This window comes from Chamaea fasciata, unplaced genomic scaffold (genome assembly GCF_029207755.1).
Source record: "Chamaea fasciata isolate MVZ Bird 193981 ecotype frontalis unplaced genomic scaffold, bChaFas1.0.hap1 SCAF_13, whole genome shotgun sequence".
Taxonomy (NCBI): Eukaryota; Metazoa; Chordata; class Aves; order Passeriformes; family Sylviidae; genus Chamaea; species Chamaea fasciata.
This window is the reverse complement of record NW_027094098.1, coordinates 3,211,106-3,333,001: the sequence shown is the minus strand read 5'-3', so window position 1 is coordinate 3,333,001 and position 121,896 is coordinate 3,211,106. Positions and strand designations below refer to the sequence as shown.

The 121,896-nt window shown below is 48.4% G+C and overlaps 1 protein-coding gene across 1 annotated transcript; it reads left to right on the top strand.

Moving 5' to 3' along the window:
- The first annotated feature begins 201 nt into the window (after positions 1-201).
- Positions 202-94,284, top strand: FBLN2 (fibulin 2). The gene is made up of 18 exons (XM_066195477.1): positions 202-413; positions 30,076-30,294; positions 30,733-32,029; positions 61,765-61,876; positions 63,438-63,567; positions 67,795-67,981; positions 69,487-69,693; positions 71,846-71,962; positions 73,776-73,877; positions 79,685-79,819; positions 80,903-81,040; positions 81,869-82,012; positions 85,559-85,687; positions 86,202-86,327; positions 86,930-87,046; positions 87,436-87,564; positions 89,736-89,859; positions 92,061-94,284. The coding sequence occupies exons 3-18, from the start codon at positions 30,757-30,759 to the stop codon at positions 92,416-92,418; spliced, it is 3,528 nt and encodes a 1,175-aa protein (XP_066051574.1). The 5' UTR covers positions 202-413; positions 30,076-30,294; positions 30,733-30,756; the 3' UTR covers positions 92,419-94,284.
- The last annotated feature ends 27,612 nt before the right edge of the window (positions 94,285-121,896 follow it).

Sequence of the window (121,896 nt, the reverse complement as noted above, 5' to 3'; positions counted from 1 at the left end):
TTTTCATTCTCTGGCACTTTTAAGGGAGAAGCAGGGATATAGGAATATCCCTAAACAGTTTACATGTGTGTTCTGAATCTCAGAGTAAACACCCAGCCAAATTTCAGGAGGGAGACTGGAGGCAGCTGTGAGAGGGGCGTTGCTGCTGTCTGATTTATGGGCTCAGCTATTCCCTTCAGTAGTAACAGGAGCCACGTCCGAGGCAATTGTGGGCTGGCCTTTGAGCATGAACTACCCAGGGCTGCACAGTTTTCCAGCCCTGTTGTATTCCTGCATGGCAGCATCCATAAATTCAGCAAGGAAGTGCGTGCTGTACGTGGATTCCTCTTGCATGGAGCCAGCCCCAACGCTGTAGCTTCAGCTGGGGTGGAAAAACAGCAAATGAAACATCACAGTTGGGTTTTCTGGAGCAGGTAACGTTGGGAGTCATTTTTAACTTTGAGCCGGTGATGATTTTGTGTGAACTGGGTATATTTGTGCAGGATGAGATGTCCAAATAGTCCCTGTGGGGCTTGTGAGCTGGTTTTGTTCAGCACTTGGCTGTCTGCATGTCAGTGCTGCCCAACAACAGGGATGTTTGCCTGGTGAGATGATAACTTTCACATGTTGTTAGAGATCCATCACGGCACGAGTCAGAACTAACCAGCTCACATGGCCTTCAGCTTTCCAAGATTTAATCATCAGGTTTCCAGGCTGCTTCAAGTTTTTATTAGCTCCACACCTTCTCCAATTTGCAAAGCCTCTAATGTGAGGCCTTCCTTCTGGCTGGAGGAGGGAGCTGCTCTGCCAGCACTTGGTGACTGTCACCCCTTTTCCCACACCAGTCAAAATTCTTCGCTTTGGATCGTTTGCATTCTCAAACATATGAGGCAATAGCAATGACAATAACTGAATATTCAGTAACAGCACTCTAGTTTCTCTCCCAGTTGGTTTATTTGAACAGAGGACTGGTTTTCTGTGGCAGAGTGCTGCCAGCCTGAGGCTGGGGTAGCAGGCAGCAGCAAAGAGCAGCTTGTGCACGGGGCAACATCGTGACATCTGGGGAAATCAGCCATCCTGGTAGTTTATTTGTGTAGTAGGTATTTATTACCATTGCAGGATGTTGCTTGGCCTCAGACCCTGCATTCTTGGCCTCAGTGCAAACATTTTTATTTGAGCCATTCACCAGAGGAAAACGCTGATCTGTGACGAGTAATTTTCAGGGTTTCTGCACTCTTTTGTCAGATGGGACCTTGCTGTACCTTGCAGCTTGCCAACGACCCACGCTCACTGGCAGCAGGGCTCTGCCTGTGTGGGCTGAGCTGGAACCCTCCCCTCAGCAGTGCCAGCCCCTCCTTTGTCCTGGCTGTCACCTGGCTGGGCTCACTGCAGGCTCCTCTCAAAAACGCAGGTGCTGCTTGGGACAGACTCATGTGCGTGAGGACAGAGCGGTGTCCGGGATTGGGGGGGATGAGACAAAGCCACAGCCTCGTTCAAAGGTGGTGGGAAGTGGATTTGAGGTCCTGCTGCAGAGCAGGGAGCTGTGGCAGGCTGGAGCAGCATTTCCCTCTGTGTTTGTGAGCATTGGAGATGAGACAGAGGCAGTCCTCTTTATAATTTGAGTGGTTTTGAAGGGCTGATGTTTCTGGCAATTTTCTGGTAGCTCAGTGAGTGGGCAAAGGCAGCAGGGAACTCCAGACAGCAAAGCAGAGCTTGGGAGATGAGACTTCCCGTGCAGTGGAAGGCAGAAACAGCAGATGGAAATCACAGCTCACCTCAGGGAGAAAACACAATCCACTCATTTTGGGTGGATAATGGGGTGTGTTACAGGGGAGGTGAACTTGCAGCTGGGAACTAGGTGGGAATATCCAGGCTCAGAAGGATGCTTTTACTTCCTAATTTCTAGCTTCCTCCTGCTTGCTGTCTCCTTCCTCTCTGTTTCCCTTCTGGCTTTCCCACTGGAGTCTCTGCTGTGTCCTGGCCCTGCCACAGGCTGGGTGCAGTGCTGCCAGATCCCTGCACCCATAGAGCTTCCTGCTGATGGAGCAGAGCTGGGTGTGGGGGCAAAAACTCCACATTAAAACAGCCCACACAGAAAGAGCCCGTGGGCTCTGGGTCCTGCTTGGCAGGACCTTAAAGGTTTGTAAAGTTCTGCTGAAATGGGTTGTCAATACTTTATCCTTTCTAAATTAGGAGCATGTTTCAGAGTCACAATGGCAGTCATGACTCTGAGGGTGGCTCCACGGGATGCAGCCTGCTGGTGGCCACTCTTATCTTGGATATTTGGTTTGTTTACAACCTGCATGTGATGTGCTGCAGCAAATCTAAAGTGGATTTTGACAGCCTGCATTAGTCAGCTCATCCACCACGGAAAGAACCAGAGCTTCTCCTGTTCTTTGAAAACTTTCAAGGTCAATGCCGAACAGTTTCAAAAGAGAAAACAAGAAGAAGAAATGTGTCATTTCAGTCACATCTTCAGCTTCCTCACTCTCAGAATGTTCAGGTACAGAGGATCCAGTGAGAGGAACTGGGATGGGCAGGAGGAAATGGGAGATCCCAGCAGGGGTGACTGGGGACAAACACCACTTTTCCCACTCACTGCCTGGAGGTCAGATTTGAGCCTCTATTTGGAAACCAGTCCCAGCTAAAGTGTATCTGACAGGCTTGGTTTGGGTTTTTGGGAGCTTTATGAGTGACACAAGTGCAGGTAAGCAGCCCTGGCAGCTGTGGGGCAGCAGGAGGGCTCACCCTGGCTGTCCTTGCAGCCTTTGCCATCCGAAGGCTCCTCACTGAGGTGACATTTGCTGGCTGATCACAGTGCTGATTTCCATCAATTACTAGTGCTGGAAAAGTTTGAGAACCAGGAGCAGTTTCCAAGATAAAGATCATTTTCCTGCTGTTTCTCTTGAAGAGCCTTTTGATGTTAGATTTGGGTACATTTCTCAGGCACTGGCAGTAAATATATCAGAATCTGAAAGAATACTTTATCAAATGCTGCTTCTAAGTGTCCTTGCCTTGCCAGTACATTAAATTAATGGCAAGTCACTGTCAGGAATGCTTGCTCCTGGCTTGAAGGATTAGGCTCTGCTCTGTTTCACAGAGCACTGAATGGGTGTAGCAGAGAGTGAATGTGACCAAACACCTGCAGAAAAAACTGGCTGATGATTAGGAAAGGAAGGTGCTGTTTCCCCCCTAGACTGCTGGAGTGGATTTTCACACTGCAGGAATCTTCTCCTGCAAGCTGCTTTTTTACCTTCTCCCTGTCACAAGTTCAGCTCTGCAGATCCCAGCAAACCTTTACAAGTCCCGGTGATCAGAAATGCCCAGAATGGGATGAGCTCTTCTGCATGGGCTCAGAGTATGCAGAGACTGTAACTGATTTGTTTGGACTGAGCTAGTCGATTTCTCTTGTATGGAATGTGCTAGAACAGTGTCTCTCTGAAATCTTCTGAAAGCTTTTCCCGTGTGAGCTGTGCATTTCTTATGTTTCTCAACCATCCACTGCAATGCAAGGCACGCTGTGGAGTGGTCTGACTTTGGCCAAGGGGACATTGTTTTCTGTTGCTTTGTGACATCTTCCCAAATTCTGAAGAACTGTGGTTGGATGGGGACACACAAACAAATATTTCAGTCTGAGCCTGCTCTGCTCCATGGCTGTTCTAGCAGAGTGGCACCACTTTAAAGTGGGAAAGCCAGAGCCATGTGGAAGGGAGGGACATGGCAGAGACATGGCAAAAATGTTCCTACAATTTACAGGGGCAGAGGACACTGGGGGTGTCCTTCCACTGGTCAGCCATTAGGAAACTGTTGCTTAGGAATCACTAGAGACTTTTTTTTTTTTCTTTTTCTTTTTTCTTTTTTTTTTTTTTTCCTGCCTTAGCTGTGGAATTTTAAAATGGCACATCTTCTCTCTTCTGGTTTGGTTCCTCTTCTGTGGGGCTTTTCTTTGGAAAACAAGTTGTTTCTAGGTGAGCCAAGGATGACCCACCCCATGCACAGAGGTTTCTCTGTGCTCTGGTTCCCTGCCTGTCCCCTTTGGTGCAGAGCTCAGGGTTCAGGGGAGTTGGAGATGCAAAAAAAAAAGGGCCTGGGTTCAAGTCCAAACTTTTCTCCTGAAATCAGGCTTGCAAAAGCTGGTCCCTGAGTGGGCCTGTGCTTATCCCACCCATGAGGATGCTGCTGTGTCTGTGTGTGGATTCACACAACCTGCCTCATCCTTTCAGTCCCCAGATAATGCTGTCGGTTTTCTTTCATTCAGAAATGATGGATATTTCCATTTAGCCTCACTTCATTAAATCCTGGATGTATTGGTTCTTCGGTGTCACTTGAAGTCAAAGCAAAATATTTTAAGTGATCTTATGTTGTTAAAAATACGGCTCAAAAACAGAGTAACTTTTTAACTTGGATAAATTGAGTAAAAGCACTGCCTCAGGATAGCCCACCAGCACAGGGCTCCAATTTTAGGGTTAGGACTTCCTGAGTTTATCCAGGTGTGTGGTGCTCTGGTGAGGTGCAGCTTGCACCCCCTCTTCAATCTGAGGAAAGATTTAGATGCCTGAAAGCTCCTGAAGTATCTCCCACATGCATCAACTGGTCTGATGAGAGAATTTAAAGCTGCCTACAGACTTTACCTTGCTTAGAGCATCATGGTTTTAACAGGCGAAGCTGCTGCAGTGATTCTGGGAGTCTCCTGTAATTCCTGGTTTAGTTTTATCACAGTCCTGACTGCTCTGGTCTCTCCTGGTCTTCCTCAAGCACAGCTCAGGGTGTTGAGCTGGGTGATGTGGGCTCGCTCTGAGCTCAGTCCCAGTCCCAGTGCAGAGCCCAGATAAAGCATTTCCCCAGCTCTGCTGCTGCCCTCTGCTCCTGCTGCAGGGGGGGCAGCAAGGGGCAATCAGGGGCTGTCACCACACCATTCCCAGGGGCTGTAACCCTGCCTCCAGAGCAGCACTGCTCACGCTGCATCTCCGCAGAGGGACTGCAAAATCAGAGTGCTCTGCTCGTTCTGGGGCTCTCTTTTTTTCCTACAGATGAAATTCAAGACTGTGCAGGAACATTTTGGGAGGGCTGATTGTTTGCTTACAAAGTAAATACCATTTTTCTCCCTGGCTGAAGTTACACAATGATTTTGTGAAGTTGGTCCATCCCTCAGGGTGTCCAGCAGCAGTAGGCAGGACCCTTCCCACATAGGCTGCAGCATCCCACAACAGCCCAGCCCCACTTTCCCAAGCACTGCCTGTGTTGGAGACAGGATTCCACATTTCAGAAATGGAAACTCTTACCCTGCTCCTTTTCCCTAATTGTATGCACATTTTGTCTGTGCAGACTTCAGCCTTGCCTGGGAATGGGAGTTGAGAGCCAGGCCCAGCTCCAAAGTTTCCTCAAAATGTTGCATTTTTAGTGCCATAGATTGGGCCAGGCTGACTTTGCCATGAGGAGGAGGAGGAAGGTGACCAAGTACTGTGGGGAGCTCCCACCTCTGATTGCAGCAGTGGATCCTGCTGCATCCCTTGGCTGTTGGGAGATGCAAAGCTGGCGGGCAGGCCATGGATGCTCTGGTGCCTCCAGCAGCTGTTTGCAGCTGTGCACAGGGCCCAGGCTGGTGCTGCAGGGTGGCCTTGGCGGGACACTGCCACACTCCTGCTGTTCTTCCCCGCAGCCTTGGGCAGAGCTGTCCGGCCAGCAGCTCTGCTGGGCACCAAACAGGGTCTCTGCTTCTCACAGCCAAACCCCTGAGAAGGCAGAGGAGCCCTGCAGTGTAAAACCATCCCAGCTGTGTGTCAGTGCTGCCTGCCCCGGGGACAGAGCTCAGGGCTGGTCCTGGAGGGACAGAAATGCCGGGGGGAGCCGAGCAGGGTGCCCAGAGAGAGGAGCCCGAGCTCTCAGTGCAGGACAAGCTGCTCCCTGTGGCTGAGCCCCTGAGCTCGCAGCGCAGCCCCACTGCCTGGCAGGGAGCAGCGCGGCGTTATTCCCGGGACCCTCGGAGGAGGGATGCTTTCCCGATGACATAGTGTGTGCTGCAGGGACTTGTCTGCTTTATCCCAGGATGGGTTTCCATAAACAGTCGCTGGTGTCCCACGACAAGGGGACGCTCTCGATGAACAGAGCGGGGTCCGAGCACCAAACACTTCCCTGAGGGCTCTCGGCCAGGTGAGTTTGGGGCTGTTTAAATCTCAGTAAGCACCGGTGGGACAAAAGCAAATTGAAAAGCCTGCCCTTCTGGTACAACCCCTTTGGTCGGCAGAGCGGGGTTAACCTGGGCAGAGCCAGGTGAGGGCCCTGGGCCCCGGGGCAGGCGCGGCGCTCACCTCTCACCCCCGGCTTTCTCTTTGTCCTTTGTAGCCGCAGTCCCCAGGAGCCCGTCCGGGGGCTGCTCCCATCCCATCCCATCCCAATCCCATCCATCCCAGCCCATTGTCCCGAGTGTCCGGCCGCGCCGCCCGGGGCTCTCGTCCCTCGGGGCCGGTGTGAGCTCGGACAATCCCCGGCGCCGCTCGCTCGGCCCCGCCGCAGCTTTCCGGCCCCTCCCTCCGGCCCGGGGTCCCGGGCCCCTTCCCCGCCGAGCCGAGCCGAGCGGAGCCGAGCGGAGCCAGCGGCGCCCGCAGCGCAGCGCGGTAAGTGCGGGGCAGCCCCGGCCGCTCCCGGAGCCCGCTGCAGCCCCTCCAGCCAAAGCCCTTCCCGGGACAAATACGCGGAGATTTCCTTGCACTGTTCTTCTTTTTCTTTTTTCCTTTTTTTTTTTTTTTTTTTTCCCCTCTCTGTTAGTTCCTCTCTGAAAGTGGTAAATTGTCATAGGAGGGGAAAAAAAAAAAGTCGCAGTGGATGTTTTTCGGGGCTGTTTGCTTTATTGAAAACAACTCGCAGGGTGGAGGCAAGAGCGGCCCGCGGGGCGGGGGGAGCGTTTGCAAAGCAAAATGTCATTTTGGCGCTGCGGGGAGAGCGGCCGAGAGCGCTCCTGAAACGCCGAGCGGTGCAGGCTTGTGAGAGAGCGAGAGAAAACCAGCGGGCAGCTCCAAAGGAAGAGGAGAAAGTACATAGCAGAGCTGAGAAAGGCGCTCTCTGCCTGCTTGTGCTGGTATGCTCGGATTTCTGCAGCGAGCGGCGTTTAAATGGCCCGGGGCTGTGGCGGGAGGGTCGGGGCACAGGGGAGGGATGTGCCGGGGAGATTTGGGGACCGCCTCGGAGGAGCAGGGCAGAAATCCTGCCGAACGCAGGATCACCGAGGGCTGAGCCAAAGGCAGCCTCTCCTGTGGCCCCGTGCCTCCCCTCACCTTCTCTCCCGCCCGTGTCGCTCTGAGCCGGGCCGAGCTGAGCCGCCCAGGGATGAGGTCAGAGCAGCAGGGTTTTTGGGCACAGGTCTGTAACACCTGCGGGAAGGGCCTTGGAGCTGCTGTGTGCCCCACTGGTATCGAATTTTCTCTCTCAACCTTTGGTTTTCTTTGGAAAGGAAAGCTGCCGCGATTGCCAAGTTCTATCAGCGTCGAGTTTGGTTTCTTTGCGCCCACAGGCGATGAGTGGATGGGGCGGTGTTTGGGGTTTGTGTTTGGGGTTTTCTGTCAGACCATCGGCACCTGAGGGCTCTCCATTCCTGCTCCTCCTCACGCCTCCTCTTTGCTTTGGGCATCCCGGTCCTTTCAGATGCAGACAGAAGCTATGGGCACATCCCATAAATGTGGCTTTACTCCCAACTTACGTCATTTAACAACAAAAACTGCAGCTCGTGGTATACAGTTAATGGGTGTAAAATTGTCTGAGATTTTAGACACAACCCCCCCCCCCCTTATTAATGGAATGGATGAAATTAGTTTTATTATGGAAGATTTTCCCCTAATGACAGAATGGAGCCTACAGAGGCCAAACCCCAGTCTTTTAACTGGTTCTTTTCCCAAGTGGCGTCAGCTGGACCTTCAAAATCACTTTGAAGACATTTATACCAGCGTTAATAGGGCTGATGTTGGCCTAAAAATATAATCCAAAAATCACACTCTTAATTGGCATTGCTTTGTTGGCAGAGCTTTCCCAGAGCTGCCTTACTCCTCAAGAGCCATGTTATTTTAATTGCATCAATGTATTCTGTCACGAAGGCAACGCTCCCAGCAGGGTTTATTGAGTTTGGTGTGGAGCTTGGAGCTTTAACTTCTGCACTAAAGACAAGAAACTGATGGCAAAGCCATGGAGCTCTTCAGCCCTGGGAGCTCCTCAGGGACCCCACCTCTGTCTGAGCACAGTGCATCAGGCTACTCTGAAAGTGATGCTGGAATAAGTAATAAGGGAACAGTAGCCTTGCAGTGTCTGTAAATACTAGAAAAAATGGTTTTCTTTTAGTTTAAATCAGTCCTTGTGACTGAAGAGATCTCTCTTTTCTTTCCATCCATTCACTTTAATCCCCTTCCAGCTGCGTTCGATGATCACATGATATTACACACTTCTAAATTTCTGTGATCTGCTCGGAGCTGGAAGAAATGGTGTTCTGCAGTTTTGTGGACTGAGTGTAGGTGGCCTTTGAGAGGTGATGATGGGCAGGGAGTCCCCCACAGTGCTTGGTGGCATTAAAGATGACATTCCAAACAGAGCTCAGGCATGAGCTCGAGGGAGGGCAGCAACAGCCCCCATCTCTGGGGGCTGAGCATCAGCTGGACCCTGCTGGGAGAGGCTTGTGAGCTCACAGGGGCCTCACCAGAGCGCTCCTGGGTGTAGCTTCACTCCTGCATGTGTGAGATGCAGCCCACCAGGCGCCCCAGGGGGGTTTTTTGGGGCTCAAATGGTTGGTGGCAACAGAGCAGGAATTAGCATCTTCTGCAGCTGATCCTCTGGCTGGGATGGAGCCCTGGTGTTGCACTACCTGGGAAATGTTCTGCTGGACAGTTCCTCAGCTCCAGGAGGAGACGCTTCTGGGCCTTCCGTGCTGCCAGGACCCCTCCAGCCCTGCTGAAGGACATCCCTTCCTCTGGATGTGCAGGAGCAGAGAGGTTACAGCCCTGCTCCAGGCTGTTTTCACTCTGTGGTTTTTTGCCTTTTTAGTGTGCACTGGAAGCCCTGAGGGCTCCTGTTGCTCTCCCTGCTGTTGTGTCTGGTGGCTCAGGTCTCATAGGCTGCGTGGGGACTGCTGGGGATGGAAAGGACCTTGGCTGTCCCTCCCCCCCATCCCTGTGCCCCCAGGTTTTGCATCCCATATAAACCAAACCAAGCCTCCTGCCAACCACCTCCCTGCTGCCTTCTTTCCCTCATCCAGGGAGATGAGAAATCTTTACAGGGCTGGTCTTCTCCTTCAGACTGTTCTTTGGGAACGTTTCCATTCCTGGGGGTTTCTTCCCATCGTTTGTGAGTACAAGGTGGGGATTCAGCTGCTTCTGCCAGAACCAGAAGTGTCTCTCACATTCTGCAGAGATTCTGGTGCTTGCTGAAAGGCTTGCAGTGGGCAATGCTTTCCCCCGGCTGCCTCCTGGCTGTTGAGCAGAAGAAACCAGAGTGCTGCTGCCTGGGGCCTGCCTGCCTCTTCCATGAGCCTGTGACCTTGGGGCCGCTGTGCTCTCAGGTGCCCTGGGAGCTCCCCTTCCTCCTCTGTCCCAGGCTGAGCGTGCTGGGGTGTTTTTCTTAGCTATATGCAGATCCCTAGTGACAGAAAGAACCGTGACTTAATTACTGTGCCTCTTATCTCCTCCTCGATGTGCCACCAGCCCATATGTTTAGAATAAGGCTCTGATCTCCTGATAATGGGTTCATGCATTCACTTTTGTTTAGCTTTTCCCCCCATTCTCTGGCACTGGAGATTTGGATTTCCTTCCAGCTCATTGGCATACCATTAACCTTTCTTTCTGCTGGAAGTGACAAGTTGCCTTTAATAACAGGGGCCTGTATTTAATATCCCAAGAAGTCCCTTCCAATTCCATGTTCATTCAGATCAGGAGTTAAACAAAAGAGACTTGGAAAGGCACTTTCCCAAAAGTGGATTGTTTTCTCCTGCTTATGTTGTTGTGGTCTTTCTGCTGGGAATCAAAGAGTGGAAACAAATGTAGGTAATGAAGAAATGCAGCTCACTTGTGGCCTGGCCACTCCTGCTGCTGCTGAACTTGACCAGAGCAAGCCCAGACCCTTTGAGCTACGTTTTCATTCTCGTGTGTTACAAACCTAACGTGCTGTTCATGAAAATGGAGCTGTGTTCATTCCATCCCTCGTTTGCATTAAGGTACATCCCTGCCTGTCCTGTTTGCTGACGAGCCCTGTGGGCTGGCTCCAGGGGCAGGGGCAGCCGGAGCCCTGTCCCTGATCACTGATCTCCCCATGCAGATGTGGCCGGCAAGGGCAGAGGTGTCACTGCCATTTCCTGCTGGGTGCACTGGAGCCTTTGTGGCTCTGCTCAGACTCGTTTTTTGTGAATGAGGGCAGGCATGGAGTGCCCAGCCCAGCCCAGCCCGATGCCCCTGGCGAGGCACAGCTGCACAGACAGACGGACAGACAGCTGCCATGGGCTGGGCTGGGCCACCCCCACAGGAACAACGAGTACCTCACCCCCTCCTTTCTGTGTCACCAAGGCTGAGGAAGTGCCCCTCCACACCTCGCAGACTTTCTGTTTTGGTATTTTTATTTATTTTGATAGGATTATTATTATTCTATTTATTTTATTCTATTATTCTAGTCTATTTATTTTATTCTATTATTCAGTTCTAATTATGCTATTCTGGTAGGAATTTATTTTCTTTAATTTTTGTGTGTGTGTGTGTGATCCTTGGCAGGGAGCTTTTAGTTTAGTTCTAGGTTTTGCTCCCAACTCTATTCACTGAGGACACCTTGGAGACAAGGAGTTCATTTTTTCCTGTATCCAGAAAACCTTTTAGTGACTGCTAACCCCTTCCACCTGTACACATAAGTCAAGAAATGATCTTAATACAGTTTTGTCTAGACTGGTGATGGAGAGAGAGAGAAAAAGCAGTTCCTGGGGCAGGCATGCATGACATTTTGGAAATAGAAAATACAACCAGCAAAGATTATATCCCCATCAGAGCTGGCAGAAAGGGTCTTATGGGTGTTCTTAATCCACCTCCCTGCAAATCCAGCCAGGTTAGCTCAAACCACCTTTGTTTTTGACTCGAATTAGCTGAGTCTGCACTAGCACAGTGAATGTTCCCTCTGTCCCTCCTGCCAGACATGTGGTGGGGGACTCCCAGCCAGCTGCTGGTCCTCAGCCAGCTCCTGCTCCAGCCAGGGCCAGGAGACACTGTCTGTGTGTCCCCAGGCTTCCCCCAGTGACAGCTGGGCCCTTGGGCCAGCCGCAGCTTGAGATGTGCCTCTTACACTCTGTTTGTGCTGCCCTAAATCCGCTCAGGTCGGTTCCTGTCCCCCACCCAGCTCAGAGCTGGGAAATCCCACAGATCCCTGGTGGTGCTCAGGGTGGGGCCAGCTGAAACCCTCCAGGACATCTGTGAACAGCAGAATGGAATGACGGATCTGCTCTTCTACCTGAGCATCTGTGAACCTTCTAGGGTGACACTGGATGTGCATGGACAGAGGTTTAGGGGATGCCTGTGGGATCTGAATCCCCATTGAAGTTACAAGGCAATTTGTTGTCTGAGTTTCTGTGGCAATCGCATTTGAAGTGTTTTGTAGAAAAACTTGTAGGACTGCTGCTTTTCTGTGCTGTGCTCTGGGTTTGGAGGTGAGGTTACTTATAAAAAAAATTAAGGTGAAAGCTGGGAAATCTCTTTTGCTGGTGTCATGAATCAGATCAGAACGAGAGAAAACATTTAAAACTCTGAAGTGAAACCTTTTCACAGGAGAGCGTTACTTTAAATATATGTCTGGAATGGGGAAAACCCCCCATTCTGCAAATGATTTTTTAAAAAAAATAATTAAACTGCACTGTTTAGAAATGATGAATTATTGTAACGTGAGCGCTGCAGGGTTTCATCTATTCACAGTAGTATTTCAAAAGATTTAAAGTTGTTCAAGGTTTGCTTTTAGTGTGTCATTAAACGTCGTGTATTTATTCCAGCTGTCCTCCACGAATGTATCACTTGTGAAGGGCTTTGCATGGGAACAGGCTGCCAGATTTTAGTTTTGATAGCAAAGCCCAATTTTATTTCTAATCTAGTTTTGCTTTGCTAAGTGCATTACTGGCTCTAAGTGGAACTGGCAGAGGAGATGGTAGCAGCTCTGCTGGGCAGAGTTGTTGGGCCGGTGGGCACCTCCTGAAACGCCCTGAGCCCGGGGTCAAGGGTGGGCAGCCTGTGCAGGTCCCTGACCCCACTGGCTACTGCCAGCCCTCCCCTTCTCAGTTCCCACCAGCGCTTCCTAATTTGCTTTAGACAAAACCGACTGGATTATCTGGAGCCGCTAATCAGACTACTGAAGATAATCCTGCTTGCTTTTGGGTTTGTCACTTTCCTGACGTGCATCAGCGAGGACTGAGAGGCTGCTCCTCCGTCCACCTGGAGGAGCTGAGCTGCTGAGCCTGCCCAGTGCCTCTGCCAGCTCTGTGTAGCTTTTTATTGATTGAGTTTTCATAAACAGGGCACTCAGATCTGGCAGCATGCCACGTTCTGTTCTAATCTCATCTGCCTGTGCATGGAGCTGTCACACAAATCAACGCAACATCCAACAGACATGGTTCTGATGGCCCTGAAGGGTGAGATCTTGGGTGTGGTTAACGTATCAAACTGGGATGGCCACTTGGAGAGGACGTAATGGGATAGAGAGCAGATTGGTGTGGGGGATTTACCCCTCAGTTCTGAGCTGGTTAAAGTGGAGTAAATGGCTCTGCTCAGGGGGAGCTGCAGGAAGCTCCGAAACATTCATTCGCCTTCAGAGCAAAACCAAAAATGCAGTCTGCTCTCTGACACGCTGTTTGGTTCCTGGCATAGCTGCCTGCATATCCAGGAGGATATGTCCTGTGGAAAGTGTGTGTAATAATTCCTGGGCTTTTGTAAAATGCAGATGTTAACAGCAAGAGTGCACGATAAGCAATCTCTCCCCGCTTTTATTAGGATGTTTGCATTCTTCTCAAGGTGTTGACATAGCACACTATGCCCTGGGGTGCTGCAAGTGTCTGAATATTTAGGATGTGTAAAAGAACAAGAACATTTAATAATGTCTCTCCAGTCTGGGCAAACAGGTTAACTTGAGTGCATCACTTCTATCTCTGCATTTAAATAGACTGAAGTGAAGGAAACTCGCTGGGGTTTACTTAAATTTACTGAAACTTCTCTTTCTGTAACGATGTAAAAAATAAATCAGCCCGTTATGGTGTTTGCCATGAAGATGAAGTGTAAGCCTAGAGCAGGCAGCTGATGTATTTAATTCTTGGTTGCATTTCTGTGGCGTGGGGTTGCTTGTCTCTGAGGTGTAAATAGCAGTGGCTGTGTGTCTGTGCAGGGCTGGGCACTGTGGCACTCCAGCAGGCAGATCCATGGAGTTCCATGTTGCTGCCACAGCTGGGGGATGTCTTTGCACTGGGAAAAACCCCATTAACTGGGAACTGGAACTCGGTAATTGTGTTGGATCTAGATGATCTTCAGGTCCCTTCCAACCCAAACCATTCTGTGCAAACAGGCAGTGAAGTGTGTCAGGCAAGCATGTGTGTGTGTTTCAAATAAACTCTGCTGGGTTCAAAATGAAATGTTTCCATTTGGTTTTAAGCCTGCTTTTCTAAAACTCGTTTAAAGAGCCTAAATAACATCTGCCATCAGTAATGTTTGGGCTTTAACAAAGGACAGGACTCGTGTTGGTGACTGAGGTGGCTGCAGAGCTGGGTGTTCCCAGGAGCAGAGCCCAGGACTTCTCTAATAACACCAGTAACAAATTCCAGTTTTCCCTCAATGCTGTTTTTTCCTGATGGGTGAATCGAGCAGGTCTTGTTTCCTCATTAAAAAGAAAAGCTGAGTTAAAGAAGAAAAGTGCTTTCTCCAAAACATCTTGTTTTCATCTTTATGTAATTAACAGGTTTTAAGTTGCAGAGTGACTGTCATCCATCTGACCTGCCTCCCGTCCCCTCCCCTCCTTATTGACACTGATATTAGAAGTATGGGAAAACTTAGACTGTTGGCTAAATGGGTGGAAAATCAAATGTTTAATGTTTTGCTTGAACATTTTGTGGTTTCTCCTGAAATTCTTCGTCTGAAACAAAGGATGTTCTTTGTTCTTTATTGGGAGGCTTGCTTTTTGCTTGAAAAAAAAAATGCAATGTCATTGTGGATTGCAGAAGTTTCTACAGAAATGGCATAAGTTCTCTACAAAAACATTTTTTAAGACCTGGGGAAAAAAAAGGAGACAGTTACAAACTGAAAAAAAAAAAAAAAAAAAAGACTCGTTTGATGTTCTTTTGGCAGATCCTTACAAATACATTCAGAGTCAAAATGTTGGTGATTTGGAAAAATCTTGAAACAGAGTAATTTCACATGACCCCCTCTTGGAAGCTTCTAGGTTTTGCATTCTTTGCTCCAACACAATTCCCACTGAAGAAATACTTCAAAAAACAAAGATTATGGATTCTTTTAAAAATGTCACTCCTTGCTTTTCGGGTAACTGCTCTGAGTCGTGTTTATGTATCTTAATCTCACCCTGATTTACGTGATCAAAACAAAGCATTCGTGGATTTGTTTGGAGTCTGGAAAGGATGTGAACTCAACCGCGAGACAGGAGGAGCTGGCAGGCCCTGGGTGCGCAGCTCCTCCAGCTGGATATCGGGTGCTGTGGGGTCCCCTGGGCACCCATCCCCTGTCGCCTGGCCCTGTGGCCCCACGAGGGCTCCCTGTCCCGGCACCCCAGTGGGAGTGAGCAGTGCGGGTGGGGTGGTGGTGTGGGGATCTGAAGTGGGATAAAGAGGTGGCTTTGTGCTGATGCGGTGGTCACACACCTCCTGCCCTTCCAGCCAGGCTGCCTTTCCCTGCCGTGCCTGTGCTGTTAAATAGCTGGTAGTTGTCACTCCATGAGTATTCCTTTGTTATTTGCGAATTACTGAGACACTTAATTGGCTGTTCATTAGCTGCCTTAGAGAAAAAGAAGATTTGATTAATCATCATTTCAGCGAATTATAGCCTGTTTCTGCAGGCTAATGGAATCAGGCAGTGAAGAGCTGGCTTCCTGCAGTGAGCTGTGCCCTGCCCTGGCTGTGCAGCCCTGCCTGGCCTCACCTGGGGGGCTTGGGGGGCGCAGAAATCAGAGGGCACCCACACCACTGCCAGGGTGGTGAGGTGAGGGCCATGGAGTGCTGCTGGGGGGCACAAGGGCAGGATTGTGGATTCCCTGGCCCAGGGTGCCCAGAGCAGCTGTGGCTGCCCCTGAATCCCTGGAAGTGTCCAAGGCCAGGCTGGACAGGGCTTGGAGCAGCCTGGGACAGTGGGAGGTGTCCCTGCCCGTGGCAGGGGGTGGCATGAGATGAGCTTTAAGGTCTCTTCCAACTCAAACCATCCCATGATTCTGTGATACAAACACAACCATCAGCAGAGACAACTGTTGGCCTCCACTCCTACCCTTTGAGGTCACTTCACTTCCTTTCTGTTGCTTTTTTTTCTGTAAGCAATTGTCGTTATAGCCAATCGCGATCAAATTTCTGAGCTGAGATGTTGAACTCATCCTTGAAGAATATATCTTTTTCTCTGAAATAGTTCATTATGTGATTCCATGTTTTACCTTATTGACATCCTAATTTCAAACTTAACTGAGTTTAGTAAATCACGCAACAGGGAAGACAGAGCTCTCACCTTTGCTTTAGAATAAAGGCCAAGAGTTTGAAGACAGGAAAGCTCAAAGATGCAGAATGCAGTTGTTCGAAATCCCCCACAGGGTATTTGTAGATATTAAATACCCCAGGGCAAGGATTTAAAAAGCAGGTTCCTTACATGAAATTGCTTTGCTGCCTCCTGGCCAAGAGTTAAAGTTCCCCCAAAGGTTTTCTGCCATCTTTTTGTCTTACATCTTTTCTCTCCAAGGTCCCTGACTGTTTCTTCCCTTTCTTTAATCTCTCCTAGAGGCCCTCTCTTGGCTGTTGAAGAGCAGCTCTACCTGCTCCCCCATCTGCCCAGGGCTGGCAGAGGGAGTAGCAGGGACCTCCCTGCCCCTGGCCAAGTGGGGCTCCCTCAGCCTCCCAAGCTTGGGTTAGCAGTGGTTGGGTCGCTGGCAGTGTGGACACTGGGATTACACGGAATTTGCTTGCACAAAAGTTGGGGAATAGCACAATCAGTCTGCTCCTCATCCTTTCCAAGAGCAGAGGCTCAGGAGATGCCTGTGCCAGGCTCGTGCTGGTTGGCACCACGGGGATTGACCTGAGTGTGGGGCTGGAGCAGCAGGAGTGACAGGATTTGAGGATTATTCTCCCTCTCCTCTGCACCTTCTCTGATGCCTTCATGCTTGGCAGCTTCACAGTGGGTGTAACTCTGCCCTGTGCAGAATTTGGGAGGCAGAGGCATTTCCTCCTTCTCTCAGTGCAGCCTTCTGGTCAAGCACGATGATAATTGCAAATTCAAACCAGAAGCAGATCAATAACAACAGAAGAATATTAACAGTAGAGTTAATTGGCAAAGTTCAGAGGCTTGGTTTTTGGGCTCTGGGAGGGGGAAATGAGCCATTTCAGGGCCCCGTTGGGGTGCAGGAGGCAGCCCCAGCCCTGCCCTGGCTGTACCTGGGTCAGGCAGCCCTAGGCTCAGCTTTGAAATGTGAAGCAGCTTCCTTAAGCATTGCAGGGGGTAAAAAGTGAATTAACCATATCATAGGCACATGGTACTTCCCTGCTCAGATTACACTACAAAATCTGGGCAGTTCCTAAGATAGAGCTGGAAAAGGGGATTTGGGAGTGTGAGCAGCACTTGGAGCAGAGCACAGCTGACATGGCTGGGAACAAAAGGTGACAGGAGAGTTCGCCACATCTGCATTGCTGCTCATTCACAGGTCAGCAGAAACCTTTCCTAACTGGGCATTTCTTGCAGATTCGCTGGGAGAAGTGTAAAATAACTTTTGAGTGCTGGCTTTGCTTTGTGCCTTGTGTTCTGCTCCTTGCAGAGCTTGTATCTGGCTGGGTTTCACGTCGATTTTTGTACTTTGTTTTCCAGATTTACTTTTAAACTGTTCTTTAGGCTCTAAAGCTGTTGTTAAATATCTCCAGTTTGATGCAGTTTAAGGACTTAAGTAGAAAGGGGCGGGTTTGCTTTGTTAGTTAAGGCTGCTAAAGCTGGGTCTTTGCTGCTCGTGGACAAAGCTTTTTGCTTTTTTGCAAAATGCTCCATAAGCGACACATGTGTTCGTGCTGTTAGTCAGATCTTCACGGGCTTGTTGTTGTTGTTGTTTGTTTGTTTTCTCCTCGAAGTGAGCTTCTTACAAAAACAATCACTTTTAATGCCACTTCTGGCCTTTTGACTGGGAATTCAGAGTTTTACCTCACAGGCTGGAGCGAAAAGTTAGGTTTGTTTTTGTTAATGTTAAGTCAAGGAGTAGCAATGATTCACTGTGACAGGCTGAATGTGAGCCATATGAACCGAGCTGCACGGGCATAAAGGAGGACTGTGCTGCAAAATATCTTCACGTAATTTAGATTTTGACACGCTTACCACTTCTCAAGTTGCATTTCCCCCTCTCCTCACACTCCTGCCCTTCCCCCACCGTGCAGGATCTGATGTGATGGAAAAATATCGGCATTGTCTTTGGGATTAGGAATGGCTGGGCTAAAAGTGCTTTGCTTCTGAGGATTTTATTATAGCAGTGTGAGAGCTGCCCAGAGAGATGGCAATGATTATACACGGTTGCAGGGTCTTCAGCGAGGATTTTCTGGGCTGAAATGATCGAGTTTTGAGATGATCACTGCTGCCCCTGGGGGCGTGCAAGTGTCCCGTGCTGGTTTGTGTCACCGGGACGCTCCGGGCTGGGCTCCTGCTCCAAGGAGTGTGAGTTGCCTGGATTTGCTGGAGCCCAGCTCCCACAGCTGCGGGGGAGAGGGGCTGCCTGGCCCCCCAAAATCCCCCAAAAATCCCAGGAACTGGGCACTGTGTCCCACTCTGGGGCCAGCATTCTACAGAGCCATTTTTTTCCAGTTCTATTGATTTCTTTTGTGTGTGTTTTGGGCTTTTCGCTGCAATTCTCTCCCCCCCGCCCCCCCTCTTTATTCTGTGGTTTTCTTGTATGAATGGCAGATGAAGGCTGTTTTAGTGTTGACTCAGATGATACAGACTCATAGCAGGACTTTATGTCCAGCCTTTTTATTGATTAAATGTCTTGGCATTGGGGTGTAGGAAGGAAGAGCAAATGGCAGTTCATTTCTGGCTGGGGTTTCTTTCCAGAAAGTGAAAGGCAGAGTGTGGAGCTGTGTGTGAGTGCAGGAAGTGTAATATCTATAAAATAAGTCACATTTTAATGGCTCTTAAACTTGAAGACTGGATTCTGTTCTCTTAGGGAGTGTATCCTGCAGATACAACAGACACACACCAGGGGAGAGGAGAACAGAATTTGGTGTTGCAGTGAATTTGTTACCACCCAGTGGCCCACTCTGGGTGTCTCTGTCCCTGAGGTTACTACACAGGATCCTGCTGGAAGAGGGGATTAAGCCAGACATTAAAGTCCCATTGTGACCCACCTTTGCTGCTTAATGTCCAATGTGAAGCTTTAAAAGCAAACCAAAAATAATACATTGGCTATCTATTTTGAAGGCAAACCCCCAGCAAAATGCCTGTCATGGGGTTCCAAACGATGCCTTGCTTCACTTTAACAGTGAGCTATCCATTATATGATCTTAATTCATGGAATGTTAAACAGTTTCTGGCATTACTGTGCCCCTGCAGCAAGAACAGATGGTACTTTTGAATGAGTTCTGCTCTGGGATAAAATGTTCCAGGCCTTCAACAGATCATATCCATCTGTAAGAAAGGAATAGCGATTGTGTAAAGTAAACAAGATAAAGTCAAACAACCCAATATCTCCTACTGAAGGAAAAACAGTGCCTGTGGGCTGAGGTGGTAGTATGGATTGGAAGGCAATTCCAATTCCATAGATTGGAAGGTTATGTGGAAAGGTGCTGCTTAATGCTATTTTAAAGGTGAGCACTGATGTTGGTGCAACATCCCAAAAGGGAAATCTCGTTTATCAGGCCTGGGAGGCAGTGGGCAGGGTGTGACGTGGTCAGTGTGTACTGACAGGAGCCTGTGTGTGACAAGAGCACATTATTTTTGTATCTAGTTTGATTTATAGAGCTTTGGCTCTCTGAGAAGAGCGTGGAAACCATGAAAATCCAGCTCCTGGCAGTCCTTACTGTGCCCATGTACAATGTGGCCACCCCTGCATTACTGAACATCTCCATCAGGATGCACACCCTGAACCCTTCACAGATGTTTGTCCTGTAGGTGAAACAGAGGATTGGCAGAACTGTGAGATGTTGCTCCACTCCCTTTCTCCATTCCTCTGGATGAATTGCTGGAATCCATCATTTTTTTCAGGGTTCTGCTGGGATTCTCCCAGCTGACCTCCAAGGGAATGATTGCTTCCTCCTCCCTGGCCTCTGCACTCTTGTGCTCCACATTTGGTGAAGAAATATCCCCTTCAGTTTGTTTGTGTTCCTTACAATTCTGTCAATTTTGTTGCTGTTGCCCATAGAGTTCTCCTTTGCAAAGTGAAAAAAATCACAGGCTCTGCAGCTTCATCTGCCCAAAATTAAGGTAATTAATCACATGAAGTCTCTCTATGGTGCACAGTTGTGGACTCCCCATCCCTGGAAGTGTCCAAGGCCAGGCTGGACAGGGCTTGGAGTAACCTGGGGTAGTGGAAGGTGGAACTGGATTATCTTGAAGGTCCTTTCCAGCCCAAACCAGCCTGGAATTCTATGGTAAATGTCATAGCAGAGGGACAATCCATCCATCCCAAGCAGTTTATCAGGGGTATTAATTCCCCTCTGAAGTCTTACCCACCCCTCCACTGACTGCAGAGAACCTCATCAGCGAGGTGACTTCCAGAAAACTGATATTAAACTGCACCAGCGACCTTCTGAGGATCTAAAACCCATGGACCTCTTTGCTCTGTCCTTGTTTTTTTGTCCTTTGGGTCCCCAGGATCGTGGTGGGGCTTTCAGCAGGGAGCCTGCGGAGTCGGTGTGTGTTAATTGCTGAAATCCAGGGAAAACCTCTCCCGTGGAGCCTCCAGCCCAGGCAGCTGGGTGTGCACGTCTGGCTGGGCTGCCAGAGCAGTTCAGTCAGGCGGGGTGAGGCAGGGTCGTGCCACAGGAAGGCTCTCAGGAAGGCTCCCTGCAGGTGCCTCTCAGCCCAGCCTCGAGAGCACTGACAGCCCCGTCTGCAGAGCCGGAACACCTCCCACTGCACCTCCCCTGCTGCCCCTGGTGGGGACTTGTATCCTTCCTTGATTGCTTTAAATACCGAATATTCTGAGCTCTTGGGAGACTTTATTTCATCTCTCGTGTTAGTAACTTTTCCATCTTCATTTTCCTTCTCGGTCATGTGCTGGGCTGTGCGCAACTAATGTGGAAAGAGGGACTACAGCCTCATTCTTTTCTATTGTACTAATTATTAATTTCCCCTTGTACTAATTATTTACTTCCCCTTGTATTAATTATCTTTACGGTTGTAGGGTTTCCTCAGCTGGAAAATAAAATAGTTTCCTTCCCTTCCAGACCATTGACCAAAACATAAATGTGTATTTTAATGTGCCAAGACTAAACAAATTGTTGGTACTAGTCAATACCACTTTAGGTGGAGTATTGTTTGCTGTGTTGAAAATCAGATTGAATTTACAGTTTGGTCAGTGTGTTCAACAAAACCAAGATGATGTTAAAGGAAAAAAAAAGTTTTCTTGTTTAAATTACGTGCGTGTCTATAAGGTAACATATACAGTTATTCAATCAGCACTTTTTGTTAATGCAGTATCATCTGGTTTGCTGGGATTTCTGTTTTGAATGTTCCACCTGTAGTAGCAAGTGATCATAGGTTTACTTGTATTGCATGATGATCAGTAACTGAAAATATTCAAGGGTCTGTGTTGCACACAGCAGATCATATGAGCTCCCAGTGGTATTAGAAAATGTAATGTGTAATTTACAAAATAAGCAAGAGCTGCTTTTCTAATCTCATTCTGGTTTGTAGATTGAATGTGGTACAGAACCACAAATTGTTGTGAACACATGAAGTGCACTGGTGCATCTGAGGGCAGAGCTGTCCCAGTGCATTTGGACACTCAGCAGCTGAGTGTGCCAGCCTGGGGTTGTGTGCAGAAACAGGACAAACCCGTGCTCCTATCTCCAGGAAACTATTCTGCAAATTCAGGTTACCCCCTGGACAAGTGGGATCTGTTCCCTGTCAAAGGAAGGGAGTCAAGACACAGGATTCCACCTCTGCTGCAGGCAGAGGAGAAGGAGAAACCCGGGCTGGGAGATGGAGGCAGTGCGCGTGTGACTTCTGTTCTCTCCACCTGGAGTTACTGTTGTTTCTGAAATAGCAGAGAAGGCTTCTTTCCTTTTCAGTTTGGTCCCCACCAAACCAAATGAATTCCATTTTCTTCTATGGAAGGTTTGTGCAGGAACACTTTGGGTTGATGGATTTCATCTGTGGCTGCTGACTGATTAGCAGCATGATAGATGCAGCTTCATTTACAGGGATTTACTTTCATTCACGAGGAAAAAATTGAAAGTTTCTTTCCAGCACTTTTTTTTTTTTTTTTGCATTAAAACTTTTCAAAATACTCAACGAATGGTAGGCTTTGATTTCCATTTGTTTAAAGCCTGTGGTAATTAACATTTCTATGAGAACATTTGAACCAAGTGTTCTAGTTTTTCCTCCATTAAAATAATATATTTTTTTTGCTTTAGCTGAAGGATTTAATTGCTACATATAATAACCCTGATATGGGCTTTCTTTTGTCACCATATGAGAGGAGACTGTTCCCAGGGAATGATCACTGCTGCTTTTTCTGGATTTTATTAATTTATAATTGGCAATATGCCTTGGGGTATGTCCAGTCCATACTCCAGATATGCTCTTGTCTGCAGTCTATGGGAAGGCATGTGCAGGAATGCTGAAACAAGGCCGTGTTCCTTTTCTTCACACCAAAGAATCCGTGGTTGACCCAATAATTTTGGGCATTTTTCCATGCCCAACAGCTAGACTTTCACCATTAATCATGATAGTGATGAAGTCAGGACACAATTACGGGAAAAAATGATTTGCTACCAACTTGCCGTATTGACATTTTGTTTGGACACTGATTTGGAATTAACTGGCAGACTGGAGCGAGCCCCTCTGAGCTCCTCTGGAGAGTCTCCAGTCTGATGGCTCAGTTCTGGGGCTGAAGCTCAGGTGGTGGAGGCAGCCCTGCTCCTCTGGCTGTGCCCTCACAGAACTGCCTGGCACTTCCCTTCAGCCTGCCCTGGGTGAAAACCTTTGGTAATTATTTCCAAATTGCCTCATGGCAGTGCACAGGGCAGGAAAGGCCACTTGCTCAGCTGTCAGTTAAATAGCAGGCTTTCTTTGGCCTAATTTGGGTTTTAGATGGGGGTGGGGGAATTTTCAGTTTGAACTGTTTGGAAGGAGCTGCCTGCAGTGGGTAGGGAGTGCCCAGGTGTTCCAACCAACACATTTCCCAACAAAAGGTCTGTGTTCCTGTCACTGCTTAGGGCAGTGGGGTTCAAAGGGTGTAAGAGAAAACTGGATTATGAAAAAGAAACAAACCCAAAACTTAAATCCGCTCCTCACAGAGAGGTCTGAGTAGTACCAGAGTTCTTTCGTGGAGGAAAGGAGGAATGGGGAGAGGGGATCGCAGAGGGGTTGGGAATGACACCTCAGGTTTTGGTGCCACTGTCCCTGAGGCTGCAGCAGGCTCTTCCTTTGGTGAGAGGCACTGCAGCCCTGCAAATGGGAGTTCTCTAAAACTGGGAAGGGGCAGGGGGCTGGAGCATCCTGGAGGGAGATTAGAGAAAGGAGGCAGAGAGAGAGAAATCTAGTCCAGGTTCTTGAAAGGATATATTTGAAGGGCATGGTTATGAGATTGTGCAGGGGTTGTGTTTGAGTTGTTTTTTGATGGGAAATAGCAAATATCTAAATAATGGGGAACATCTTGCAAACTAGGCATTTGTTCCTTCCCAAGAGGGAAGAGATGAGTGCAGCTCTTTAAATAAACGAGAATAAATTCTTTCTTTCACTTACCAAAGCAGCCTTGAGTATTGACAGTGTTCACCTGAGCCCAGAGCTGGTGCTGGCTCCTGGGAGCCGTGCTGCCCTATCTCCAGGCTGTCTCCATGTGTGTGAGGCTGCTCGAGGTGCTGTGGAGCTCAGGGACCTTCCTGCTGCCAAAAGAGCTCTCCCTGTGCAAATTAGTTCATAACTTATGAGCTTTGACAAGTTTTTGTTGGCTGTGCCTTGGGAAACATTTTTGAGTGGCTGTTGCTGAGTTTGCTTTAATCTTTTCCCAGATTTCTTTGGCCGGTGTGGAAATAGCTGGATTATTTAATTGTGTTTTTGAGGAGTATATATATAGTCACCTGAAACTTGGTGATGTAAAAAGAAGAGAAAAAAACTTGTATCAATAGCAAACACGTTTATTTTTCACTCCGGTGTAAGAGTTTGGCTCCTTCTGCAGCAGAGCTGTGACCCTGGCCCAGATGCCAGGATTTGCTGAGCCCCCTGTGCATTGTCCAGAGAGGAGCGAGGAGCCTGGTGGTCAGTTTGTGGGGGATCCCATGGTCAGCTTGTCAGGGATCCATCCCGCAGTCAGTTTGTCAGGGATTCTGTGGTCAGTTTTTCAGGGACCCCATGGTTGGTTTTTCAGGGTCTCCATGGCAGTGCCCTGGCCCTGTCCCCGTTGCTCTGGTCCCTGCACAGCCCTGTCTGTGCTGAGCTCTCTGTGTCCCATGCCAGCCCTTCCTCTCTGGCTCCTCAGCAGCTGCCCTTCTCCCACTGAGTCACTTTGGATGTGCTGCCCCGGCTACTCCCAATGACACAGAATTCCACTCCTCTGGAATCCAAGTACCTGCCCTGTTGTTTTGGGCTGGGCTGGGCTGAAGGGGAGCACTGACAAATAGCCCCAGGACATGATTCTCCCTTCCCTGACTCTGTCTTTCCCTTGGAAAAAATTGGCTGCCTTCACTTTCCAGGACTTCAAAAAGCCTTTAAAGGCTGCACATTCTGGAAGAATTAGTCCCAGAGCTGCCTGGTCACTTCTGTTAATGCTGTTAATGCTTGGCTACTCCAGCTGCAGTCACCTCGGGTGATGCTTTTCCGTTGCTGCAGTGTCAGGTTCCTGTTTGGGTTTGAGTGTGGGGAATGGCCTGGAAAGCTTCTGGAGCATCTCTGCCCAAAGGAGCATCTTCCCTTCTGCTGGGAAGGGAGTTCTTATCGGGGTTCTTCTGAGAGGCTCTGCGAGTTTTGATCCCATCCTGCTTTCTTCTTGTTTGCCTCCTCTTGAGTTCGCTGTTGAATTAAGTAAAATTCCTCCAGACTCCCAAATGTCCATTTTCAAAAGCTTTTCCATGAAAAGGGGGTTAATGATAACTGATTCCTTATTGAGAACAAAGCTGAGGAAAACTGCCTGCAAAAGCTATGGCTCCTGAACACAGGCTTGTTTAGCCAAGAACCAGAGCGTTGACAACTCCAGAGTGCTTTACTTCCAATAACAAAAAGCAGCTCGTTGGATTGAGATTTGCCCTGAGGTTTATCCTCTGCTCCTTCTGCCCAACACAGGGGTTCCGCTCAGCTCAGATTCCTTTAATTTGCCGGCAGAGGTGACGGGCCCTGGCCCTGAGCGTTGCATAAGAGCAGTGATGGGAACACTTCTCCCTTTTCATTCATCCTCCCGGTGAATAGCCCTGCAGTTCCCTCTGCGAGGAGAGCAGCAATCCCTTCCCTTCCAGCAACAATCCCTTCCAGCACCTGGTGAGATCACCAGTTTCCGGATGGGAGAGGGTGTGAAAGGAAGATCTAATCCATGGGCTGGCACAGCCCAGTCAGGAGTTACTGGGTTTAGGGTTTTTTCTGCTTTTCATACTAGATTCAAACGCTCTCACAAGTTTCCATTTTCTCTTGCGTTGAAAAGGGATTGTTTTAAAATTGTTATTTCCTTCCGTCCCCTCCCTCCTTCCTCCCTCAGTGTAAGCCGTGACCGCAGGCAGTGAGGAGCTGCTGGCAGCTGCAGCTCTGGCTGGGGAGAGGTGTGAAAACGCTCAGACTGGGGAAATGCATTCCCCTTGCTCCTCGGGATGGGTGTGCACATGTGCTCTGCCTGCTGCCCTGCTTTCTGCACAGCTTTCACTGCTGTGAGAAGGGATTCAGCATCAGCAGAGGATTCACCAGCACAGAGCAGGGCTGTGTTTGCTCCCTGCTCATGGCCAGCTCAGCCCTGCAGAGCCAATCTCAGCTGGCAGGCCCTGGGAAGCCAGGAGGATTGTTCATGGGAGCTCTGGGGGCTGATGGACTTGCTTTGTGCACAGGTGGTGAGTGCCAGCCCTGCACTGGCTTTCCCACAGGGTTTCTCTTTGTGTGTCTGAGCCCTGGGTGTGGGTTCATGGGCAGGCTCAGGGGCTGCCCCCAGTTACACCCAGCAGGGCTTGTGCTCCAGTACCCAGCACAGGAGGGATTGCCACCTTCTGCTGCTACATCAGCCTGGCATCTGGCCCTGCTCGCTCCCAAAAGCAGAAGATACAGATCAAACCTCCTACTGTTTCTGTTACTGTCATCCTCAAAAATGGCAATTCGGTGAGGGACTGCGAGGTGGGGGCAGAGAAAAGAAGTGTTCTGTCTGAACCTCTTCACAGGGAGCTGCAACTTGTGCAATCACAGATACACCTTAAAGATGGAAGTCAGTGGGTTCTCCTACAGTGCACTGGATTTATTCTCTTTACTGCTTTTTGCTTATGAATGGCTGCCTCCTTTTGTTCAGTGGGCATTGGACAGAATGCTGTTGCTCCTGTGGTCTCTCTTCCACATGTGCCCACCTCCTGCCTGTCTCTGGGGCATCCTTCACACAGAGAGGTTGTTTTTGTGTGAAATCTTTGAGGGAGAGTGCCTCCTGTCACCCCTGCTTACCTAGAAGGAGCTTTCTGGTTCAGCACTGAAATGAAACCATCTGGAAAAGGAATCTCCCAATAAAATGCTCCTCTTAATTTAAAGAAGTTGCACACTTAAAATGTCTAGATCTTCTGTGGGAACACACTGGTTTAATCAACATTTTCAAGTAATACGACTGAACAATTTTAATCAAGTCAACATTCTTCCTTTTGGTTTTATGTTATGGTTTGATTGAAGTAAATCACTTGGAGTACATTGTTTTGCAAAAATGTCAAAATTTATAACTTTTTGGCCCCAAACCGAATTGAAATAAGCATCTTGAAATCTTGTTTTATTCCCTTGCCAGGAGACAGGAATATGATGTTTTTCAGCCAGGACTAGTTATAATTTTGACGGCTGCTGCTGTTAGCCTTGGATGTCCCATCACACAGATACCGGGTTCATCCGCTTTCCTCTTGCAGGAAAAGTGTGTGCCTGCAGTTCATGCTCATTTGGACTCTTTTTTAAAGCTGGTTTTCCATGAGGTGTCTTTACTCTGCCTTTCCTAGGGATACTTTTTAAAGAAGGAATCGAGGCATAAGGATCTGCAGCATCGTGACCATGCCTTGTTTCCTGCTGGTTTACCTCACATGTTCGCCTGGGTAGAGTTTGAGGGACCCACTCTCACTCCAGAGCATTGCCCCTCTCTGCATGGGCATTCCTGCTTGCTCAGGAGGTGTTACAAGCACAGGAATGGCAACAGCTTCTTTAATAATGGCCCTGTAAAACCCAGTAAAGCCAGCAGGGCCAGCCCTTGAACCAAGGCAGAGCAGGATATGCAGGTAAGGAAATTCCACCCACCATGGACATGAATAGAATTCTCCTGGGACATGAAGCAGTGCATGAGGGTTGGCATGGCTGGCACATGGTTCCCTTGCTGTAGAGCTCTGTAAAGCTTTCAACAGAGCCTTTGAAAGAGTTTTATTTTAGGTGTTCAGGGCTTAATTTGTCACTCAGTAGAACAGCAGAAGTCAGTGACGTTGGTCAGAGTGGGTGAAGGACATTGGTGAGAGTACAAAGAACCAATTGTCATTTCAGTGAAGCCCTTGTGTGGTGCCCCAGCTGAGTAAAAGGACATTAAGGAAAGCATTAAAATAGTTAATGGAAATAAATTATTGCAATAGCATCTGCTGGCATTAAACTCCCCTGTCCTACAGAGATAACTTGGTTTTGAGTTTTTTTACCCTCTTGGTTCAGACACCTTTATTTACAGCTCCAGCTTTTGATGCTGTTTCCCAGTAATGAGCTGCTGTCTCCAGAGCACAGTTGCAGTGCTGGGGAAGGGCAGGGATCCAGAGTGGAGCACATCATCTGCAGGGCTGGCAGCAGCACAGCTCTCTGTGTGCAGGGATGGGGCTCAGCAGCTGTGCCTGTGCTTCCCTCAAAGAGGGTTTTCTCTGTGCCCAAAGTAGGGGGCTGCTGCCTTGATTTGTGAGTTTATGGGTTGGGGGGAGTGATGGGTGTGGGAAACAGATGGAGAAAGCACAGGGAAAAGCAGGGGTTTAAGGGAATAAAAGATACTTTTTGTTGGAGTCATTGCACCAGAAACAAGGAGCCTCTGAGGAAGGGAAGGGGGCCTGAGGAAAGGGAAGGCTGTGGTGTCATTCACAGAGGAAGGGTTTATAAGGATTTCAGCCTTATCTGTTAAGCTTGAAACCCCGAGTGCTGAGGGATGTGGGAAGAGAAAGGCACAGGGAGACTGAGCAGGGCAGGGAGCAGGGACAGGGCTTGTCAGGAGTTCTCTGGGCTCTCCATGGACGAGAGGCAGCAAGGATGGGAACAGAGGAGGGACTGGCGGTGACCCAGACAAGCAAACCAACCCTGGGATAGAACAGGGTGTGGGTGAGGGAGGCAGGAGATGGCAGCACAGGGCAGCAGCTCCTGTCGCCAAAGGATGTCCTGGGGTAAACCCTCAGCTGTCCTTGAACACTCTGCTGTGGGTGATGACTGCTTTCTGCCTCTTGCTTCAGCATGGGGATCACTTTGGGGAGTTTGAGCGTGTGCCTGAGGAGTTTTGGGGCACCCTTCCCCTGAGCTGGGCCCCAGGACAGGCTGGCTGGGCTCAGGGGAGTTCAGCTCATCCCTTACCTGTCCCACAGGTGGTGCCTGGCCCTGCCCTGGTGCACCCAAAGGCTGCCTCTGTGCCTCTGACACCCAGATGGGCCATGCTGGGTGCTGGGGCTCTCTGGGAATCCTGATGTGGAGAAGGGAATGTGAGCAGGGCAGAGCTGAGCTGGGCTGCCTCCCCATGGGGTTTGCCCAGGAGACCCACAGGCATCAAAGCCAGGAGGTTCTGTGGGAGGGGATGTGACAAAACCCTGCTGTGAGCCCCTTTCACAGGAGTTACCTGTAGTTGTCCTCCCATTCATTATTTCCCAGCTAAAGGAAAGTAACAGTTACAAATTTGGATTACCTGGAAAAGCTGCTGAAAGCAGGCTAAGTTATTAATTCCCAGACTGCCTTCTGAAGAATTAATTTCAGCACCACATATTGAAAATTCTCCTTCGTGAGAAATAGCCTGGTTTTGAGAGCAGTGAGAGTCTGAAAAAGTGAGATTCTCCCAAGCCATTATTGTATTTTCTGACAATTTTATTTTTCCTTCAATCACTCTCCTTTAGCACACTCAGCTAATCTACTCAAATTAGCGGTAGGAAAGCTACGTTTGTAAGAATCTTGTCTCTTTATGAGGTACTGAAGTAATTGGGATTCCAGGGCAGAACTGTGGAAATTCTTAGCACAGTTTGTCCGTATCTTATCAGCACAGGCACGCTTTTCCCACAGCCTGGCCTCTTGCCAGAGGGACTGAGCAGACTTGTTGGAAGCCCCCTTTGAATGGGAGAAGTAATCTTTCTGAATGGTTTTTCTGGCACAACTCCCGTTGCGTGTGTGGTTCATTGTTCTGGGTGATGTGGCTGTGTTTTACCCCCTAGATAAATGTTTCGGGGTTGTTGTTCTTTTTGATGATGGGAGGGGTCCCGGGGAGATAATCAGATTGCTGGTTCTATAAAATTCTATAGGCAAGCTGTTTTCCTGTTGTAAGTGGTTTTCTGTGTTAATTGTGTAGCTTTGTGAGCGTAACTTTGATATGAAGGACCAACAGCTGATTAACCTTTGAAATTTTTAAAGCTCAAAGGGCTTAGTAATTAAAAAGCAAACCGTTCTCTCTTCTTCAAGGCACTCCAACAAAGTGTTATTATGGCAGTTCATGTGTGTGTAGATGTATATTGTGCGTTCATAGTATAGTAATTCACTAGAAAGTACATTACTACTGGAGTTGTCAGAACTAAAAGAAGTGGTTGCCAGTGGTGGTACACCCTCAGTAGTTGTAAATGTCCTCCAGTGGGGCTGGAGTGGATCCCTGCGTGCACCACAGTCCTGCTGAGGAGCTGTGCCAACTGCTGTGAGCAGAGGATCCGGCCCTTAATATGTATTACAGGATAGTTAATGCGATGTGTAACCGCAGAGTAACCGCAACACACAAAGAAGTTCTATTTTAGCCCTGCTGGAGCAAAGAAATAACTGTTGTTGCTGAAGACTGAAGTGCAAGAGATTGCTCAGTGGGGGAAGGAGGCAGGGAAAAAAATCCAGATTTTGAGTTAACGTGTGTACAGACAAATTCTCACGTCCCAGGGCTAAGTTTTGTCTATAAAAATTCCTTAAGATTTGAGTCTTTGTAATTAAAACATAAAGAATAATTATCTTAAGCTCATATCTGCAGAGGAAGAACTGTGTATTTACTTATTCTCTGCCAAAAAATCTCTTTAGCTGGAAAGATTAACAAAAAAGCATTGAAGTATAAAGAAGGGCCTTCTTTTTATTGAAATATGTATGTTTTGTCAACAGATTCAAAACAGAACAGCCACAACCATTTTTTTCCCTTCCTTTCTTTTTCAAAAGAGGGGTGGGGGGGAAGAAGCATCCTGCTCCAAACTTAGTGCCTCTAACACTTGGAAGGCATTATGATTAATTTTTGTCCTTAGGTTTCCAGATGTTGGATTCCGTCCCGACTCTTAAAGACCTCTGACGTTTAACAGGGTATGTGCCGAGCGTAGCCTTGTAACAGAGTTTTCTTTCATAACTCCAGGATCGATGAGAAAAGGTAACTCAGGAAACTTCTGCGGATCAGGAGACGAGCCCCCAGCCTTCCAGGAGAGCAGCCAGGGCTGAACGTGCAGGGTTGGAGCGGAGTGGAGTTCCTTGGGAGTGTCCCAGGAGAGCCTGCGGGGCTGACCGTGCGGGGCTGGAGCGGAGCCGCCTTCCTTGGGTGTGTCAGCGCAGGCAGGACCGGGACGGGGCTGCCGGGGTAACTCTTCTCAATCTTAAACGAAGCATCACTCTCGTGACAGGATTTTTGCATAGCTAAAGGATGGCAGCGGGTCACGGTCTGCCTCCACAGCAGCCGCAAATTTCTCCGTTACAAAGCATCTTAAAACTTTTTCAGCCATTAACATATTGCTAAAGCTTACAGACAATTGCTCTAACCAGTCAATTATAGCACACGTGCACCTGCTTCGAACAATGTTCATTTGTGTGTTTTTCCGTTAACAGTACACGATACCCTCATTGAGCTCAAGACCTTCTGCTATCTTGTCAAGCATATGTTTTCTTCAGTGTTCAGATTTATTCAAGCCAAACGTATAAACTCAGCCTTTGTTTCCCATGTCCTTGTTTGCTATATTTCAGCTTTTTCTGTTTGAGGCCTGCTTTTTCAGCTCCTAAAAATCCTTTTTTTTGCTTTTAGTGTTTCCCACGCTTGGGGAAGACGATGGCCAGGGCGCGGAGCTGGCGGCACGGCCCCTGGCACACCCTGCTGCTGCTGCTGTGCGTGGGCGGCTGCCAGGCTCAGAGGGACTGCACGGGTGCCGAGTGCCAACCCCTGGAGAACTGCATCGAGGACGTGCTGGAGGCGGGCGAGTGCTGCGCCACGTGCCTGCAGCACGGCTGCACCTGCGAGGGCTACCAGTACTACGACTGCGTCAACGTGGGCTTCGTCAACGGCAAGGTGCCCGAGGGCCAGTCCTACTTCGTGGACTTCGGCAGCACCGAGTGCTCGTGCCCCAAGGGAGGGGGCAAGATCAGCTGCCAGTTCATGCTGTGCCCGGAGCTGCCCCCCAACTGCATCGACGCCGTGGTGCCGGCAGACGGGTGTCCGCAGTGCGGCCGCATCGGCTGCCTGCACGAGGGGCAGAAATACGTGGCCGGGCACACCTTCCACATGCCCCCCTGCAAGGTGTGCCACTGCCCCAACGCTGGAGGGGAGCTGATGTGCTACCAGCTGCCCGACTGTGACTCCTTCCCCCTGAACACGGCCAGCCCGGGGGACGCCGAGGACGGCGAGCCCGACAGGCACTATGATGATCCCTACAGCTACGACCAGGAGGCCTCCGAGGGGGACAATGCCCAGGTGGAGTCCCCAAAGAAGTACAGCAGCTACTCGGCCCAGCTGGAGCACGAGAGCCTGAGCCAGGAGCAGGGTGAGGACTACGATTACCTGGCGGCCAGCGTGGCTCCCTCGGCCCAGCCCCACGCCCAGGGCACTGCCCCGGGGCCCACGGAGCGCGGCGAGCGCCGCAGGCTGCCCCGCACCACCGCGCCCTCCCTGCAGCAGGGGACACGCCAGCAGCCAGCAGCCACCACCAGGGCTCCTCCACAGCACACCACGGCCACCACCGAGACCCCACAGCAGCCGGAGGAGACGGAGAGGAGGCCGAAAGGGAACAAGGAGAGGCACGAGCAAGACAGGCCACCCCACTCTAAAATGAAGAAGCATGCCAGGAAGGAAGAGCCAGAGGACAGCGTGTATCAGGGCTCGAAAGAGTTGAACTTCACAGAGCCGAGCCCAGCGAGGTCATCCCAGGAAAGCCTGGAGGGGAATGAGTTCCCCAAGGTGAAGTTCAGCGCCACGACCTCTCCTCCCGTGGCTCTGGAGGAGGAGCGCAGCCAGTCCTCCCCAAAGCAGTCGCAGACGCTGTACCGCTACCACCCCGAGGAGGACGGGGACCCCAACTCCATCCACGCCAACCCCAGGCTGCCAGAAGGTAAGAACTGCTCCAGCGTGGGTGTCTGGAGAACCCTTACTCCTGATAGCATTGGTGCTTGTCCTCTTCTGTGCTGTTCTTGCTGCTGCACGTGGCCTTGAAATCAATCAAACCACCACCAACCTTCTTCCATCCCTGCAGGAGGTGGCTTGTGTTTGGTTTCGCAGGACAGGTACCATTTCACTGCTGCCCACCTTGCTTTGATTTTCCCCATCCAATGATGATGGGGTTTTCTGGTATTTTAACTTTATTTCAGATGATGATTTTTTAAGCTCTGGCATTTTTCTTCAATTACTTGCTTTTAAGTTCTGTTGTGATGTTAAAGAAACATCTTCTAGGTAGAAGGATTTAATTAGTTATCTCCAGTCACCAACTCAGTGTAATCACACTTGTAGCTTTTGTCTTCTTCTGGGAAGGAAGTGAAACACTTGTGCTTTCGCTTTCTAAATAAAAATATTTAGAGCACTTGTAATATTTATCTCATGGTTGAAAGCCTGTCTCAGCTCATTAGTTCGAGAACCTTGAGAGATATACTCAAATACCCCTGGGCACTAGCAGGGAGAAAAAGGGCTCTCTCTTGCTTTATGGGTTTTTTTTGAGGCTGGAAATTTATGATGTTTATGATCAGCTGTGGCAAGGATACGTATTTCCTCCCTGCCTCTGGATTCCTCTTGACATCTGCAGGGAATGTTGATTATACGCTTTATGCAGTGCTCATTACTGTAATGAATGCAAACTTCATCGCTGTAAATTAGCACATACACAGCTCATATTTCCAATTCATTTTTCATCAAATCAAGAGCAGTACCTCCTCTTTCAAGATGTGGCACAAAATGTTCTCACGAGACTGAGCTGGCGGCTGCTTGCAGGGGCTCCTGATGAGTCCCTAGGCACTGGTATTCCTCCTGGGCTGTGCAGGGAGCCCTTAAATCCTGAGCTGTCCAGTCCATCTCCCAGAGAAGTTGAAGGCAAATGGGAGGAGGAGAGCAGATCTAGAGCTCAGACTCTGAGTCCCAACACAAGCAGCACCTGGTGGCTGTTCAGACAGAAACTGTGCCAGACCCATGGATGGAGGTGGCAGCTTTTTCCTTTTCCTGTGACTTCCCTCATATTTGCTCCAGCCTACCTCAAAATCTGAGCCGTGCACCACGGCTGTGTATGATCCGTGGGCCTGAGTTAGGACTGACGCGCAATAACCTGTTTCCTGGGGTAACTTTAAATAAGATTTTTCTTAAAAAATTAAATTACCTTTTCTTTTTCTTTCAAAAAAAGAGAAATGGGTAGAGGACTCTGAAATTTTCCATGAGAGGGTTTAAGAAAGCCTGTTGGGGTGAAAGTGTTCAGCAGCACAGCTAAGTACTGGATTTTGGAGTCTGCTTGGGTGATTTGCAGTCTGTGATCACCAGGAACTGCTTGGCTGAGACAGGTCTGATTGGGGGCTGGATGAGCTTGAGGTGCCTGGAGCAAGAAGTGATGGATGGCACGTCAGGCACGAATTGTTCAGCTGACACAAGCAGGCTTGGGCATCACTGGGTGCCATTTTCCCCTTAGCTGAGATACCTGTGATTTCCTTTAAATATTGCAGAGGTAGGAATGGAAAACAAATGTGCTGTGGGAGCACAGAACTCTCTGGCTGGCTTGTAGGTGCTGCAGCTCTGGGGCTGCTGTTCCCCGCCCCACGGAGCTGCTGCATGTTTTTGGGAACCAGCTATGGTGCCACCACTCCGTGCCCATCAGCCACAGCCACTGCCGGGTGGGACCTGGCTGATCTGCCCCACCATTCCCAGCAGGAATAGTGGTGGAAGATTTCTCCCAGACTGGGGGGGTCTCTCTTGCCATGGCCAGTGCCTGGGGACAGCAGTGTTTCCACTCCTTCTGCTGTTTTAATTGACGTGGTTGTGATTCATGGGAGTAGCTCCATATGCTTCCAGTAATAAACCCCATACATCTTGTGCCTTCAGTGACTCCTGAGCCACTGGTGGAGGGGGAGTGAAGATATCAGTCAGACTTGAAAGAAAAATTAATCTCTCCTACAGATACAGAATGAAAACATAAGTTCTGTGCGTGTATTTCCAACTATAACACGACAAAATCTACCAGAATTGCCAAATAACTTCATTTCTCCCTTCAGGAATCGTCCGCATGATGTAAACTACATCAGTCCCCTGATTTTCAGAGCCTGTGGGGCTGTTGTGCTGTTCCCTGATGAGGCTGCAGCCACTCTGGCAGTGTGCAGGGTTTTGTTCACCCAGCTCTCGGCAGAGAGCTCTGGGGTACATTTCTGTGACTCCATGGCCATTCTAGATTTATTTTTATGTTTTGTTTAGTGTTTCTTTTTTTCCCCAGTGTTTAGGAAAGTTTAGAGAACTATGGGAGCTTCCAGAGAGGCTTTCAGCCCAAGTTAGGTGGCTGTAGCATTTGTTCCTCCTGTTTAGCTGTATGCTGGCCCCAGAACTCTGCTGTGGTTGGATCCTTGCTTAAAAACTTGGCTTTATTACTTGTATTTTACATATCTCACTTTGGTTTTATATCTAGATGAGTTTTCATCTCCCCAGTCTTTGCTGGTTCATATGTAATCTAATGGTGGAAACAACATGGGACACTTTGGTGCTCAGGAAAGGTTAGTTTCTTGGCTTGGTTTTCTTTCTTCTTCCTAGCTTTGTTGTTCAGCTGTAGTATTGCCCTGTGTCCACATCAGCCAGCTGAGGTGATCCCTGGAGTATCTCCTCTCACAGACTCTGCTCATGGCCATTTGGGGGGGATTTTCCCCCCCTCTCCTTTGTGGGCTGCTCTGAGCCTTGCTGGACCAGCCCTTTGCAGGTTTTGTGGTGCTGTGTGTGGCCAGGCCCTCACTGGTGGCTCCTTGGGGCAGCAGCAGCACTCCCAGAGCTGCTCCCTGTGGTTCTCCCATGGCAGGAGGGGAGCCAGGCTCAGCTCTGTGGGAGCCCAGGGATGTGCTCCTGCCTCCCCAGGGCTGCTGCCTCCTGCCCAGGGTGTCCAGCAGCCCGTGCCAGCCCCAGCATCCCTGCAGGGACCTGCTCCAGGGCACTGCTCTGGCCAGAGGGGTGGGATGGGGACAGAGGAGAGTTCCCTGCAGCAGCACACGGACCCACCACAGGCCCTGTGCAAATGCTGGTTACTCCCTTCCTGAAGGAGCTGGGAGTGTATAGCAGAGGTAATTACTCAGCTGAGAAAGTGCAAATTAAGTGCTTTCACCATGGGAAGGGATGAGATTAATGGAGACTGTTCTCTTTATACAGTCTCTCTCCAAACATTGATCTTACCCTGTCACTTACTGCAAGAGCAGCAAACAAGGGCATTCTACTTTCTGTATTGCCTATTTCCTCCTCCTAAAAATGCCCTGATCAGGGCAGGGCTGACTAAAACATATTTCAAGAACTTAGTGTCAAATTCTGTTATGATTTCCCCACTTTCTTCCATTTCCCTGTGCTCTGGCAGTAGTGTGCTGCTCCTTGGATAAGTGCAGCTCAGGTAGCAAGCAGCCTCTCTGTGGATGTTTTATTATTTGCATTCTGGTTTTGGCAGGCTCAGCAGCAGTTTGGGTCTAGCTGGACCTGTCATGTTTCAGAGTGGAGATGTTTTTTCCACTTAAACTCCTCCACGACTGGTGATTTTTATTTTTTTTTTTTTGTCTTGGTGGCTTGTAGAAATAAAGATAATTCTTCTCGAGCTGAAGGGAATTGCACCAATTTGTGAGCTGAGATCAGTGGATGTGAGAGGGGCATTTATGGCCAGTGAATCCGGACCAGGCAGGAGCTACTGGGAGACTCCTGTGAAACTTCTGAGGACATAGCTGAGATTTCCACCAACCCTTCTGCTGCGTGTTGGCTGATTCTAAAGCTCCTGGAGAGAGATTTCTGAAACGAGGACAAACAGATCCATGTGCAGGTCAAGGAGCTGGGCTTGATCATCCTTTTGGTCTCTTCCAACCTGGATGTGGTGTGACTCTGTGGAAGCAGACCTGCAGTGAGGGTTTGGAGCACACATTCCCTTTGTCCCTCTTACTGCCGCCATCAAAAGCACTGGAGGTGGGAGAGTGCTTGCATGGTCCTTCAGAAACAAACTCTGTTTGCAGTTACTTGTGTTTTTTGCTATCAGGTGAAGTGTTGTCTCATTTTTACTTGAATTACGTCAGGCTTAATCCTGTCTTCTCTACTTTATCCCAGTCCTTTCTGTAACAGGAAGGAATCAGCTCTGAGCCCTCAAAGTAGGATGTCTGAGGAATAAAAATAAACCTCAGGAGACTGGTGTGCGAGGAGAAAACGCCTCTGGGCCAGCAAGTGTGAATCAGCATGAATTACAGCCCCAGGTGACAGTGTTCAGAGCTTGCTTTGGTAGTTGGAGTTCTGAGCTATCACGAATGGGAACAAGGCAGTCAGAAAGAGGAAGACTAAAATACTATAAAATTAAATAGTGTCTCTCTGTTCTGCCAAAAATGGCCTTTGTACTTTATTAGGCAGCCAGATGCTAGTTTAGGAGGAAAAAATGAAATTATTCAACCATTTCTATTAATGAAAACATCCCATGTATGATATGTGGGGGGCTGATTCCCTCATGGCTGCTATTGCACTGCCTCCCCCTGTCCCCTCAGGCATGGATTTGTGAACAGGGGGTGCAAGGAAAGCCAAACCTGCCCAAATGACACGGAGGAGTGCACTCAGAGTGATTGTTGACAGGCTCTGCCATAAACAGTAGCCAGAGGATCCAATCTGCAGGCACAGACAGCCAGATGTGACCTGGCTCTCTGCATCCCCAGCTCCTGCTTCCAGTGGCTGCAGCATCAGGGCTGGATCCCGTGCTTGGAGCAGTCCCTGTGAGGAATGGGAGCAGGGGTGGGGGCTGCTGGAGCCCCCCAGGCCAGGCAGGCAGGATTCCCAGTGTGCAGACCTGTCCTAGCCGTGCTTTTGGGGTCAATGCTGCTGCTCTGGGCCTTGTGTCTGGGCTTTGTCTCTGGACGTGTTGCTGCAAGGCTGCAGCTTGCCTGGCTGTGTTTTGGGAGCTGCTCTGGGTCAGATCCTGCTGTAGCTTTTCCAGCTGGCTGGGCTTCAGGGCGCCTCTCAGAGCTGCAGGCTCTGCACTGGGAATGTTGGCTCTGCAGGAATTCCCCCGTGGAGCCCAAAGCCTCCTTCACCACCGTCCTTCTCCCATTCCTCATGTGCATCTTCCTTCTGAAACTGAGCTGTTAGCCACAGGGTGTGAGCTCCTGGCTACCAGTACTGTTGTGTCAGGAATTTATGGGGTTGTTTGGCTCCTTATCTTAAAGGCTATTTTAAGCTGTGTATCGAACTAGTGGTCTTCAGTTAGAGAATACAGTTTAGATGATCCTTTTAAAGCTGCAAAGATCTGTGCAGTGGCACAGGCACAAGCCTGGTGTGCAGAAGGGCAAGATTGGGTGCAAGATGCTCTGCTGAAAGCTGTGCAGCCTGCCACAGTCAGGTGTCTGCTGACTTTTAAGAGCCTGTATAATCTAAGAAATGCTCAGATCTTGAGTTCTTCTCTTTTCAAACCCCAGTACCTGGCAATCTCTTGAACAGGAATGTGTGAGAAGGTGGCTCTCCATCTTCCTGTGTTACTCATAAAATCAAGGTGACAGCTGCTGCCCTCAGTGTGAATCACTGGGGACCATGACAGGCAGGCACAGTCTGCAAGGTGGCACAGACGTGTGTTCCTGCAGCTCCTGCCAGTCTTGCCTCCGTTAAATACCCTCTGAAGAGCACAGTTCTTCAAATTGTTGCCATAATACAGCTGGAGTTGGGCACCCAACCTAGGGTGGCTTCAAAATCCCTTTGAAACCCCATCTCCTGTACCAGTTCTGTACAGGTAAAAACCAATATTTATGCAAAGTCAGTTCCATCCGTGGTTTGCAACGAGAACACTGAATCTCAGTTCTGAAGTTCGAACATGCTGCTGACAAAGTATGAAAATAAGATGGGAGTTTTCTTGTAGAAATTAATTACCCACTTGAACGGATGAGGCTGTTGGGCTCACCAGGTTTCTCGAGGGGACTCCATTTGCTGGTTATTTATAGTAAGTATCCCAGAGTATATTTTCTTGGTATGCATCACTGATACTCCTTCAGAAAACAGAATTTAAATGAGACTTCTTTGCAGTAATGTGTCTGTTATTCTAATCGATCACCAAGGAATTAAAACCCACTCTCAATATAGCTCCTTGTTAGAGAAAGGAAAGTATAAGTAGTAATTCCTGATCCAGATTTTGTGAGACAATAACCTTTTGAACAGTTTCAAATATGTAGGCCAAATAAACGTGGCTTTCTAGCACGTGCTTACTCATGAAAGGATTTGTAATTTCATTACCCCGGGCCTCACAGCGAGCAATTTCTCTTACCTCTCAGGGATTCTTAGGTAACACGCCAGCAAGTAATTGGAATTTTATAAAGATCCCCTTATGTGTGAGCAGGTTTTATGTTTTCTTGACTCTTCCCAGTCTGTCTGTGCTGTGCCTGGCATGACCAATTCCTTTCCAAAGCCACCAGAAAGTCCCAAATCACCACCCCAAAGCCCCGGGGGTATTTACACTCAGCCGAAGGCTGGGAGAGGGGCAGGAGAAAGAAGTATTTGTGCTGTATTTAGGGCCAGCAAGCCTCCTCTGCACATTTTCCCCTTCCCTGCCTTTCCCAGGGAGCTGCACAGCCCCCCCAGGAGCTTCCAGGCACACAAACCTTGCTGTAGTGGAGAGGAGAATTCCCTGGAAAGCAAACACTGAGCAGCAAAGCTCACCCTGTGCCCCGGCTGGCTGAGCCTTTGCTGGTGGGGACTCGTGCCCAAACTTGTCTGGTCTGTCATTCCAAAAGTGAACTTCATGGCTGTGAAATGAGAATACATGAAAACGTATCTCTGTGATGAAAATGGAGCTTTTATTATGGAGCTTTATTAAACCACCATTGTATTAGTGGTGGTTTCTCACGGTTCTTCAAGGTTAAAGAGTTCTGTTTAAGGGTCTCTTAAGGCTAAAGAGTTTTTCTGCAGAACAAGAAGCTCTGGGCGAGTTTAATGGTGTTTGAGGAGACTTTTTTCCTTTTTTTTTTACTTCCAATAATGATTGTGAGAAGTGACTAGGAGGAAGAGTTTTGGCTAAGAGTGTGAAGGCAGCGCAGCACTGCGTGCCTGGTGGCACGGAGGGCTGTGCACCCATCCCGCATCCCTGCCAAAAGCTGTCAGGGGTTGGCTACCAAGCTCCCAGCTGATGGCTTTAAAGCTTCCTTACACCCCACTGTAATTCTGCAGCTATGTCTATAAAACTTCTTGTTTATGGCCCATGAGCAGCTGAAGATTAATACAGTTCTCCCTCTTATCCAAGAATCCTTCCTCTGCAATGTTCATTAATTTTCCTGGTGCTGGAATTGCCTTGCATGGAATTACTGGTGGTTTTCATTTCCAGATTCAAACCTACAGTGTTCTGGCCAAGTGATTTTGCGAGAGATTCACTCTGAGGAACTGTTTTCATTGAAGATAGCATACCCTTAAGTAATGTCTCATATAAGAATGATAAAATTTGTACTTCTCCTGATTCTGGATCGAAGTTGATAAGTGTTGTCTGAACTCGTGGCATTGAAATCAAAAGAAAAGCGTAATGACCATCAGTGATGGCTGGCTTTACAAAGTTCCATAAATGTTGAATTTCAGTCAGTTTGGATTGCCTATGGTGATTTTGCTGGTGGAAGATAAATACAGAGACTTTCCAAAATCTTGTGCTGCGGTGTCAGAAGCTTTGGACGATGGTTTAAAGTGATGAATGTGCTTTGCATATGTTCTTGAAATGCAGGCTTTTCCCTTGCTCAGCTTGTGGCCCTGGGAAAGTTTTCCTGGTGGTATCTGTGCTCTGTCTCCTTCATCCCTGGCCCCCAGGGACAAGAGGAGCAGGTTTGTGCTGTGGTGTGGCCAAGAACAAGGCGTGGGACAGGCAGGGACTCTGGAACCATGTGAAGCTAACCAACTGAGATGAAAAAAGAATTGTACTGCTGGTTTTCTTATTCTTGAGGACTATAGCCAGCCGGTTAGAATGGGCAGGAGCTTTTGGAGTCAGCCACTTGCATTTGCTTTTCAGTGTGAATAATCTGGTATGCGGAGAAATCGTGGCATGCGGCAGAGGGGGCAGTTCAGGCTGAGCACTGGCACACTGCTGCGGGGAGCAGGAACGAGTTTATCACTGCAGGGCTGGGGCTGAGCCTCTTCAGCCTCCCAAGTCGCCATCAGCGCTCTGGACCGTGCAGGGAGCCCGAGCATCAGCAGCACTGCTGTTTGTCTGCACCCTCCAGCCGCGGGGTCTGACCTTCACTAGGTAACCCTGGAGTCTCCTCTTGGTATGGTGAGCAGATTTACACGGCTTTGAAATCTGACCCTGCTATTTCAGAGAGAGTGCCGGCTTGTTATTCTGCTCTTAAATGGAGTCAATAATGTTCCTTGAAAAAAAGACACTGAAGGTCAGACCCTGTCTTGTCAATGCCATGTTAACCCCATTCGTTTCAGTGAGGTAGACGCTCATTTTAACTCTCTTACTCCTCTGATATTACTTTAAAATGGTGAAGGGCGACCGTTAAGCATTAGAAATTTTGAAAATTAAATGCTGTCTTTAAGAAAGAGCTCCTCACATCTCACATGGGCATCCAGCAGTTGCTCTGCTCCATAAGGCTTCCTTAGCAGTAACAAAGCACTTCCTTGTCTGTTACATTTTTTGGTCAGATTCAAATTCCTCTCCCAGAGCTTACAGTTAATCTATAGTAAACGAATACCTCATAAACCATAGATTGCTATATAAATACATTATTACGGCCATTTGTCTCTTTTGTTTGTGATTTCCCCAAACTGAATGTCTGTGTAATGGACGTTTATGGCCATGCTGCTGATAGCACTGAGCCCCTGGCACCACACGGTGCTGAGGGTCACAAATGAGCTCCTCTTCCCATGGCAGGCAGGAAAGGACTTGATGTCTGCTCATCCAGCATCACCAAACACATTCCTTTGGGAAGGAAGAGCTGGTGTTGATTGATTAATGTGCTTCCCCCACCCTTGCCAGGGTCATAGAATGGAGATTCTCACTGCTCTGTTTCAAATGTGCCGCAGACAGCTTCAGACTCCCACAGAAAGTTAATCCTGCACTTGAACATAAATATCTGGACTCCGGTCAGTTCTGTGCCATATGGTCAGCTTTAAACCCAGAGGAATTGCCCAGTTGTCTGAGTATTTAGCACGAGAATTGTCCTTGTGTGTTGCATTCACACTGGGTCAGAATGCTGCTTGTCTTGGAGCAAGTCTCGGCTTAATTTGGTGTAGTCCTGGTACTAGTGAAGAAATCTTCACAGCAGTTTCCTATTTGCTACTTTATTGCCAAGAAACATGTGTCTATATAATAGAATCAAAGACCTCAGAGATGATCAAGTCCAAGCTTTTTCTCTCTCTCTCACCCCTGCGAGGCTGAGGAGGACTCCATGTCCTGGGGGGCCAGGGCACCAGGCTGCTGATGTGGTGATTGATCCTGTTCCCCAGGATGAGCCAGGGAGCTTTCCTAACCCCTCTCCTTTGTTTTGACTGGCTGTTTGCTGCCACCTTGCTGAGATTTTCCTTTTGCTGCTTGAATCTGCTCCAGATCCAGAACCTGAAAGCTGCCGGGGCTCGTGGCTAGTGAGAGGGAAGGAGTGTTGGTGCAGTGCAAGGGGAAGGCAGCTGGCACTGGGTTTGAGGATGGTTTTGGTGTAGTTGCCCACGGCACTCTCAGTATGGGGTGTGTGTTGCCTTATCTGTGCATTCTCCCAAGGATGGAAAGCAAAGTAATTATCTGCTCTGCAAACCTGTCCCCTCTCTGCTGCTCCATCAGTTGTAGTGCACAGTGCAGGTTTGTTTGGCCCTGCCTCTTCTGGGGCAGAGAAGGTGAAGTTTAACCTTTATTAAGTCTTTATTAATAAGTTATTTACATGTATCTTGGTCTAATTAAGAGCAGGTGGCTCCATGTGGGCTCCCCTGGCCCAGCTCAGGGGCCTGGCTGTGTGTGCAGCTGGGGGGCAGTCAGAGAAAGCCGTGCCCTCCTGTAGGGATGTGCAGACTGGGCTCTAGAACAGGAGTTAGAGTTGGTGCTCAGTGCAGACATCACCCACAGCTGCAGGATGGATGGGGAAATACAGCCAGTACTGCTGGGCTCACGTCTGTGATTCTGTCGGGTATCGAATGCCTCAAAAAAGGTGCAAAGGAGCTTCCAGCTGTGTGCTGAGGCTGGAAAATGCCTTTATCTTGTTTGTCCTCTTTTCTTATCCCCTGGCAGTAGGACTTGGTTGTTAACTTTCAAACTGCTGAGCAACTTTTAACTACTTGTGTGGACTAAAAATCCACCTTTGTCAGATGCTAAAATAGCTCCTGACATGTTCCCTGAATCAGTCTGCCGGGCAGGGGAGAGTTCAGTTCTGCAGCAGTGATGGCTGTGGCCACAGTTTCTGTAATAATTGAAAATAAAATGTTTGTAAGCAGGAGTTTAGAGGTGGCAGAACTGCTGCACAGGTGTGTGTGCTGGCTGCCCCAATGCAAACACTTGGCACATAGGCAGATGGGAATTCTTGGTGCTGCACAGCCCCGGGGTTTGGTCACTGGACGTCACCAGGAGAGGTGTCCCCAGGGAGACAAGGACCCTTTGCTTGGGGACAAAGCTGAGCTGAACCCCAGGGCTCAGAAAATCCTCAAAGTGATGCAAAGTAGGGCCTGGTTTGCAAAGCAAACAGAGCACAGCAAATGCAATTGTGAGTGTAGCTCGATAACAGGGATGTGCAAACAGAGTGCACCTGGCTGCCTGTTCAGCTGCAACACTCCCTGCATTTTCCTTCCATAACTGCCAGTTATGCAAATGGATTAATTTGACAAATTTCTCCTTTTGTAGCAAGTCGTGTTCAGAACAAGGAAGAGCGTTAATCTGGTGTGAGGGTAAAGTTGCTTGTCAGGTGTTGTGCTTGTAAAGAAGGTGAATAAACTCTTCCCAGCATGGAAATGTATGCCTTGGACGTCACCTACAAAATTAAAAGGAGTGCCAAATTCTACAATATGTTTCAAATAATCTGATATTTGAGGTTATTTGTAAGGTTCCGCTCCCTGGAGTCCTGTGGCTGCCCAAAGCCATCACCTTTCATTTAAAACATGTTTTTTAAGAAAAGTAAGAGATTCACAGTGTTCGTAAGAGAGAAAAACTAAATCTCAGATGTTTGAAACCAAACCAAACCCATTCACCCTGTAAGGAGAGAGCAAATTAAAAGCTTTTTATTAGGCTTTTCCAGCAGGGACTGGGGCGGGCTGGGGTTTGTGGGGTTTATTTGTTTGTTTGTTTGTTTGGGTTTTTTGTTTTGTTTTGTTTTGTTTTGTTGGGTTTTTGGTGGGGTTTTTTTGTTTGTTTTGGTTTTTTTTGGTGGTTGTTGTTTTGTGTGTTGGTTTGGTTTGGGTTTTTATGTCTATTTAACCTTCAACCTGGAGGTGGCTAAATAGGAATGGTTTAAAATAGCCCCACAGTTGCCGTAGATACTTGTCTAAATCAAAATGAGAGGTCTGGCCCAAGCTTGGAGTGTGTCCTTCACAGCCAGCCTTGGAGTGGGCTGCAAGAGCCCTGTTGGAGTCCTAAAAACTTAAAATCTGTGATTTTAGTGTATAGTAATAGAAATAAGTCAAGATGGAGGATTTTAGGTGTTTGTCCTTCTTCACCTTCTTCTTCCTTCTTTATAGGTTTAGGTGGTTTTCTGAAATGAGGTGAAAAAAGTCCACATTGAGGGCCTTGGGTGGTCATTATTGGGTCAAAAACATAAATAATATAGGTTTCACCTTGTTATTGGGTACTTATCACTTAAATAACCTTGGAAAGGGTTAGAAGCACTCTATTTTACACTTGTTCTCCTAGCTTGCTAGTTAAGCTCATGGCTCGTGAGCCTGTAAATACTGTAAATAGGTAAGAGATAATAAACATTCCAAGTCCAAACTCAACATCTTGATTTCCTGTGTTACTCATCCTGACCTTAGCAAAGGAAAAAAGAAGCCTGAACTGCCACAGAGCCCCACAGAACTGCGGTGCTGCAGGGATTCAGCCCAGGATGGGGATCTCTGGGTGTGCTTGATGTCACCAGGCAGCTCCTGCAAGGCTTTGCTTGGGCCTGGAGACTGGCAAGGGAAAAATCCTTCATGCTTAAAACACTCCTTTCCTCTTTTTGCCCCGGGAGGTCTGTAGAGTTGGAAAAACTGCCATGGAATGCTGCTTTCCTGGCACTGGGCTTGGTTTTTATTTTTGAAATGTTACTGTGCAACAAAGCAGCAGCAAATTTTAAGTAGTTCAGCTGGATGAAAGCGCCCTATTAAGGTAAATTTAGTTTATTTGTCCCAGGAATGTGTAACAAATGCGTGTCTAATTACAGATAAGGCAACTAAGCCTTTCATCTCCTTTCAGTGAAAAAAACCCTCTGCAAATAATGTGGAAAATATTTTGGTGAAATGACTGAAGGTCTTTTCAAGGATTTGGTTATCACAGGTGAGAGCCCCACTTGAGGGAATTGGGAATGTTTCTCCCTGTCCTCCCGTTGGATGGATGTTTTGGGACAATTGCAGCTGGCTCTGGAAATGCCTCACTTTGAGATAACAGTCTGTGCCTCTGCCTTTGGGCTCATCTGTGGGTTTGGGGTGGGGAGGGCAGCTCTGTACTCTGCCTTTTGGGCTCATCTGTGGGTTTGGGGTGGGGAGGGCAGCTCTCTACTCTGCCTTTTGGGCTCATCTGTGGGTTTGGGGTGGGGAGGGCAGCTCTCTACTCTGCCTTTTGGGCTCATCTGTGGGTTTGGGGTGGGGAGGGCAGCTCTGCACTCTGCCTTTTGGGGTCATCTGTGGGTTTGGGGTGGGGAGGGCAGCTCTCTACTCTGCCTTTTGGGCTCATCTGTGGGTTTGGGGTGGGGAGGGCAGCTCTGCACTCTGCCTTTTGGGCTCATCTGTGGGTTTGGGGTGGGGAGGGCAGCTCTGCACTCTGCCTTTTGGGGTCATCTGTGGGTTTGGGATAGGGAGGGCAGCTCTGTACTCTGCCTTTTGGGCTCATCTGTGGGTTTGGGGTGGGGAGGGCAGGTCTGCAGTGCTCGGTGAGGATGATGGAGATGCAGGAATCTGACTGAAAAGTGCACGCTCAGCAATGTGCCATGTTTCCCCTCCAATTTCTCGCTCTGTAGGTGGTAGAGAATTACTGCTTAATTACTTGCAGGCTGTGGACAACAACCAGCCCCCTTAAGCTGTTTACAGTTCTGTGTTAGGCTGGAGCGGGATATTCTTTGAGGTTCAGTCCTTCTCAAAATCTGTGGGAGACTTTAAAGTGCTTGTTTATCTTTTACACCGTGTACTGGGATAAATGTTTGTTCCCAAAGAGCTTTTGTCTATTAAAAACCCCAAACCCTGTTCATCCACGTCTATATGATAAATCCCATTCACGCCATTCAGCTTGCCAGCCTGTGAAAAGGCCCAATCAAGAGGCTTGTGCAACTGGGGGAGTTCAGAACCGGGCAGAAAATCAGATCCAAGGTGGAGCTGGAGTTCTAGACTCGCTTGGATACAAGGAATTATATCCAGCAAATATCCCTTGAATAAAACATTAATTTCCCATTATAATACATAGTGCTGCTCTGATAATGGTTCCTGTTTTGAGTAATCCTCATTTCCTGCGTCTCTCTGGTGACTCATCCCCGCAGAGCTCCCATCCATTCTGCTCTGCAGATGCTCCCAAGCTGCGTATTCCCCATCTGACTCAGCTCCTGTGTACCAGCATCTCCTCCCATTGCTCTGGAGCTGTGGGAATGTTTGCCTGCTGCAAACTCCAGCCTCCCTCCAGCCTAAAAATGATTGCTGCTCCTGGCTGAGGTTTTAAATTTATCTCCAGTTTTTAACAAGTTTTTGGTCAAAAATTCACATTTCAAATTTCTGGGTGGTCTCAAGTCTTGAATGTGGAACTGAGAAGCCCAGATTGCAGAAATTTCTGTGTCTGTCCTTGTGCGTACGTGTGAGAGGAACCAGTCCTTCTTCCTTGCAGGTTTTCAGTGAGGGGTTGCCTGTATGAAGCATTCCCAATGTGATGTGTGCCTCCTACAGCTTTAATTAAAGTTAATTAAATGGGTTAAAAGTGATGAGGTGCAAGGGTCTAAACGGAGACTGTGCCTCAGCTGTCACGGCTGTAACAAGGGCTGACCTGCTGCTGCTGAGGTTTATAGGTAAATATAAAGTTCTAAGAAGGCTGATGGGTGGGTGGTGGACTAAGCAACAAAACCACAGGATTCAAAGAAATTTCTGGTAGAGCCTGGGGGGGCTGCAGTGCTCTGAGGTGCCAGAATGTTCCACCTGTGAATTCAGAGCCCCCAGAGCTGTGAGCAGGGCTGTTGTGACATCTGTGGTGCCAGGGGAGATGTTTGTCACCTCCGGGGTACAACAGAGCCTTTCCTGACTCTCTTTGCCATCTGGGCTAAAGGAGAGGAGGCTGCAGGTGTTGCCAGGTGTAACTCCCATCGCAATTGCCTGGCCATAAATAGATTTTTAAGACTTCCCTCTGCTTCTTGTCTTGCCCTAGGGGAGGTTAGGGCTGGAGGTTCATTCCCCAGCTCCTGGCTGGTGTTGAGCCGTGCAGGGGAGTTTTCTTTTCCTTTCTGAAGTCAACCTCACCCTCCTGTGAGCAAAATGGACCCTGGTGCTCAGTAAAGGGAGCACCGCAGTCAGTATGGAATTGGTTGTGCCTGTCTGGGGCTTTTACTACTCAGGGTAAGCCCATGGAATTGGCACTGCCATGGAGCTGCCCTCCTGTCACCTCTACCACAGGTTGTCCCTGGGACTCATTGCAGCACAGCCTCTTTACTTTTCATTGACTTCTCCACTTATTTCTGGCAGTTATTTGAGCTGCTTAGCTCATATTTGGGTAAAGTTTTCCTTTCCATACTGAAAGCAGTTTCTAGCATTAAAAGTTGCGAAGGGATGAGAGTTTTCACTGAATGAATGATGACAGAGAGGGGAGTTTTGGGACAGTGCCACGCTTCATACAGTTCTTTAGATAGATTGTCGTGAGGTGGTTACCTCAGCTGTCAGTCTGTTAGGATTACATAACATTTTTAAATTATCTCCCTTCCTATAGCCAAAAAATGATTCAGTCTTCTTGCATATTGTATTACCTCGAGCTCTTGGTATTTATTACATATGCAATCAAGAAAATAAGAGTCTGAGGCTTGCAGAGATTTATTTAGTAGCATTTAACAGCTCTCTGTTTGCTAGTAATTTGGTTCATCAGAATGAGGAATTTATTCCTGAATTGTCTTTTAATGAGCAGATAATCAGGTTTCTCTATCACTCTAAAACTGTGGGTTGTCACTTCAGGGCTTTGTTTTTCCAAATGGAAGTTGTTATCTCTTGGGTAGGTATCAGCTTGCTGTGGCAGTTTCTGCTGGTTTTAATGGTGCTTGAGTTTAAATACCCCAGCTAAAAGAAGGATAAGGACCTTCCTCTTTTGAGATATTTCTTTTACTGTGTGCTTGGTGCTTGATGGAATTTACGCAGCCAGAACGAGCCCCTAAATGATTTTCACCTCTATGAATAGTGACTTTTTACTTGGGTAGATGGTGATAGGACAAGGGGAAATGGTTTTAAACTAACAGAGAGCAGGTTTAGATTAGATATGAGAAAGAAATTGTTCCCTGTTAGGAGTTGCCTTTTGACACTGAATTACCTGGTTTTGGGAGGACCAAGGCAAACAGAGGTGTTCTTCTGTGACTGAAACAGAGGATGAGCAACATGGTGTTTCTGTGTGGGAAATGAAAGTGGTTTATCAACTGATGAACTAGCTGGGGTTTAGCTCAGTGCTGCTGAAACACTGCACATGTGCAGCTGAAGTGCTCTGAAAAGAGGGAAGTGAGCAGAACAGCACGAGGTGGATTCAGCACCTGGGCTCTCAGTGCTGGCTGTTCCAGGTTCCACAGCAGATCACAGAGCATCACCTCCATCCTGGAGGAAACTGCCTCAGGTTGCACCAGGGGAGGTTTAGGGTTGATATTAGGAAAAATTTCTTCATGGGAAGAGTTGTCAGGCGTGGGAAGAGGCTGCCCAGGGCAGTGGTGGAGTCAGCGTCACTGAACATGTTCCAGAACACGTCTGGATGTGGCACCTGGGGACTAATCCCTGGGCTTTTCCAGCCTGAATGATTCCCCGATTCCTTTAGCCAGAGCCTGGCAGCTCCCCTGGGGGATGGGATTTCCAAGGTAGGCCAAGGTGCTGTTCTTCCTGCAGGCTCTGAACTGAGCACAGGGATTGAAACTGGAGTTTTAGAGACCTGCAGCTCTGTGGGGCATTTCTCTTCTACACAGGGTGTGGGAGGGAGAAAGGCAGAAGGGCAAGGAGAATCTGTGTGCTCATCCAGTGGGGTCCCCCAACAGCTTTTAGTTTTGGAGAGGTTTTTTTTTGTTGTTTTTTGTTGTGTTTTTTGGGGGGGATTATTTTTGGGGGGTTTTGGGGTGGGTTTTTTTGTTTGTTTGGGGGTTTTTTTTTGGGGGGGTGTTTTTTTGGGTTTTTTTGTTGTTGCTGTTTTGGGGTTTGTTTTGTTTGCTTTTTCTAATTAGAAATTTAAAATTAAAAGTCCCTGCTGCAAAGCCTGTAGATGACACGTGGGCAGAGGGAGCAGTGAGGAGCAGGGAGGCCTGCACAGGGCTGTGTGAATTGCTTGCTCTTTTGCATGCTCCAATGAAAGGTCATTCAGGCAGGCTCTTCAGCCAGGAAGGGAAAGAAAAAGTTAATTCCCCCTTCTTCAAGTCTGGGAAAACCACCAGGATTTCACCAGACGGGGCTGGAAGCTGCCATGAAGTTTATGGAACACAAATGGGGTGATGGAAGGTGTATTCAGCACCCCTGGGTCAGCTCTCACTCAGCTTTAAGGCGGCTCTTCCTACAAACAATTAATGTACACAAAGTGATTTCCCTCTGGGTTGTGATGAACAGCATCAATCCCTACAGGTAAAAAACCCGCTTCTGTCATTTGCAGCTTGTGAAATCCTATGGGAAATAGGAAAAGAAAATGAGTATTGGCTTAAGGAGATAGAAATGGGCAAGTAATTGCAGCTTCCTCTCTGTTTTACAAACACAGGCATATTTGGCTGTGCAAATCCTCAGATGTTTTTAAAGAAACACAGAATAGTATGTAAAGTGTGGAGGGTTTTTGGTCAATATCCATTTTTTAAAGAAGTCAGAAAGAAACGTAGCAGTACCTGTCATTCTTACTTTTTGTTGGCTTCTTGCCAGGGATTTGCTCCCTTTTTTTTAACCCTTTTTGTCCTTCGGTTTACCCTAATTGTATTGATTTACAAATGGATTCCTCGGGAATGTCATTCAAAAGCCATGTCCTGTGAGACAAGGCAGATCTTCATTTTTCACACCATCAGGTTAGGCTGTAGAAAGTGGATCAAACAGGACACAGGGCTGGCTTCTTTCTTGTTTGGTTTTTATTTTTTCCTCCTCTGCTGAAATAAACTCATGGGTGTGTGCAGGTAAATCCTAACTAAGGGTGCTCATACCTGTGGGGAGGTAAATCTTCACGGGGGGTGCTCATACCTGTGGGCAGGTAAATCCTAAATAAGAGTGCTTATAGCTGTGGGGTGGTAAATTCTGAGTGCTCATAGCTGTGTAGGGGTAAATCCTCCCCAGGAGTGCTCATACCTGTGTGCAGGTAAATCCTCCCCAGGAGTGCTCATACCTGTGTGCAGGTAAATCCTCACCAAGAGTGCTCATACCTGTGTGCAGGTAAATCCTCCCCAGGAGTGCTCATACCTGTGTGCAGGTAAATCCTCCCCAGGAGTGCTCATACCTGTGTGCAGGTAAATCCTCCCCAGGAGTGCTCATACCTGTGTGCAGGTAAATCCTCCCCAGCAGTGCTCATACCTGTGTGCAGGTAAATCCTCCCCAGGAGTGCTCATACCTGTGGGGAGATAAATCCTCACCAAGAGTGCTCATACCTGTGTGCAGGTAAATCCTCCCCAGCAGTGCTCATACCTGTGGGGAGATAAATCCTGAGAGTGCTCCTAGCTGTGAGCTGGAGCTGGCTGAGGCAGGCCTGGGGCAGGTGGGGATGCTGATGGACTCTGATAAATCAGACAAACGATGCACACAGCCTGCAGCAGCTGCCCCTCAGCGGGGATGGCTGGAGAAGGGCAGCTCCAGCAGAAGGACAGTTCCAGCAGCAGGGCAGCTCCAGTGTGGCCAGGCTGAGCTGCAGGAGCAGTGTGGGCTGTCTGGAGCCCTGCAGTGTCCCCTGCCCTGGGAGCAGCCCTGGGGAACCATTCCAGGCTGGAGGGTCATCCCAGGACTCGGGCGTGTCCATCCGCACAGCCCCAGGGAATTTTGGCACTGCTGTGCAGGGCTTGGCTGCAGCCTCCCCTCCCTGTGGCTTGGCACGGGCCAGCCCTTTGGCACAGGCCAGCCTTTAGGCACGGGGGCTGGCAGGCGACACTCCGGGAGTGACGTGGAGCAGGAGCTCCCCTGGGAGGTTTGGCCCTGCTGGCTGCAGAGCCTGGCCCTCCCTCCCTGCTGCTGTCAGAGCCCAGGGGACATCAACTCTGCTGCATTCTTGTCTTGTGCCATCATCCCTGCACCCTGCATTCCTCAAATCCTGCCAGCCACAAAGGGAAAATGGATGTGGTGTTTGGGGTGCTGGTTGGACATGATGATCTTGAAGGTCTCTCCCAATCAAAATGATTCTGTGATTTAATAAAACGTGAAAAATCACCCTTTTCTTATTTGGGGGAAGAAGGATTGGAAGGGGCAATTTGTATTGCACCAGCTATGGTAAGTGAAGATTACCACTACTAAGAGATAAACCAGCTAAAAATATATCAAAACTGCGTGTTGGCTTGGGTCCTGCTTTGAAAAAGAAAACAGTATTCTGTAAAGGTGATGTGTGATGGACCCATTTGTTTTTCTGAGGTGAAAAAGGAAGGAAAAAGTCATCTGAGATCTGTCTGATGTGATGACGTGAGCTGTGCTATACATATCTTTCAAGATGGGAATGATACCTCTTGCTAGCAGCCAAAACACTTCTTAAGGCATTGAGGAGATTTTCAAGATATGCATAAGAGAGATTATTGTGAGTTAGACTGCTGGGATTCAAATTATGGCCACGTTGAAGGGAAAGCATCCTCAGCTTGAAGCCATTCTAATTGGTGGCAGGTCAGTCTGTCCTCAGAATTGAAAGTCATATCATTGTTGCTAATAAAGTGGATGCGCTGCAGTGTGGGCGAATGGGGACAGGCATTTGTGGAGGTGTGACTGGAGTTACACCTGCAATCAGCAATTAAAACAATTCTCATTGATGACAGCTCAGTAAAATGTCGGATCCCTTGCATTCCTCCAGCAGGGCTGGTGCTGGGTGCTCCATTCAGTTTGGAACTTGTTTGTGGACACCAAACAGGATTGGCAAAATACTACATCAAGAGTTTAAAAGGTTGGGTCTTTCTTTTTAGCAAATAACACTGCATGTCAAGCAAACATATCAAATTTAATTGACTTTTTAAACATATGAAGTGTTTTGGAGCTGTTTCGTGGAAATAGCATTTAGAAAGTTTTACCTGTCCGTGGTGTTTGTGTTTGAGTTGGATCTACATGGTGCTGGCAGAGAAATGGGCAGTTTGGGCTTTTGGGGTGATTTTGTTTGAAGGCAGTTCTGACTCAGGAACCAATGTAACCTGTGTTTAAATGCCAGTGTATTTTCCTCATTTGCAGTCGGTTTTTATGTACCAAGTCTACTGTACAGAGGCTTGCAAAAAAACCCCCTTTTATCACCAATTCTCAGTGACAGCTGATGTCATTAAACCTGCTTGTGTCATTGTAAATTGACATAAAGCCTTGGAAGGCTGGAAGTGGCTGAGCAGTTTCCCCATTCACAGGTAATTAGGCAACTGGAACATGGGAACATTCCTAGAGATAAGAGGAAGTGGAAAGCAGAATTGTATTTCGGAGGCTTCTTTTCATTCCATTCACTATTGAATATTACTTCCCAAGGAAATAACTCTCCTCCACGAATCAAGTGCATGGAGTTGAGCTAATCATGACTTTTACAGATGATGGTGAGGAAGAGTAATTAGCCTTCAATCAGAACTGGTTACCCTGTGCTTTACCCTGCATGCACTGTAAACCTAAGTCATCCTAACACTGCTGGGAGTTCATGAAGCTCCGAGCTCAGGTTTCCGTGTCCTCTCAGGTCCCTGACAGGTTGTTCACGGGGTTGTAGTGGCAGTCAGTGCTGACAACGGGAATTAGCGGTTATTGAGGAGTCAATGAGGCGCTGCACAGGGGTGAGATCTGTTCCCGTGGCACGGAGTCAGTGTCACGTTACTGATTCCATCCGCTGGCTGGGGGCTGCACACGGGAACCGTGCCCTGGGGTGGTGCAGCACACACAGCACGGGATGCTGCTGCCTGCAGGACGAGGGATCTGCTCTCCCCAGTACCTGTGGAACATGAGCTCAGGGTTCATGGCACTTGGGAGAGCACTCTGAGCGCTGACTGAAAGCAGAACCTCTGCTGATGCGCACAGAGGTTTGGGGCTGAAGAAGGCAGGCTGGGTGAGAAATGCAGCATCAGGAGTGGTGGCCTTGCTGGATGGTTGTTTTGTGTCCTGACTTGGAGGGAAATTGATTGGTTTGGGGTCTGGGGGTTTTTTTGTTGTTGGAGATTTTCTGGAGAGATGCAGGAAAAGAGAGAGCATTTGAGGGGGAGATAAGGAGAAAGGGTCAAGAAAAATAGGGGTAATGTGTGCAGGTAGGAAAGGGAGAAGACTCGGGGGCTCTAGGGAGGAAAAGCAGCAGTGAAACAGGGAAACCCTGAAGGGTGAGAGCTGCAGGACTCCAGCTGGACACAGATGACACTGTAGGGCTGCTGTAGTTACTCCCGTGTGTCCCAGCAGCTGGGTCGCTGCTGCTTTTGGCACTGTGGGGCCACCCCTGTGTGACAGCCCTGCCTCTGCCCCTGCAATCTGCCTCACACGAGAAGATTAAAGAGAGGGGTCCTAACCTGGAACATGTGGATGGCACTTTCCTGTTATTGAAAAGGGAATATTCGTATTTTTCATCAGAGCTTTTGTAACAAATTGCCTAGAAAGCTTGTGATCCCAGGAGGGTTTGTACTGGCTTTTGCCAGATAGCCAATCTTTCATTATAATGTGGTTGCAGCGCATTTTACTTGAATTTATAAACAAACAACTCCTCCCTAAGAGCAGCCCTGCCAATACACTCTGTTGGTGGTCCTGACCCTTGCTGAAGGAAGCACAGCTCGGAGTTCTTGTCCCACAGCTTTGGAGCTGCCCCTGGCCTGGCAACTTCAACCTTCAGCTGTGCTGCTGCTGCTGCAGAAAAACCTTCTCCCATGACCTTGTGCTGAACACCAGAGTGTGGGGACACTCAGAGCTCAGAAAGCTTTATCTTGTCTGTGAGAAGGAGCGGAAAATCCTTCGAATCAAAATGCATCTTAGATACCTGCAGCTTGTGCTGGTTGGGTCAGTGGCCTTCCAGAACATTAATGTGTTGAAAATGTTGAGGTTTTACTTCACATTTTTATAAGGACCCACCTGTCTGACACGAGCAGGGTTTCAGGCTTTGGTTTTGGTTTGCAGGCACTGCAGGGCTGTGTGTTGATACGCTGTTATCACCACTTATCTCACCTTCCCTCCACCCCTCTTCCTTCTCACTGCAGATTTACAGAGTGGCAAAGCTGTCAGGTTGTGATCAGATTGTGACCCGTATTTCCAGCTCTGTAGTGGAGGGGAGCAGTCCCTCCCCTGTCCCCACTGTGTGGCCCCTGTTCCCTGTGCCAGCTGATGTCCTGCAGTGACTGGGACACAGCTGACAGCTCACCAGGAGTGTTTGTTGGCTGGAGCAGCAGCGAGCTCAAGGCTGACCCTCTCCCCTGAGGAGGAAAGATGGATTCCCTACAGGGAGGGCTCAGGCTGTGCCCAGAATGTGCTGTCCCATTCCATGGCACCCCACACCTGTCTCCCAGTCCTTCCTGAAATGACACCTGAATTATTTTTACTTTTAACCCGACAACCAACCGCCCGTGACCCGCAATGTGGATTTTTCTACCCAATTACAAAATCCCACCCAAGACCCATGAGGAAGAAGGTGAAAAAGAAGGACTCTGCCCTAAATCCTCCATCTTGCTTTATATATATATATATATATATATATATATATAACTATATTCTAAAACCTTAAACTCTAAGTTTTGCACCATGTGGTAGCACACACTTCTATTCAAACTGCACGCCCACAATCCCAGGAGTTGGATCCTGAGGTGAGGGTTTGTGGGTTTAGATGTGACCTGGAGCCTGGCCGAGGCAAGGACGGTGCTTCCCACAGGAGCTCGCTGCCTTTCCTGCCTCCAGGGTCCTGTTTGGGATGTGCAGGATGTGCTGCTGGCACTGTCAGAGCCCCTTCTCAGGACAAGAGGACTTTTGGGAACTCAGTAGAAAGGAACTGCATCTGATGAGGAAAATGAGGGGATGCCACTGGCATTTTACTGAGATCTTTGGGTTTGCTTGTCCATGCTCCCTAGTGTTGTATTTTGCTTTTAAAGATCCATTTCACATCCATTTGTGGTTGCAGGTGCAGCAGAGAAAGGTGTGACTGTTGAACCTAAATAAAAACAAAATAGATCCTGGCAGGAAGAAGCCAAAATTGTAATATTGCCGGAGAGAGTAAATAGTATGCAGGGTCCTGCTCCTATGGAGTAGTTTATGAAAGACCTATTTAGCGTTATTGAATTAAATCCTGAGAAAAATGGGAAATATTGTGGCCTCCCGAAGTGTTGTGCTTGTGTGTGTGGGTGTGTGCAGCTTGGTGATGCTCCAAACCCTCTCAGACACCCCGAGCCCAGTGTTCCAACCACTTCTATCCCTCCTCCTGCCTGATGACTCAGCAAGTTATTGTCTTTTTCCAGCAGTGTCCAGACTTGTTTGCCTGTAAGAATCCAGACACTTTGTTCCTTTCTTGTTGCTGCGTCACCACAAAGGGCCTCATATGGATCTTATTTTCAACAGCCTCTGGGCAGCACCAAACCCCAGCTTTAGGTGAAAACAGCCACTTCTGCCATAGTTTACAGTTATTTTCAAGCGTTGCCTTGTTTGTAGGTGACTTCAGCAGCAGTGCAGGTATTACAGGAGTGTCATTTGTCTTGATGAACACAGGTGAGTGAGTGACTTTATGCTGCTTTTAATTAGGGACACGGAATTGAAACAAATCGTTGGAATTCTGTGTGTGATCTGAGTGGTGTCGATTTTTGTCAGGGAGGAAGGATTTTGGGAATGAAACAGTTCCTGTGAATGTGTTTCCCTTGGTGTGCTGCGGGGTTACCCTGAGCTGCGCCCTGGACAGTCAAAGTCTGAAATGGGAATGGGCAAAATGAGTCTCCCAATCCCTGCTGTGTGCAACCGCAGTAACAGCATCGAACAAGGTGCTTCATTTAGAAGTTAAAAACTCCGTTTTCCTCATTTCTACCCCAAACCGTTCCTGTCTTAGGGAACTAGACCCTCTTGTTTCCAAACATCTGTGGTTCTGAGGCGTGCTGCGTGGCAAAGGAGAGATTTCCTGCTGCGCTTCCTGCTAGGGCTGCTAAATTCCCCTGGAACAATCTAAACATCATTATCAGCCCATTCAAATTAGTATTTCCTCCCACTTTTGTAAGGGATAAAAGGAGGTTTGTTTCCTTGCTGTTGACTTAAGTGTCCCACTGAAATTCCTTCACAGTAACTGCTCTGGCACTGGGTGCAGTCTGGCGAGTTTAAACCCCCTTGGGGTTACAGCAGCCAGGCAGAACTGGGGGCCATCAGCTCTTCCAGCCTGTCATTAATCCAGGAAATGCCCTGGGCCACCATCAGTACTGCTGAAATTCTTGCCCAAACCCTGATTACAAAACTTCGTAAAGGAAAGCCTGAGGAAATCTTCAGAACATCATCATAAAATAAAGGAACAATGTAATTTATGATTATAAACCTGACAAGGGCTAGCAAGGAGTCCTCGAGGGCTCCCAAATAAGGAGATGGAGCTCTACAACAGCTCCTCTGTTCAGTTTAAGCATCCCTCATGGCTAATTAGACACTCAGTGAAACTGGGAGGTTTCCTTCCTCTGCTGCTCAGAATCTTTTTGTCAACAGTCCTCAGGCGAACAGAGCCGGAGGGCACAGGCTTGGTCAGGAGCACTCCTGGGACTGTTCAGCCCACTGGCTGCTGCTGTCATGTCATTATCTCTCTGTTCTTACCTTCTCAAGTTGTGTTGTTTCCTCTGTTCTTACTTTCTCCAGAAGCTGGTCATTTAGTTACCATTACAGCCTGGGCTCAGTAGTTGTAGTTGTTTTGTAGTTTTTAGGAACAACAGGTTTTGTAGTTATTAAGAACATTCTGGAAGTGCTTGGCAGATTCAATGATCCTGCCTAATTTTCCCAAGTGCTCTGAGGGGTAGCCCCTGACTACATTCCCTGATAAACACTGTTCCTCTGAATTTTAACTTTAAAATTAAGCAGGGCTGGTGGAAATGCTTTGAAGAAAGAAGCCTACCTAGCCACAAAACAGATCATGCAAAGAGCTTGCTCTCCCCAAGATAAAATTCTTCAGACAGGAATTACAAGGATAATCGGAACCAGGCCTTCCAAAGCCTCAGTTCTTTGGAAAGTTAATAGCCAGAATAAATACACTCTGTGCAATATCTGGGGAAGGAGGGTTGAGGGGGAAGACACAGCCCAGACTGTGCTGAAGGGCAAGAAACATTCTGCCTGCTCTGAGTTATTATTGGAACTGATAGAAGGATGATTGTGCATGAACTGTTCTGCCTCAGACTCCCTGGCAGAGGGATACAGCAAAATGAGATACATTTTGAAACGGCAGGAAGAGGAATTGCTGGGCTTTGGAGCTGGTGAAAAGGGTTAAAGAATTTATTTAGTTGTCCCCCCCCCCCCCCCCCCTTTCAAGCTGGATCTAATAAAGGATGCTGTCATGGAAACGTTGAAGACCAAACAGCGTCTAAATTATCTGGCCTCTGCCACAGGTAATACAAGTTTTGACTTACAAGGATTATCCAGAGCTAAAGCCAGAGGGAGTATAAGGTTGCTATTCATTCACACTTTGAACAAAATGTGCCAAACAAGCCTGGCTGAGGCTGTGTTGATGTATGTCTCCATTGTATGGAGGAAAACCAACGTTCAGCCTGGGTTATCCCGTTTTTCACTGTGCCTCGGGGCAGACACGGCTCTCTGTGTTTTGCCAAGCAAGCCAGCATCAGGAATTCATGAAAAAAGAATAACGTAGGAAACAGAATGTTTTCAGGTTGAAATAGAAAGCAGATGGTTCCCAAGGAGTGAAGGCGATGTAACAGGAACTTGTCCTGGCTGAGTGGTGGGATGGATTCCCAAAGGATGTCTTCAGAGGATGGGGGAGAGCGTAGAGAAACACTTTGCTGTCTGAGGGTTAAAATGAAGGCAGGTTGCTCCAGGTGTGATGGACCTCGCTCACACTGCCGTGGTGATGGCATGGCAGGCAGGAGTTGAAGAGGGTGGTGGGAAAGGGTTTTAGGCACTGAATTGAATCCGTGAGGTGTGTGCTGGATGCTCAGCTCAGCCCCTGTTTCTCCTGCAATCTGCTTTTCCCTCATTTCCAAGGAGAGAAGGCTCAAAGGCTGAGGAGGGCACGTGGGTTAAAGCCCCATCCCCAGCAGTGAGCTAACTGTGGTTTGGTCATGGAAACACTCAGCACTGCCCTCATTCCGGGGAGATTTAGAGTCAGTCCTGAGCACTGAGCGTTGGAGGAGCTGCAGGAACCTGCACGGGGTAAAACCCTCTGCCCATTTATCTGGGAACAGCTCCTGGGAGAGCTTAAGCAGCCTCGATGACCTAAGTGATAGCTCAGTCTGGAGTGAAAGCAGCTGGCTCTGGGGCCGTGTTGTCATTCTCCCCTCCCCTGTCTTTGCCAAGATAAATGTTCTTCTCCTCTTTACCTTCCTCATTAAAACGTCTTCCCAGCCATCCCGGATAAATCAAGTTGAGAACATGTTACAGCGCACACCTAAATGGTGAAATTCAATGAGGGAATTTAATAAAGTCTCTCAGGCTGTTGATAAGATAGGAAATGACAACCTGTTAAGGGGTAACGCTACAGTACTTTGTTATTTGTTTATTTATTTATTTAAGCTTTAAATGGTGAAGGGGTTGGAGCGGAAAAAAACACCCACTGGAAAAAGTTATTTTTCAGTGTTTTAAGAACTCCACCAAGTTGTTCTGTGAGGTTTTTGTCATTATTTTTCGTAATACATGCTTTTATGTTGTCAGGTATTTGATAAGGAAATACAATTTCTTTTTCTCCAGTGTGAGCCAACAGTTCTTGTTAAGTGTATGTGCTGGGTGCAAGTGTAAATACTCTGGGTTTGGGGAAGATAAACGACTTTCCTCAGGTGTAGGAATGGAGTAGGAAGTTCCATCATAGCAGCGAGAGCTCAGCTCAGTTTTGGGAGGATGACCTTTGCCTGTCCCACATGTGAGTGCTGACGCAGCAGTTAACAGCTGGAATTAAAGCCAGCAGGGAAGAGATGTGGGTGCCTCGGGCTGGCAGTGCCCTGCCCCTGACACCCTGATCCTCCGGGTGATTCATGCAGGACTCTGCCTTTCCCTGCCTTCTAGATAATCGTTTTTGGGGTTAATACCAGCTTTGAATTTCACCTCTGCCTGAAGTCAAGCGATTCTATCCCGGCCCCTGCACTGTGTCTGCCTTGCTTGGGTCTCTCTGTAGTTGAAGTTACTGTATGGGACTCCTGGAGTAATTTTAGTAGAAATGGAAATAATTGTCCTCTCTTGGGTGGGTTGGGTGGTGTGATGGCTTAGTCCTTGCTGCTCCCATCGTGTGAGGAATTGTAGACTCTCAGAAGAATTTGTGTGCAACGGGATTTAAAGCCCATCCACTGTCCCAGGCTGCTCCAAGCCCCAGTGTCCAAGCTGGCCTTGGGCACTGCCAGGGATCCAGGGGCAGCCACAGCTGCTCTGGGCACCCTGTGCCAGCGGTTTACCAGGCTCAGTGAGGAAGTGCTGATGTCTTAAGGTTTGTCTATCTTTCTGCTTAGACAAAAGATCCGCTTGGAGCGGGATGATGGATGAAGCTGCTGACGGCTCAGTCAGGAGCGCTGGCTCCAAGAACCGGTATTTGTATAATAGGAGTTATTCAGTCGATGCAAATGCTCTGCAGAGCTACAGACCCGAAGTGAGAATGGGAGGAAGCAACCAAATTGGAGGTGTTAAAGGTGTGAAGTGGTCTGAGTGGAAATTCAGGTGAAGCCGAAAGCAGGGAAACTTCAGTGTCGAAAAAGCTCTGGCAAGAAAGTGAGCTATTCTATCCCTTTTTGACCTTCTTGAGCTCGCTGATGATTTATCACTCTGGAAATATAATTTGTCAACACTGGGAGGGGAAAAGGGGAGGAAAGTTTATGAAAATCCACTTTGTCTCCATCGGTGCTCCAACAAACTTACGGTTCACTGTGACAGTGGGAGGAAATAATTGAGTAGCCTTTAACTGTGTTTTCCTCAATTTGAGCGGCAACTAAACTTTTAAAAATACACCCACCCACAGCAGATTTTTGTAGCTGAAAGCTGACATTCTCAGCGTGTAAAAGCTTTGTGGGTATCCTGTGAGCATGGAAAACCTGGATGTGTCCCTGGGTCAGCGTGAGGCCATCCCACTGCTGCTCAGGGTTGGGTCAGGCACTGAGACCACTTTGAAGCACAGGCAGGGAAGAGTTAAAATTCTCTGAGGGGAAAAAATGTTTTTTCAAAATATTTGAATTAACTTCTAAGTGTCTTTAAAAGACAATGCACAAATTTCTGCGATTAGGCCAAAATGTTCTGTAGTTCCTATCTTCAGACCACTGCGGAGTGTTAATTGCAGGAGGTGAGTTTCTGAATTGCAAACAAGTGAGGAAGATGCTGTTGTTTTGTAGTGCAGCCTGATGTAAATTATCTCTTTTTTTTTCCCTTAGTGAAGAAATCTATAAATAGCAAATTCTCTCTTAGCAGGTGGGTTGTGAAATGACTTCAGGAAGTATCAAAGATTCACACAGTATATAAAAAAAAACCCCTGGATTACAGAGTTCTCAAACAAAATTACTTTGTTTTCCAGGAACAGATGCAAATCTGCTTCTAAATCTGCTAATATCATGGAAGCCCCAAATAAACAAAGCTCTGTTTGAATGTTTTGGCGTTTCAAAGTCTGATCCACACAGAGCTGAAAATATCTATCCAGCACAGAAGCTCTGTGATCCTCAGTCGTGTGTATGTATTTAGTTGTGTATATTTGTTCTTCCTAATGGAGAATTAAAATATCATAAATCCATGCTAATGTCCATGAGTCCTATTATGAGTTATTCCAGGTTTCTTAAAATTCCTGATGAAGATAAAATGCAGTAGTTTGTTTATTTTATGATAACTTCATTCTGGGTTTAATTATTCATTAAACAAGATCACAACAAAAGGCAATATATTTTGCAAATATGACTGTTTAATAGTGTGGCACTTCAGCAGAGCAATCTGATATTGAATCTCCAGTGAGGAATGAGTAACTCGCTTTTATTTGAATTATAAATCATGTAGATTACTGCAATGTAGATAGTTAAATTCTGCTCCGTTCTCATGTTCCAGCAAGAGCAACAAAGGTATTTCAGCACTTGGAAAAATGAATGGAGTCTCCACCGAGGGAGCGAATTAAAACTCTGTTAAAATTTTGCTGGTTTATAGCCATGTGTTGTAATTACCTGGTACTGGATGTATTTCCTGCCAGTTTAACTGCATAGATCAACCCTCCAATGTCACAGAGCAGCTCTTACACCTGATACAGCTCTCAGGACTCGAGGATATTTGAAGATCGTTAATGTTCTGCATGAAATGAAAGCATTGCATAGCTTGAGAGCCACGGTGTGTGAGCAGGGCTGGGCAGGGCTGGGGGATGCAAAAGGCTTTGGTCATTAACCTCCTGCCCCTGCACTGGCCCCAGCTCTGGTTTGGACTGTTTGTAGAGAGCAAAGTGCCCTAAGTCTGTGCAGTAGGAATAGAGGATCCTGCAAAATCCTGCAAATTTTCACTGCAACCTGCAAATTTCCGTCTTCGGTGGAAATCCACAAAGGAAAATGTGGAAACTAGAGCAGCATTCTCCATGTCCACCTCTCTGTCTACATCTTAGTGCCAGTATTCCACAGTCAGAGCGAAACAGCCTCCCAAACCCTTTTCCTTGTGTTTTAAAGCCAGCTGAACCCTCCGAGGCTGGGGCACTCTATGCTAACCCAGCCTGTGTAGTGAGGGCACCGTTGAAGCAGCATAATGACTAAATCAACTTGCATCAAGTGGCCGAGCATGATTTTTCAGGGATTTTGTTCAGAGTTGTCAATCATGGAGTTTTCTTCAAACCATTTATGTCATTTGTAGCATTTAAAACTCTTAATTTCCTCCTGGTGTTCTCCCCTGAAAGGTATCACTAGATCAATTTTGTCAACATGTTTCAGGTATCTGTTGTGTCTTTTTTTTTTCCTTATAACCAAACAAAATGTGGAAGGAAAGGGAAAACCCCCACCCTGAACTATCGTTGTTTTAAAGATCTTCTCAATTAAGAAGCAGAGTTAAACCAGATCCATTCCATACAAAATAATCTAAAAAACCCTGTGCGTGTGTTTCGTCCAGGTTCCACGAAGGAGCTGATTGAGAGCTGCTGTGGAGCTGGCCAGCAGTGGGCTATAGACAACGGGGAGTGCACAGAAATCCCTGTAAGTGGAATGGATGGTGATATTTGCAGGTACGTAAGGTGAAACGGAACGTTTTCGGTTGGCATAAAGAATAGCCCTTGAGAAGAAATCAAATGTACTTCGTGGGATGTCCCGGAGACTGGGAACTGTGTCATTCCTTGTCTGAATTAGTTGTAGACTGGCAATACTCACGGCTAATTAGAAGCCAGGATTTCCCCCTCCGTTTGCCCGAAATCTAATCTAACCCAAAGCTTTTTAAGGATTCTTTTTGTCTCTCCGGTGAGCACAGATTCCTGTTTCCCATTCTCTGCCCATCTGTGGAGTTGCAGTTAAACGGGAAGGGCAGAGCTTGGCTTCCCCTCGGCAAGTGCTGAACGCAGTGATTATTCGTGTCATTCAAGGATGTGTTCATTGCCTGGTTCTGCTGGAGCCTGATCCTGCTGCTGGGGTCAGGGTGCCAGGTTCCCTGTGCACAGCGGCAGGACAGGGGTGGCTGCAGGGGAACCTGGACCCCACGAGTCTGGAGCAGCTCCTGGGGAGGGATGAAGACAGTCTCACTCCACACTCACATTCTCAAAAACCGATCCCGTCATTTAGAGCACTGAAAAGCTTTGGCCTTATCCCTTTTATCAGAACGAGTATCACTGCACCTGTCTGAAGGTCCTGGGAGATTGGGATCCCCCCACTGGGATCAGACACGAACCAACTGTCTGTGAAGTAAAGGCAGATTAAAAAGTCCAGCCCCGGCCTGAGTAGGTGCAAATTCAGTACATTAATGAGTTGCACCTGCACATCTGAGGCTGGTTTTGGATGAAAAAAGCCTGATCCTAAATGTTTCAGTCCCTGTGAACCTGCTGGGATTTACAAGAGTAGGAGATCAGGGGTTCAGTTGTCTTACTTGAAAAATTTCAGTTGTGTCCCTGTTTCAAAGATTTGAGTCTGCCTGTAAATATTATGCCTAAAGAAAACATTTTATGTAAAAAGGTGTTCCAGTCTGTGTCCTCAGAGCCTGGCAAGCAAGGACAAAACCTTGCTGCTGCCCCTGGGAGCTGTGCCAGTGAGCAGAGCTGGTGACCCTGCCCCTCTCCAGCCCCAGGGCACTGTCTGTGCTGGAGCCCTGCAATTCCTGCAGCTCCCAAGGGTCTGCTCCAGCTCAGCTCACTGCCTAAAGAGTGTAAGAGGCAGAATCACCAACTCCCAGTCTGATTTGGGTTGGAGGGAGCTTAAAGCTCATTCCTTAAAGGAAATTTCCTTAAAGCTCATTCCATCCCACCCCCTGCCATGGGCAGGGATGCCTTCCACCATGCCAGGCTGCTCCAAGCCCTGATCAGCCTGGCCTTGGACACTTCCAGGGATCCAGGAGAGTGATACAAAGTACACGCTAATTAAAATTAATTCCCGTTCTGCCAGGAGGGTTTTCTGCACATGTTTAGGTGTTAGAAGTGGGGTGGTTGAGGTGGCACTGGGGTGTTTCCAGAGCATGGCAGAGCACCATGCCCGGGGTGACAGTGTGGTGGCCCTGGCATGATTGTGACTGTGTGACAGTGTAGTGTGACAGTGTGGTGGCCCTGGCAGGATTGTGACAGTGTGACAGTGTGGTGGCCCTTGCAGGATTGCCCAGAAGCAGTGCTGTGTGTCCACGGTGAGGGAGAACAGCTGCCTGGCTGGGATGGTGGCTGCCAAGGAGGGGGACACGTGTGGCCCCGAGGACAACGACCCCTGCACCGGCTCGTCCTACAAGGTGAGCTGCCCCACAAGGTGAGGTGCACTACAAGGTGAGGTGCACTACAAGGTGAGCTGTCCCACAAGGTGAGCAACTCTGCCTGCTCTGTGCAGGTGTGCAAGGTGTCCTCCCTGCCTGCCTCCAGCAGGGTTTGTTCTTGCGTTGCCCTGGGGCATGGAAAAGGTGAAGCTGCAGGAATGTGGCAGTGAAATGGTGCTGTTGGCATTACAGTTTGTAGCCCCTTTTAAAACTTGTTTTGAATTAATTTCCATCTCCATTTCATAGACCTAACTGGCTGCATTGCTTTTGCTTCCTCGCTTTGGAAGTAGCCAAAAAGTCCATTTTAGTTTTTATAGCTATAGTGTAGAAGAATTTAGAAAATGATGGGGCAAAACTGAATTGAGGAGGTAATGTGAAACCCATTGCTGGGCAGTTTTCTTGGCTGCAGTGTTGAATTGTGGCCCCCTTTCCCAGTGCCACACAATGCTGGACTAGAGGAACAAGCGTTTAGATGATGATGGAAGCTTTTGTTCATAAATAAAGGCAAACCATTAATGGACAGCACAAATCACAAATCCTGAGCCACAGCCTCCGCTTAGATAAATGAGATTTGCTTTATGAGAACCAGTGGAGCCAAACCAATTTAAACCAGTTTGAAGATTCAGCAGCTCGCCTGTCCTGTTTTCAGCAGAGCACTGCCTTTCAGAATTCATTTCCCTCCGATCAGAATTTACATAGCTATAGCTCAGCTTAAATGCAGCTTCCGTCGGCTCAGCAGGAGCCTGATTAGTTCTATCTGCTCTTGTACATCGCAGATTCTCGCAGATAATTGTTCACTGGAAAAGCACGGAAGTGGCCATCCACTGCAGGGTTTGAGGTTTAATTAGCTGTGCTGGTTTGTCATCTTCAGAACCATTGTTAATTTGGGTCCGAAGCCTATAATTACAGTAAAAGGAGAATCTGTGCGTTCGGGAGAAGACATTAATATGTCTGAAATGTGACAGAATTGTTATTCTGAGGTTTTCAGCAGGGGTGGTTTGCATGCCAGGCAGAGCCGGGCTGTGGAGTCAGCCTGATTACACTTGCCATTCCTCAGGCACAGGTGGGGAGGGAGAGCTCCATCATTCCTGCCTGAGCTGAAACCAGTGACAAAATACTCCCGTGGAATGGTTCCTCATGCCAGCTCCAATGGGAATTTCCCCTTAAGATAAACCATCTGGGACAGTAAAATTACTGAACAGCTTCACTCACCTATTTAGCTCGTTTAGCCTCTTGAGTCATTGCAGCTACTGCTTGAAAAAAATCAATAAATATTGAGACTGTTGAGACTTCTTATTACTTTAGCATTACAGCATGTACTGCTGTAATACAAAAATAATCCAACTTTGTACTGCTTTCTAATGCTTTGTATTACAAGAAAGGTTTTTGTAATTTCATTGTGGTTAAACATTGTTTCAGAGGGGATCTGGCAGAAGATGCTGACAGTCCATAGTGGTGCTTCCCCTGAGCCGCCTGCTTTTAGCAAATGCTGTGGCATAAATCAAAAAAAGTTTACGTGGAAAGATTCTTTAATTACCCCCAAACCCAGAAAGATATTTACACTGTCTTGCCAAAAGTCAGGGTTTTACCTCCACGTTACAAACATTTGTAGGTCTTCAGGTATTTCACATGTTTTCACCTCTTGCTTCAAGGTGAATGTGGCAGTGCTGGATTTTCAGATCCAGGAGTTCAGCCTGTGCTAAATCAACCTAATCTCAGGGTGCTTTAATTGTTAGTTACTCCAACACAAAAAGCACGGCCTTAGGGAATTTCCCTGGTGGATGGAGACTCCACCTTGGTAAATCCAATTATGCAGGATTCCAGCAAAGCTGGTTTTGAGGGGAATGCAGAAAGCTGTGAACCAAGGAATGGTTCTCAAGGTGGGTTTCTCAGTTGCAAGGTAAAAAATCATCATATTGGCTATTAAATCAGTTGCAGAATTCCTGGGAAATTCAACAAGCAGCTAACAGGAGGTTGAGGCATTCCAATTTTTGCATTTTAGAAGAAAATTCTCAGCGAACAGGTTTTTCCGTTGGAAAATGAGACGGTTTTGTTCACCTGGAAAATATGCGAGCCCAAAGATGTATGACTGATTTAATACCCTCTGTCATGCCTGCACATGGGATAAATTGTGAATCAAACCATGGCTGAAAGAAGCCAGGGTCTTCAAGGCAAATACTGCATATTTTACAGCACTTCAGTAAAACCATGTATTTTCTTGAACTTCTATTTTGCATATTGAAGGTAACAAAACTGAGCTAAAACAAACTAAGAAAAAAAGAGCAGAAAACAGAAATTTCTTTTTCATAAAATTTTGAATTTGAGCGTTCTGGATTTGGGGAGGATGGCAAGAGGAATTTTCCCTTTTCCAGCATGGCCACCATTCATTATTGCTAGGGTTCGGGGTTTTTTAAAATATTTTTTTGAAAAGATAATTTAGCCTATTTAGTGTACAAAATAATTCACCCTCTTCAAACCTGTGCTGTAAGTTTTTCAGAAATGTATTTGGGCACGTGAAGGGAGCTCCTTATGGCTGTGCATATTTGCAGATGTGAGTAATGTCTGCTGTTTATGATGTTTGGGGATTGCTCAGATTGGGAAGCAGGGCTGTAAAATGTGAGCGGCAGCCATCAGTGCTGGCTGAATGTGCCAGGCTGTGCACTGAGCCTGAAATGTTCACAAAAACCCAAAAAGTCCTGAAAAAAGGACCCAGCAGAAGAATTCTGAGCATTGAGAAGGCAGTGGATGGCTTTCCCTGCTGGAGACAGGCTCTGGATTAACGGGAATGCCCAGTTTGGGTTTCTAATGTTGAAAAGTGATCCCATTTCCCTCCTCCTTATAACACTGCCTCTCTTACCTGCCCTGCGCAGGGCAGGGATCTCCCTCCTGGGAGCTGCTCTGTCCTTGGACTTTGTGCTGACAGGGCTCCTGCTGCCAGCCTGAATGCTGCCCTTCATTCCCTGTGTCTGACCCCTTTCCACAGGGGGAATGTTGGAACAGGCTGGGGGCTCCTCTCTGGGTTCAGAGAAGCTCTTCCAGTGGAACTGCAAACTCTCAGTGAGCAGGTATCAAAGGGGAAAGAGACTCTGCTTTTTGCCAGTGCAACAGATGTTATTTATAGCTAAAATACATAAATAAATACATTAGGGGTGAGAGGACACTTAAATTCAAATCCACAAAGGCTTCTCCAGCTCAGGTGTGAGCCCTGTTGTCTCTGCAGCAGAGATCACAGCTCCTCAGCTCCCCTGCTTGGTTAGGTACCCACTGTGCATCCTCAGCGTGGACTTTCTGAGTTCGGTATCATTTATCTGAGGCCCTTTTTGTGGCCTGACTGTGCAGTGGATTTGTCTGGGGCCGATAAAGCAGCACACAGTTTTTGTCTGCCGCCTTCAGCAGAGCAAACTGCGAGAGGAACGTGGCAGTGAAGGTGCCGCTCAGATATTCTGAGGAAGGAAAAAAGAGAGAAATAACTCATCAAATACACCCTGGCCCCCCTCCAGCCAGTCTCAGCAGGATGCTGAGAGCACGGCCAGGTAATTAAAGGTCAGAGCAGGTTTGCAGGGCAGCAGTGCAGAGAGGAGAGTCTTCACTGACACCTGACAGGGCTGGGATGCTGCTGACCCTCGCGTCTGTGCTATTCCAAATTCCTCTCGCCTCGCTTCAAACTGGCCACGTTTGGAGCTCTAATGGAAGGAGGTGCAGGTCTGTGTTATTTTGTTGATAATTTTTGTTCACACCACACACAACAAGGCCTGTGAGCAGGAGCTGGGAGGAGCTGACCTGCAGCCCCAGTCCTTCCTGGCGTGTGGAGCTGCTGGAACCACTGGCACAGCCAAGGCTTTGTGTTTGCTGTGGCTGCACAATGGCAAAAAGAAGCACGAGTAAAGCTTTGGTATTTACAGCTATCCACACTCCAAATGTTTTTCCAGATGCTCCATTGCTTAGGAGAGTGCAGATCAGTTCCAGGTGTGTGTGGGCTCATCCCTGAGGCCGTGTTAAAGCACAGAGTAGAATTGTTAACATGGGAAAAGACCCCTGAGATCATCAAGTGCAAGTGTAAACCCAGCCCCACCGCCCTGCTCACCACTAAACCACGTCCTCAAGTGTCCCATCCACACGTTTTTGACCACTTCCAGGGCCGGGGACTCCAGCCCTGCCCTGGCAGTTTGTTCAGTGCTGGTTGCTGACGTTGCCCTTGTCTTGCAGCAATGCTGTGACTGCTGCAGCCTGGGCCTGCGCCTGAGGAGCGAGGGGAAGAGCTGCGAGTCCAACATCAACCTGGGCTACCCCTGCAGCCATGTGATGCTGTCCTGCTGTGAAGGGGGGGATCCCCTGGTCCAGCCCGAGATCAGGAGGCACCCCCAGCCCCTGCCAACGGCGACCCCCGAGAAGGGTGAGTGTCCTTGGGGACTGGGACCCTGCAGACAGGGGCTCTGCCCCACACACGCCTTCAGGAGGGAGCAGAGACCCCACACATGCCTTCAGGAGGGAGCAGAGACTCCACACACACCTTCAAAAGGGTGCAGAGACCCCACACACACCTTCAGGAGGGAGCAGAGACCGCACACCCACCTTCAGGAGGGAGCAGGGACCCCACACCCACCTTCAGGAGGGAGCAGGGACCCCACACACACCTTCAGGAGGGAGCAGAGACTCCACACACACCTTCAGGAGGGAGCAGAGATCCCACACACACCTTCAGGAGGGAGCAGAGATCCCACACCCACCTTCAGGAGGGAGCAGGGACCCCACACACACCTTCAGGAGGGAGCAGAGACCCCACACACACCTTCAGGAGGGAGCAGAGACTCCACACACACCTTCAGGAGGGAGCAGAGACTCCACACACACCTTCAGGAGGGAGCAGAGACTCCACACACACCTTCAGGAGGGAGCAGAGACCCCACACACACCTTCAGGAGGGAGCAGAGACTCCACACACACCTTCAGGAGGGAGCAGAGACCCCACACACACCTTCAGGAGGGAGCAGAGACTCCACACACACCTTCAGGAGGGAGCAGGGACCCCACACACACCTTCAGGAGGGAGCAGAGATCCCACACCCACCTTCAGGAGGGAGCAGGGACCCTACACACACCTTCAGGAGGGAGCAGGGACCCCACACACACCTTCAGGAGGGAGCAGGGACCCTACCCACACCTTCAGGCAGCTGCTGATGGGAACAGGGCATCAGGAACACAGCTGGTCTCCTCTCGTATCAAGCCCAGGTTTCCTTGTTCCTAAAGCAGGTTGGAAAAAGCAAGGAAGCTGTGGATGTTTCTCATCCTTGAATATTCCTGAGGCCTCACTGAGCAAGGAGCTTTGGCTGTGTGTGTTCAAGAAAAGCTGACTGAGAAACTCACTGAAGGATTAATTAGAATGTCACAGAAAGCCTTGTCAGGCTGGGTCAGGAATGGGAGCACGTGGTCCAGCCGTGGCTGGTGTTTAAAAGCACTAGGGAGGACAGTGCCTGACAGCGACACTGCTAATGCCAATACAGGAGAAACCAACAAACTGTGGTGTTGGAAAGTCTCCAACCCAACTGGGTAACTTCTTCTCCTGCAATACAAAATTGAGTGTGGGGGCAGTTTCAGGCAGGGGTCAGCACAGTACCTGAGTTCAGATGTCAGTGGAAATGGGGCATGTGCAAGGTGAGCTTGTGACCTCCCCTGTGACAGTTTTTTAGTGGCTCTGTGAAATATCTGTCCCTGCAGCCTCAGGGCAGGAGGAGCTGGCCCTCCAGCACAACGCTGTTATCTCCAGGGTGGGTTCCTTTGTTCTCACCCTTGCAGTAACTGTTTTTGGGTAGATCTGACTGTAGTTGGCATCGTGTGCCCACACCCCCCGTTGTGTCCAGTGCCACCCCCAACAGCTCTGTCAGAGACGTTCTGCTGCAGTTTCAGAGAGGGACGATCACCACGAGGCGTTGTCCATCAGCAGTGAGGCCGAGCTGTCCAACAGCCTGCCTGGGGATGACCTGGATGAGTGTCTGCTCTACGGCGGGGAGCTCTGCCAGCACCTCTGCATCAACACCGTGGGCTCCTACAAGTGCTCCTGTTTCCCCGAGTTCACCCTGCAGGAGGATGGCACCAGCTGCTCTCCAGGTCAGAAAAGGGATGTGAAGGGCAGGGTCTTCATACCTGCTCTCAAATCAAGCTTCTCTTTACTTTCTCTGCAGCTTCTCTGAGGTTTTTTTGATGGCTGTTGATGCAGGTTTGTCTGTCGTGTTTATTTCAGTTTCAGGACTCAAAGTAGAGCTTTCCTGATGTTTTGTTAGGGACAGCTGCTCTGTAAATTACAAAGGATTTTGTGGACTATAAGAAGTGATTCACAAGGCAATCTGCTTTCTTAAAATTCTGCATGTTCTGTAGAAACTGTACAATGTAAAGAAAAATGATAAGTTAGGAAACTCAGTTGTGCCTAATTTTTGTGTTTGGTGGCATGGGATAAGGGTGGTGTTCCGTATGTTCGAATTAAGAGTGTTTGCACTTTTCAGAAGAGGAAGGTTTTTAAAGAGATACCTGTTCTTTTCAGAGTAATTTTGTATTTCAGTTAGATTTTCTTTAGATAAGTTTAGATAAACTCAATTCAGACAGAGAGCATTGCTTCCTGAGCTCTGATTTTTATCTAAAATCATTAACATCCTTCAGTGACAACAAACTCTAAATTTATCTAGTGTGGTGGAAGTCTGGGAAAGAAAGTCTATTGTGCTGTAATTGTTTGCTGTGTGGAGTTCTCCAATGGCACAATTTCAAGTCAGATAACCCAGAAAGTTGAAGCCTCGTATAAGTTACAAGTGCTTTGTGTTATTTAACGGGCAAAAGCAGTGTTTCCATCCAATGACAGAACTCCTTAGGCTTCTAATCCTCTGCCCAAGCCAAGCAATGAGCACTGTGTCCGTCATCCTTCTTAATTTGCTGTTACAGCATTTACCTCAAGAATGCATTTGACTGTTCCTGTGGCAGCTGTCTGCTCTGCTTATATTGAAATTCTGGGAAAGGAGCCTCATCCAAAAGAGGCAAAGAAAAGTTCTTATTTTAGCCCTGCCAAGTGTGGCCTGATTGCTCACCTGGAGCGTGTTTGTGGTTTTGCTTTGCTGTTCCTCTCCCAGCACTGCCTCTGCTGGAGCTCCGTGTGAAACATCATCTGGGGAGTGATGTTCCTGCAGATCGGCAGCACTGCGGGGCTCAGGGCTGTGCCCAGGGCTGCAGAGGGGTTTGCAGAGCTCACCTGGGGAATGGGACTGTGACAGGGGCAGGGGACACTGAGGGACCCCAGAGGTGTGTGGCAGGGCCAGGGCAGGGCAGGCTGAGGGAGGCTCGGGGAGGTGGTGGGGAGCCTCAGTGTCTTTGCTGGGCTGAACCACATGTGGCACAGTGACCTTTCAGCTCTCCTTGTCCCGCTGTGTCTGTGCACATCTCTGCATTCCTGGGAAAGCCACTCAGGCTGTGAGAATTCAGGTGAATTTTGGCTAGAATTTTGGTTTGTCTCTGTTCCACAGCCTGTTATGTGTCTGTGCTGACTCCATTTGTTTAGGGAAATCACTCTTCCCATCCCCCAAACCTACACTGCAGTCACCCTTGGTCATTTAAGGTTGTCACAGTTTTGGAGCTCACACTTTGCTCCAGGTGACACTTGGAACTCAGTGGGAACAGGACACATCCCTCTTGAGGGAGAATTTAGCCCTGTAGATTTAGGCTTCTGTTTTGATGGTGCTGATAAACTGGGTTAGTCTTACTGATGTAACGGAGCTCTTTCCTTCGTGATACCTTTAACATTACTGTCTGTTGAAAATATTAGTGGCAGACAGCAGCTGTCATGTTTTCCACTTGGCTGTACAAAAGTCATTCCAAAGTACCCTGTGCTTGTAAAGATGTTTGTTGTTTGTGTTGAAATAGGATGGACAGGAAAAGGTCAAAGGCTTCTTTTGGGTTTGGGTTTTGTTTTTTTCCCATCAAATACCGAATGAAAGCCACTGTATTTAAAATCCAGCAAACGTTTTAAAAATTAAATATGCAATTTCTAGCTTATTCAGATATTGCAGGTAGCATAATAAGCTTTTCTAGCTTATTCAGATATTCCTTTACAGAAGTTGTTGTCAGCCAGGCTGATCTGTATCCATAATGATCTCTGATCTCTATCCATGATGTTTGTTTCCTCCTCCAAACCACGATGGAGTGGGGTGGATGGGATCACCCCTTGCCCTGGCATAGACACTGGGGACGCTGCTGTCCCTGACCCTCCCTTGCCTTGCAGATCCTGACAGGGAACAGGTGACCAGGCTGGAAGCTGAAGCCACCATCCCTCCAGTGGCTTCTCCCTCCCAGCCCATCCTCGTGGTGTCCCTGCAGGAAGAGCAGGACAAGTGCAAAGGTAAGCTGGAGGTGTCAGCTGCAGAGGGATGTTAGAATAAAACTCCACTCATCCCTTCTCCAGTCTGATTTCAGTGCCCAGCTTTAATCTCAAGCATGAGGCTGAGGAAGTGTCAGGGGAAACCCAAGGAAGAAGTTTGAGGCTGCTCTCTGCTTTCAGGGTTACTCCCCAGCTGCTGCTCAGGCTGGGGTGGGCAGTGCAGCTGTGCAGGGTGCTGGGGGCAGTGCAGGGTGCTGAGGGCAGTGCAGGGTGATGTGGGCAGTGCAGGGTGCTGGGGGCAGTGCAGGGTGCTGGGAGCAGTGCAGGGTGCTGGGGGCAGTGCAGGGTGCTGGGGGCAGTGCAGGGTGCTGGGGGCAGTGCAGGGTGATGTGGGCAGTGCAGGGTGCTGGGGGCAGTGCAGGGTGCTGGGAGCAGTGCAGGGTGCTGGGGGCAGTGCAGGGTGCTGGGGGCAGTGCAGGGTGCTGGGGGCAGTGCAGGGTGATGTGGGCAGTGCAGGGTGATGTGGGCAGTGCAGGGTGCTGAGGGCAGTGCAGGGTGCTGGGGGCAGTGCAGGGTGCTGGGGGCAGTGCAGGGTGATGTGGGCAGTGCAGGGTGATGTGGGCAGTGCAGGGTGCTGGGGGCAGTGCAGGGTGATGTGGGCAGTGCAGGGTGCTGGGGGCAGTGCAGGGTGATGGGGGCAGTGCAGGGTGCTGGGGGCAGTGCAGGGAGATGTGGGCAGTGCAGGGTGATGTGGGCAGTGCAGGGTGATGTGGGCAGTGCAGGGTGCTGGGGGCAGTGCAGGGTGATGTGGGCAGTGCAGGGTGATGTGGGCAGTGCAGGGTGATGTGGGCAGTGCAGGGTGCTGGGGGCAGTGCAGGGTGATGTGGGCAGTGCAGGGTGCTGGGGGCAGTGCAGGGTGATGGGGGCAGTGCAGGGTGCTGGGGGCAGTGCAGGGTGATGGGGGCAGTGCAGGGTGCTGGGGGCAGTGCAGGGTGATGGGGGCAGTGCAGGGTGCTGGGGGCAGTGCAGGGTGCTGGGGGCAGTGCAGGGTGCTGGGGGCAGTGCAGGGTGATGTGGGCAGTGCAGGGTGATGTGGGCAGTGCAGGGTGCTGGGGGCAGTGCAGGGTGATGTGGGCAGTGCAGGGTGCTGGGGGCAGTGCAGGGTGCTGGGGGCAGTGCAGGGTGCTGGGGGCAGTGCAGGGTGCTGGGGGCAGTGCAGGGTGCTGGGGGCAGTGCAGGGTGCTGGGAGCAGTGCAGGGTGCTGGGGGCAGTGCAGGGTGCTGGGGGCAGTGCAGGGTGCTGGGGGCAGTGCAGGGTGATGTGGGCAGTGCAGGGTGATGTGGGCAGTGCAGGGTGCTGGGGGCAGTGCAGGGTGCTGGGGGCAGTGCAGGGTGCTGGGAGCAGTGCAGGGTGCTGGGGGCAGTGCAGGGTGCTGGGGGCAGTGCAGGGTGATGTGGGCAGTGCAGGGTGATGTGGGCAGTGCAGGGTGCTGGGGGCAGTGCAGGGTGCTGGGGGCAGTGCAGGGTGCTGGGGGCAGTGCAGGGTGCTGGGGGCAGTGCAGGGTGATGTGGGCAGTGCAGGGAGATGTGGGCAGTGCAGGGTGATGTGGGCAGTGCAGGGTGCTGGGGGCAGTGCAGGGAGATGTGGGCAGTGCAGGCAGGAGTGTCCAGCTGTGTCAGTGCACAGCAGGAGGGTTGGAAGCAGCTGCACAGGTTGGGCACAGGCTGACTGCCCTTGCCTGCGCTGGGGTTGTGCCTGGCTGTCCTGGCAGTGTGGAACTGCAGCTGATCTGTGCTGGGGGTCCTGATGGATTTTGCAATTTTGTGTCGTGCAGATAACGGCCCCTGCAAGCACCTGTGCAACATCGTGGAGGGAGATGCAGTGTGCTCCTGCATGGCTGGGTACACGCTCATGGCTGATGGGGTTTCCTGTGAAGGTGAGTGCTCTGGGCTCCCCACAGAGCCATGCCTAAATGTTTGTGTGCTCCTCATTTTCAGAAGTGGGAATTGCAGTGCCATCGGATAGACCTTGGTTTGGCAGGAGGAAGCCCAGCTCACAGATACTCCTGAAGCACAGCGTGGTGTTACCTGCCGAGGTGGAGGCCAGCCAGGGCTGGTGCTTTTTTCCTCTGACATTGCAGGCTTTTTTTCAGCCCTTCTGGTTTCTCTTCCCACGCAGGTTCCTGCCCAGGCTGTGTGTCACTGCTGTGGCCATGCAGCACTCTGGCTGGAGCAGGAGCAGGGAGCAGGACACCTCTGCTGTGCTGGGACACCCTCAGGGCACAGCTCTGCCCTGGCATCTGCTCTGTTGGCTCCTAGCTCCTCCTGCCTTGGACACCTGAACTCAAGGAGGCTTCACAGCTGAGGCAGGACGTACCATGGGGTGTGCTGGGCCAGCTCCAGGTGTTCACAGGCTGCTGGAGCTCTGGCCTGCGCAGTGATGAGCAATGAATTCCAAAGCTGCACCATCACCATTCCCATTACAGGAATTTTCAAGGGACCTTCTTGAGGAGTGACAAGGGATATGTTTGCCCAGGGAGGGTTTGGGGGTCAGAAGCAATGCCCTGTGACATACCTTAATCATAAATCTCTAAGTAAGGGAGCAATAACAGTGAAATGCAAGCAGGAGCTCCCAATGCTCAGAATTGCTCACAAATTATCCACATCGCTCTTAATCTTAGATCTTATTGAATAACAAATCATTTTCATGAAATTCCAGACAGTCTGTGAAGAAAATGGGATTTTAATGTCACCAGATGAAATATTCACAGTGCACTGCTTACTCAAGTGTGGTGGAAGCTAATTTGATTAATTAATGTCAGAAGCAAAAGGGGCATTTCAAGGCAATCGTTTTCCTACAGGAAATGAAAAGATTTATATTTGTCAGTGGAGGCAGTGAGTTTAAACGTTGGCAAGGGACATTTATAATCTCTGTTGAAGTCGGGATCTGATGGTGAGGGTGGTGGTGCACTGGAGCAGGTTTCTTTCAAGGAGGGTGCACTGTGTCTGTGTGAATGCCTGCTTTTTATAAGGATGTTTCTTTCTGGAACGGCAGAAGTACAGGAGAGTGAGCAAGGACTGAACGATCTCCGAGGGTTTCTTGCCGGCCTCTTTTCAGTGTAACTGCTTGTGTTCCAGCCTGGTGCTGATGTGGGAGCTCCAGCACACTCCATCCTGCCATCCTGGGCGCGGGAGAAACATCATTTCATTTCAGGAACTGTTCTAATGGAGTTCTGTTTTTCCCTTTTGCCTGCCCCGTGCTGCTGTAGATTTGGATGAGTGTCTCACAGGTGCTCAGGCTTGTTCCAGCGGACAGTTTTGTGAGAACACACTGGGATCTTTCTCCTGTGTCAGCCCCAGTGGGATGTGTGCAGAGGGCTTTATTCTCAACAGGCATAGGAAATGTGTTGGTAAGACGAGAGGCACACGTTCCCATCCCATCACAGCTCTCCATGCTCTGCAGCCACACCATCCGTGCTCCAGGCCCCCTGGCCATCCCTGCACCTGGCACCTCAGAGCCAGGCAGCACCAACACATGTGCACCATCTGCTCAGCCCTTCACCCCACGAGCTGTGTGCTGTCTGCCTTTTTCCCCAGCCATCCGTTCTCGGGGTGCAGGTGTAGCCTTGTGCAGCAGCCCCCAGCCCACAGGTGTGGTGACCACAGCAGCTCAGGATTCAGGTAGCCTTGTGCAGCAGCTCCTGGCAGCTGCAGGAATGCAGCTCTGCTCCTGATCTTGCCCCTGAAGCCCCTGATGTTTTCCCTGGACTGTGCAGGAGGGATGGATCTGTCCTTTCTCACCTCTCCCAAGAGTGTTCTGCACCATCCCACTGCCCGTGTGTCTGCAGCTCTGGCAGGAGCTGCTGTGGCAGGAGCCAAGTGCTTCCTTTGGCTCATGTTCTCCCTCTGCCCCACGGCATCAGAACAGTTTTGTTATGACTGCACCAGATAAACCTCAGGCACTACTCATGAAAGCAAAGACACGTTTCCCATTTGTGAAGCCTTACTCCCTCACTAAACACCAAACCTCTGTGTTCCTCTAACGCAGGGCACTTCTTACAGGTATCCTTTGAAATAACCTAAAAAACTTGGGAAATCCTCTTCCTTTTTTTGTGTGTGTGCTCCCCACTCCCATCCAGCTCTGCTCCGTGTGTGGTGCCAGCAGAACATTTGCCATGTTTAACATTTTTTCCTACTTTTGTCGTCCAAGGGGAAAGCCACAGGCACACTGTGGTTTGCGTTTTGCTCGCTGCCTCCTTCTCCTGGGGTATCTTTTTCCAGCCTAACCGCTTTTGTTCTCCACCTTGAGCTGTCCCAAACACCGCGAGAAAACCGCTGGTAATTAGTCTGCAAATTCTTGTTGGTTTAGCGATGTCACTCTTAGCGTGTTCTACAGTCTTTGCACAGGCACAAAGCAGCTGATAATCTATGATCTGTGGAATTTCCTTTAGTCAGAGGTGGGGGATTATAACTCCAGGTGCATTCAGGAGCAGACAGCCAGGATTCCCAAAAGGCAGCCATGCACAGAGAGGAGTCAACAGCTGTTCGAACAGCTCTCACACAGCACCTCTGGGAGTTTTTGGGAGCACATCCCGAGATGTCTTTGGGCTGGAAGCTCCAGGGATAAGAGGCAGGCTGGGTGCTGCTCTTCTGGTGACTTCCAGACAAAACCATTCCCACCACACACTGACAGCTCTGTTCTTGTCCTTGCTGCTCCCAGCTCAGTTTCCCTCCTGACAGGGAGCAAGACGTGGTCTCTTTATTCCTGGACCCACAGGGTGGGTGGCTGCAAAATAACAAAGTGCCTGCATTGCACAGATGTGTCCCATAAAACAAACAGAGCTGAGGAGATTGGAAGAGAAAAAAAAAATAATGAGAAACTGCAGATTCAGCACAAGAAAAGTCTACATTTCACTTTTTTAATAGGAGGTGCACCAAAATGAGGTTTTTGGTGTCGAAGTGCAAATTGAAATAAATAGCACTAGGTAAATGTTGATATTCCTCTGCAAAAGGAATATCATCCAGCTCTTGGATGTAAAAATGTGCTCGGGGATGGAGTGTGTGCTGCTGTTTGCAGCAACAGATCTGGGGAAAAAAAGAGTTATTACATGATTGCATTTCACTCTGGGTTTTGCTGACATAAAGTGAGGAATGTTGCTGCCACACACACTGAGCAGATTCCTCAAAAATTAACTGTGTGACTTGTTTTTGGTATAGTACTGAGTTATTTTTTCCTCTGTTTGCTGTTTTTTAAATTAAATATCATCTTACCCTCCCTCACAGCCCTAATTGGGTTGGATGAATACCACAGCTGGTCCAGTGTTGGAATTAACTGTGTTTGAGACTGAAAGCATAACTCTGTTATTCCTAGTGCTCTGTCAAGCATCTCACTGACTTGTGGAGTTGGCTTCCACGGTCATGGGCACTCTGGGGTCTACAGCAAATTTAGGAATTTGTTTAGACAAATGAACAAAACCAGGGATGTTTGCATGATAAACTGGCCAGCAGTGCTGGGCTGGCAGCTGGCACAGCCAGAGGTTCCTGTCCTGGCTCTGGGCAGGCAGAGCAGAGCTTTGCATGGCCATGGCTCAGGGTTTAAGCCTTGCAGCTCAGCCCAGCTCACAGTCAGTCTTTAGAGCTTGTCAGTGTCTCATGTGCACAGAACTCCCATTGAAAGCAAGAATTCTGCATTGTAATCTGCCAGTTTCCAGCATTTTAATTTCCTCAAATGTGTTCCAGCCAGTTCTGCATATTTTTTCAAGTACTCAGAGTTTTGCAAATTGAATCAAAAATACAGACAAAACATGAAATCATATTCGATTTTTTTTTCCTCTATGAGATCACAACCTTTTTTTATGCCTGTTATTTAATATTCCACCTGCTGATTACATGGAATGCCTCCTACCCTCTTTGGTTCATATTTCAGACAAACACACTTTACTCTTTTGACGTGGTGCTGGACTGACTCAAGCTCATGGTGCTGTCAGTTTGTTTTTGTGAAGGACCTTTTTGTGGTTTTTGCAAGGACAGATAATCTCAGACCTGTGGTACAGCCAGCAGAAAGTCTTGCAGTGCTTTGCGTGCTGTTAAGTGGCCATCCACTGCTGGTTTTCTCTACAATAAATTTTTTTAAAAATGAAAATTATTAAAGAACTAAGCCTAAGGTGAGAGGGATCTACCACAGAACCTTGTAGTCATCTCTCAGCATGTTGAGGGGATTTTGTTACCCCCACAGGATCACTTGTGAAAATACTCCTCACTCTAATGAACAGAAACTGGGAAAGGCATTGGGGGGACATAACCCTGCAGGAACTTTGGGGCAGGCAAGGACCTGTCTCTCCATGGAGGAGCTCAAACCTCGTGTGGGACAGGTAGAAAGAGATCCAGGTGATGGTCAGGACCTTGCTGTGGATCAACCAATTCCTTTGGAAAGGAACTCCACAGCATGTGGAGGGTAGCAATGGCAAACAGAGCAAAAAAAGAAAAGGGAAATAGGAATAAGTGAGAAGTGCAATGTAACCAAGCTAATGCAGGTCTTGCAAAACTCAGTGCACACCACCAGTTATCCCAGCCCACCAGGAACTGAAGTTTTTTGGTGCTCCTCCTCATTTCCTTGCTAGAAAACTAGCTGACACAGTTTTAAAGACAAAAATCTTTTCAAATGGCTTTTCCTGTTTTCATGCTCCACGGGGGAAGTCATATATCTGATGTACTTATCTGAAAATGAGGTTCTACAGCCAAAATGAAAGTCTGATTTAAACAATACTTGCTTTATTGTGTAGTATGAGAACAGCTTCACACACAGAGCAGCCAGAGGAGTGGTAATGGTTCTGGTCACATTTGGCTTTTGTTAGCTCTAGCAGTTCTTAGCTTTATATAGAAATGGGAATGTGTGAGGCTTTGTGGAGGTTGGCAAGAAAATTTCCCTTCCCAGTCTCTGACCCTTTTTGTTGCTTCGAAGTATTTGCTCATCATGCTGTTCTAGCTTTCGTTATTAACATAAGCAAGACCTGAATTTGAGATGATTTCATCCAAGCCTATCAAAACGTATCATTTTAAAGGTGTTTCATATTCCTTCCCTAATTGTCTCATGCTCTGCAATCTTGCGTTCAAGTGGTTTTTTTTAAAAACTTTTCCACTACTCCACCTGCTGAAATCAGATCTCTTTAAAGCTCCACATACAAATTTACAAACTCGATTGAGCCGTCAGGGTTCCTCTCCATGAGTTCCTGCATGTGCAGTCGCAGGGATGCATTTCTTAGGGAGCAGGTACCAGCATGATCCAGCTGAGAAGCAGGGTGACCCTGGAGTAGTTGCCAGCCCAGCAGCCCCTGCCAGCCTGGCCTGAGGCAGCAGGACTGCTCAGTGGCGGGGCTGTGGAGCTCTGGTGAGGAGCAGTGGGCATTAATCCCTTTCTCATTCATTTGTCCAGGAGTTCCCATCCCGTCTCCACCGGCTGCTCATCAATCCTCTGCCTTCCCTCAGTCCTGTCCATCCCTGTCCCCAGTGCCTGCACCACCCCATGGCCTCTGGGGAGAGGGGAGGAGGAGGAAATCCCCCTGGGATTCGTGTCTCCTCAGTCACTCTGTGCTAACTAAAGACCCTGGACTAAAAACATCTCCCATCAGAGCACTGTAACTGCATTGACTGTCTTTCATCTGGGCTTTCTGCTCCTTCCAAAAGAGCAGGAAGAGGGAGATGCCTTGGCAGCCCGTGGCACTGACCTGTTCCCTCTCTCTCACAGACATCAACGAGTGTGTGACAGAGAGACACACCTGCCAGAGGAGAGAGCACTGTGTCAACACCATGGGCTCCTTCCGCTGCCTGCAGGAGCTGAGCTGCCAGCCCGGCCACGAGCTGAAGGATGGGGAGTGTGTGGGTAAGGAAAGGGCTCTTCAGCCCCTACACAGGGGGAGGGGAAGGGATTGCAAAGCATTTTGGTGTTGCTGCTCTGTGGCACCAGCGCTGCAGCTAAAAGAGGCTGCTCAAGTGTTGGGCTTTGCAGGCACCCCCTGCACATCCACTCGTTTGAAATGGCTCCCAGGGATAACTGTAAATTACTCAGAACATGGATGAAGCCTTCTGAATTAGGATTTGCCATCTCCCTGATGGAGGAATCCCCCTCAGCTCCTCTGCCTGGCTCAGCTGATGCTGTTTGCTGGCGATTCCAGGGAAAATTCGCAGCCTGAATGGATCACAGGGCTGACAGCCCCACCTTCCCCGTGTTCAGGATCTCTGTTAGCATTTATTTACATTTTACATTTGCATTCAACCATTTGGGATGGTCACAGGGTTAAGAAGTTATTCTTCATCCCCCTGTCCTGGTCTCTGTAGGTGTCTAACAGAGAAGGGAACATCAGTGCTCACAGCAGCACAGGAGTGTGCAAGGGACACACGAGCCCTGCCTTCAGGGCAAAACTCACTGTTATTTACACCTACGAGTTTTACAGATCCCTGACAGCTGGAGTAAGAGATGCCTAAGGAAAGAGCTTAGCTTTTGGCATAGAACATAAAGTTATAAAATAGAAATGATCCGAAATCTCCCTTTATAAACAGCTGTCATAGATAAAGCTTGGTTTACTTGAAGAGGCTGTTTTGTGAATGTCTTGTTCTGTTGTCTGATTCTAGAGCATTTCTAACATTTATTACTAATCTAATTTACTTCCTAGTCTCAAAATTAGATTATAGAGGATTATAATACTTACAAATTGTTTTACAGCAGCCTGTAAAAAAATGCAGATATTTTGGTATTTGTGGGTTGCAAGAGATGCTGTGAATGAGGCAGTAAGGCCCTGAATCAAATTTGCTGCAGGACCTGACAAATCCTGAAGGGATGCCCCAGAGCACCCACACTTCAGCCTCAGATTTCCCATTGGTACCAGGTGTCTGTTGAAATAATGGCTCCTAATTTCCTCGGTGGAGCTGAGCTGACCCCAGTGTGGTGTTTTGGTGTGATGAGCAGATATCGACGAGTGCGAGAGAGGAACCCACAGCTGCAAGGTGAACTTTGTCTGTCAGAACACCGAGGGCTCCTTCTACTGCGAGTCCAAGCAGCGCTGCATGGACGGGTTCCTGCAGGACCCTGAGGGGAACTGTGTGGGTGAGTGTGAGCAGCAGGGCTCTGTGCCCTGGGCTGCAGCTCCTGGGGCTCCCAGGAAGGAGCAGTGACCCCTTGGGATGGGGAGCTGTCCTCAAACCCTGCTCTGAACGTAATGTCAATGCTGCTGTCCGTTTAAAGGTGTGAATACTTGAACTTGGAACTATCCCCACTTGAACTTGGAACTATCCCCACAGCAGACCTTCAGCAGCCTTATCTTTGTAGCACAAGAAGTTGAAGTGAAGGAAAAGAAGGGACGGTTGGAAGAAAGCATTGTTGCAGTGCACCCTCACACCCAAGCAGGTGTTCCCATATTAGGAAAAGAGTTTAAGCCTCGCCCCTGAACTTTTAAGGAAGAAGAACCAGAAACTTCTGTGCTTTTCTCACCATAACTGGCCCAGTGGCAGGACAAAAGCACCTGTTGGTTCTTTAGCTGTTCCTCAAGGAATGTAGCTATTTTCTGTTGGGCAGCAAGCCAAAAATCCATCCTAGATCGATGAATACTTCAGAGAGAGCATGAACATTCTCAGGACTTTTCGGGATGTCTTCGCAGGTGCAAGGGACCTCCCTGCACTGTGCACAGCTTTTACCTTTTTTGTTTTGTATAGTTATTTTATCTTTAATTAAAACCTTTTTGCTATTTCCAAACACCTCCAATCAGCTGTCTCACTAATTATTCTTAAGCCATTTCTGAGAGGCTGCTGGCGTCCCTCAGAGCTTGATACACCTTGGTGGGACTGATAACACTCTGACCTCACCCAGCCACGTATCAAAAGCAGGCCAGATGGTTTAAACAGCATCTCTCACTGCTCTGTTTGTTTTCTTCACCAGATATCAATGAGTGCACATCTCTCCCTGAGCCCTGCAAGCCGGGATTCAACTGCATCAACACGGTGGGGTCCTACACGTGCCAGAGGAACACGCTGAGCTGCAGCAGAGGGTACCACGCCAACGAGGACGGCACGCGCTGCGTCGGTGAGGGCAGCCCGGGGCTGGGCAGGGGAAAAATCTGTGCCACTGCCAAAGACATGTTTGGAGTTACCTCCAGATTCCTACATGTCTTTGAGGAAGGGGAATTTGCTGTCCCTGCAGTTCTGGGGTTTGCTTGTGCTGCAGGATCCTGTCATTGCTCCGCGGAGTTTCTCTTGGTGCGCTCAGCAGCTGGTTTTGGCTGCAGATGGGATTGACTGGCTTCCACTCTGGAGAGAATGTGTTTTAGTTATTTAACTCATCCTGGCAGGCAAGAGCACAAGGCCTCGGTGGTTTTTGTAGTACCTCCCTGGAAGTGGAGTGATCTGCAGCAAACAGGGAGTGCTGGGTTTGGGGGCTCACAGGAGGAGCACCAAGTGGATGTTCTTTGAAGGGATGTTCTGTGCATGGTGTTCCCATTGCATCCACCTGTGAGGGTGTTCAGGATAAATTCTCACTGTGTGAAAGGAATTCTGAGGAGAATGAGTACATGAAATATTTGAATAGGCTGGCATGCAGCTTGATCCTGATTTGTGTTTGTTCCAGTGTATTTGGGGAGTTACTGGCTCAGAATGGCAGATTTCAGTGCTTGTTAATGTTTGTCTGTAAATGAGCACATGAGGCACCAAGGGCAGGGAAGCTCAGTCCCTGGTGCCCAAGGCAAGGCTGGCTGGGTGTTCTCCAATTCCCCATCTTCCAAGCTACATGCGATAGGAAATCCCAAAATGACAGTGGGGGAAATTAAAAAAGAAATGACAAAGCAGCAGTTTGCTCAGTGCTGAGACCCCAGTGATCTTTATCTACCTTCCCCTGGAACAAAGGATGACAGATTAACAAAATGTTCTTTGTAGGGCTGCAGGTGGCTGGGAGCTGTGTTAAAAACCATTAATTTGGTCATGGTTAGCAACTTGTAGGGCACTCCAGTGGTACAGCCAGACCCCATTTCCACAGATATTTATTTCTGCATTCGCCTTTCTGCTCTTCATTGTCCTCTCTCTCCCTCATGGTTTTAGTCCCAGGACTATCCACACCACGGGTGGCCAGTGGAAAGGTGGAGAGGATTTGGAAGTAGCAGATTTGGAAAGAACAGTTTATGTGTGCAACTGAGGAAATTGAGAAAGCTTCCAAATACTGTGGTTTGTAAGTTCAGGGCAAAGCAGTGCTGTGTTCTTTGCTGTCCTGTTACAGCCTGGGATATTTCAGTACTTCCAAAAAAGAAGCTCCAAAAGTCCTGTCTCCCTCAGTTCTGTGCAGACACAGTTCTGCAGCTTTTGATCCCTTCTCAGCCAGGTCACCTGGGCTGGGTATGGTTGCACCACCTGGGGTTGTTTTTAGGGTGAGCACCATGCCACAGTGTCCCTGAATGCCATTTTCCCCACAAGACAGCAGTCAGCCCTGAGCAGCACAGCCATCCTGACCAGCAGCCTTCGCTCTGCATGCTCTGCAAAGGAGGGCAGGGGGGCAGTCCCCACCCCTGGACCTGGTCAAAAACCTGTGGATGTGGCACCTGGGGACATGGCTTAGTGGTGAACGTGGTGGTGCTGGATCAACAGACTTGGTGATTTTGGAGGCCTTAATGATTCTCCAGCCTTAATGATTCTGCGACTCTCTAGTGGCTGGGGCAAGTTATATTCCTAAATTTCAAACTGATGGTACAGAAAGAACCCAGCTTTTCTCCCCAGTTGTTCCTAAAACAAAAGGGACTGTGTGTAAATCCATGAGAGAGAGGAGGAAATTGCCATTAATCCTCCAGCCTCTCTGCTCTAGAGCACAGTGCGATAAGACAATGATTTCTGATGGCCCTGCTTTACACCACTGACAAGGCTGCTCAGGAGCAGGCATAAGGAGGCTTCTCTACCTTGATTTTGGGAATAATTGATGTTAATCGGTGATTTCTCTGTCTTTGCTGTGTGCACTCTGTCCCTGATGCTGGTCTGTGTTGTTTGGTATTTTTTTTTAATGGCTTTTTTTTAAGTTGGCAGAGAGCACAGGGAAGAAAGAAGAAAAGCATATGGTCCTAATTTCCTCTCTCTGTGATAAAGACTAGTGTCTTTGAGGCATTACAATAGCTAATTAGATTCCCGAATCAGATTTATACACAGCAGTAAAAACATCATCTACACGTGTTTCTTCAGCAGAACGACACTTGTAGGGTCATCTCCTCTGCTTAGAGAATTCATCTGTCTTTAAAATGTTCAGATTTTCTGACTGAGCAAATGAGTTATTAAAAACTGCCTCTTAGATTTAGCTGAAAACTGCTGTAAGTGTGAAATATGGCACAGTTCTGATGGTGTAATGCCCTAGAAGTAATTAAAGTCTGAATGCAATGGAATACGGAACTTTGGACAAACTAACAAAATGGTTGCAGACACGAATTCATTACAAATAAAGCTGCTGCTTTGTAAATTGTTATCTGCATTAGAGACTTCCTTGGTTTTGGTGCTACCTCTGATTCAGAGAAAACGAGGACTTTGTGTTCCAGCAGAAATCTCGGCTCCTGTCAGGAATTCCTGCATGGTGAGGGGCATTCCCTCATTCCCTGCCATCCCTGACCCAGTGCCAGCAGGGATTGCTGTGGCTGTGGGTGCGGCCCCTTCAAGGCTGTTGTTTGATGGAGAGCTGCCCAGGAACCCTTTGACATGATTTAGTGCTCAAATTTATGACTTCAAATAGGGCAGCATGGCGAATTTCCAGCCTTAGAGATCCATCCTAATGATCGTTACATGAACAGGGATTTGGGTTGTAAAAGTAGTTGAAGATGTGAACAACAGGGAGAAGGCAGGATCTGTTGGCTTAGGAAGTGGCAGAGCTTGGAATGCTTGAAGAAGTACGCAATTGTGAGGGTTAATCAGACTTTTTGATGCTTCTTGCCACAGATGGTAAGAGAGATTTGTTAGATGCTGATGAGCTATTTAGTCATGTTGCAAGTCTTGTAAATCAGCCTGTATTGAAAACTCTCGTCTTCCTCCGAGGATGTTTAAATGAGATTGGAAATGATGTGTGTGAGTGGAGAAGCAACTAATTTGTTGGTATTGGATTTTGGATGAGAGGCCGCGGGGAATATCAAAATGGGAGCTGATAGAGAAAAGAAAAAAGATCAACATTGGGAAAGAGCAAAAGGCAGACAGCAGGACCAGACTGAGAGGGCAAGTGGAGATGAAAATAGCAGTTGCTTTAATTGAAGGGATGAGCAGAATTTCTGGCTGGTTCTTGTTTTGCTTTAAATGGTTTGATGTGACTCATGGAATGGCAGAACATCAGAATGGGGGCTTTAAATGTCATGGTTTGAGCAGAATCAAAGTGTGCGTACACTGAAATGCAGAATATACTGGGAGAGCCTCATTGCAAGTCCAGTTACCATTTTCACTGTGAAAGCTCTGCCTTCCCCAGGTTTGATTCCACTGCCCCTGCGAGGACTGCGGAGGGAGAAGCTGTGATGTTTCCCCTGTCCAGTTTCTAACCCTGCCCTTCAATGGCCCTTTTTGCGTCCCTTCACCAACACTGGTTTTAATCAACCCGTGCTGAAGCAGCTTTCCCTGTCTGGCTCTGCAGATGTGGACGAGTGCCAGGCTGGGGTGCACCGGTGTGGAGAGGGGCAGCTGTGCCACAACCTGCCCGGGGGCTACCGCTGTGACTGCAAGATGGGCTATCAGTACGACGCCTTCAGCCGCAGCTGCATCGGTACGTGGGGCACAGCAGGGGCTGGGGGCTGGCCCTGGCGGAGCCCTGGCCCCGGGGCAGTGCTCAGCACCACTGCAGCGGGAGCTGTGCAGTGCTCAGCACCACCGCAGCGGGAGCTGTGCAGTGCTCAGCATCACCTCCGGAGCTGGGCGGTGCAGCGCACCCACAGCTCTGCCGCGCCCGCCGGGGATTTGGGACCCTTGGCTTGGTTTGCCTGCAGGTTGTCACTTAGAGCCATCTGCAGAGTACTTCCCTGTGGGTTGTGCTTCTGACAGGCAGATTCGGAATTTGTCTGTCTGGAGGTTTCAGCACTTTCCTCCCCAGAGCCACGACGCAGCACTGTGTCCTTTGTCCCTCCGGTGCAGCGGGCAGAGCTGGGAGTCAGGCAGCCTCAAACCCTGGCCGAGCACTTCACGCCTTGCAAACCAATCCCTGACACTTTAAAAACCACCCTCCTGCACCTGCTTTGCTGGTGCCCCTGAGCTGATGGTGAGTTTCCTTGTCGTGCTGGCAGACATCAACGAGTGCTGGAATTACCCGGGGCGGCTGTGCCAGCACACGTGTGAGAACACGCCCGGCTCCTACCACTGCTCCTGCTCCTCGGGATTCCGCCTCTCCTACGACGGAAAGCATTGCGAAGGTACCAGCCCTCCTCTCCGCGGGGAAGAAATTGCTGTGAGAATTAGGGCACTTTAGAGAAGGCGTTGCCATCAACACAGCAACCTTTGTGTGCTCTAATTCGCGGTCAAACACTGGGATTGTCAGATGAGTGTCAATAAGTCTCTCCTCTTTCTTCCTTTCCCCATGTACTTTTTTGCTTTCCTTTCGCTTGACGGAAAAGGAGAACAGAACAAAGTTAAAGCAGGAAACCATTCGAATTTGGATAAAGATGAAACTCAATAGTGACAAAGCTTACAAAAAAAAAAGATTTTGAATTGAATGGAAAATTTTTGAGTTCTCCATGATTTTTTTAGGGTAACAATTGCATATTTTAGTGAACTGAAAGCTATAAAGTCTGAAACAAATGTCTGCATGTGTGTGTGTTTCCACTGGCACATGGAGAAAGGAAATTCAGGTGCAACAGACATGCTCAAGCTTCTTGGCATTCTGCCTAGGGAGCAGAAAAAAGAGGGACAAATCACTCTCTGCCTGGAAGGTAAAGGTTTTTCAGGGGCAGGAAAAGGTGGAAGACACTGTTCAGAAGCACTGTGGCCATCTCTGTGGGTTTGTTTTTGGATGCAGATGTGAATGAATGTGATAACAGCCCCTGCAGCCAGGAGTGTGCCAACGTTTATGGTTCTTACCAGTGCTACTGCAGGCAAGGCTTCCAGCTGGCAGAAGATGGGCATTCCTGTAAAGGTAAGCTGTTGCCTCTCCTGGTCAGGCTATGTGTGTTTCTTCTCTGTAGCAGCAAGAGCTCTCTGGCCCTCAGCAGCCCCTGGTGCTGCAGGTGATGCCTGGGGGTAGTTGTGAGTCTCTTTCTCTCTTTATCTCTTTCTTTCTCTTTCTCTTTCTCTTTCTCTTTCTCTTTCTCTTTCTCTTTCTCTTTCTCTTTCTCTTTCTCTTTCTCTTTCTCTTTCTCTTTCTCTTTCTCTTTCTCTTTCTCTTTCTCTTTCTCTTTCTCTTTCTCTTTCTCTTTCTCTCTCTTTCTTCTCTTAACTTTCCTTTCCCTTTTCCCCTTTTCCCCCTTTCCCCCTTTTCTCCTTTCCCCCCTTTTCTTTCCCTGTGTGACTGTGTTCTCCCCGCAGACATTGACGAGTGCACGCAGAGCGCCGGCATCCTCTGCACCTTCCGCTGCGTCAACGTCCCCGGCAGCTACCAGTGTGCCTGTCCCGAGCAGGGCTACACCATGGCAGCCAACGGCAGGACCTGCAGAGGTAACCGCTCCTCAGGGTCAATCATTAACACCCTCGCAATGAGCTCGGCCATTACAGTTGCTCAGTCAAGGTTCATGTTTTCTAGCAGTCACTGTTCCAAAGTCAGTCTTGGGCAGAGTTGCCAGATTTCGGTGTTTGCAAAGTCGGTTTTCCTGTGCTGGAAGAAGGTGCTGTGGCAACTCAGCTGTCAGTGTGAGCTGATTGCTGAAATGAATTCCCAAGGAGCCCACTTCATCCTTCCAACTGGGGCACTTGACTGCTCACGTGAGCTGTGTGTGCACCTTGGCACAGCGCGCGATCACTGGGGTTTTAGAGGTGCCAGATGTAGAAATCTGTGGCTTCTTTATGAGTTACAGCTTCCTCCTCCAGAAAACTGGGAGATGAAATGTTGGAACTGTAATTGGATCTTGGCCATCCAGCAGTGTCACCTAAGCTTATTCCTGCTGGCATTAATAAATGTTAGTGAAATGACAAGTGCCCTACCCTCACACATCCCTTCCCTTCAGAATCGTGGAGGTGTCTCCTGGGAGCCTGGTGGTTTTCATCTGGTGTGCAGCTGTGTGGTGCTGAGCTGAACCCCCCTTTCCAAAGGATGCTCTGCCTGTGTAACCTGGTGGAGGATCTGATTACCTTTACATTCCTGCAGTCCTTACACCAGCTGCCAGGCATTTCCTGCCCTGGCTCTTTCAGGAGCCCTCCATGTAACTTTGGTTATGTATCTCCTGTGCTTGAATTCTAATGGCAGCGGATTTGTACTGTGTAAATCATGAGCAGCATGAGCATACTTAATCCTCACTGTGGAGCAGTGAGGCAGATTAAATGACAATTAAAATCCTTTTAAAACATTCTAAAATATTTTAAAATGTGTTTTTAAGTGTGATTGCAGTGATATCCACGTGCACTTAGACTCTTACGTAAAATATACCTTTAGAAAAGGGCAGGTGTAACTCCCCTGGATCCATCCCCTTGTTTGGAGCTCTGCAGGTCTGTAGTTACAAGGCTGGGCAGACACTGAGGTGTGTCTGAAAACGTGGTTAGAGACAGGCTGAGTTGGTGTTGACTCTGTTGAGTGCAGGGAGATGATCTGGGTTTCCCCCAGCTGAAGATCTGGCTCCAGTTGCTCATCATCTGGCCAGTTCTGAAGAGTTACTGGTGGAATGTTCTCATTCCCTTTTTTCCAAAGATGAGTTGTATTTCGTGGAGCAGTGTCTCAACATATGGATCTTTTTTGCAGAAACTGCCTGTGGTATTTTGCAGCGCAGCCAAAGTGGTGCAGGGAGTGCTTTCATGACAATGATTGCAATATGGAAGAAATTTTCTTTTCACCTACGGGCACTGCTGAGAACCAGCAAGGGATTTACTTGACTTTGATTCTCTCCTATTTCCTATTGTATACTTTTCTTTGCAAGCCTCTTAAACCAGCCGGTTCCGCGTGTGAGATCAGTTCTCATCCCAGGGGAAGGGAGGGAGTGGAAGGTTATAGTTTCCCTCTAAGAGTCTCTCTGCTCTGTGACAATTGGTGGAGCTGCAGGGCCCTACACAGTCCACATGCCTTGTCTGTTAGGATTTATTTCATTTTAAAGCCTCCGTGCATTGTCTAGACATTTGGGAGAACACAATGTGACTGTGAGGGCTCTGCCAGTGCTTTCTGCTCAGGCTGGATCCTTGTCACTGTGTCTGGTTTTCAGCATTGTCATGGCTTGGGCTTGTGGGGATGTGTTGTTTAGGTAACCACGTGTATGCTCTGGGCCATGAAGTGTCTGAGCTTTAAGTGCTCTTTACTATGTCTTCTGTAATTACATCTCCTTATGGGGAGATATTTGTATTTAGGTTTTCGAAACTGCCTGCCTTGTTCTGAGGTGTTGTTTTGAGTTCCCATTTTTCACAATTCCTGCATCCTGTAGGACAGCAGTGACTACTTTGCACTTGCTTGCTTTAACACCAGATTTATTTAGGTGCTCTGCTTTAATCCAGAGCCATCTTGGTGCACAGATGCATTCTTTTGGCACAGCCCAGATTTCTCCAGTCTCAACAAGTCAGTGAGGGGGCCCTGTTGGCTTTTAGCTTGGGTTAATTATATCCTGGTGGAGTTTGGTTATTCCTGAAAAACACTAGGAGTTAATTCTTACTTTTGAACTTAGAACATCTTTTTTTCTTGTGCTTCTTCTTAGATATTGATGAGTGTGCAATAGGAAGCCACAACTGTTCAGCTGCAGAGACTTGCTACAACATCCAGGGCAGCTTCCGCTGCCTGTCCTTCGAGTGCCCTTCCAACTACAGGAAGGTGTCTGACATGTGAGTATGGCCCTGGGGCAGCACCAGCCCAGTGCCTCTGCTGTTCTGTGGTGTTTGATTTGTGGGTGGCTGTGGGTGCTCAGAGCTCTGAGAAGCTGCTTTGGCACCTGGAGCTCATGGACCTTCCCCGTGCAGTGTTTGTGTCTGGTTATCCTTCGTTCTCCGAAGCCCCAGAGCCCCTGTTTGCCCTCCAGCTGCTGCTGGAACAGCAGAGATCAGAGCCTGCAGCTCTCTTTGCAGCTCTGAAATGGCTCTGTTTATAATTAAGTTTTAAAGTAAGATCTTGTGGGCTGTTTGCATCAGAGCAGGAGCAGCTAGGCTGCTCAGTGCTCCACTTTTGCAGTGGGTTTGGGGCTCCCTGTTTAATATTCAGATTGCAGTTCATCAGGGACTGTTGGAGGGGAGCAGGATGCTGAGCTTGCCAGGCCACAGGGTTCTGGGAATGGCACATCCCCAGCTCCTCAGCAGCTGGGGCTCAGGAGCCCCAAAATCTCCCTACCCATTTCCTGCCTCAATGGCTGCCAGTGCTTTGGGAACCTATATTTAGTTGCCTGTGGCTTAAAACATATTTTTCCTCCTTACAGAACTGAGCAGCTTTGCCAGCTGAGGAGTTTGTTTCCCACTCGCGTCTTTTAGGTGCCTTTTAGGGTCTCATTTCCTTGGGGCAGTGCCCCAGCCCTGTCAGGGATGAGCCCCTGGCTCCCCTTCCCAGCTCTGTGCCGCTTGCAGCCTGACTCTGGCTGGTCCTGGTGCAGCTCCCCGTGTCTGAGATCCCTGCCTCGGGCGGCACTGCTCCACAACTGCACACTCAGAAATGTTCATGGGCACTGGGAGGCCAGAGCAAGCAGCTGCTGATCACACGCTGAGGTTCAGGCCTGGGATTTGTCCTGGTGCCTTTTGGGGCTACCTAAAAACAGAGGCCAGACAGAACTAAGGGAATAAAAAGCAGTTCTATTTATTGAAGGCCCTTCAGGTACATTTAGGACAGATGAAGCCTCCCAGGAGCTACACCCAAAATGGATGGCCAGTTGTGGGTTTTCATACTTTTAACAGTATATTGGGGCTTAATCCTCCAATTACAAGTTCAGGTAATGAAGTCATTTACCCCAAGTTTGCTCCCCCCAACTCTTGTTTCCATCTCTGAGGGCCTGAGGCAGTGAGGTGTCCTTGATTCCCAGGCCCGGAGAGGAATTGTGTCTGACCAAAATGGGAAGCAGCAGCTCACACTGTGTATGGAGTTTGGAGTTATACACTAAAGAATTGCAAGGTTACAAATAGATGAAAAATATAAAAGCCAAAATCCTGAGGTGTCAGTCAGATCCTTCGCAATGCCCTGAGAGTTTGGTGTTTCTCCCAGCCGTCCCCTGGCCACTGAAGGTCCCTGATACAGGTCAGCACGTGGTCAGAGTGTAATAAAGCAGATGTAAATGTATTAGTCTCTGAGGATCCAGCCTTTGCAGAGAAGTGGCTGAAATCCATTTCAGCGAAACTGCTCTTCAGAGGTGTTTTGTAAAGCAAAAGGTTTAATAAGGAGAAATATCAAAATAACAAATGTTACAGAAGACAAAAGATAAGCCACGCACAGGTGTCTGAGAAACCTCTGACAGCCTGCTAAAAACACTCCAAAGAGCCTCTCCTTCTTTTCTGCTTCTTCCTTAATACTGAATGTTTTAGGAGGGGCAATCTGGCTTGCCACCAATAAGATCATCAAGAGGCTTTGAGTTACACTCCCAAAGCCCAATCCATGTTCTTGTGCTGGCGCTGAGCCAATCACTGCTAGGAGGGTTGTCCCAATAGGACATGAAATAAAAAATGTTTGACTCCAGTCAGGAGGCAGTAGAAATCAGAAGATTTATTTGCAATTCATTCAGCCCTTTTATAACACGCCGCACTAAAAGGCGCGTTACTGGTCCATAGGGCTGACGCCTCTCCCATCGGCTGAGTAACAGAAATAGCAAACAACACCTGTTGTTATGGGAAAGGAATGTTGTTTACACAAAGTAGTTTTGGGGAAAAGAAAACTGTTGAAAAGTTTTTCTTGGGAAGAGCTCAGGCTCAGAAAATATTTGGTCCACAGAGGGTATGGAAGTTTCTGGGTTCTTTACCTTGAGGGGTGAGTCTTAAACTTTTCCCTACACGGAAAACACTTGCTGGGTGTGAGAAATGCATCCCTACAGGTGCCTCCCTCCCCTTTTCCCCAGGCGGTGCGAACGCATCGGCTGCTTCAACTTCCTGGAGTGCCAGAGCACGCCGGTGCGCATCACCTACTACCAGCTCAACTTCCAGACCAACATCGTGGTGCCGGCGCACATCTTCCGCATCGGGCCCTCGCCCGCCTACGCCGGGGACAGCATCGTGCTCACCATCACCAGGGGCAACGAGGAGGGCTTCTTCAGCACCCGCAGGCTCAACGCCTACACCGGCGTCGTCTTCCTGCAGCGCCAGGTCAAGGAGCCCAAAGACTTCCTGCTGGACGTGGAAATGAAACTCTGGCGGCAGGGAACCTACACGACTTTCCTTGCCAAGATCTACATTTTCATCACAGCTCACGCCTACTGAAGCCCGTGTTGCTGGCGTTGGATTTTGTTTGGTGCTATGCTCTTTAACTGGTCTACCAAAGCTTAATACCGTTGAACTGGCAATTCCATGTATCTAGCCTTGATATTATTTTTCTATCGTTGCTTTAAACTTTCTTATTGGTTGTGTAAATTAAGTTAATTTTTATCTTTTTACGTTCTGTTTCCCTATGCAATTCTGTACGTCATCATCATCTGCCAACAAAATGAAGGAAGGGTTAGAAAGGCAGTACAGACCTTGTGATAAATATCAGGAAAAGGTTTTTTACAGAAAGGGTAGTAAAGTATTGGAATGGTCTACCCGGGGAGGTGGTGGATTCACCATCTCTGGATGTGTTTAAGAAAAGACTGGATGTGGCACTTGGTGCCATGGTTTAGTTGAGGTTAGGGTTGGGTTGGACTTGATGATCTTGGAGATCTCTTCCAACCCAGTGATTCTGTGACATGCAGGAACCTTTTCTTAGCAGTTATTTTTAGGTGTAGTCACTTCTGCAGGGTATTGCACTAGAGAGGGAAGGTGTTCACGTGAGAGTACTGGGAAGAAAAATACCACGGAATGATTTCTCTTTGTGACACAGAGTTCTGGTTTGGCTGGGCCAGTGGCCTCGCTGGGGTGTCTGTGCTGAGGTGCTGAGCCCAAGGCTGTCCATGGACACTGATGGTGACCCCACCTCCTGCTCCCGGGTTATTTCCCTCCTTCCAACTTTCATAATATGTTGCCTTAAAATATATATAAATAAAAGGAAACTCCACCAGTGAAAAAGCCTATGGGTGAGTCTTGCTTTAGTAAGAGTGCTCATGTGCTGAATATTTGCAAGACCGAGGCCTCGCCAGAATACTACACTTTACAGTGAAAGCTCACATTGCCATTTTTAGTAGTTGTCTTTAAAGGTGTTGGTATTCCTCTGTTCCTCACTCTATAATGTGTAAGTGCAGATTTGAAGCTTTGTAATTCTTAAAGGAATGTCCAAATGGAAATAATGAAATAATAATTACTGCTCCCTATTTTAAAGCTTGGGCATGTCCCTGAGCAATAACTTGCAATTTTAAAAAGACAAAGAGGGGGTTTTCTTCTCCGCTTCAGGAAAATGCCTCCACTGGTGTTGCCAAATGATGCAGAGAAAAATGCCAGTGAAATTGGTGGGTTCTATTTTGCCATTTAGAAAAGAGTACAATCAAAGTTTTGCGCTCGATTTCCTCTGGTTCTTCAGGGAATTGGATGAAGTCCAAAGTTGGAGGCCAGATCTGGCAAAGCATAATATAATCGAAGTATTTATTAGAATTTAGAAATGACTATCAGAACTTATTTGTGGCTGTTTTCTCTTCCCCCCCCCCCCCGAAAAGCTCCAGTGTTGCAATTTTCTGAGCTTCCTTTGTTCCAGCTGTGAGTATTCTGCAAAATGTTTTAAAGGAAAAACATAGCTAAAAGCGGTGGATATTTATTTCTCTGCAGTTTAATAATCCCAGGTTGGATGGGGCCTCAATGATCATCTGATCCAACCTTTCCTGGCAAAACAATGACCTGTTCTTTCCTACAGTTGATCTTATTTTGATTGATGTGTACACAAAAAGAAGTGGAGAAATTAAATCTAACACGTTTCTATGCCACATTCAGCAACTTTATTATGTTGTAAAAATTGCATTTAAAAGTCTTGTAAACATCACCTATATGATGAGAGTTAATGTTCTGTATTCACTATGTCCCCAGGCCAGTCTCTACCACTTCAAGTCACTCCTTTAATTTGGATGTCCTTAAAATAAAGGACAAATCTTTCTGTATCTGAGATCATAAAATCCCATTAGCAGGGAAAAATTATTTATGTTCCCCAGCTGTAAAACAAGGACTATCAGTGAGCTTGCATACATCAAGCTTCTCTTTGTTTTGTTTTTTTTTTTTCTATAAAAAACCATTTAGCAAAAGATCTTCTCCCATCCATCTTTTGTTTTCCATAGTTAACAGTTTTGTAAGCATGCAACAGGGAAGTGCCAACAGAGAAAGGCATGTTTGTGCCATTTGTCATCCCAGTTAATTCCCGTCTGACAGCTCCAGGCCTTCCAGCCCCATCCTGCACACGTTCAGGGGTGACACATTTCTCCAAGCCCCACTGGGGCACAGCAGGAGTCACCAAAACCCCGAGCTTTCCATCAGCATTAGGATTTGATTGAGCACAAATGACACCCAGGCCTCGACTGTGCTTCTTGTCAGAGAACAAATGGACAAGTCATTTGTTACTGGGAGACCTTTTGCTGACTGAAACCAGCCACAGTCAATCATATTAAGGATCTGGCAGTTTTTAGCATCAACTCTTCATTTTCTAGACAGGTAATTGATGAAGAAAGTTTTAGGAAAGGCTTTGCATACTATTAGAAGGAAAATGCTCTGCTGGGAAGAAGGGTGTCTTCATCTGCAGTTGGGAAAGGTTGGAAAGGTTGCTTGGTGCAACTGGCCAGAGCCAGGGGAAGGATTTCAGGACATTCTTCTCCTTCCAGATTAACCAGAGGAGGGTTGTATCTTTTCCCACCCCAAGGAGTTGTCCCTGTCAGTTCAAGGGGAGCAGGAGCAGTCAGCACGGCCCCCTTTGCCCTGCCTTGGGGCAGTGCCCCCGGCTGAACTGGAGCAGCCTCACCCCACCCACAGGGGGATGCGCTTTCACGTGGTGTCAGTGGCCTTGAACTGGCATTCTGGTCTCCTTCAAGTGGTCCAGCTCCCAGAGGCGCAGTCCCCATCTCCAGGAATGCTCCTTGCCCTTTATTTGTCTGGGAATCCTCTGCGTGTGTGTGTCCACATGCACAGGAGGTCTCAGTGGAAGGAGTGCAGGCCTGGGCTGCATTTCTTTTTCTTTCCTTTTGAGTAGGTTTCATTTATTCCCTTTGCTCCTCTGTGGCCACCCCACCCCTTGCCTGGCTGAGGTGAACTAAGAGCAGCTACACAAGAGCTGTGCAAGCTGATAAACTCAGGAGGAAGACAACAGCTGCCAACCTCATAAAGAATTATAGCTGACCTGGGGCATCTGTTCTAGATGTGTAAAACCTCAGATTCTTGGTGGGTTCCCCGGGATGGAAATGGCCCTGCTGTGACCTGCCTGAGCAAGGCTTGCTCAGCTTTGCTTGCTCCTGCCTCGATAAAATCTGACCTCTCTGCACTCTGCTGTTGTATTCCTTGGGAGATCCCAGAGACTGAGCAAGACCAAATGAGCTGCTGGAAAGAAGAGATGTTCCTCTGTGTGTTTGCTGGAAATTGGAATGGGCCTACTCCAGAAAGAAGCATCAGGTTTTATTTGGACTGGAATGTACATAAGAGAGTTGAAGTAGCAGGACACGGGTGAGAGGGATGTTTTTACCTCCTGTTTTAAATTGTTCCCTTTCTGGAGCAGGGAGGAAGTGATTTACAATCTCTTGGTGTGTAAATACATGTCTGTGGGTCACTGCAGGTGCTGGCCAGCCCTGCCAGCATTCCTGGTGTAGGGAAAGGCACTGGATGGCTCAGCCTGGGCCTCGCTCCTTCCCTCACACTGGGGGACCAGAGCAGGGGAGGGAGCTGTCAGTGGGTGTGGGAAATGGATTTTTAGAGAATTTTCAAAGTTTGCATACAAATACACATTATATAAACCTTCTATCAAACTCGGAAAATTCTCTACAAATCCATTTCCCACACATGGGCCCAAATTTTTACATCTCTTCCAAGATATCCCAAGCAGACTTTCATTCTCTGTTATTTCTCTGTACCAGTTATTCAGTCAGTTACATCGATTATATCAGATTCAGGACAGAAGCAAATTTCAAACAGATTTTATGGTAAAAAGCTGTAATGAGCTGTAATGCCATTCTGCAGTGTCTCTTCAGCTTCAGAGCATGAAAGCCTCTTGTGCAAAGGTCCCGGGGCCTCTGCCAGCTGAGGGCACCTTGGAGGGGGAGGGAGGGGCTGAGCCCCCTCCTACCCTGTCCCCTTGGGCAGCTCCTGGCACACAGACACCTTTGACAGTCCCTGGCCATGGGGGGCACACACTCATTGTCCCTCTGTGTCCCTCTGTGTCCTCCTGCAGACCTGCCTCACACCTAGGGAGATGTTTTCCCGTTCATTTGCCTTTTGTTGTCTTGGTCTTTCCATTGCTCCCACCCATGCCAAGGGGAAGAGAAAGTTCCAGCCGTGGAGAATTAGGATTCTGGAGTAAAAATAGATCTTGAGGTCAAATAAAAAGTGTCTTCACACTTCCAGTGTTCTCTGCATCACAGAGAGGCTCATTTTGAAGTGGCTACTGAAGAGCAGGATTTAATTAAATCGGGTTTCAGTGATGTGAAGCTGAAGTCACAAGCTCGAGCCTTGTGTCTCCTAAAGCACAGTTCTTTCTCATGCACGTTCTCTTCCCATAAGCTGGGGCTCCTGTTGGTTTGGGGTTAAAAACGACAGCATCTGCAGTGAATTTTCCCTTTTTAGCTGGGGTTGGAGAGGAGGAGGATGCCTGGTGGTGCCTGCCCTGCAGGCTGTGACGGGAGGAGTGGGACCAGAGCCTTTGTACACCCCTGAGTTCTGTGTGGCAGCCAAGAGCTGTGTGCAGGGCAGAAATGCACAGCAGGATGTTTGAACTGCTTGGCACGTGGGATGGGATGGAGGGGCTGAGCTGGTGATGCCAGAGCTGCAGCAGGAGGATCTCTGGTCTCACAGACTGAGGATATAAAGCCTGGGTCACTCCGGGTGCAGAACTGGGCTCAGGGGAGATGCCTTGTGCTTACAGGTGACCCTGGGTCAGGTCAGTGAGCCCAGAATGTGTGAGAAGGGAAATGGAATCAGTTCTGTGCAGGGTTCATGAGATTTGGTTCATTGCTCATAGTCTGTATTCAATCTGTGGAGGAAATTCTGAGTTTCTGAAGAGAAACACTGATTCTGGACAGGGCCATCTGAAGGAGTCAGAGCTTTTCCCAACAGAACAAGTGTGGAATGCTGTCCTCTCTGGGGAAGGGTGGAGGGGGGCGATGTAAAATCTAGTTCTATTCAGGCCCTCCCATGACAATAACTCAGTTATTTTGTGGGTTGTTGTACTCCCCTGTCCAGGCAGGACAAGCCATTTCCAAAGGCACACGCCATGATGTATTTCACCATCTCAGATGTACATTGCAGCCATCTCCTCACAATCAATAATGCAGAGATTTGCAGGCTCGTTTTCTTTCGAGGCTGATCTAATTAGTTAATAAAATAATAGTCTCTCCCTTACCTCCTCCTACTTGTTTCCCCCTCATTTCTCATCTTGGCCACTGAAGAAATATTTCCTCTGTTCTCACGAAAGGAATGCATTTGCACTTGCCACAGCAGTTCAAAGATACCAAGAATATATTTTCCTTGTGCTGGTAATTGCTTTTCTTGGTCATTAGTTGATCAAAGTGGAGGAAACAGAGCGGGGGCAGTCAGACTAAATAATAGATTTGGAGTAGAACTGGGACTGGAGCTTTCTTGGGGGTTTTCTTTTGTTTTCCAAGTGCTGAGTTATTCAGGCTCTGCACAGGGGTGCCTTCCTGGAAGGTGTGGAGTAACTGTGAAGTTCCTTGGGTGGTTCCTCCGTGTTGTAAATCAGGCACCAGCTGCTCCAACATTGTCCCTCATGGCTCCAACACAGGTTTCTCTCACAAGCAAACTGAGGAAATCCTTTTTTTTTTTTTTTTTTTTTTTTTTCACCTGTCCGGCAAAATATGCAGGTGCTGAGGAAAAAAAAAAATGGAAACCTGGGGGTTTGGTGCTAGGGTTTTTTGCTTGATATTTTGTTTAGATTTTTTTTAGCAAGATAAAAGTTAAGATCATTCTTCCATGCTTTCTGGCACTGTTCTTGTTTGGAAAGCTTGTATGGGATGTGACACCAAAACTTTGGATTAGCATAAACATTTTAAGGTCTTTCATCAAGTCTGTTGCACTTACTGTCAATTTATTTCATCATTGTGGCTCTTTAATGACATTTGGCTGGTGCTGGCGAGGCAGACAGTCAGAAGTTCACTTTTGCTTCATTTGGGTTTTTTGTGGGTGTTTTTCCCCCGCCTGTGTCCAGCCCTGTGAGCTTTGGCAGATTTGCCTGGCTCCCAGAGGGCCGAGACAAACCGGTTTCCAGATTTCTCCTTTGGAACAAGTGCCCTTAGCACTGCTGCCAGGAATATCCTGGGCTGAGTGGCAAAGGGCCAGCAGCTCAGAGGGCTGGAATTCCCAGGGAAAACTGGGGCTGGCACCGTCAGTGTCACGGGGGGGAAGCTGTTGGATGGGCTGTGTGTCACCTCATGAACACCATCTTCACTGGTGCCTTTGGCAATCCTGGCTTTGTAACTGCATGCCGAGATCAAACATAACTTAGTATTTAAACAAAGCTTGGGGTTTTCCTCTGTAAAAGTCTCCTTGCTTACTCAGTGGCATTTAATCATCTCAAGATCCATAACACGTGTCAATACTCTGAGGAATATGGGAGGTGGGTGCTCTAATTTGCTTTTTATTTCTTGGGATAGTTTTCTGGAATATACTGAATAAGGATTTCTATGAGCTTCCTGGGGAAATTACTACTGCCCTGCATTCTTGTACTGAGGGACGATCTTGGGAACAACAAACAACTCCCTGACTTGGAACAAAAGGGGAAAAGTGTCTGAAATTGTCAGCATGTGTTTATTGGAAGAGAAGGTGGCATTAAATAGTCTTAATGATTCAAAATAGCTCAGTGTTTGACTTTGAGTATGGAGGAAGTTTGTTTTGAAGACCTGACTCAATTTCAGTTGGGTTTAGTTTGTCTGTGACCTGCTTCTGCATGTATGAACAATATTCCCTGTGGATATCCTGGGAAAGCACAGGGCAAAATCACATCTGATGTTACCTCTGACATCAACAAACTCATAACAGGAATGAAAGTAATGCAGTATTTCTGCTTCAAAAAGGGGAAAGGCAGAAACCGCTGGGAACAGGTTAGATGATCTTGGCTTTACTTGGTGTGTGGAAGGACAGCAGGGGAAGAGAAATTGCTCCCTGGGATTGTTGACCTGATCATTATTGGTTTTCCTGAGAGTACCACCGTAAGTATAGGAACCACATAAAAAGGGAAACAAAGTGGGAGGAAGGGGAAAATGGAAGGGAGGGTCACAGATGGAAAAATTAAGACTTTCTTTTGAATGCAGTTGGTAAAAAAGCAACAACTGAATGAGCTGCAGTGATCCTAGCCCTGCTGTTAGCTAATGCTGGCAGGCATAATAAATGTTTAAAACCAGCCTTAACAGTGCAAAATTTTAAGGACTCTATGCCAATAAATGAGCAGTTCATAATGTAGTTTTAATTAGTGCCCGTCAGAGAAGTAGCACACCTCCAGGCATTCCCACTCCTCCTGTGCCCAGATTTCCCAGGCTCAGCAGGGAACAGGGCACACCCCACAGCAGGGCTGAGCTGTCCCCACACAGAGCCCAGCGAGGGACACCAGCACAGAGGGGACTTTGGAAGGGTTAAAAAGCACCATTGGAGTGATGCCTTGGGAAGGCTGACCTGAAATAGCGACTGGACAGAGCTGGAGAATAAAGTAGGGATTTATTGAAAGGCCTCCAGGATACACCTTGGGCAGGACAAAGAGCCTGACCAGGGCTACACCCAAGGTGGACCCAAAATGGTCACAAAATGGACACAAAATGGACGACTGTTCGGGGAGGTCTCACATTTTCATACGTTTTGGTCCATTTGCACATTGGGGTTTAATTGTCCAGTCACAGCTCCAGGCTGTGAGGTCCCATCCTTCTTGTTCCTCCCTCCAGCCCACCCTTGTTTGTGCTGTTGGGCCTGAAAGCTGTCCTTGGTCCTCAGCAGGAAAAGGATTTGTTTTGTGTCCCTGCTCTGTGAAGAGAGCTGAGTGACACTGACTGTGAGCTCAGAACTGCACCCCTGGGCAGCACAGAATCTGAAATACATCAAAGCCAAAACTTAAGGCATCAAGAGGAGCTCCCTGCCAGGAATCACATCCAGCTGTCCATAAGAGCGGTGGACCAGGGGATGCAGCTCAGCTCTTGGTGAGATGAGTCCATGGACTCACATGGAGTCCTGGCAATGTGGCATGAGAACGGCTTAAAAACAGAGCTGAGCTGAACTCCCCTGGCAGGAGGCTGGCAGGAGAAGGGAGGGATATTTTTGAGTTTCTGAGTGCAGGGGGAGCAGGCTGGCTCTGGTGGTGTAGCACAGGCTGACACGATGCTGAGGGAAGGAGCCAGCAGAGTGGGTGGATGGTGCTGGCGCCACGTGCGCCGTGAGCACAGGGACAAGGGAGAAGCTCCTGCCCATCTGTGCCTGGCAGGAGGCTTGGGGGTCTCTCCTGGCAGTGCAGGTGTCCTGTGTTTGTCTGGGACCTGTCCCCTGTGTTTGGGTGGTGACACGGTATCGTTACAATTCAGGACGGCTCATGTAACGACACGTAGAACTCCGATTTCTTCAGAGAGCTTAGAGCAAATTTTATTGAAAGACAGATTCTTTTTATACAGTGTTTGGGTACAATGAATAGGATTGGTCCTTTAGGACACCACCTTTTTGTAAACATCTCTACCAGTAAACAAGTGGGAAAAACCCCAGCTGTCAGGAGGAGGATCTGCAGGGATTGTTTGGGGTTCCTCCTTATGATTTCCCAGGCCAGACTGAGAGAGTTCTGTCCTTGGCCTGCCCACAGGCCTCAAGCTTCTGCCTGGAGCCTAAAAATCCATGTTCTGACCACTGTCAGTTCCCACAGCACAGAGGCCAGCCCACAACAGGAAACTGATCCCTGTTCCTCCTTTCCATGGGTGTGAGGCCTCCAGGCACCACCTGAGCGGGGCATAAGTGGATTTCTGGGGATGTGAATTGTGCCTGTGCTCCCTGGAAGGCCACCTCTCCCCAGCAGAAAGGTGCAAAATGGTCTGGGTGTAAAAGGTGCCTCGTTGGCCAAAAGGCCTCCCAGTGCTCTTTTTTACCCTTTTAGTGGGTTTTGCCCACGAAAACCATGGTGGGCCGTCCTTGGGAGGGCTCCTCTGGCTTTGGCCCTTCCTGGGGCTGCTCTGTCCAAAGGACACTGGGCTGGGCACCTTCCTGGGAGAGGAGCAAGGTTTAATTCCATGTGCTGGTAGGGATGTGGGCAGATCAGCTCAACTCTACCTTTCTTTCCTCTCAGAAATGGGGAATATGCCATCCCTTAGCCACACTACATGAACGCAAGAGCCTGCTTGGGTTTTCTGTACAGTTCTAATAACAATAAATACTACCTAAGCATCTACAATATGACTTTAGGGTATTTCCTGTTTGCTTTAGTTTTTTCTTATTTCTTTTTAGAAAGAACTCAAACTAATTTTGCTACACCCACCAACTCTTTTTTTCCTTAACTCTTTTTTTCTTCCCGGTAAAAGATTTTTCTTAAGGATTATAGACTAATTTTACTGTACACATAGTGCACTGAAAACACTGGTAACTTTTCCTTGTGCCTACTCAGAGAGCTGGCTCCCATAAATAGTATTTCACATGGCAGGCACATAATACCCATGCTCCGTGGTCTCTGCCAACGGTTTTAGGTATGGAAATGAGGTTAATATTCATCCAAAAGACATCTTTTATTTGGAAACCCTTCTCCACCTTTTCCCACGTTGCTGTGGGAGGGGTGGGAGGCAGAGATGGACAGCAGCTTCATCCCTGGGAACAGATGGAGGGTGCAAAGCAGACATCTTCAAGAGGAGCTGACATTTTAAGCACTATCGAGTCTGCAGGGAGAGATAATATCGTTCCTGAGACATAATGATATACTTGGAAGTGCAGACAAGCTTTACAGCATGCAAGCTGAAAAAGCAGTTTGAGCCTGAATGCTTATTTCTTTTTCTCATTCTATCCCTATGTGCAATAAGGACGTTATCTCCTCCCTCAAGCCTTGTCTTGCTTGTATCCCAAGACCTTCACATGCAAAACTGTACCAGATTTGAGTTTCCAACTTGCTTTCCCATCCTTGATGTTGATGTCTGCTTCTTCCCACCTTTAGGGCAATGCTGTGTGTCCTGGCCATGTGACACAGGATAAAGAGAGCAAGGGTTTCTTTTTTTATTTGCTGTCTTCATTGCTTTTACTGATGAGTGTTTATTTATCCATCAAGTCAGAATAAGCAGTCATTTGCACTGGATCCTAATTTCAATTATGGATATCCTTAGGATTTGAGTAATAATGTCATTGTTTGTTATTAGGTTTTAAGTAACAGACGTGAGTAAACAATAAGACAATATAAATATATAAATCTACTTAATTATCCGAGCCTTAAATGCCAGGCAATAATACCTAATCTAAAAAAAGAAACCCATGTGAATTACTAACATCAGAGAGACTTCAGAAAGAATCTGTCTCTTATTAAATTTAAGTGGGTCAAATCCTGCAGCTCCTCAGTGCAGGGGAGAGGTTTGTTCAAGGATTTTAATGGACTACACCATGATAAATGATGACAGAGGGGGTGATAAATACAATGTGTTGTTCATTAGGACAAGCAGAGATGGGCTGGTAAATGATGGGTGCAGATCAAATGATTTATTTGCAGAAGGACTGAGAAATATTCAAGCCCTAACTTAAGCTGTACACTGGGATGATACTAAGTGAGTTTGTGCAAAACTTGAGTCTCAGGGAGTTGAATCTTACGTTATTTGTTTTCTATAAAAGCAGAAGTAATAGTTATAAAGAATAAAAATGTATACCCAAACAGATTGCTTGAAATTACAACTTAAGGGATTTTCTTCATCCAAAACTGGCAGGAAGAATTGAGTGCTGGCTGGATGTTTTCCATTAGCTCCTGAAGAGCTCGTCTTTGGGTGAAGCTTGAATAGGGAGTAAAGTGGAAAGTTGACAGAAGCCTCCCGTGTTTCCTGGGTTCCTGCACTCTGAGTTGATCTTGTGGCACCTCTGGGCCCAGCTCCTTGTGCTGTGCAGCTCAGATGAGCTTCCCTGGACCACCAGGACCCCAAGGCACCATCACTGCTCCAAAGTTTCCTCCCTCGCTGTTTGAAATGAGAGGAATAACAGCCCATTAAAACATTGCCTGTGCTACTGCAGCAGCAGCACAGGGAAAGAAGAGCTGGCTTGGGAAGCAACTGCTTTTCTTGCTTTGTGTGAGCTTGATGCCTTAAGTTTTGGCTTTGATGTATTTCAGGTTCTGTGCTGCCCAGGGGTGCAGTTCTGAGCTCACATTCAGTGTCACTCAGCTCTCTTCACAGAGCAGGGACACAAAACAAATCCTTTTCCTGCTGAGGACCAAGGACAATGGTTACAAGTTCCAGGCCCAAAAGCACAAACAAGGGTGGGCTGGAGGGAGGAACAAGAAGGATGGGACTTCATAACCTGGAGCTGGAATTGGACAATTAAACCCCAATGTGCAAATGGACCAAAACTTATGAAAATGTGAGACCCCCTCTGACCAGACGTCCATTTTGGGTCCATTTTGTGACTATTTTGTGTCCATTTTGTGACCATTTTGGGTCCACCTTGGGTGTAGCCCTGGCCAGGATCTTGTCCTGCCCAAGGTGTATCCTTAAAGGCCTTTGAATAAATATCTACTTTATTCCTTTAACTCTGCATATTCTCTGTTCCAGGTCAGCCTTCTCAAGGCATCAAGCTCTTGGAGGGGTGATGGTGCAGCAGTGTATTCCCAGTCTTTTCCAGGACAAAACTGGATTTGGTAACTGGGAAGAAACAAACAGCAGCCACAGCTGGGAGGGAGATGGGGCAGGATGAGTGGGAAGGAAGGAGCAGGGAAGGGACCAACGTGCCCAAGGGAAGGAGCCTTCAGGGAAAAGATGACTTTGCCTTGACAGCCAAGGTCAGGCTATCAGAGACAACCACAGCCTGTTCTATAAAACTGATGCAGCTCTTCCAAGGCTTTGAGCACGCCAGTGCTCCTCAATTTATTTTCCATTCCCCGGGGGCAGTGATACGTGTGCTCTCTACCCCTCAGCTGTGTGAAGGGAAATGAGTTTCTGCTCCTTCCCTGCAGGGGGAATCTGGAGGGCTCTGACTGAGGCAGAGGAGGGGAATGGCTCTCAGGACAGTTCCAGAGAGAAGTTTGCTGTGAGGACAGGGGTGGGAGCTCTGCTGTGTGGGCTGAATGGGGGCCCCACCGCATATGGCTGAGAGGGAGCTGCTTTGCAGTTCTCTCACTCCCTTGCTAAGATTCACATCTTTGGAGTCTCGCAGGAGAGGGCTGCAAACCTCAGAGCTTTGTGTTGGAGCTGCAGTTCTGCTGTTTCAATCTGCACGAGTTTCAGAAGCAGCCTTCTACCTAAGCAAGTATTCTGGTATTGAATTAATTAGCAGTTCTCTTACCACAGCACTTTCACAGGAGCTGCATCCCACACCTGCACCCCTTCCCCTTTCCTGGCTGCAGCCCCAGGCAGTTTCTCAGCCAGGCTCAGAGGGTGCCAGCACCCTGAGCCCAAGCCCTGCCTGCTGTAATCCACTGCCTTCGCAGAGTTATCCCCACAACGACCTTGCTTCATGATCTCACTGCAGAACCTGGTGCTCCATCAGCCTCTGCAGAGCTGCTGGGGCTGCTCTGGCCCTGGGGACAGGCTGGGATTGCTGGGCGTGCTCACAGAGGGCTCCTGTGCTGTGCACTGGGACAAGAAGGATACCACAGCACCCATTCCCTGCCTGGTTTTAGTGTTTCAGTGTTCCCTCTGGCTGTGCAAATGCTTTGGTTTTCACAAGTCAAAATAGGAGAGAGGCTGATGGCCAGTGCCTTCAGTTATGGATTAATGTAACCGCTGCAGCCTGGCCGCAGGGAAGGTGTGAGGGCTGCTGAGGTGAGCACTGCGCTGCCTGGGCTTTGGGTAACAGCAGGCAAAACCTGCAGGAGGCACAGGGGGGATCCTTTCACACACATGGGGCAGTGCAGGTCACCAGTTTTCCCTGGAGCCACCAGGCAGAGCCCCTCTGCCCTGGAGCCAGGCTGGGACACATGGGGGTGCTCACCTGGAGAGGAGAAGGCTCCAGGGAGAGCTCAGAGCCACTTGCAGGGCCTAAAAGGGCTCCAGGAGATCTGGAGAGGGACTGGGGACAAGGGCTGGAGGGACAGGACAAGGTGGAATGGCCTCAACCTGAAGGAGAGTAGATTTAGATTAGATTTTAGGAGGAAATTTTTCCCTGTGGGAAGAACTTCCCTGAGGATGGGGAGGGTGCCCAGAGAAGCTGTGGCTGCCTTGTCCTTGGAAGTGTCCCAGGCCAGGTTGGACACCGGGGCTTGGAGCAGCCTGGGACAGTGGAAGGTGTCCCTGCCATGGCAGGGGTGGCTCTGGGATGTAAATTTCTGCCAAGGGAAAAATTGGACAAGATTTGTCCTTCCAGATAAATCATTCTGGGATTCTGGGATTTATTTAACTCTGCAGTAGCCTCTCATTTCCATCTGTTCACTTCATTCCTCCAGTCCTGCCCTCTGGACTTCTGTCCCTTCCCTGCGCCCGTGTCAGGGCTGAGGCAGGAGCAGGCAGGGAGCAGAGGGGCTCAGCCTGCAGCCAAACCATCTGTGCCCTTCTCAGTTAACCTTGTGCCCAGGGGAAACAACACCTAGGAGTTATGGACAGCCCAGAACGACCACAGCATCGTTACAGAGCCTTTGTCATTCGTGATGAATCCTTGCTTGCGAGAAGTGTCAGAGGATAAAAGTTCCTTTTCTCAGCTTCAGAGGATAAAGGTTCCTTTCTAAAGAGCAGCATCAGCTGATGCAAACCCAGATAAAATTCACAGCGCTCCACTGCATTCCTCAGCACAAAGAGTCACAGGGACACTGGTTACCACTGTGTCACACAGCAAAAAAGGACAGCCAGCACCAGACCTCACAGCCTCTTTTGAAGCTAAGCAAACTTCCAGCAGTTTCCCAGCCCAGGATTCGTTCCTGTTGTGATCTTGCTTTGCAGACACAGCACAGCTGCTCCTGGGGCTGTCAGAGCCCCACATCCCTCAGGGAGCAGCAGGTTACAGGGGGTCTCTCCTGCGTAAGGCTCGGTGCCCCTTGAGAAGTGTGATCCAAACAAAAAACCAGTTTACTGGAAGTCTTCCATCCAAACTGGTGTTCTAGAACTCATTTATCTGAGTGAGTGTTCCAATGAAAGTCAAACGAAATTCAGACTAAGATTCCTTCCACCAGAGGGGGGTTTTTTAGCATCTTTGAGAACTGTGCAGTGTGACAAGAGGTAGGAGAGAAAGGGAACATGCTGGACTGAGTAATGGCAATTGTGATGAACGTATTTCAGCTGCTATAAATATACAACTTACTGTAAAAGGAATAAAAAGCCAATCTGAGGAATTATTACTCTTTTTTAACATCCCCCAGAGTGGTTATTTGTGAAGGATGTGCTTGTTGTGTTCCACTTCCATAAAAAATGTGTGTAGGCAGGTTTCTGAACATCACATCCTTCTCAGGAGTGTGTGCTGAAGGAGTGTTTTTGGTTTGGGAAGGGAGGAGCAGGGTGTGGGTTATTTCTAGGGGTTTTGTTAATTTTTTTTTTTTCTGAATAGGGAAATGGAATGCTATTGAAGAAAATGAAATTTTAAAAAAGGAAACTGGAACGACACTGAAAGCAGGAGCACACCCTTTCCCTCGCACAGCAGCCGGGAAGGCAGCAGACCCCCTGTTACCCCAAATACTCAGAGCACCAAGAGTTGTGTAAACTCTTTCCATGGATGTGCTTATCAAAATTTCCTCATGGAGAACCATGGTCAGGCATGGGAACAGGCTGCCAGGGCAGGGGGGTGTCCCCACCCCTGGATGTGTCCCAAAACACCTGTGGATGTGGCACCTGGGGACAGTGCAAGGGTCAGTGGTGAACGGGTGGTGGTGCTGAGCTGATGGGTGGATTTAATGATCTGAAAATCCTGTCTGACCTTGAGGATTCTGTCATTCTGTGTTTGGCTGGGGAATAATACAGACAGGCTGTCCTATAGAATTACCAGCTACAAGTAGAAAGAGACTTTTACTCCTCTGTCTCTATTAATTTGCACAGCAGCTTGAATCCTTTTCTCTCTCCAATATTTTCCTCTGATTGCCTTCATATTCAAATTTAAATTAAAGCCAAAGATAACTGGCCAGAAGTTGTCACCTTTAGCCTGCAGATGCTTTTGCTCTCAGCTCTGGTGTGTCATGCAGCAGCAGTGCTGCTGCCAGGAAGGAGCTGCTGCTGCTGGAAAGGTTGAATGGAGCTGTGGTGATACACGGCTCATAAATCTGAGCAAGTCAGAGTTCTGATTTACACTTTAATTAAAATATGCATCATACATATATTAAAATTCAAATGCTTAACTAATATAAAGGTCAATGGAATGCAGAAGCTGCTCCCTTCCTACATTTTTAATTTCCACATTTTGCTTCACTCAGTCAAACGTGCACACAGAGTGATCAGGAAACTTAATTCAACGGTTTATAAGGGAAGATACAGTGACGTGTCTTAATCTAAATTCAAATTACTTTCTTCTGGGGAAAAAGTCATAGCTGTCAAAACCATTGCTGTACTAACTGTAAGTTTATCACTTTTGTTACATAATCTCTGGGGAAATTAAATTATAAAACCTGTTTCTGATTCTTAAGGCTTACACACCAAACAGTAAAAATTTGCCTTGATTCATAACCTGTTAGACTTCATTAAAAAAATATGGAGCCTAGAGATTTATGAATAGCAGTGACATTGACATAGCTTCATTTGCAAAGAAATTACATCCATAGCTCGGCATTAATCTGTAAATGCTTGTGAATGAGAACTTATTTATAATTGTTGGGGAAAAAAAATATTTGTAGGATTTACAAGTGAGATATGATTTATCTTGGGGAATTTATCATTTCAATTATATACAATTAATACCAGTCATAATTTAAGACTTGTGGTTGATGAAAGGCTGTGCATATTGACTAATTATCCTACTTTTTCAGTTAGACATAAAGAATGTTGTGCTTTGAATAGTTTAAAGACTGCAGGTTTTCATCATGTAATAGCAAGCAGTGGTACAGATCTGTTTCATACGATACAGATAATTCTTGTCCCCTAATTAGCTAAGCACAGAATTCAGAACTTGCAAGGGCAGGATGTCAATGTGACCACTAAAAACTTTTGTAGTGAATGGGAAAACACAGTTTTAGGATTTTAGGTGTTTATATCTACCTGGTCTCTCCTTCCTGGTCTGTAATAACATTGTTTTGCATCTTTATCCTGGGGTACCTGCTTGGTCCTTTTCAGCTCAGCAGGGACAGTGCCACCACCCACCCACACCTCTCTGTGTCCTCTCTCAGGCACTTTCTTGCCCAAATTCCATCAAGTTGGATGCCATGGCACCAAAGGTTTGTTTCCTGCAACAGGAGTGACCAAGGGAGAGATTTTCTGTGCAAACCCTCTTTAATCATGAAATCTTTTATTCCTGAGACTGTGAGTGCTATAAGGATGCAGCTGCTGTCCTGGCTCTGCATTCCCTGGGAAACTGGGTTGCATTTGCAAGTAAATTTGCTTCTATTTGTGTTTTGTATCTACCAAAGCACCAGTCCCAGGGAAGACTCCTTAACAATGTCCTTGACCTTGTTTCTATCTAAATCCTGAGTCTGACACAGGAGAAGGGATGTCCACACAGGAATGTTTTAGTAGTTGCTGGGAAGGCTGGACAACGATATGAGATACGAGGAGTTTCTTTTGAATGCATGATGTGGAAATGGGATTAATTACAGCATCCATGACTGCCTACAGGCTGTTCTCTGGGCCCAGAAAGTCCTCAGGACAAGAATTACCATTCCAAGCTTTTGCAGCACGACAATGTCCCTCAGTTCCCTCAATGTCAAACCATTCTGTGCAGTGCTAAAAATACTTTCCTTGTGCACAGAGCCAGCCAGCATGAAAGGCTGGCTGCTTTGAAGAGGAAAGCATCAGAGCTGCCTGTGCTGATTGACTACTCCAAAAAAGCTTTCTGCAGAGAGCTGTGCAACTTTCCGAATGGATTAGCTCTGGCTGGGCTCACACCCCTTTGTGTCTCCCTCGTGTATGAACAGACAGGCACTGAGGGTTTACTGCAGGCTCATTTTAACTTGGAAGTGTGCACACAGCAAATGGCAGTTTTTGATTTTGCTTTTGAGGTCTGTTTTGATCAAGAATATGAAAAAAAGTTGTGCTCATCTCGTCGGAGAACCAGAGCCACGTGTGTGTCCGGGGCGTAATCGGAGGTGCTGGCACCTGTCTGGGTGGGTCATTAGGACAAAAAAACCCTGGCAAATCAATGAATTGTTCAAATGCTGCTAGTGGAGGTCTGCACTTGTACAGTGTTGTATCTGAGGCTAACAAAGGGCTGGGACAAAGGTTCCACTTCCACTTGCAGAGAAGGTCCTGTGCTCTCTGGTGCAGCCACAGCATTTTAGAGCCCCGAGGGCAGGGGCTGCTGTGCAGTGATGTGACACTGGCTGAACACCTGGGACAGAGCTGGAGCACACCTTAGGACAAGGGACAGGGAGTGCAGGAGGGCAGAGTGAGAGCAGAGCTGAGGAGGATGATGTGGGAACCAAGCAAGTGACGTTGCGCATGATCGCAGTCTTAATTAGCTTTTTTTTTTCCTGTAGCCATCATCCTACTGGGATGCTGTGGCAGCACTCTGAGGAGGCTGATGGAGTTTGGAAGTACCCTGGATGGATGAGATCCTCCTGAAATTTGTGTTGAAGATTTTGCTGTTTCTGGAACGGCCAAGAAGCTTCCCAAAATGGCAAATATTTGTATGGGCCTTAATTTGACCATAATGTAAATTCTTCTTTTTTCTTATTTTTTGAAGGTAGGCCAAAGTTGGGATTGAGCAAGAGAGATCAAAGCAAAACTGGAGCTAAATGCAGCTGAGGGAAATGTGAAACTAATTTACAAAACCCCAAGTCGCTTCATGATCTGAGCAAGAGAGATCAGTGCTGGAAACTGCAACAGGGCTCCTGCATGGCAAAGCCAAGAGCACCGAGAGAAATGGTTCAGCAAATCACTCACACATGAGCCGGTCCAGGCAGCAAATGGTTCATTTGATCATTTGCTGCTTTGAATGTGGAGCTGAGTTGGTCTTTGTGCTTTCATACTCACTGTCTCTATTTAGTGAGACTTTCAAGTTGCAGTTGGAAATGACTTTGTAATATTGTCTTCCTGAGGACAATTACCTCTTCAGAGATTTGTGGCATTGTCATTATTCCTAAAGATAATCCTTATTTTCTAGCAGCTTGGATGGGCCTGTTCCCGTTGATTCAGTGTTGTGACTTGATGAAGTTTTCAGGCATCTTCCCACAGCAGCCCCTGGCCACAGGAGTGTCCCAGGAGGAGCTGCTGCCATGAGGGTGCCCCAAGGCTAAAGGCAGAAGACAGAGGGAGCTCATGTGTGTCTTTTTTAAGATGCCCCTGGATCCCTGGAAATGTCCCAGGGAGGTTAGATGGGCTTGGAGCAGCCTGGGACAGTGGAAGGTGTCTCTGCCCATGGCAGGGGTGGGACAGTTTGAGCTTTAAGGACCCTTCCAGCCCAAATCAGTCTGGGATTCTGTGATCACAGGCTTTCCCCACTTGCATTGCCATGCCCTGGATCACAGAGCTACCATCAGGGTCGATCCTGAAACCAAAATACTTGGAGCAGTACACACACGACAGAACAGAAATGTGAGGGCAGCCTGTAAGGCACGAGCTGATCCCAGAGAGATGCTCTTCAGAGCATCCATAGCTGTTCTCTGCTCATGGCAGGCCTCTGGAATATGCTTAACTTGGCAGACACCTTCCAGATGCTGCATTTTGGTGGGTCCTGCCCTGGGCACTGCGGCATCCTCACGGGACCAACACCCAGCCATTCTCTTCCAAACCCCCAGCCAGGTTCTCAGTCTTTGATAGCTGAGATGCTGAACATGCTGAAACCCAGCTGTGCTACCAAAGAGCGTTATTTCTTCTCTGAAGATCCTTTCAGCAAAGTTGATGAATTAAAATGCTTTTCAGATCACAGAAGGAGCTGAATTTCCATCTCACAAAAGGACCCGCAGTCGTTGCGGGAGAAGCTGACGCCTGTCTGCTCCTGATGGATGTGCACGAGGGAGAAGTGAAAGTTCCTTTTATTCCCAACAGCCAAGTGCCACAGTCGGAGTTTCAGCCTCTTCATCAATCAGTGTCAGGCAGTGTCACAGTCCCTAAGCAGCACAGTTAGCTCTGCACTACCCTATTACTCCCATTACTGCTCCTGCTGCTGAACGGGCTCTGCTCCACAATTCCCTCAGGAGAAGGGCTCGGGGTGGGGGAAAACACTCAGCTGGAAAGGTTTGCTGGGTTTGGGGACATCCAGGTGTCTGCTGTCTTCTCAGCTGCATGGGAAGGGAAACTTCTGCACAGGGGCACAGCCAATGGGGCTGAAAGACAACCCATTAATTACACGAAGGGAAAGGAAGAGAAGAAAACAGAGTAGGCTGAGATAGAGCATTGTGGGTGAATGTCTGAGCCTGGTGCTGTTCCTGTGTCTGTTACTGGGATTCCCAAGGAGGCCAGGATGGGATGGGTGGCACCTGCAGCACCTCTGCTGCTGGAACCCTGCTGCAGTGTCAGGGACAGGGCTCGGCTTGTCCTTCAGCAGGGCTGAGCAGCTCGTGGCCTTCAGCTTTACCGCAGGCTCTAATGAGAGGACTGAAGTCTAAATCAAGCCAAACAGATTGCTTTTGTCATTTAACTTCGTGCTGCAGCCTCACTGCATTGCTCCCAGCCCTACCCTCACCTTTCTCATCCTGGACTGATTGCCCAAAGGAGTTAGGGAGAAGCATTGTTGTAAAAACACAATGCTTCTAGGAACAGGAAAGCAATGCAGGGCTCTTTTAAGGGCTTGCTCTTAAGTGTGGTCTAGGTTTTTTTTTCCTTTGAAGAATGTAAGTCTTAAAAACCCCACAGTTGTAGTGAGAAAAAACTAATGGCAAAAAAAAAATCATTTTCTACCTGACAAAGCAGCAGAGTTCTCTACTCTGAACAAAACCCTGAGGGACGCTGTGAAAATCCGAGTCTGTTCCCGCCTGAACCAGAGTCTCTAGGAAAAGGTTAACCTGCAGTTTGTGGAAGGTTGGCTGGGGGATGGAGAGTTTCCTCTGTGAATAACCTTGTCTGGATGCCAGCACCTCTTCCAGCAGACACAGGCACTCAAGGCAATGGGGAGGCCCTGCCTTCCTCCCTTTAGCCCTCACTTGTGAGGTTTTATCTTCTTTCTTTCTGTTAGGGCCGGGATTAAAGCACAGGAGGCGCAGTTTTCTTGCGTTTGGACTCAGTTGTTTATTAATTCTTGCCTGCAGCACAGTCTCACAGGTTGTGAGTGTCAGCCAACAGGGTAGAAAATGGCTCTGTTTCTAACTCTTTCCATGGTCTTTTCAGTGCTAATTACCCACTAACGAGGTGACACCTATATTATCGATACTTTTAACCCCATTACTGACCACTCAAGGTCTGCAATGTGGACCTTTGCACCCAATTAGAAAAAAATACCCAAACCCGTGAAGAGGAAGCTGGAAGAAGAAGAACTTGGTCTACACCCCAAATCCTCCACGTTGCTTTATATATATGTCACTATAAACCAAAATCTTAAAATCTAAGTTTCCAGGGTTTCAGCACGACCCTCAGACGGCCAGAGAGGGGCTCAAAGATGCTCTGAGCAGATTCCTGCCCTCCCTGCAGACAGTGACCACAGGCTGGGTCCCTCCTGGAGACCCTCCTGGCTGAGCAGCCCCAGGGGCTGCTGTGAGTCCCTGCTGCACAGAGAGGTCACTGCTGGGGAGGATGCCTTCCCCAGCGTGCCCAGTGAAGCTGTGATTATATGTAATTAACGGCATGGAATGATGTGTAACGTCATGACATTACATATAATTATATTACATTAATTACATGTAATTTCACCTTCCCGTAACACCTATATTATATACCTATGTATCCCCAATGTATAGGTATGATACACCTAATATATAATATTAAATATATTATACCTAATATATATAGGTGCATTAATATACCTAATATACAGGTATGTTAATACACCTATAATGTAATTATATGTAATTAATGTAGTGGAATTATATGTAATGTCATGACGTTACATATAACTCTGTGACATTAATTACATGTAATTACACCTTCGTGTAACACCTATATTATATACCTATATGTCCCCAATATCTAGGTATAAGATACCTAATACATCGGTATATTAATAGACCTATAATATAATTACATGTAATGAATTCGTGTAATTATAATTCTTTCAGCCTTATTGGCTATTCCCTCTCTGCAGAAGTTTCCCTTCTCAGCCAACTGCCCACTGCAGCCAGCTGAGAAGAGAGCAGACACCTGTGCCCAGGTCCTTCCTGGAGACCCGGGAGCTGCTGTAAGTCCCGCCTGCACAGAGAGGTGAGTCCCGGGGGGAATTCGGTCCCTCCTGCACAGAGAGGTGAGCCCTGGGGAGAATTCTGCCCCTCCTGCACAGAGAGGTGAGCCCTGGGGGGGATTCGGTCCCTCCTGCACAGAGAGGTGAGCCCTGGGGGGGAATTCAGCCCCTCCTGCACAGAGAGGTGAGTCCTGGGGGGGATTCGGTCCCTCCTGCACAGAGAGGTGAGTCCTGGGGGGATTCGGCCCCTCCTGCACAGAGAGGTGAGCCCTGGGGGGAATTCGGTCCCTCCTGCACAGAGAGGTGAGTCCTGGGGGGATTCGGTCCCTCCTGCACAGAGAGGTGAGTCCTGGGGGGAATTCGGTCCCTCCTGCACAGAGAGGTGAGTCCTGGGGGGAATTCGGTCCCTCCTGCACAGAGAGGTGAGTCCTGGGGGGATTCGGTCCCTCCTGCACAGAGAGGTGAGCCCTGGGGGGGATTCAGCCCCTCCTGCACAGAGAGGTGAGCCCTGGGGGGGATTCAGCCCCTCCTGCACAGAGAGGTGAGTCCTGGGGGGGATTCAGCCCCTCCTGCACAGAGAGGTGAGTCCTGGGGGGGATTCGGTCCCTCCTGCACAGAGAGGTGAGTCCTGGGGGGGATTCAGCCCCTCCTGCACAGAGAGGTGAGCCCTGGGGGGGATTCTGTCCCTCCTGCACAGAGAGGTGAGTCCTGGGGAGGATTCAGCCCCTCCTGCACAGAGAGGTGAGCCCTGGGGGGATTCAGCCCCTCCTGCACAGAGAGGTGAGTCCTGGGGGGGATTCGGTCCCTCCTGCACAGAGAGGTGAGTCCTGGGGGGAATTCGGTCCCTCCTGAGGTGAGGAGGTGAGTCCTGGGGGGATTCTGTCCCCAGGGAAGGCTGCGGTGAAGCTCCGCAGGGAGCAGGAGGATGCTGCTGCTGCTGTCAAGGCTTTTCCCTGCTCTCCTCTCCTCCGCGGAGCTCAGCGCTGCCCAGGCTGGTCCGTGGCCACCACCTAGTGCCCGGCTCTGCCGCAGGCACCGGGGCTCGGCTGTGCACAGCCTGGCTCAGCCGGTGCGGATTTTCCAGAGTCCCACCCTGGGAATTCCAGCCCAGCCCCTTCCCACCCTCCCAGCCAGGAATTCCTGCCCAATATCCCATCCATCCCTGCCCTCTGGTGTGAGGTTTTTATCTTCTTTCCTTCGTGTTACAGCCGGGATTAACACACGGAAGCCGCAGTTTTGTGTTTGGACTTGGTGTTTATTAATTCTTATCTATAGCACAGCCTCACCAGTGGTGAGCTCCCACCAGCAAGGTAGAAAATGGAGGTGCCGCTAACTCTTTCCAAGGTTATTTAAGCACTAATTACCCAATAACAAGATGACACCTATATTATTTATACTTTTGACCCAATAATTGACCACCCAAGGTCTGCAATGTGGGTCTTTTTCACCCAATTAAAAAACCCACCCAAAACCAAGAAGAAGAAGGACTTAGACAATGCCCTAAATACTCCCCATCGCCCCATATTTATTACTGTATACTAGGACCTTAAATTCTAAGTTTCCCACCCTGTGAGATCACACACTCCTATTCAAACTCCACACCCACAATCCCAGTGCCATCACTCAAGTTCAGAAGCCCGTTCCACGGCCTCAGGTCAAATGTGGTGCTTGCTTGAGGGTCAGTGCCTTTTAGGACAGAAAGCTTGAAATTCTCAGCTTCCAAAATTCCAACACTCTGGCAGTGGGAAGCCATTCCCTGTGTCTTGTCCTGTCCCTCCATCCCTTGTCCCCAGTTCCTCTCCAGCTCTCCTGGAGCCCTTTTAGGCCCTGCAAGTGGCTCTGAGCTCTCCCTGGAGCCTTCTCCTGTCCAGGTGAGCACTCCCAGCTCTCCCAGTCTGGCTCCAGAGGGGCCAGGTACCCACAGAGCTTTGGGCTGGGGCAGGTTACCTGCAGACACCATCTCTGAGAAAAAGAAAAGCCAAACTGAACGTGTGTTGCAAAGGGCAAGGATGGGTTTAGATCCAGCTCCTCTGAGACATGAGGCATTCTTACTTTTCTGCATGGATCAGGAGGAATTTCTATTAAACTGGAGCCACTTAAATAATCTCATTGCTGAAAGATGTTACTGAGGGGAGTTTGGTTTCCTTCATCCAGAGCAGTGCGGAGCCCAGCTCAGCACTCCCAGCCGGGCTTGAGGCAGGTTAATTGTGCCTTGGGATGTTGGCCAACAGATCTGATTAGTGAGTTACTTATTTATTCAACACTTCTTTCTAAAAATCCCAGGCAGATTAAAATTTGGCAAACGCCAGGCTGCTGGAGTGAGTGATGCAGAGAATCATAAATGGAGCAAAATTAATCCAACTTCCTCTTGGAAACTTTGCAAATATGTATATTAAATCATGCTCGGATCACAATGAATATAAAAAGTAAATGTTCACCAAAACACAGTGCCCGTTTACAACCTGTGTTCCCTGTAAATCCAGAGTTTACAAGGCACATAAATCCCACACAGTCCCACCTCCAGAGTAAATCAAAAGGGGGAGAATTTGTTGTATGCCAGTAGCTACTGCATACTTCTCTGCAGGAAGTTTTGCTAAAAGGAACCCTCCAGGAGAATCTGCACACGATGGACACCCTGCCCAAGAGAAAAAAAAAAATGAAGAAAAATTTCTGAAGAATGGCCTCTTAGATTTCCACTTTTGTTTGTAAATCACTTATTTGTACATTCTTATAACCTGCAGTCTCAAGGGGTTCTTATTTCCAAACATTTTTAAGACCTTTGGGCTGTGAGCCAGGATGTCAAACTTCTACCTTCATTATTTTTTTTTAGCATTAAAATAAATAAATACACCTGCATCTGTGCTGAAAAAAACCCAGAACATAAATGCTGAGGTGGCTTGGATTAGCCTGGGAAAATGTCCCCAGTTTTCTCAGAATGTTTTTTAGCCTGCAAAGAATGAAAATGTTATATAAATAAAGGGCATGGTGGTTTGTCCTACAGAGATTTGTGGGGGCATTGTACCCTTTAAAAATAACAAACACCCCCAGGCTGCTTGTGATTTTGGTTTGTGATTTGGTTTGTTACTTCTGCTCCCTTCCACTCAGTTTTACCCTCAGCCTCAAGGGGCTCATCTGTGCAATTAAATTAATCCCACTACCTGCTGGAATAGCTGCCTGGCTTGGCTTTATTTTGGGGGTGTGTTTTGTTTTGGGGTTTTGGGGGGTGTTTTTTGGGGTGTTGCTTTTGTCTCTATTTCTGTCTGAGGAGTAAAAGCAGGAGGGAACTGGTGTGGCCCCCGTGTAAAAAGAATTGGGGGGGGGGAGGTTTGCTGGAAATGCCTTTGGGTACTCACCCTGGAGATGCAATGAATGTTCTGAAGGCTTCCAGCTCAGGGTAAATTGAAATCTGCACACCCAGTCAGGAATTCACTTCCAACCCAGCTCTGGTTTTGATGAAATTCTGAGGAAAAGGGCGAGGAAAAGGTGCTGTGGTCGTTACAGCTGCACAGATTGGTTTTAGGGGATTGTTTTCTCCCTGTAGTGACACTGCTCACCTGTCTTTCAGCTGCATGGAAAAGCACCTGGTTTTATTCTGCTGCTGCCAGTTCTCACCCTGCAGTTCCACCTGCTGGCAGGGCTGGCTCTCAGGGAATCCCTGCCAGCTGCAGATTGCAAATAACCAGGATGGATTTGAGCAGTTCCATGCCCACATAAATCAGCTCTCTGGAAGCAGCACTGCTGCCACCTCCCATCGGTTCAGAGGAGATTCCAACCCACAAATCTCCTCATCCTGCAAGGATCATTCCCTGGTGCACACCTTGCCAGCATCACTGATGGGTGATGTGACAGGAGGTTCCTCTGTGATAAATAGATCATCTGCCATGTAAAGCAGTCTGGTTCAAACTCAGAACCTGCTGGCAAAAGAATAAATAAGTTCATCAGCCACTTTCCAAAATCAGATTTTCTAAACGCTAAGCCAATCCTTAAACCTTTCGCTCTAATTGATTTTATTCTTCCTGTGGTTGCATAATCATCTTCCAGTCTTCCTTTCTGCCTTTAAATCACTTCATTTTAATTTTTTTTTCAAAGAATCAGTTTCTTCCTCCTTGTTTCTCAGGAGGCTGCAGTCAGATTTAGTAAATACAAAATAAATCATCTGTGAAAACAATATCACCAAGTTTGTGATAGATCATGTTCAGGGGGAATAAAACAAGCCCAACCCCTGCATTGGCAATGCTGATGGCAGAGTCATGTGTTTGTCATCTCTGTGAACTCTGGTGGTTGTGAAGGAAAATCTCAGAATCCCAGAATGGTTTGGGTTGGAGGGACCTTTAATCCCACCCCCTGCAATGGCCAGGGACCTTCCACTGTCCCAGGTTGTTCCAAGCTCCAATGTCCAACCTAGCCTTGGACAGTGCCAGGGATCCAGGGGCAGCCACAGCTGCTCTGGACACCCTGTGCCAGGGCCTGCCCACCCTGCCAGGGAACAATTCCTCCCTAGCGTTTAATCTAAACCTCTCATGTTTTATTTTAAAACCATTCCCCTTGTTCTGACACTATCTGCCCTAAGAAACCTGAGTCCTGCAGCCTGTGCCAAGAGAGCAGGAGAGGAAGTCTGGGGGTTTTATTATGGGCATGATATTCTGTGTTCTCCTGTCTTTCCCAAGGAGCAGGAGCACCCAGCAAAGCAGCAGCAGGCGGCAGAGCTGTATCCCTGTACCCCGAGGCATCGCTGCCTCTGCAGCCCTGCAGGTCTCTCCAGGTCTGTCACCCATCTGCTCACCACGAACTGCTGAGAGTTTGCTCAGCTCATCCTTCTGAAGGCTTTAGGATCCTCTGGATTAGGGTGGGGGTGCCAGATAAGCAGCACAACGGCAGCAATAACAGCCCAAGGGCATTTATTAACACTCCAGGCCCTTGGCTCAGCTCAGAGTTCTGCAACACGGAGATTTCAGTTTGAAATATCCACCTTGCCCATTCTCAAAGGAGTTCTGTGTACCTGGTAGCAAGAAGCTCGGGAGCCTGGGTCTGTTTGACGAGAATGGCTCCCTCAGCAGTGCTGGGGACAGCTCTGTGCTCAGCGTGGGTTATTTTCACCCTCTGTCTGTGCTGCGGACAAACCCAAACCTGCAGCCTGTGCTGGCTGCTGGTGCCGAGTCCAGCCCCTTTTCCCCTGGGCTCTGTGCAGGGCCAGCAGCCCGGGGCAGCTCAGGAGCAGCTGGGAGGGGCTGGGAGGGTTGTTCCACTGGAGTTCAGCTCTCCTGCTGCCTCCCTTTGGATCCTCTCCTCTGGGAAGAGCACGACTGAGCCCTGAGTCATGCCCGTGCCGCTTGGTCAACACCTTCTGCAGTCATTTGGGTGAAAATGAAACGGAGAAATTACCTTTAAAACAGCTCTGGCAGCTTCTCAGGGGAGCACTGCTGGGTACCACGAACCCTCCTGTGGTCCTTTCCCACCCCCAGCTGCTGTGAGGTGTGAGCTGTGCAGAGGGCTGAGGCACAGGGACATCAGAGCTCATCCAGCACCTTCCCTCGTGTGTCAGGGCAGAATTTGATCCAAACCAGGCTTTCTGTGACCTCCCACGGCATCTCTTTCAACGGGAGCATCCTGTGAGCTGAGGGGGATCAGGCTGTGCTGCCTGCTGAGCGTGTCTGCAGAAAGGGTTAAACCTCAGTGATGGCACTGCCCTTCAACTCGCCTCCTGCCACTCCTGAGCCCTCTAATTTCATTACTCAGCAAGCTGCTGAAATTGATTTTGCTTCTCCAGCTGTTAGCAAGGGTAAAATTACATTTTTACTGGAGTTCTGGCTTTCAGCAAATTAACTTGAAGCCAATCAGGATTCTTCAGGGACTATAGGAAGGAGAACAATTAGCCAAGCCATAAAAATCTAACTTAAAAAAAAAAGCTGCCAAATACAAGGCCAGTCCTCTCTTCAAAAGTTTTTTATCAGCACAGTTCTACTTATGTAAATTATTGGTGCAAACAAATATAGAAAAGGTCTTTGCTCCCTTTCTGCAGCATGAATTTTAATACATTTTCTCCAATTGCTAGTTTTAATAATTTTAGTTCTTATTAGGTGAACATCGCTGTAGCCACTCACGAAATCCCTTCCAGATGATGCCTTTATGACTTGGGTCATTTTACTGCCATGAGGTACATCAGGTGCCACCTTATCTTTGTTTCCAACCTCAAATCATCCCAGGATTTGTCAGTCTGTATTACTTTGATTTCATTCCTTCTCCTGCTCCCTCTGCTTGGCAGAATCTATCTTTATTTTTGCCCTGAAACTCTTTTCCTCCTTCTTTTCCCTTTGATTCTCCTCTGCTCTTCAGGGCATAGATGTGCCATTTATTCCTGGCATCTTTTCGTGAGCCTGTTTCTGCACGTGTCCCCTGCCTTAGCTGTACTCCAGAAAAGAGGAAATCAGAAGGAGTTTCATCAGCGTGCCTGATGGAAAGGAGATCCATGGGGGAAAACCTGCCTGATCCCATTTAAACAAATGGAATAAACGGGTTTTGTGTATGGCAGGAGGTGGCACAAGCCAGGGGAGGAAAAGTGAAATCGGACCCGTTTGGGGCAGGAAATTCCCGGGAAAATGAGCAATGGGAGCCGTTTGGGGCAGGAAATTCCCAGGAAAAGGAGCAATGGGAGCAGTTTGGGACAGGAAATTCCCGGGAAAATGAGCAATGGGAGCAGTTTGGGGCAGGAAATTCCCGGGAAAAGGAGCAATTGGACCCGGCGCGTGCGGCGTTTTCTGCATCAACAGCGGCACCCTGTGGCCGCTCGGGGTATTGCACACGGCGGGCGCGGCCGTCCCGTCTCTCCCCAAAATTTCCGAATTCCTGCGATTTCCCGGGAATTCCCGGCCGGGGGTGAGCGCGGGACCCCTCTGCCGCCCCCAGCGCCGCCCTCTGCGGGTTTTTAAGGGGAAGGCATCGAGAATATCGGATGGTGAGCGGGTGTGGAGAGCGCGGTGCTGGGTGCTCTGCTCTGCCTGAGCGTCCCCGCAGTGCAGGGCGCTGTGTGTACCCGGTGTGACATCAGCAGTGTCCCCTGTGTGCCATGGAGTGTCCCCGCAGTGCAGGGCGCTGTGTGTCCCCAGTGTGGCATCAGGAGTGTCCCCTGTGTGTGCCATGGAGTGTCCCCTGCAGTGCGGGACACGGTGTGTCCCCAGTGTGGCGTCAGGAGTGTCCCCTGCTCAGCACGGAGTGTCCCCTGCCCTGTGTGCCCCCTCGGTGTGGTGTGGTGTGTCCCCTCCCCGCTATGGGGTGTCCCCTCAGTGCAGGGCAGTGCTCCCCCTCCTCACGTTCCCCCTCAGTGTGGGGTGTCCCCAGGGCTTGTGCGGCAGCTGCCACCACACCCTGCCCGAGGCTGAGGCGTTTGGTGCCCCTGCAGTGCTCCTCAGCCTCAGACACGCTTCTTACTCTGGGCAGCGTGAATTTAGGATGAACGGGTCTGGCCAGGGAGGTGGAACACTCAAAGGAACGCGGCCGTATCACCACACAGGTCCTGTCAGAACTGGGCTGTAATCTGCTATTTTCCATGCCGAGAGGCCACGTGTGTAATTGCTCCATCCTTTTCCTTGGGACAGACATGTGCCAAGTACACTGCTGACCCCAGCACATAATGATTTCTCACTGCCAAGCGCAAATGGTGAGGGGAAAAAGGAGGTATTTCTAAAGGAAACTTTCGCTATAAACTTTCAGACCACAATCTGCTGATTGGGGATAACTGATACGTCCTGCTTCCCTGGAACTGTCACCCCGTGTTACGCACAAGATGTGACCCGTGGGCAGCACCTCCAGGGTGACATCTGGGCACGTCAGAGGCCTCAGGAGTCACTCAGAGGCAGGCTAACCCCGACAGGCTGCTGCCTGTACCCCAGCCCTTCAGCATTGTGCAATAGCTCCTGGCCCAGCTCCATGCCAAGTGAAAAAACCTCTGTGTTCACAGTGATACAGCTTCAAAGCTATTCCAGTGCGGAGTGTCTGCTTGGCAAGAACAATGCTGTCTTGAGGTGACTTTTTAATGCTTGTATCCTTAATTGTTTGCTCTGTTTATGCTGTATGTTAAGTTCTGTACTTTTAAAACTGGTTCTGAAAGGAGGGAAA

Coding starts and splice junctions, on each gene's coding strand:
- FBLN2 (XM_066195477.1), top strand. CDS start 30,757: ATGGCCAGGGCGCGGAGCTGGCGGCACGGCCCCTGGCACACCCTGCTG. Junction 63,568..67,794: donor GCACCGGCTCGTCCTACAAG/GTGAGCTGCCCC, acceptor CTTGTCTTGCAG/CAATGCTGTGACTGCTGCAG. Junction 81,041..81,868: donor CCCTGAGGGGAACTGTGTGG/GTGAGTGTGAGC, acceptor TTTCTTCACCAG/ATATCAATGAGTGCACATCT.